General features: G+C 42.0%; 1 protein-coding gene and 1 pseudogene across 1 annotated transcript; one reads left to right on the plus strand and one right to left on the minus strand.

Moving 5' to 3' along the window:
* The first annotated feature begins 37,884 nt into the window (after positions 1 to 37,884).
* Positions 37,885 to 39,684, plus strand: LOC147905073 (ribonucleoside-diphosphate reductase large subunit-like; annotated as a pseudogene).
* Positions 39,685 to 42,323: 2,639 nt separating this feature from the next.
* On the minus strand, positions 42,324 to 88,001 carry LOC147905074 (inorganic phosphate transporter 2-1, chloroplastic-like). Its single transcript, XM_087390007.1, has 3 exons — positions 86,396 to 88,001; positions 58,824 to 59,015; positions 42,324 to 43,870 (listed from the first exon to the last, which is right to left on the minus strand). Exons 1-3 carry the CDS (start codon positions 87,296 to 87,298, stop codon positions 43,049 to 43,051), a joined length of 1,917 nt encoding a protein of 638 aa, XP_087246133.1. The 5' UTR covers positions 87,299 to 88,001; the 3' UTR covers positions 42,324 to 43,048.
* Positions 88,002 to 144,179: the final 56,178 nt, after the last annotated feature.

Here is a 144,179-nt window from a genome sequence, read left to right on the forward strand (position 1 = left end):
AGTGGGAAACCTTCAGGTTTTTCATTTCAAAAAAACAAGCTCATAACTCAGAATAAGATTTACAAGAGAGAAATTCAGACCATACAAGTTACCTTCCGAACAATGGGTCTTTTACCCTTGTTGTATTTGTGGTACGTTGGGCTCTCTCTTCATAATGGGGTTGTGTTTATTTTTCTTGTGCCTACTTTATTTATTTGTAACGGTTGCTTCCATCCAGTATGTGTTTAGTTCAAAGAGCATTATTAACTCACACATTTTAGTTTTGTTGTATTTAATGAAATGCAAGTCTAACCTAGGATGTGGCCCTTCACTCCATTTGCTGGCTTCCATACTTCTAGGTTCTGATGCACAGCTGCAAAAAGTCATGCACTTCTAAGATCGGAGAGCCCAAGAAGCATTTTGGACTTGGTTTGAAACTGGTCTAGGTAAGGGAAACAAGGCTTGTAGGAATATGGAGAAATATACAACAGCAATAGTAGTATCAACAACAGCAATTATAGCATAAACACAGGTATTTTCAAATGGTGAAATCTGCCGTTATGTAAATGATTGTCAAAATTTGACCTTATCCCTTGTATAAAAGGTCACAAAAGTTAGGCATGGTGCCACTTTTTGTAAACCGGCATGCCACACAATGAGAGCAGCATAAAAATGTGACAAGCTAAAAACTATCATTTTTAATTCATGTGATAGCATCAGTGGTAGTGAGAGTTTCGACGTCCACACATTTACTCATCATCAACATGTATGTCCATCTCAATGGGATCAAGAACTAAATGCTATCCACATTTTTGTGATATTGACTATTTTATATTTATGATGCATTTGCTGCTACATATGTTGTCCATTTTTGGGCATTTTAATGGTTATATTCTGATGCAACAAGGGGTCATCTGTGGCCACAATGGCTCTTGTTTTAGATTGCATATTTGAGGTTGCTTTTGGCATAGTAATTCATTGTTATTTTGCTTTGGCTCACATTCAAAAGTGACTCAACATTTTATTGCAATCCTAAGGTAACCTCTAGTTGTAGTACCATTAGTGGGAGTAATTTGGGTTGCAAAGGGGGAGGGGAACCTTTTGGATCCCATTCTTCCCTCTCCTTTGGGGTTGGTGTCTATAGATACTTCTTTGAGTTGTCAACCCTTTCAAACACTCATGGTCAAGCTAGGAGGTTGAAGGCAAGAAGGGGGATGGGGGTTTTGGATTTGCGAGGCATGGAGGAAGAAGAAGAAGGTAAAATGAGAGAGAGAGGCTTTCGAGATGGATCTCACATGGAGATATATGAAGCTTTGAGCTTTTGTGTTTTTTTTTTTGGACCCTTCCCAAAACGAGGTATCTCCTCAATTTGTCAATGTCACAAGCATTGAAGATATTGCACAAATCACTAGGCTAAACTATTGGAACCTTGAGAGGATGCAAGATGCTAGGCCTAGTACTTGCCAATTAAACCTTTTGCTTTACTAATAATGGGTCTCTTTCACTCAAGATGCCCAAGTACATATCAACTTATAGGATCATAAGGAAGTATATCCACTCAGATGGTCCTTTGTAAAGAGCTATTTACTGTTCAATGGGTACTGCATGACATCCCATATGATTGTAGGTGTTGTGCACTTTGCCATTGATTTTGATTGCTTGGAAATCCTGAAATGATTGTAGAACTAGGGAAAACAAATGGTCAATATGGTAAGAGAGGACGAGGGATCATTATAGATGTCAACAATTGAGATTTAATGTCAATTATTGACAGCTTTAATGCATCTCAATATGAGTCAAGGGATTGTATTTTTTGCATTTCTAAAACCTAATGTATGTGATGTATATCCTAGCCAACCTAATGCTAATGGTGTTTTTTTGTTTTGTGTCTAGCAGTTGTGGCACTAGATTGTACGCATGTCTAGCTCATGTCCACATTTTGTACCTTGCCTTGTTGTGCCTTATTTTGGCTCATATTGATTCCAGGTAGCTATTGTTTTTATTGTTGTCCCTTGTGGTCTTTTATAATTTCAAACTTCATTATTGTAATATGAACACACTTTAATTGGAAAATAAATATGCCACTTATGCTTTAAATTGCATTGATAAATATGGATGAAAAGATGATCATACCATTTATAATTTTTCTCATTTGAAATTATTTGAGCATGCACTTGACTGAATGATTGTGGGATTCAATGGTCCAGATTAGCATTCATAGTATGCATTTGTTGATGTAAATTTGCACGTTTGTTAATGTAAATTCTTCATATGCGCTAATTCATGCATATGTTGTGCCTATTGGCTTTATGGATTTAGAAAATGGATAATTCGAAAGGAAAACAAAGAAATTATGGGGTGTGCTCTCAAGAGAAAGCATGTCCTATGGCTCCTGTTGGTGTAGAATATTAGCTACTACCAGTTCTCCCCCTACACCAGCGCAAACTCATCAAACTTCTTTGAATGGTAAGAAGAGTAGCCATATGTCCATAATATAAGTGGAATTATTTCATTTTATAAATGCTTTCAATCTCAAGAAGTCTGCAAGGTCTTAAATATATTTCTATAACTGATTTATGTATTATAGGATCATGTAGTCAAAGTCCAAGCATGGACTATGATTTTATTGTCTATTTGGCCTTTGATGTATTTTTTATTTTTGTAGGACCATCTCATGGGGCTACTTTCATTGAAGCTCCACTCGAAAACCAATTAGTTGCTAATCTAGGTTATTAAATTGCATATTTTTTGTTTAAAATAAAGCAAGGCCATAAGGAAGCTCACCAAGAACGGTAAGGTATCCCTGGTGCCCGGTCTCGAGATTCTTCCATCGCCTCTAATGAGATTCTTCCCTGCAATACATAAAGGATGCCTAGAACTTGGTACATGAGTGCCAGGATAAGTTTGAGCATCGACTAAAGGCCAGTAGGGGATCAAATACTATCCATCCAACCCACCTGATGGGGCATCGAGGAGCGAAATCTCTCGAGGTCTTAGAAAGAGTGGAGTAAGAAGAACACCTCAGCTTGGAGTAGTCGGAAGCTCCAGATTTGATGCAGAAGATGTTCCAAGAGAACCCAATGCTGCAGAATCTCCAAGATGAAGGAGACCTATACGGCTTCGATGATGTGTTGTCCATGGAGGAAGAAGCTTCACCGAAACCCTGCAATAGTGCTGGGATGGTTGCCTTCCTATCTACAGAAGTGAAAATGCCGATTGCATCTTCGCTAAGAGGAAATCCCATCCTATGGCATGATCTATCCAATTGGATGAATAGGTTGTTCCTACCCCCAACCCTTGCCAGCCCTAAGCCCAACCAATCGATGCTAGATAAGGGGCCCAACCTACCCAAGATTCCCATCAACAAGCTAGGCCAGTATTTCAAGGGTGACGACACAAATGCTCAATCCCCATAGTCTACTAGAACTAGAAGCTAGAAGCCATCCTGGATGGGGAAGCAGGAGTGAATGTCTGCACCAAGGAATGCTGGGAAAAGTGGGGAAAGCCCGCACTCGAGCAGACCCATCTGGTAGTGAAGCTAGCTAATGGAGGAACCACTGAACCTCTGGGAGTACTGACTGGCATCAACATTAATGTGTTTGGATTTACATACCCTGTTAAGTTTGTGGTCATGGACTTCACACGACAACCCAAATATGAAGCAATCCTGGGTAGACCATTCTTACAAATGCCCATGACTGGCATAATGATAATATCTACTTACGGCATGAGGAGCAAACCATAAGAGTGGACCTACATTCCTACAAGGCCCACCCATTGTCAAGACACCTCTTTTCTACGGAGTCCAACACCACCATCCAAACCACCTCTGTGAAGCTATTCCAACTGTGTGACAAGGGAGAGGATAAGAAGGAGTCTAATTACTTATGGTATGCACCCCTCCCCGAGCCAGAATTCTCGCTGAACTAGATGCACATCCTAGCCAGCATAGATGTTCCAGAAAGAGTAGGGTTTCAAATCACCACCCCAGAGCTCGAGGGTCTTTGACCCTGGTCATTTCCCTGAGGATGTTCAATGTGCTCAAACCACGAGAGGTAAGCAAGGGAACAATAAGTGTAAAATCAGATCTTCACTGGTTGACCTACATAGGCACCATGACCGCCCACCATGAGTTCTCCTCTAACTGGGGAAACAGGGTGAGTAAGGTAACCACACCTGTCAGCTCTATAAGTACAAGGGAAGAGCCCCCTTTAGGTCCCAAATCCTCTACATCCAAAGGTAAGGTAAAGGCCAAAAAGTCCATTGCCTCGGCAAATAATAAGGAGATTGTGGATAAAGAAGACCTACGGCAAATGCCAGCCCACTACAAGGCCTATACTATTCAGGTTCGCAAGATCTTATACCAACAGGCCAAAAGAACTCAAGAGGATGGTTGTTCTCAAGGATATGCTGGACCAGCCCCAAGGGAGTAAACTTAGCCCCGAAAGGCCAGGACCCACAACCTGTATTTGTCGCCGATGACGTCACTCCAAATGAGGAGAATGCCTTAATAGCTCTCCTTCCGGAATATAAGGATTGCATGGCCTGGAAGTACGTGGACATGAAGGGAGTACCTACCATAGTAGTGCAGCATACAATCCCCATGATAAATGATGCCTAGCCAGTATAACAACACCCCTATCCTATGAATCCTAAATATGCACTCATAGTGAGGGAAGAAATCTAGAAACTCATAGATGTCAGATTCATTTACGAGATCGAGCATACAGACTGGGTATCACCCATCATTATAGTCCTAAAGAAGAATGGAAAAATCAAAGTATGCATGGATTTGAAGAAAGTTAACACGGCCAAGAGACGTGACCACTACCCCTTGCCATTTATGGAACATGTTCTAGAAAGGGTAGTCAGAAAGGAAGCATATAGCTTCCTAGATGGATTTTCAAGTTACAACCAAGTCTCAATCTCCCCCCAAGATCAACATAAGACCGCCTTTGCAATTAAATGGGGAGTGTATGCAACTAGGGTTATGATCTTTGGTTTAACCAATGCCCTAGCTACTTTTCAATGTATGATGATCATAGCATTCAAAGAATACTTGAGGGAATTTGTGGAAGTGTTCTTGGATGATATCTGCATGAACTTGAAATGGGATGATCACCTGAAGTGTCGCAGGCTCGTCCTCAAGAAGTGCCTCTTATACCGCATATCCCTCAACCCACATAAGTGTCATTTTTGGGTCAAACATGGTGTCATCTTGGGTCACATAGTGTCTCGGAATGGAATCTCTATGGACCACAATAAAATCAAACTCATTTTGGAGTTACTGCCCCCCACCAATGCTAAGGGAATCCAATGATTTACTGGCCATACGGGCTATTACTAGAGATTTATTTTGTTCTACGCTAACATAGCCTGCCCGTTATACAAACTGCTAGTATCCTTTGAGTGGACTGAAGAATGTCAAACATCCTTTGAAACCCTCAATCTAGCTCTAGCCACCACCCCAGTACTAAGGTCTCCCGATTGGAATTTAATATTTCACGTCCACATTAATGCCTCTGACTTTGCCATTGGATGTATGTTAGCTCAGCTCGAGAGCATAATTTGGATTACCCGGTAACTTTGCAAGCCATCAACTAAATGAGGCTGAAGTTAACTACACTACCACCAGAGAGAGGGTCTTTCCATGGTCTATGCAGTCAGGAAATTCAGGCACTACTTGTTAGCTAACAAGCTTATCTTCTTCATGGACCATCAAGCACTATTGTACTTGGTCAACAAACCCTACATGATTGGATGCATCACTAGGTGGATGTTGATTGGCTACCCCTAAGCCAAGACCTTAAGAAGGATAGAGCTCGTAAACTCATTAAGGATGCAACGCCATATAAGCTGATAGCAGGCCAACTCTACCGCATGGGTAAGGATGGTATACTACGAAGGTGTGTATGTGAACATGAATACATCAAGGTGCTTGAAGAAGCCTACTCAGGAATTGCAAGAGGTTATTTCGTCGCCGTTGAGGTTACATCACGTAAGGTGTTGCAAGCTAGTCTTTGGTGGCCAACACTCTTTGGAGATGCGACCGAATTCATCAAACGATGTGACCCCTACTAGTGCATACAAATCCCAACAAGGCAGACATGATGCCCCTAACTGGGATCCTGGCTAACCAACCCTTCGAGAAGTGGGGCATCGATTTCATTGGTCCCATAAGCCCAGCTGCTAAGGGGACCGGGGCTAGATACATCATCCTAGCCACCGACTACTTCACCAAGTGGGTAGAAGGAAGGGCTACGGTAAAGGCAGATGCAAGATCCACTGCCAAGTTCTTATATGAACAAGTCATCACGCGGTTTGGATGCTCGTTGGAGTTACTTAGCAATCGAGGAACCTACTTCCTCAATGAAACTGTAGCAATCTTGATCATTCATAGGAAGTCAACACTATATTACCCCAGAGCAAATGGCTTGGCCGAAAGCTCCAACAAAACTTGCTGTAAGATTATCACATGTACAGTAGAAGCCAGCCGTACTGACTAGGCACATAAGCTCATAGCAGCTTATGGGCCTACAGGACCTCCTACAAGGTGGTAACACATTGTACCCCCTTCAAGTTAGCCTTTGGTGTAGAGGCAGTAATGCCAATGGAGTATGTAGTGCCTAGCCTTCATCTTGCCATAAGGGAAAGACTCACAAAAAATGCGCTAGCCGAAAGGCTAGTTGACCTTGAAAAGCTAGAGGAGACAAGGTTGCAAGCAGCCTATGCTCTCCAAGTAGAAAAGGCCCGACTTAAAAAATGGTTTGATCGCACTCTCAAGAACAAGGACCTAGTAGAAGGAGACTTGGCACTCCTGTACAGTGTCTGCAACACCAAACGTAAGCTTAAGTACCGAGGTATGGGTCCTTACCGTGTAGTTGAGATCACCCCCCAAGGGGCGTGCCGAATAGCCACCCTTGATGGGATGGAAATGGATGGCTACCTATACAGAGGCAAATTGAAAAGATACTACGGACCACTCACTATTCGTACCCTTCAAGCTGTGCATAGAGAAAAAGAGCTCAAGGCAGAGGTGGCCAGGATGAAGCACCAGGCCATCGAGGAAGCCAGAATCCGTGATGCTAAGACTCGATAGTGTAGAAAAATGACCCTCTGTAAGGCAATGATTGAATAGATTCAACTAACAGATGAGCTAACAATAGAGCCAACCAGGTTGCTTGTTTAGTTACAGGTACCGCACATGCGCATCAAAGCACTCGTGGACTCAAGAGCGAGCCACAATTTCATCTCTTGAGAGGTATGGGAAAAGCTACAGGTACCCCTAACCCTCACTATTGCCTCAATAAGAGCTATAAACGGCCAACTTCTACAAACCTTGGGTTATGTAAATCTAAGTCTAATGGTTGTTCGCCAAGCTATGGATATACGCTTTTATGTTCTCCCTACACAAGCCACCAAAGAATAGATTATATTCTAGGAAGAACCTAGTGCTATGCCATCAATTGCCAAGTCAACTAGCACACCCGAACTGCTTCGCTTACCAATGGTGGTCAAATGGTAGTAGTCCTGCTGTGCAGACCAAGCCCCCCCTCTTCGGTTTCAACCTCGCCGATTCATGACAATGAAGCGATGCAGCAAAGACAACCGGATGACCTAGCACACCGCCCCAGAAACCAACTCGAAAGGAGCACAAAGCTCACCGCAGTGGTAAACCAAGGCCCTGGCATGCTCAACCCATGCCACCATCCTCCATTCAAGAAATTCAAGAGCTGCAAGTACAAGATGCTATCCTCACTGCCCAACGTCACTTCTATCGCAACCGATGCCTAGAGAATGGTAACATAGCAGCAGTTGCTCCAGCCACCTCGAGATCGCTTCCCCCACGCACAAGCACTACTTGGAGGAAGCCACGTCCAATGCTCGTACCTCATCCACCACCATGCATCACCAACAGCTCGAATGGCCAAGGCAACAGAGTCACCTAGATCTAAAAGAAGGCATTGCAAACCTCGAAAGCAACGAGGGCAGTACCACAAGAACTTGTGTTCTCACAAGATACAACACCATAAGAACTTGCCAACAATTTGGATACAATAGGCTAGCCTCAAGGTACCGAATATGCAATGGTGCCATGAGTGGTCCAACTCAGTCACTCCCAGTTAAGAGATCCCACGAGTTACACAAGAACCTCTCCTTGGGGCTAGACACTCAACTTCAAAGCCCACTACAGTAACAAAGTCAGACACAAAGTGCCTCTAGCCTCCAAGGTAAAGAACAAGTTGGACATGTACTCTACATGGCTCCTTACTCGCTATGCTATAGAACGGCATCTGCCTCCACCGCATTCATCATAACCATCACATCTAGGTCTACGTGAGTCAATACGGTAGTCATCTCACCTGACACACCAGCAGCACACTAGTCCCTACTGAGCACACCACATGCACACACACAGTCAGCACTAGGTGACTAGGGTTCCCGCTCTTGCATTTTTTTATAAGTGCTCATGTTCTCGCATGCTGACCTCAGTGTCACGTCACACAACACAAGTGCACTCTGCTCCGCCCATGTTTCACCCACCCCACTCCCCCTTCCTTCTCTTTTTTCCAATTTTCCATAGTCACTATTCCACCGACCATCGTTGAAGCATTCACCATCAATGGTCGCCGTCGATCGTCATGATCACGATCGGCATCGAGTCATCACCATCCAACACAGCACCGCCTCGTTTGCCATTTGGGTACCGCATTGGCTGTGGCCTAACAGACTTTGCATCGATCATCACCATCCAACACAGCACTGCTGACCATCGCCATCAAATTCATCACCGACCGTCACCATCAAATTCAACACTGACCATCACCATACCACTATCTCGCAGGTTGAGGGGATAGAAATCTATAAAGGCAGGCCTACCCCATTGAGTCATTTGCCATAGCTGTTGCAGCCAAACTCTGTCAAAATTTATCCAAAAATTTGACAGTTTCCTTCCCACTTCTTCTCCACCTCCACTAGCAAATTGATGTCCTCCTATTCCTCCTCATCCACCGATTCCCTCATCACGCAACTTCCACTTCTGTTTGCCATGGAGTCTAAACATGACTTTTTCGAATTCGAGACTCACCTAGATCTCCACCCTCACCCTATTCCAGAGGCCATGGGCCCCTCAGATTCCCAGAGCACTCCTTCGGCCACAATTCGAATGCCAGATGAAATACCCTTGGAGGACTTACAACACGAAGAAACCTCCACCAAACACGTGACACAAGAAGAGCTAGCATGGCAGGCACAACCCCCATGAAAACGCAGGAGTGCACCTCGGTGCCCACCATTGGGGAATATAAGATCATGCATTCACAAGCGCACTCACTGTTGGGAGAAGCATGGCTCCAAGAGCTAAATGCTTGCATGATCCAGTCGCACTTCGCCTTTGAGGGTTGGGACTACACCCTCCACTGCCACACCATAGCAACATACGCCGGTCTCTAGGACCCAACAATCGTGGAAGCCCTTAACTTTTCAGGCTTATAAAGAGTAGCAGACCGCTTCCCATGCCACCTAAACATGAAGCTACTCGCAGAATTCCTCAAGACATACGACAACAACACCACCATCAATGTCTTGAGAGATGCAGTAGGCAACCCCCACCACTAGCGAATCAATCAGAACATGGTACGGGCAGTATTCAACCTTCCAATGGTGGCAAAAAAATATTCCAAGCAAAAGAAGAGCCTCGACTCCCTAAAGAAGGTCTGTCCCTATGACCGCCACAAGTGCAGAGGCCGCATCCAGCTCAACACCATCTACAAGCCTGAGGTAGAGCACCCAGCAAGAGCCCTGCAATGGCTCACCCAAGTGAAGCACATGGATCATCATCAATCCATGGTGCCTAATATCTTGCTGCGAATGGTGAACATGCAGCATACGAATTGGGCTGACTACTACTGCAGCTAGATGAGAGATGCCCTCAGCACCCATGGGGATGTCATCGGTAATCCAATGCTGTATATGTCGGTCCTCTATTACCTCAAAAGTTAGCATCCGCCCATCGGCTTCGAACTCACCGAGAAATCCGCCATCGATCCGGTATATACCAAGCAAAAAGAGATAGAAACCAGGCCCAAGAGAGCGAGGACAATGTCAAGTGCCACTCTGGTCACCCAAGTGCAACCGAAACCAAGTCAGCTGCTCAACCAATATGAGGAAATCCAGTTGCACAAATTTGTGCAACGACAACTATGCATGCAGTGGCTAGGTCCTCAGGATAAGGGCAAACAGGTGCAAGGAGGGCCTATTCTCATTGAAGACCTCCAAGGCGATGACACCATCAAAATTGGTCTCCATACAGGAGTCGAAACTATGCCGACAATCCTTGCTGCACCCTTCATCTCAGTCTCCACCACACCTCAAGAGACAACATCCTTCACCACAGGCACCTCTTCCACACCATGGGCAGGCCTAGCAGAGGCCATACAATTTTGCAGTGTGCCCCAGTACAGGGCAATGGGAGGCTATAGCCATATGACAGCAGAACAGATGTCACATGCCGATGTCATGGAGATGAACCTCTTTGAAGCCATGACACAACTGCCGTAAGTCACCCGCACGATCCTACAAAGGAGGCAAGAGCAAGCCTCACAACTCTCCTCCAACCTCATCCAAGCCTAGCTCTCGGTATAAGAAAGCCAGTTGACCATGGTTATAGCGCAAGCAACGGGCCAGGTCGCACTACATTGAGCCGAAGAGTACCGGGCTAAGGTGGAAGAGCTCGAGCTCACTCTGACAAAAGTCAAAGATGACCTCACCACCAACGAATCCTTGGTCCAGACGTTTATGGAACAGGTAAAAAAGATAGAATCAGCCATGTGCATGGTGTTGGAGCAATAAGCACAAGCAGAGCAGTGATACGCCTGCACCTAGGAGACCCATGACCAACAGATCCGCTCCCTACAAGATCTCTTGGCACCAGAGAGGAGCCTCACGGTCTCCCTCCAAGAAGAGATCAAAAGATAGCACGCCACTGGCCACTCAGAGGAGTCAGGGTTGGAAGACCATGAGTAGCAGGAGTTCACGATGTACCAAGAGGTGTCTACACAGTTAGCCACGTATACACTTTCACCATGCACCATCACCCAAACCCTCCAAATGCACTTCGATTCACTCCACGCACAAAACCTCACCTTCCACCTAGACCTCACTACTCCACTACCGCCCAACGCCCTTCAAACCATCCTCTGTCGTAATCTCGACCACTGCTGCCCCATCTTAGCAATGTCGTATTTTTCTCTTGACCTTTAGCCCACCACCTCCCTATCTCTTCTTTACCCCTCCAATCGCCAAACCCTATCCTCCCATCCCATTCTTCTCAATTTTCAAGGCTGGTACCACATCATCACTGAGTCCCTTAATTATCCTACGGATGATGAAGTGATGCAACTTGCAAAACCCAAGGAACTCACACCATGGATCCATACTCCAAAAAGTCTGCATGCAAACATAACTTGGATGCAGACCTACGGTCGAGTCTCCACAATCCAAGCTCAAGGACACCTTGTAACCTACCAAACCACCACCTACCGTCCCCTTAGAGTAATAATACTCTTTAATCAGGTGCTACAAGCTCTCCAAGACTCACTTGAGTCCTTGGTGAGCAATTTTGAAACAATTCACATAGCATACCCTAAAGAAATATCTAAGGACAAAGAACAAAATGCAATCACCCTCTTTCATACCACTGCCCCCTATAGATATTCCATCCCTGCCTCCACGAGATCTCGCCCAACCCACCCAATAAGCTACCCAACCTCCTCTCCTTCGGACAACACTACCTGAGTACTCATCCAATGCCTCCAACACCACCACTGCATAGCACTGACCCTCCCCGTCCATCACCTCCACCACTTCAATCGACCTCACTGACGAGGCATTCAACACGCTACTCAAAGCAGCACATTTTGTACAAAGCACCGATGCTGCAACTCCTATAGGCCCCCCAGAGACAGAGCCAATGTCGCTTGCTAATGACAAAGCTCCACCATCCCCGCCAAGGTCTCCTCTTGAAGATATTCATTGGCGTCCAGACCTGTAATCCTTCCAAGAGTTGCCAGATAGTGTGCTCATGCACCATTGGAAGCGCCAGCTCAAGGGCTCCAACCTTCAGTTCTACAAAATTTTGGAGGTACTCCCTCTCACAGTTCATAACATAGTCATTCGACACCTAGTAGCAAGTGCATCCCAAGTGCACAAGAGACGGATACAACCTCATCCCCGACACCCCCATCCTCGTGATCGATGCAGATGCCGGTCTTCATCCCAATTGGAGGCTCCTCTTTTTGAAGCTGGAGAAATTTTGGCACTACTACCACAGCGCGCCTATCGATCATCGAGTCCACCCACTCTACATGCCCATGGAACGATGTTGGACTTGGGCCGCCTTTCGAACTCTCCAACAATAGGACCCCAATGTGTTGTATAATTTTTTAAAGTATAACTTCTCAAAGAAAATGACATAGGAAGGTTTTTTCTTTCGCCTCTAGTCATTCAACGATAGCTACAGCTCTAGATCTAGTTGTCGCCGTCGCCATCCACTTCAATCGCCTCATCCTCTTACTCCTTCGCCATCTTCATGCCCATAGCCACCCCATCGATGACCACATTCACAATCTGACCAACCAGATTGTCTTCAACCCCAACAAGACCTCCATCCCTACCTATGTGTCCGCAACCTCCATGGGCATCACCTTTGCACTTACGAGGATATGCATGTCACCCATTTTTTGAAGTACCGATCATACCTTGCTCGCCTCATGTCCAGGCAGCTGGACCGCTATGCCCCTATAGTCAGTCCTCTCCACCACCCTCCTCCAGCGCGATTGACCTAAGGACGGATCAACAACAGGAAAGGAGGCATGTTAACATCCACAGAGTACAACCGCCAAATGTAGGGTAATCAATGAGTAAAGGTGACAAAGCCAAATGATCTACTTCAATAGGAAAAACTCAGGGAGTTTGATCCCCAAATACCCTAAGCCTACCCAAAAGTCCAAAGATTCCAGGCAACATGCACAGGTTGTATGTTCCAGCTGCCCCCGCATAGAACAAGGAGGTGTTGGAACAAGGGCCAATGGAAATAGCAATGAAAGAAGACAACTCAAACTCAAGGAGTTTGTTCCCCAAATATCATCCCGAGATAGGGTTACCATTGAGTGTCCCGACGAAACTGAGTCTCGCCACTCCAGGTTTGAGTCTCATGCATCATGCATGACCACAAACAGCTGAAGGTGTGAGGGTGCTCAAGGAGTTTGAGCCCCAAATCACCCAAGCCTAGGAGTGGCGAGGCTAACACAACTGCTATTTGGGAACTGGTTAGGACCACCTCCTAACACTAGGTTTGTCCCAAGCACTTTAATATGGTTAACACAAGCGCTATTTCCGCTAGTAGGGAGAGTCGGTAAGAATAGCAATATGCTTTGGTGCCCTACAAGCCCAAGACCCCATGGTTGTAAAGTGAGGGAGAATGCTAAAAAGGAAAAGGGTTGGCCCTCCCTTCAAAAGGTGACTTGTATAAAAGGCCAAAAGTTTGACTTTGGTCTTGATTGTTGTTTGCACAAGTTTGAATACAAGCTCCCTCTTCTCTTCCAAGAGAGTGTTTTGGGTGTTCTCTTGTTTCCATTGTAGTGCCTTTGTGGTTGTCAGTCTATCCCCCTTCACCCCCTTCTCCTTCTTCCCTTCCTCCTCCTCCCTTCTCCCTCCTTCTTTGTCTTCCCTCCTCTCTTCCCCTTCCCTCTTCCTCGCATGAAACCGCATTGCAACAATCCGAAGGCTGCTTGAATGACACTTGCAGACGGGTTGTGCTATGCATTGCTCCCACAAGGAGTAGCCAGGAGTGGAAGCTCCATCGGCATATCTTCAACTACCCCACGACACGTGAATCACCACTGAGGCCACACTACAAGCAATCAGAAAGTAGTGCCAAAGCACTACCAAACCAATCAGAAGCAATGCTAAAGTAGTGCAAAAGCACTCACAAAAGCAAAGCATACTAAAAGCAATGAGATTGTTTACATGGAAAGCAATCATAAAGCACTGATAAGCATTGACAAGCACACATACAAAGCAGTGTGACTTACAAAGCACATGTAGAGTACTTTGCATATTCCATGTAAAGCAGTCTACAAATGCAAAGCAGTGAATAAGCAGTCAGAAAGTAGTGCTAAAGCACTACCAAACTAGTCACAAGTGGTGCTAAAGCATTGCAAAAGCACTTACAAAAGCAAGCAGTGCCAAAAGCATACAAAAAGCAATGACTATTTACATGGAAAACAATTTAAAAAGAGAAAGTAGTTGTAAAGCAGTCACAAAGCACTGGTAAGCAGTTGTAAAGTAGCACAAAGCATTGTCAAACCACTAAAAAGCACATGTAGAGTACTTTGCATATTCCATGTTAAGCAGTCTACAACTGCAACTCTACAACTGCAAAAAAAACCAGTGAGAACAAGCAATACCAAAGCACTACCAAACCATCACAAGCAATGCAAAAGCACTCACAAAAGCAAGTAGTCACAAAGTAGTGCCAAAGCATACTGAAAGCAATGATTGTTTACATGGACAATAGTTTTAAAAGAGAAAGACAAAGAAGTCACAAAGCAGTGCCAAAGCATACTGAAAGCAATGACTGTTTACATGGACAACAGCTTTAAAAGAGAAAGCAGTTGTAAAGCAGTCACAAAGCATTAGTAAAGGATTGTCAAACCACTGAAAAGCACATGTAAATCATTACAGAAATAAAAAAATAAAGCAGTGGGCAACCAGTCACAAAGCATATATGCAATACATAAAGGCCAAATAAAATAGGGAGTGAGGCATACCAATTGATGAGCCTAAAACCATTGATTTCACTATTGTGGGGATTTTTTCCAAGCAACCAACCACCCTACAATGTGTGTCTTCCAAACATAGATTTACAAAACAAAACTGGTGGTAAGGATTTCCATACACAAGCACACACACCATAATAATTTCTTTTCTATCAATAATAAAGATACATCCACCACAGGGCTGTGCAATTGTAAGACACATTGAACCCTCATTTTCTGTACTGGAAATCGTTGGTGGAGATGGGAAAATAAAAAGAGGTTGGTTGGACTAAACTCTTTCCATCAGTTTTTTGGCAAAATAATATTGTTTCACTGTCTCCTCTGAAAGACAGCAGACTTTCACATAATTGTGCTTCCATGTCGAAACAACAAAAATGAAGTCAGGTTTAAAACACAATGGACTTTGGAAACATCGCAAAAAAACTTAAGGATTGATGCAAAGTGTATGATAAATTTTATATAGCCTTACCTTTAAATCAGGTATGCTCTCCTAAAAATTTGGGGCTTCTACTTTGAATCTAAGGATCTCCAATGTGTCTGTTGTCAATGAGGCAACGTCTATCTGCAGTTTTGTGAAATGCTCCAGGTCAATTGAAGGAGCCTAAACTGATATTTCATTTTGTGTTGCTTGGAGCTTTCTCCTCAATGTATGTACTACTACCGACAAATTCTCTTGGCATAGCCTATCTTTCTTGGCCTTATCTATTACATTTACAGCTGCATCCACCCCTTGACTTTCCTGGTCAAGTCTCATCTTGGCAGCATGTAGGATTTTTTCACTATTGACCAGCTCGAGCATTGTGTAGTTTACAGATGTGTGCCATGGCCATGTGAGATTTGGGCAAATGAAGACTGTGGCAAATAGAGTGCCGCTGCAATTGCCCCTCCCTATACCTCAAGGCACTTTTTGACATCTTCCTCCATTGTTATTTTGGAGGGGTTAGCTGACAGATTATTCCTTTGTTGGAATCGTTCAATTTTTTACTGGAGGTTACCTTGTTGTTGGACCATACAAACCACACTTTCAGCGAATTCAGCCCTGCTGATAGTGAAATCATTCTTTGTAGTGGCATTTTTTGTAGCCTTGCAATTCTCTAGGGCAAAACCCCGAGCAAATGCAATCCCAAACTACATATTGGGGGGTGCCTCCTGGTAAACCTAAAAAGTGAAGGTCCAGAGCCTCTTATAGAAGGTTTGGGTCCCAAGTACTTTTGGCCTTGTAGTCCTTTAACTTTTGTGGCTGACGGAACAAAGTGAGCCATTCTCTTCCCAAAAGGCCAACATCTATAAGCCTCCGCAGGTTCTTCCCAACCATGCTAAGACCATAAACATCATGAAAATATGCAGCAGTGCGATAGAATCTCTTGGCTTGCAGGTTTGTGGATGATTGTGACATTCTTCTTGCAACCGCTCAAAGAGGCAAAGACATGCAGTAAAAAAGAGAGTGAGAGCTACAACAGCTAAGCTAGAGGACCTACGAGGAAAAGTAAATGGAGGTAGATCTTAGAACCTACGAGGGAGAGGATTGAGCTGAGCTCAAGACCTGCGAGAGAGAGCAAAAGGCGACAATCTCTAGAGAAGTAGTGCACAACAGAGCAACACCTCAAGGTAGAGAACCTGGGAGGGGAAAGAGAAGAGAGCTAGACTTGCCAAGGAGAGGATTGAGCTGTGTTTAGGACCTATTAGAGAGAGGATTGAGCTGAGCTGAGGACCTACCAGGGAGATGATTGAGTTGAGTTGGGAGCTCAAGACCTGCTGCTAGGGAGAGGATTCAACTAATATGGAGGACTTGTGTGGGGGACAAGGGAGACAACATGCAAGGGATGAAGCAGCAGTTACAATGGAAGTGGTCGTATCATGAAATCTTACAAGCTTATGAGTGTCATGGAACACGTGGAAAATGCCCAATCATAATTTACATGGTTGGTGGATATGTCACAAGTAAGCACCTCTTGAAAAGTACTAAAATTGTGTTCTTTTAGCACATGCTTTTGAGCACAAAAAGCAAACCGACCAAACGTGCTTCCACCCTTACGGGTTAAGGAAAGCAATGGCACGGAATTGAAACGACAATGTAAGACACTTTTGCAAAATTTGTGAAGGGTTCTATAACGATAAGAAAGAAGACTGCTTATAGAGTAGCAGCAGCAATAGCATGAAGTGGTTGCAGATGCACGCATTTGATCATTACCATCGGAGCAAAGAACGGGAGCTGTGGTGTCATGATTGGTTCCCGGGAGCATTCAAGGTAGGCCATTCAAGTGAATACCAATCTTGAGTCTTCACAAGATTTAGCATGCACCCTAAAGTTCGTAGAGTAACAACCCTACCAACACCTCGAGAGATGCATGCCCAAGACGTGATGCTATCTAACATGAGAAATGGCCTACAAAAAGTGAAACGGGTGCACAGCTTAGATCAACTAGCTACAAAGAGGGAGACATTAGCTATGTTGGTGTCCCCTAAAACAAAGGAGAAATGGCTTGGATGCACAATGTCAAAGATGTTGTCGATCAAAAGGAGCAACATGGCTCCAACAGTTGAACGTAGAGTAGAAGCAATGCACGATCATCTCTATCCAAGAAGTTTGTGGGCTGCAATGGAACACAAGGAAAGAAGAGACAGCCTAAGTGCAGAAGTCATTGCTATAGTGATGATGTTTTGGCATGAAAATGTAAGAGTTTCTCCAAATAGAAATGACATCTATAAAAAGCAGATGGGACACAAGGTGTTTGAGGAGCACATCATACACATGCTTGATACAACACAAGTCAGTACTGGGTGCCCAAACTAGCTTGATAGTTATTTGTGATTGAGATTTGGTATAGTTTACTTGTTTCATTTCTTGAACCAAGCTTGGACTAATAAACCAGCTTAGTGGTTGGAACATCATGCAACCATAGGCTAGTTTAGCTTAATCACTAGTTATGTGGTTATCCTGAACCAGCATGGTTGAACAGACATTAGTTGTTGATCAAGCCGGTGGCATGTTTGAGCAAAAAGTAACAACAATATATTTTGCAACAGACTAGCAATATATTGTTATTTTACTAAACCAGCCTGATGGTTGGAACATCATGCAACCGTGACTACTTCAGCTAATCACCAGTTATGTGATTGACATGAACCAGCATGGTTGAACAAGCATTAGTTGTTGACCAGCCTGGTAGCATGGTTGAGCAAAAATCAATAGCAATATATTTTGCAACAGAAAAATAATATATTGTTATTTTACTAAAAAGCCTAGCAGTTGGAACGTCATGTAGTCGACTGTGGCTGCTTTAACTTAATCACTAGTTATGCGATTGTCTTAAACCAGTGCAGCTGAACATACATTAGTTGTTGATGTCCCGGTGATTGAAATTATTTTGTTTCTTAGTACTTAAATTAGTTAAATTTAATTTCCTACTATTCGAATCATATACCACTTAATTTCTAGACTAGGATGGCTTGGACATAATGTGATTATCCTAAACCATCCCGGTGCTGGTTCAAAACAAACATCGGTTATACTGATTGAAAATGTGAGATTCAGAATTAAAAAGCAATATATTGTTATTTTCTGATTGTAAAATGTTGTTTTCTAATTGTGAAAATCAGAAATAAAAAGCAATATACTTGTTATTTTCTAATAGGTGAAGTTGAGACTGTTTGGCTAAACTAGCTCGGTGGTTGAAATTATGATTGTCCTAAACCAGCTCGATAGTTGAAATCATGGCTGTCCTAAATGTGTCCTAAACCAACCTGGTGTTTGACTATCCTAAACGTGCCCTAAACTAACCTGGTGATTGAGATTGTGACTGTCCTTTACCATTCCACCTATAGTTGAGATTGTGACTGTCCTAAACTAGAATGGCGTTTTGCTTCTAGTAACTTGATTACTTCAATTATTAGATGATTATTTCAATTTGGATTGATTATAAACTTTAATTAGACCGTGTTTTCACGGTCTCCCTTTGGACAAACCATTGGCTTCAACCGAGACAGTAGGCTACAAAACTTGCTCTCCCTTGCAACACATGATGAGAATCTAGATACCCTATAGATTGTGCATTCATCAGGGAGACATGGGCATTGATCCCATGGAGCAATGCTCTAACACGACTAGATCTCAAGTCATTCATAGCTTGCTAGGCCAAGTCAAAGTCTATGTGTGTTTTGCAATAACAATAATTCTTGTCTTTGAGTTTCCTGACATACCAGGGCTTACAATGCTCAAAGCTCCTCTGGCCAATTGAAACGTTAGGATTCTGATTCATAAATTTGAGATACAACTCTGTTTGCTAACCCAACATGCAGGAACAATAGAATAGTGATGTAGTGAGTCCCCTTTTTGCACTACTAACATAAGACAAAACACAGTACACCACATTGAATGCATTCATGGCACATGCAAGGATTGCAGTCTAAAGATGAAGAAGAAGTCATTTCATGTTTGTCCAAATGAAATGAGGGAAGACAACCATGTTACTCTAAAATGGAGGAGATTTGAAAATGTCAATGTTGAAGGATCTAATAAAAAGAGATGGCTACTATCATCGTATAAGAGCACTCAGCCAAGGGAGCTTATAGGCCATGTGGTTCAATCCATCCCAAAATATGTGCTTCATAATTTCATGGCTAGCTCGTCTCATAGGATAAGCAGTTCAGGAATCAGGATGTGCCTTGCTGAAAATTATTCATTTTAAGAACAAGATGAGATACAAAGTGCTCACTGGTACAACAAGCAGATAATAATTATTATGCATATCGCATATAATCATTTGCTTGATTCTTCTATGACTGATGCCAATTTGCTTGCTAACTCATAGGAGTCCAAGTCAGTGCAACGCACATACCATTTCTACATTTTAGATAATAGGGAACATGACACCTTATTTGTGTAGCATGCTTTTCTACTGCATTGGAAATGGATTTTTAAAAAAAGTCCCCATATAAAAGAACATTGGGTGTGGTCAGATGGTGCTACCTCTCAATGCAAATCAGCTCATAGATTCTACTTTGTCTCAAGGTTCAAATCCCTGACCGGTCTAGACATGATGTGGAATTTCTTTAGGTCTAGCCATGGCAAGGGTGAACATGATGGATGTGGTGTTGTTATTAAACAACCTCTATTTAAACACCAATTAACATGCCCTTAAGAAAATCTCAATGATGGCCATGATGCTGTATAGACATAATGTGAAATTTCTTTGGGTCTAGCCATGGCAAGGGTGAACGTGATGGATGTGGTGTTGTTATTAAACAACCTCTATTTAAACACCAATTAACATGCCCTTAAGAAAATCTCAATGATGGCCATGATGCTATAGCATGGCTTACAACCAACCTCTCCATAGGTGTGCATTCAACATACAACAAACAAAGCCTTAACAATAGTGTAATACATAGAGTGCTCCATGAAGTGAAAGTGGATGAAGTGCAAAGGAGAAGCTAGAACCATTGTGAGAAAATTAAAGGAGTTCGTGGTCTTCAAAGCATACGGGTCTTTTCAAACAACCACCTAATTAAAATAAGAAAACTTTCTTGTTTTGCAGTGCGTGCATCATAGGGAATCATGACAATTGTGAGAACATTGCAACTATGAAGACATGGGAGCGAGTTCAAGTTTTTCCTGTACGTTCAGATGGAGTAACAAATAGTGGAGATACAAACAACGACTTGCCACGATTTTGGGAGAGTTTTGATGACCTCACTAACTATCTAGTAGAGGGGGATAACTTTGCAGTTGTTGCTGCCTCTAGGGAGAATGAGGAAGATGACCCATACTTTCTATTATAGTACACAAAACCTAAGCACAAGGTTGAGGAAGCGTTTAAGGATAATTGGGGAACAACCTATGAGAAGTGGGATGTAGTAGTTGGAGCTTTTTGGTACAAAAAAACATCCAAGAGATCACAATTACAAACTGCTACATAAGAGTCCACAAACATTTTTGTACTCTCATCTAGTAAGAGCTATTAAGTTCCATAGGCAATCTGTGCCACAATGAAATAAGGGCAATAGTAAGGGTTGTCTTGGAGTGGTGGATGAGGACGACTAAGATAGTACTAAGAAAATGTAGTCTCATTGTAAGAAAACAATAGTCCACTTATCTTGGAAAATGAAAAATGTATTTGAGACTACACTTCTTTTAGTAAATCCCAAAGTATTCACCATGCTTGTTTTTGTAAATCCCAAATGATAAATCCCACGCTTATTTTTAGTATATCCCAAACAACCACCGTGCTAGTTTTATTAAATCCCATAACAAATCCACAAATCCTAAACAAATGAATTGTATGCCATTTATCTTGTAATAATAGAAGCAAACCACCTCACTGGTGGCTGTTAATATCCTAGTATGCAAACCACCACCGTGTTGGCAACCACTTATCCTGCACTACCGCCGTGCTATCCTAAAATTTGTTGAAAAGTGCATCGCCTTTAGGCTAGTTATCTTTAACTATTAGATTTCATACACTGGGCTACTTAAGAAATTTAAGTATTAACATGGAAGTACATCGACACAAAATCAAGTATTATGAGCACCATAAATCATGGATGATGGTGGTCCAAGAAAGTCCACAAGTCCAAGAAATGCCTACAATATTTTTTACTTTTTCAAAAATATAATGACATTTTATGGCTTAGAAAACTTCTAAACTCTTGACTATCTTATCAACCTCTCTATAGCAAGCATCTCCCAACTCTTTAGGCCAGTCTGATGCACTATGGCAAATCTCATTACACACTTGGACCACCAACTTCTTGCTTGCCTCTACCAACTTGTACGCCCATAGTAACTCCTCCTTTCACTCAGGGTCCTCTTCATCCTGGTATTAGTGCTCTATACAACTTCACGCCATCATCATGTATTGCCAAAAGAAACCTACATCATGAGCTTGATAAGTACCTTAAAAGAGTAGGAAAGACAATAGCCAAGGAAATTAATATTCACTGTCTTTACCGACTCCAAGTCATATAGCCAATTGTGTGAAGCATGCCCTCCTTATAGCTATTATCATCCCTCTTCTTTGGGCCTAGTTCTATGAGAAGGTCATCCAACTTTGTTCTCAGATAAAAAATGAGCATTCCAAAGTCTTTTGGGTATGCCATAGATTTGCAGTAGGTGGATCGGTGTACATAGGGTTTTGAGGCTAGATTTCAGAATGGGCTCTTAGTTGTGTCTGCATTGCACTTAAATAGGGAGAGAGTTTAAAGCCTTCTCGTTCTTCTTTCATACAACCTGACATGTCCACCTCTCATCATTCAACTGAGGTGGGTATCTTCTCTGTTAGCATGTTGGAACTCTAGCAAAGATATGCAAAGATAATGTGCGAGTAGAATAATACTAGTAATAATAGAAGCAAACCACCACACTGGTAGTTATTAATATCCTAGTGTGCAACCAACCATGGCACTGGAGACTAGTACTAGAGGGGTGGTCGACCCCAAAAAAAGACTCGAGTAATGTATATCCAAGATTTACTCTTATACATTTTGAATTGGTTTCACTCAAAATGAAAAAGTGGTTCTGAGGTTGAAGTTGAAATATAAAAAAAGACAGATGAAAACAAAAAAATAGAGTAGCCAAAGCTCCAAGAGATCAAGTGAAGCATCCCAAAGAAAACTAAACCTATTCTCCTTACCATGAGTAGAGCCTCTCACAACATCCATGAGTCTTTTGTCCATTGATCTATTGCCATGCAATTGTCTGTTGTGAACAACTTCACCCAACACTGCCTTCTCTTCCGATTTCTCCTCCAGAATTCTTTTCTTGCCACTCGCATTTGGCATTTCTTCATAATCAACTGCTTCCTACCATTTCAAGCTAGACACGGGAACCACATATACCTCAACGTCCCTCTATGGGAAACTAGGCTGCCAAACTATCGGATACATCTCTCGATGCCTCTCTTTCCAGGGATACTTGAACCATTTTTGGCAAATGTGCACCTCTGTTAGATGCCAATGATCTATTAGACACAATCCCCTTGACCTTCCCCTTTCCAACCACCCTCTAGCCATCACCCTTTTTATCTGTGTCACACATTTTCTCTTGTATCTCATCTTTACCTCAATCAACCACCGACCCTTCAGCAGGAATGGAATCTTCATTTATTTGCTCCAATTATTCTTCCAACTCATTGTGCACCTCTGCATTAGATTCATCACCTTGAGTGAATAAAAAATTTGCCATTTGTCTAGGACAATTCCTGGCATAATGCAAGGTACTTTTGCAAACATAACATGCATTAGCAAAAGGTTCAAACTAGACCTAAAGCAAAAACACCATGCCATCCCCAGCTCCATGTCCACAAAGTTTGGGGCTTCAAGGCTACGATCCCAAAGTATCCACGCATGTCTGAGACGTAATTTTTAAGGAGGGCATCTATGAAGAACTTTATATTCACAAAAGGCTTTCAAGATAGTGGCACGACATAGAGCATAGTGGGAGCCTCTAGCAATGTACTTCACAAACTATGGGTCCTTATAATATTGAAGGCCTTCCCATAGATCCTCCTGCAATCGATCCATCTTTTGAATGACAATCTTGGGTCGATGTTGTGGAACACTTAGTACATCCTCCAATCGATCATTCTCTTGTACGACAATCTTGGGTTACCAAGGGACCCATTGCAAAATGGCTTCATCTTTTGTAGGAAAATAGGCTGAAGAAATGTCATTGCCACCGTGGCTTTCCATCTAGTATGTTCCTTTTTTGTTTCTTCATTGGTTTGTATCGAAGAGCATGAAAATTTCAGCAATATTTCTATAATATATAGACATATAGATGTATATAGATATTCAAAATCTTTCGTCTGACATTATGGTCCTTGTCCTAGCAAAGGATCACTTCAATCACTTTGGAGCTTTATACAACATCATTTCAATCACTTCATCTATAAAATTGGATATATATAGACATATAGATAGATATATGCATATATTTGATCTGATAGTATGGGTCCTTCGCATGTCTTGACACTTTCCAATAGACTCAGAGCATTCTCTTACCATACTAAGTGCTACCATCATCATAGAGACATATCTTGCTCTCTCATTAGCATTATCCAACCACTTTATTTTAAATCTTCTACTCCGTTTCATCAAAATGATTCATCTCACATTATGGTCCTTGGTCTATCAAAGGACACTATCTAGTCACATAGCTGAGAAAACATCACTTCAATTACTTTGGAAATATTATAATTTATTGCATATATATACATATACATATATTATTATATGTGTATATATATATATATATATATATATATATCTTAACAACTGCACTTACATTGATAAATAGGAAATTCCATAACTAATTCACAAATCCACAATTCCTAAATGGATGAATTGTATGCCATTCATCTTATCTTGTAATAATAATAATAGTAGCAAGCCACTATCCTAGTGGTAATTAATATCCTAGTGCACAACCAACCTCTGAGCTGAGTGCTATTATACTAGAATGAATTGCATTGCTACAAAGTGTTATCGTAATATAGTCATTGCCCAAGTAAACTCTGGAGAAAATTAATAATTCAATAGATTACATACACATTGCATAGATTACATCTCAAAGACTCCTCTCCTTCAGATTACATCTCAAAGGCTCCACATTGCTTTGATCAAGTTGCCTTTTTGAGCTCCCTAATTGTAGTATTGGCCCTCCTTACTCCTTTCTTGAAGGGGGTTGGTTCCTTCCATCAAGGGCCCAACCCCTCCCTTCATGTCACTTCCTCTTTCCTTGCTTTGAGCTTCTTGGTGGCAGGGTTGGCCCTTCTTGCTCCTTTCCTAAAGGGGCATGGTTCCTTCCTTTAGGCTTCTTTTTCTTGCAATCAGTTGGCCTTCTTTAATTCAAGCTTCTTGTCTTTTGCATTTTTTGCCCAAATGATAAAATTGAGCTGCAGCTCTACTTTCTCATCATAGATAGCTGTAGCAAGTAGGCACATTTGATCTACTTGGCAATGGCAAATGACATTCTCTACATAAGCCTAGCACATTTTCAATAATGCTTTCAGTGATGGTAATCTTCTAACCTTGACAGACTATTTGTCCCTCCTTCACGTTTTGTCCCTTCTTCATGTTCACCTCTTATACCAGCTTGGTGAAGTTGCTGAAAGCATCCAAATTGAGATTTTGAAAAACAGTGAGGAGCTTCCAGATGTCATGATTTCAAGATTAAGGGAGGAGAGGCTCTCACACTGTGCTACAGAGGGGGAGAAAAGATTGTGTGAGGAGCTCGCGGAGTGTGCAAGGGGGAGGAAAGATCATGCAAGGAGCTTTCAAACTATGTAGACATGTTTTGGAGCTCGGTGTGTCCAAGGGGATCCATTACAAGAGGGGATAGATGTTGTAGGAAGAGTGCAAAGGAGAAAGAAATGCTCGAGAGGGATAGAAGATAAAACTATGAAGGAAATGAAATAGTGGAGGCTTTAGTTTGCAGTTCGAGTGCAAGGAAGAAATAAACAATCGAGAGGTATAGAAGACAAAACAATGAAGGGAATGCAATAGCAGAGGCTTAAGTTTGTAGCCCAACTACAAGGGACTGTCAAGGTGAGAGCCACTATGGTGGTTGGCCTGAATTTTGATTAATTCAAGGTGACAGTACTACCTTGCATGGTAATGAGTAACTTTAATTCAAGGGACAGTACTACCTTGCATGGTAATGAGTGACTAGAGGTGATTAGGTTTCATGATTTAAAGACCGTATTAGATAATTCGAGAAAAACCCAATTCCTAAAATGGTAGTTTTGGAAGAAATTATAGCATTTCTCCATGAAAAAACATGAGAGATATGTGAAAATAGACTAGATTGCCATTCATAAAGTATAAAATATCAACTACATTCTCAAATAATAAATAGAATATCAGTGCCTAAACCATGTTATCATCATCAAAATAATAAACTTCCAAACCCATTTGAGTGAGAACATGATTCCAAAGAAACTCCCAATTTCTAGCCCTAGCTGGGAGAATGGCACCAGTGCCATTAGTAATTTCCATCAGTAATGAATGCATAAAGAAATACAATGTTGTTATTCAAAACTCATAGTCTACAAATAGCTCCTCTCTTCCATGTATGTCATCTATGGATTCAATACAAATGTGACCATATTCTGCAATATCTATGTTCATTATGGGGTCAGACCAAGGTGGAACGTCAGGGGAAAATACATAACAAATTTTTGGCTTTGCATTGGTATTTCTATTGCCTTTGATAAACCTTGCCACATTACAATATTGAACATCACCAACAATATGCACCATATCCATCATAGGGACAGTAGGGTCCTCTTGGATGGAGTACTTCTTTAGCTATGGATGAATTCTACATAATTCTTTCTAGTCTCTATAGGAGTACTTGTCACCTCCATAATGGAGAATAGTAGCCCCTCTCTTCATGGAGTCATGCACAAACAAGCCCAAGGTAGCACGTGTAATGGTTGCAACACCCATGCACCTCGAAAGTCACATTTTTTATCCAAAGCACTTTGTTGATAAGAATATGTACCTTTGGTGGTCCAAATGGATCTTGTTCTGGTGTGTACCTACTCAAGCATGATTTGAACGTTTATCTCTACAAAATAAAATTTCAATTAGTTGCAACAATAGTTATACTAACTTGAGATAAAGTAAAATAAAACTTTGACATTTGTACCTTCATTAAAAATACGCATTTTGTAGTAGTTGGTTTATGTAGGCCTTCGCAATGTGTTTCTTGGTATAGCAATCTTTGTACCGTAGGTCTATAGCCAATTGAGGCAGGTCTAATATTACTCTTGTTCATGGCATATCCAAAGAAATTGTATGTGGATGTAGATCCAAATTCTCCTTGAAGTTGTTGGCTTCTGACTCATCCAAATTTTTAGGTGCTACATTTTCATACATGTTTGTAACCAACAATACGATTATCTAGTCTTGTCCCCAATGTTGAGTCAGTACGTTCATCCATGTTCTCTTCTAAAAGTATAGGATTAATGATATTCCTTACAATTGTCTCCATTTTTTATGTTATGTTTTCTTCTATACCTCTTCTATCCATCTCATCGTTGATGATCCCCGTTTTCAATGGTATGTTGTCCTCTATATTTGATGTCCCCATATCCTTCCATGCATCATTGGTACCTATGAAAGTTGAGCATAACAGATATATTTTCATTCTTTAGATTGTATTCAACAATGTCAAAGCACAAAAGCATACGAAACCAATAAAGAACTATTAAGTACGACCATTATCCATCACCATCACTAATTCCATTGTCTTATTGGGGAATGGCACTAGTGCCAATCTATCTAAAGGTCCATAGAGAATGCAAATAGTGTAGCCTTTCTCTCTCAACTAATAGGGAGAATGGCACTAGTGCCATTCTTCTCTTGGGGTGGTGCTAGTGCTAGTTTTCCTATAAGGTTATGGAGAATGCCACTAGTGCCTTGCTTTATATCCTCATTGGGAGGAGAGAATAGCACTAGTGCCTCTCCCCATGTCCCAAAAGAAACGTAGAATGCCTGATCTGAAAGCATAGATATTGTATTATAGTTTTATTCTCTTTGTTACAATCAAAGCACACAAGTGGACAAAGGAACATAAAATATTCACAACCCCATAGAGTGAATAACACAAGTGCCATTCTCCAAATGATGACATGGAGAATGCCTATAATCTTATTGGGAGAGTGAAACTAGTGCTATTCTCAAGGCTCCAGTAGATTTGTAGAAACCACTCAAATCCAAACTTTGATAGAATAGTTAATACTATATAATTTTTAATCTCTGTAATGCTTTCAAATCAAAGAGAGAATGGCACAAGGTGCCATTCTCTCTTTGAGGTTATGTAGAAATGGTAATACTGTTATGCTCCTTTCTTGAATCTATGTTAGTTGAAAGCATTACAGAGAGACTAGTGCCATTCTCCATATGGGGTCACATAGAATGCCATTAGTACCTCTTATATATAACCGTGGATTAGGAGAATGACAGTAGTGCCATTTCCCATGTCATTATATCACACAATTTTGTCATACCACATATTCAATCTCTCTAATATAATGAGAGTATGTGAAATCAAAAAAATCAATAAAAGTGATATTATTATATTGCTAAAATTCTTTTGAAACTGTATACAACACAAGGAATAAATGAGTAGCTACAGATCTTCTTGATCCAAATCTTCCAATGTAATCTTTGGGATAGCTTCAAGTTCTACTTTAGTTAAACGTTGCAAATCAGGAATGATCTCATCTATATTTAGCAATTGTTCCCTCAAATCTTGAAGCTTGGTGAGGTGAGCATTCATGGAATCACCCTCATCCATATGTGTGTGAGATAGCTCTCTCTTCAGGAAAGAGACCCGGGTATCATTTCTGGATGCAAACATGCTCTCTAAAATATCCCAAGCTGCCTTTGAGGTCTTGCATGACTGAATGTGAGGAATGATAAACCTTTTGATAGAAAGGAAAAGAACTGAAGGAGCAAAATGCACCTGCAAGAATCTGGAAATTAGCTGCAAGTTAGGAAAGCATAAGAGTCATCCTCAAGAGTGGCTATAGTATTTGGACCAGCCACTTGAAAACATGAAATGCAAGATAAAAAGACATATTCCTCTTTCACAAAGTTGACTGTAACATCTGCTCCTTCATGTGCACTAGGGGCTGATACATCTGAGACAGCCATACCCAAATCCTTTTTCTTCTCCTTTGCTATTCTCTTCTTGGATTCACCAATGTAGTGACTCGATTTCTTGCAGTGGTGACAAATACCCTTTCTCTTTGGCTTCTCTGCATCACCTTTAGCCTTGTGAGAGGGTTGTATGGAATCAGCTTAATGCTGATGTGTAGGTTGATTTGAATGTTGTTTTTGCTGCCCTTTTCCTTTGGGCTTGAATTTTGAGAGCATGGCATGCTCCCCAACCCATGTGGCCATGCCCTTCCTGGTTTGCTCTTCCTACAATAACAAGAATCCTACCAACTCGTGAAAAGAGAGAGGATTGGCACCCCCACTCAATGACAAATTCAACGAGGTATGAAAACCAAGATATAATATAGGAAGAGAATTCAAAGTGGTGGTAACCAATTCCTTCATCTATAGGTAAATTAGCTCTACATGTCTTGAGAGGCCTCTCAATACTAGATCAAATCTTAATATGGGGATTATCTGATGCATGTGCCACACACATAGCCTTGACCTCTATTGAATATTGGGATTTCTTCACCAATGCGATCACTTTTCTTTTGCTTGATAATGCCTATAATGCCACACCTCCATTAGTAAAGACGTCAACAACGACTTCATGTTCCCTGCTATAATATCACCTGATGCACTCCTTGATGATGCCATGCTTCACAACAGCCTCTTTTAAATACCCATCATCTTCATCAGAATAAAGAATAGTGTCCTCAATTATTGTGTATGCCCTTGTGTTTTCTAACAGGTGCTCAAATCCATCAAACCCATCATGTGAGCTTACAAATGAAAAAATATATAAGGTCTCAAACAAACCCTTTTGTGCGCTCTTTGATTCATGGATAACATTCACAAATGCTCTGTGCCAAAATTGAGCCTCTACCATTGATTCCTTGAGATTTACCAACTTTGTCATTGTCCAAAATGATAGCAATACATACTATGATGGAGTGGCAACGGTCTCTCCATCAAACCCAGGGTGGCATAAGTTGAACTCCTTGATGAGCACTTCTTTCAATTCTCTATCATGCTTAATCTCCGTCGCTCGTTGAGACATTTCAATGGAGTCCTTGTCTTTGCTTGACCTGACCAAGACAATTTATTTAGACTCAATCTCTGCTTGAAGTACACATACATCGTCATCTTCTAATCCTAGAAGACACCTCATATATGTTATTATGGGATTTTGACCCTCAAGATCACCTTGCTTCACCAAGGTCAAAATCCTAATCCAATATTCGTAGATGTCATCATTGTATGTGACCATGCATGTGTCCTTGGTTGTGCAGATTTCATGCCCATCGACATGCTAGCAACTCCTACAAAATTCTAGAAAATAACCAAAATTGTCTTAGACATTCTTCTAATCCAAATCATGTAATAGAGAGAAGAATGGCACTAATGCCATTCTCCCATTACCATGTCAAAAACATGACTTGGTAATGAGGAGAATGGCACTAGTGCCATTCTCACATCAGGGAATTGACACTACCTATCACTTGTTTTACAAAGCCATAAACATTCTTGAAATAAATAATGCACAAAAAACAAAATAACTCACATCCCAACTTTGTCGATCTTTATGCCCTTTGACAAGGCCTTGGGCTGGTTTTTTTGGTCATTCAAATGCAATCCACTGTGCCCTTAGGTGTTGCAAGATACTGATATATGGCTGATTTTTCAAAATGGTCCATGCCTCCATGTTGGCCATTAATGATATCTTACAACTTGCTTCAACCGGCACATTGGCAAGAATTCTCACCTTCCTCCATTGTAGAAACCCTTTTGTTGATTGAAGGCTTATCCTTGTGCTTTAGTCATAAACATCCTTGTAGCATAAATTAAATGCTTGCCCTATTAGAATCCAATAATTATACTCCTTTATCTTTTCCATCTTTATCTCTTCCTTGCACATAGGAGTATTCATGCCTATGTGGTAAGGTGTAAGATAGGAACATGTTGTAGGAGGTTGTGCATTCATTGCAAAACTCTTGACCAAGTCACTGACATAGCTGAGGGTCAATGTCCTATACACATATTGGCTTGGTGCTCTAAAGCAATTCATCACTGGGATCAAAACCTCAAACTCCAGATCAAATGGAAAGTACTCTGCATACTCCATCAAGCCTGTCATACTTGTGTCCTTCCTTTCCAATTTCTTTTGTAGTGCTTTAAAGTCAACATTTGGGTGGATTTTCTTTTATGGTATGATTGTTTCTTCAGATGACTTCTCACCATGTCCTGTTATCACCATGTCCTATTATGTGTGTCTCACCACTCCCTGTTACATCACCTCCACTGCATGTTCCATCAGTGTGACTGTTCTAGTACCTCCCCTTTGTTTTCCTCCTAAAGTTATCTCTTTATCTTTAGCTTCTACATCCCGAATGTTTATTGCTCCATCCAACCTTATTCCTTCTCACCTGTTGTTTCCTCCTCACCGGTCCCTCTAGCCTTCTCTTTCACTACGTTGTGAGACACTTGAGAGCTTGATCCCTCAACATCACTTTTCTTGGTTCTTTTAGAAACTTTTCTACTCTTTTTATTATCTTGCTTTATCCATTTTGTTACCAAATCAAATCCTTCTAATATTTGTTAGTTGGTATAATTTTTCGGCTCAATATTCCAACCCCTAGTTACCATCATGTCCTCTCCAGTAGCATTCATCCTCACATGATCAAAACAAGCAAGATCCAACTGATACACATTGCCACCCAATGTATGAATTTTGAGACAAGTAACGTTATCTTTCTCCATCTCCTTAACTTGCCCAACATCTTCAAAAGTTATTCCTTGCATGTGTTAGATATCAATGCTCCACTCTCGTGTAACTACGTGGAAACCAGCTAACTCTACTTGTAAGCCCCCCATATGAGGAGAAGGCATTTGAGTAGCTCGGTTATCCGGTAGAACCTGGTTTGGACACCAAATGGGGGCCATGTGTGGCCTGATGGCTAGACAGCTTCAGATAGAGTTGGCACACCACCAACTAGGCTACATGCAAGTGCAGGAAGGCATCCCTTGACTGACCGCACTGAGGGTAGATGGAGCATTTCCCAGGGTAGCCCACTCTCGGGTTACGGGGCCCGTTTGGAGCCTCAGATGATCCCGGATGGCTTTGGGCCGAATGGTAACCGTAGGTTAGTTGCTTTGTTTTGTGCACCGATTCTGTCGTATGGTCGGTGGCCTATTTCGGGACCGACCCCCAGTCGACCGTTTTGGGCAGACTGGGTCGGTCACCCAATTGAGCCTAGCCAACTACGACTAGTGGCTATATAAGAGCAAGCCCATGAAGCCCATTTCATCATTGGCTACAGCAACCCTGATTCCTTAACATCCAGCCTCTGTCTTCTATTGTTTCTAGCACGCCATCGAAGCTTCTTTCACAGGAGCACACGGTTGGGAGGCAGTGCCATCTATTGTATCAGTTCTATAGTAATCAAATTTTTGATTCTCCATACTATCTTGTTTTCTCTCTTGCATACAAGATCCTGTCATCTATTGAGCACAGACATTGTATTATTTTCTTACATGGTATCAGAGCCCGGACTTTAGCAAGAAGATTTGGTAGTGTGTTTCTATTTGCGAGCAGATTGTGAGAGATGGCCCAGCCTGCAAGACTGCAAATCCCACCGTCCGACGAAAGCAAAAAGTTGGATGGCTCTAACTATCCACTCTGGAAGTTCAAGATGAAGACCATCCTAAGCGCATACAAGCTTTGGGATACTGCTACTGGGGTGGACGTGAGGCCGGTTGTGAGACCGGATCCAGCCAATGCAGGACAACAGATAGTACCAACTGTGGATGAGATTCTAGCGTGGACAAGAAGAAATGCAGATGCGCTGTGTTCTATTGTCTGCAGTGTTAGTGATTCTGTCATCGCGTTAATTCAATATGTCACCACAGTAGAGGAGTGCAAGGAGAGTGCAAGCGGTTTCTAGAGAGAGGGTTGTTACTGACCAAATATGACTATATTTGTAAGGATAATTTTTTGTTAATGCATTTTGCTGAGTGGGGAAGTCCTATAAATTGGGCTGCTTTTATGCATGAGAGAAAGATTAGTGGTAAGGACAAGCGCATAAGTACTATACTACATGCAACAAGCTCCGATCAATTCTGTATGCCTTGTTTATCCAAGTTTTGAAAGGTCCCAAGCCACGTTAATGTTTACCATCAGATGATGAAGAGAACCAAGTAATCAGCGTACTAGGGAGGAAATTTTGAAACAGGAAATAGTAAAGTTGTTAGAGGAGGTTGGCTATGACCAAGTAGAGGTTGATGCATCAATGGGAGGGCAGAAAGACCTTAAATCATCAGTGACAATTATTCAACAACAAAGTAAGCTAGAATCAATCAAAAAGATAGTTGAAAATGATATGCAAGACCACACTAAGGAGACCAAGTGATAGAGCTCAACAGGGAGCCTAAAAAAGAGGAAGGGCAACAAATTTTAGGAAACTCTGCCTACACAAAAGTTGGGAAGGCCCAGAGGGAACACCCCTAGTATAGGAAGAGAACCCACAACAAAGACAATCACACCACCACAATCGCCAATGGCACATGAGAATCCACAAAATAGAGAAGAAAGTATTCAAGATAATGATGAAGAGCAAATCACCTTTACTGATGCAGATGAAGCTATTGTACTCCTACAAAGACTTTATGTACAATACAGGGAATAGTATAGGCAATACAAAATGTTTATTTGGAATGGCAACAACTAAAAGGAGACAATGTGGAATAGAAGCATTATTTAAAGCAAGATCTATTGTATAAAGTGGAGTAGAAAAAATTGTGAATAGTTTGAAAAAGAAAAAATGGAATTGCAGCAAGATGCAAATAAACTAAAATCCAAATTTATTGATGACGATCAGCAAACTGCATAAGCATTAAGAACATGGTCACTCCAGATTCAACAATGACTATTTAGAGAAATGGGTAGTTGATAGAGGAGAAAAACATATTAATTATCTAAGAATTTATTGTTAAAAGACAAGATCACAGCACTTGCTTACGTGGAAGATCAATCATAAAATATGCACGATGAAGAAGAAATAGAAATTGCAGGAGCATTCATGCCTCCCAGTACATTATCTAGAAATGCATGACAAATTAACACAATATATGGTTGAGCTGTGGGCACAAGTGGGAAACAAATTGATTCATTTACAGACCCAACCAGTTCAGTAGTGGGACGATCACATCCAAAATTCACCTAAATTTGTATTGAATAGGGAAGTGCAAGAATTGAAAAAGGAAGTTTATGCATCGAAGATTAAGTTGGCAAAGACAGAGGAATCTGAGCCAATAGGCCCTTTAGTAGAAGAGGAGTCAATACATCTGATTAAAGAGGACCTAAAGCTTCCTCTACATAGTTATTATCTCTTATTAAGTCTTTTCCTGCCAAACCCTTGATTTGGAAGAAACAGTGATTGTAACAAAATAAGATATAGTAACAAAATCTTTGACAAAAAAGGAAGTAGCAAATACCCTTCTGATGAAAAAAATAGGAAAAATTAAATATATGAATGTGTAAATCCATGAGATTAATGATGATGATATAGAATTTAATCTTACAGGAATTTATAATTCTCGACATTTTAGTTCAGAAAATTACACCATTGAAAAACGAAGCGGACTATGGATGACGGATACCCCATTGACATAGATTCAATGACACCACCTTTTAAACTGTAGATTATGCAGACTTTGATATCAAAGGTGATGAAGTCAAGGAAATGAAATCACTCAATAGGATGATTTGAACGTAGCACAATCTGTCAAAACAATTACTAGCTTTTGAATTATTTCTTAAGTCATTGCCAGTATTTCATTTTGTCAATTTTCTAGTTTCTACATCTGATCTCTTAAGAACAATGAGGCTTGAGTCATCGTCTCATAAATTGTTACATACCCTGTGGCAATGAATGGTTGTAGTAGGTTCTCTTTCCACTCACAAATCTCATCCAGATTCAAAACTGCTATGTCATCAACGATAACTCCATGTTGGAGGTGGTCTAGTGCTCTATGCAAGAGGCTTACACATGTACCAATAAGAGTGTCTACCCATGAGAACACTGTGTGAAAGCTGCCACCACTGAGGGGCTTATGCTCAAGTTGTCAAACTGTGAACCAAGTCATGTGATGGAGGAACAACTATGTGCCAAAGATCAAGCCTATAAAATAAAGATGACAACTAAGTATCGAGCAGAGCCAAGAGTCTGTACAAGGCTGATGTGTTATGTTGTCATGAACCAATGGATACATATGTGTGCAAGAATTAATGCCTGAAAATAGTCAATGGTGTTTTGGAGTATAGGAAAGATGTGTCAAAAAAGGTGTGAAAATTTTTGGAGTGATTTAAAGTGTTTTTAGTTGTCAAATCATAGAAAAAAATAGTTGAGCTGTTTCTTCAAGCATTGTTGCTATCAAATGCAATAAAAAACACTAAACAATGATGTTGTTTTTATGAATTTTGAAGTGGTTTGAAGTGACAAGACAATCACGTTTTAAAAATACCCCTCAATGTGCTTGTAAATGTGTTTTTTGTGGTTTCTTTGCTTCCCTAGGTAGAATAGGTATGTACATCCCCCAAGCCCAAAAAATCATGCACAAAAATTATAAAATTTGGAAAAAATCACCAAAAACCAATCGATGGGTTGTGTAATTTGGACCACATAGTGTTACCTCCTAATTCAGTCCCGCATTTAATTATCTAATTTAGCATGCTAAATTAGTGCTAATATACCCACCCCCTGACAAGTTAACTTAACTAAGAGATAGCACATTAAATGTGCCAGCTCAACATTTGTGCTGAAATTGCACACAGAAATATTTGTACAACCACCAACAAATACATGGAACCCTCCACCAATTTTCAAAACAGAGTCACCATATCCTCAAGTTTCACCTCCTCCACAAGTAGTACTTGTTGATGAGGCAATGAGGTTCCTAGTGCAAGCACTAGGAAGGGGGGACATGCTTCTAATACTTATGAGAAGAAACCAAAAATCTTCCAAAATCACAATCTCTAAATTAATCACCTCACCACATTCTTACGAGAAGGAGGACCAGTCTCCTATGTAGAGAGTTTTAAATAAATCTATGAGACATTTGGCTAACATGGGTGAGTTAGACAAAGTTACTGCTTTTCGGTTGAGCCAGGCTAGCAAGGCTAATTAGTGGTTTAAAATCAATCAAGATACAGTGGGTAAATTGTTTATAGTGGGTTTTGTCTCTAGTGGATCCAAATAGATCTTGATCAACCAGCTGTACGAGGTCAAATAGAGGTAATTGAGTCCTTCATGACTATATCACCAAGATAAGGCTCTTGAATTTGAGATGCAAATCTCATGAGAGAATACAACTATTACCATGCTTCCTCATAGGTTTATAAGGACTCCAAGCTTCACAATCATCTATTTTCAATGAATCCCATGTCATTTGAGCTGAGCAGCAAGGCTATAATACCTCTAGGAAGAATCTAAAGGAAACGGGGATCAAGGGATAATTATGTCTTCACCTACCTTATCAGAGGTATCACAAGCCTTGAAGGCCACAAGGTTAGGTGATTTAGCCAAAGAGGTAGCCATGACTGCTAAAAGCATGAACATGGAGGAGTTGGATACCAACCTATTATAGTTGAGTGATATGACCCAGTGCAAAGAGATAAGCACCAAAGGCAATTGAAATATTACATGACATGTGCATTCTTCTATGTAGTGATCACTGTCTCCGCTGTGTAGAGATCATATGGAATTGTGTCAATCTCTGTGGAGAATGCCACTAGTGGAGAATGGCAGTGGTGCCAATCTCATACCATGACCTGAAAACATGCACAAGGAATCCTAAGCTCACATGTGCATTGGCACTTTTGCCATTATCCTACTGTAGCCAATAACATTAGTGGAATGTCAATCTACAGGTTTAGTTTGTTTAGATTACCACTAGTGGAGACTGGCAGTGATGCCAATCGCATGCTGGCACCTACATAATGACACACTCACATGTGGATTGGAATCGGACACCACTCTCCTATGATCATTGTATTGTATTGTATTGGATAGGCTGGATCTCCACATGAGGGTGATGATGCCAGGATGGTTGTACATGACTATGGTGACATGTATGATGATATCACTGACTATGTCTACACAAATTTTTTAGCATAAAATAGCAAAAAACATTTGAAATGTTTTAAATCGTAAAAAATGCATATTTGAGCATTTTTTTCCAAAACAAAAAAATACGCCCAGGAAAGCACTACTATCACAATTGCAAACATAGCCTCAAGTAAAGGCTGGAAGCAATAGGTTGAGATACTTGGTTTTCCAATTCGGTATATAAATGTGATGGGAGAGTTGAGGCACTAAGTGGGAGGTGTACATCCAACTTTGGTTCATTGAATAAAGAAATAGAAAAGTCAGACTCTTTACAATATTAAATTGCCCTCCACTAGCCAATATCATACTCAGTTTTATTCACCTTATCCTTCTATGTCACCAGATGAAGAACTCTCTTACAGGCCGCCTCTTTGAGTCCAAAACTTTTCATTTCCATTTCCCACACCTAGTTCTCAAACATCTTGTTGTATGCTTAATGGTTCTATTTTTTCTCAACTCCCACAACCCACTCATCTGCCACATCGGCCATGTTGATCTTCTTGTGTGGTTGTCAAGGGTCAACATTCACCTAAAATTAGCTTGGACGAGGCCTTGTGGTTTGAATCTTAGAGGAAACTCGGGTTTTAAACTCACATTCCTTCAAACAATCTCTCTCTTTAGAATTGCCTCTGAAATTATCCACTCTAGAGCTTTGGGAATGAGGTCTTTCACATATTGTGTACCTCTCCTTGCCAAAACATGCATTCCCCCAACTTGTTCTATTTGGTAGCAACTCTCATCAAAATTCCATATGTGAGAGGGTGCATAGTTGTGCTTGCTATAAAGATTGTCAAAGAACTTGGAAACTAAATTAGCATTCATGATCATGGTCTAGTCATGATCCAACCCTTGAGCAAACCTTAATATCAAGTGGGTTTTCTTTTTTAAATCCCCCACATTAGTCCCATGGCATACCTTTGTTGTGGAGCTCAAAGTGTCGAAATCACCTAATTACACAACATTCATGGTAGCTTTCATGGACTAGTTTCTAGGCTCTTGTGATGCATTCTCCCCTTTGGTAGGAGAAAGTTATGTATTCTCCACTTTGCAAGAAACTCGTCTTTCTTTAATAAAATTTATTTCTTTCTGTCTTTAGGCAGGTAGCATTGTGGCATCAAATGAAATATTTTCTTCTTGTTGAGCCATGTGTAATAATTTTATATATTAATTCAAATTTTATGAATGGCAAGAAATGTCTCACATCAAACCAATGCATCTCTTTGATCCACACCATGTATGTCATTAAGCAAGATGATCGCCAAGAATCCGTTCACTTCAACAAAATCACTGCTCGCATTAAGAAGCTGAGCTATGGCTTGAACACGAAGCACTGCAATCCTGTTCAAGTTGCTCAAAAAGTATGTGGTGGGGTTTATAAGGGCGTCACCACCAGTTAGTTGGAAGCTTGCTACCAAAACAACAGCTGCATTGATTGCCAACCATCCTGACTATGCTATTGTAAGAACCTAGCCTTTCCCGTCGCGCATTGTTTTGGCTCGATCCATCTTTCCACAACTCTTGTTTAATGCTCTGCTTTCCATTTTTTTGCACAGCTAGCGGACAGGATTGTAGTATCTAACCTCCACAAGAACATAAAAAGTCATTCTCTGAAACATCAGTAGCATCTCGCATTTTGCATTCTTTTCATGTTGCTTCAGCTAAGTTTTGTTCTCAATTGCGCTGAGACTTTGCTACCTCAAACGATTGCTTGGGTAAAGATTATGTTCAACTATATCAAGCAGCGGTCAAATTTACCAGCTCCTCTAATTGCAGATGATGTTTATGACATTGTGATGAAGGTAATATGAAGCTGATGAAATCGTGATGTCCATGTCTTCCTTGGAGTCATATCACTTTTGATTGACTGATTGATTTTCTCTGCGAAAAAGGTTCTCTTATGAGTCATACATGGACTTTTTGCTTGTAGAATTCTACTCGCCTCGATATTGAGACAATTTATGACTGAGACTTCATTTATGACTACTTTGCATTCAAGACCTTAGAGAGATCTTACCTCTTAAATGTTCATGGAAGGGTGGTTGAGAGGCCTCACCATATGCTTATGAGGGTATCTATAGGCATTCATAAGGAGGATATCGAAGCAGCTATTAAGACTTATCATATGATGTCCCAGCATTGGTCTACTCATGCCTCACGTACTCTTTTCAACGGTGGAACCCCAAGGCCTCAGGTATTCTCTGGCTTGTGGCCTAATGAACATGCATGTAATCTCTCTTTGTGTGTAGTGATGTATATTGAAGAAGCTTGTATGTGCATCTCAGCAGTTGTTTCCTGCTTTGTATGAAAAAAGACAATATAGAAGGTAATTATGACACTCTCAAAGAGTGTGCTATCATTAGCAAGTCGGCAGGATGAATTGGGGTTCTTGTAACAAGTAGCTACATCCGAGGCACCAATGGAATTTCGAAAGGCATTGTGCCTATGCTTTGAGTATTTAATGATACTGCCCACTATGTAGACTAAGGTGGAGGCAAAAGAAAGGGTATGGGATTGCTTAAGAGTGTGCCTTAGAATCACATTAGGATATTATATACCTTTGACCCTTTTGAACAATATTTACACATGCATGTGATTATAGGTGCATTTGTAGTTTATTTGGAGCCATGGCATGCAATTATTTTTGATTGGTTGGGATCTGAGGAAAAATCATGGAAATGTAAGAGTCAATCACCTTTTTTGAAGCAGGGCCCACACTGGTAATTGTATTGTGTGATTGGAGCATGGCATCTTCTTATGTGGAATACCTTTGACAGGAAGAAAGAAGAGCATGTGATTTATTTTATGGGTTATGGATGCCAGACTTGTTCATGAGGCATGTTCAGGATAATGGACCCTGGTCTCTATTTGATGCCAAGGTAAGAAGATTGAGCAAGTAAGACGAAAGGGCGACTTTTCTTTGACATTTTGCAAGGTATTAAGATCTCTTAGTCTCCATTTTGCAGTCTTTAGGCCACGACATACTAAGAAAAATTTTGAAGCTTTGCATGGATTCTAGGCAACCCACACCATGACATTTTCTGTCCTTACTCCAATGTTTAGGTGAGAAAGATTCATTTGCACTTCATTTATGCTTCAGAGATTGTGATGCTCCAATTGTTTGTTTGAATGTCTTAATGTCCTAAACAAGTGTGCAGGTGAATGGCCTTTGATAGAAGCCATGAAACTAGCTTGTTTAAGCATGTGATGCATAAAGATATGTGTGTTGATTCTCCTCCCACAATAACAGGTGGTTACATATGAAATGTAAAGCGCCATGTACAAAATGCAGTTCTAGGTACCAAATTCAAATTGCTATATGCTAAATGCAAAATGTTATGTGATCAATTTAAAGTGCTATGGGCCCAAGCAAGGATACTTTCCTTGGTTGTATAATTTTTTGAGAGGAGGTTCCCCAAACATGTGTGCTGATGTGCTAAATGCAAATTACAATAAGCCAAACTCAAATTGCTATGTGCTAAACTCAAATTGCTATGTGCTATATATAAATTGCTATGTCCTAGACCTAAATTGATATGAACCCAAGGAAAGGCATGTTCCTTGCTCTTATAATTTTTAAAGAGGAAGTGTGCCAACTCTGACCCCACACAAATGAGCGGTTATGTGCTAAATGAAAAGTATTATAAGCAAAATGCAAAGTGCTATATGCCAGATTCAAACTGCTATGTGCAAAATTAAAAGTACTTTGTGGCAAATGCAAATTGAAATGAATAAGAACTATGTGCTAAACTCAAATTGCTACATGCTACATACAAATCGCTATGTGCTAGATACAAATCGATATGAACCCAAGGAAGGGCACATTCCTTGGTCTTATAATTTTTGGAGAGATAGTGTGCCAACTCTCCCCCCACATAAATGTGTGGTCATATGCTAAATGCAAAGTACTATAAGACAAATGCAAAGTGCTATATGCAGATTTAAGATGCTTTGTGCAAATTTAAAAGTGCTTTGTGGCAAATGCAAATTGAAATGAAGAAGAAGACAAATTCTACACAAGTATCTGAAAAGTACAAAGTTTTATGCACCAAATGCAAAGTGCTATGTGCTAAACTCAAATTGCTATGTGATATATGAAAATTGCTATGTGCTACATACAAATCGATATCAACCCAAGGAATGGCTCGTTCCTTGGTCTTATAATGTTTGGAGAGGAAGTGTGCCAACTCTCCCACCAGACAAATGTATGGTTATTTGCTAAATGCAAAGTACTACAAGCCAAAATGCAAAGTGCTACATGCCAGATTTAAAATGCTATGTGCAAAATTAAAAGTGCTTTGTGCCAAATGTAGATTGAATGAACCCAAAGAAGGGCACATTCCTTGGGCTTATAACTTTCGTAAGGAAGTGTGGTAACTCTCCCCCCACATATATGTGTGGTCATGTGCTAAATGCAAAGTATTATGTGCAAAGCGTAAAGTGCTGTGTTGAATACAAAGTGCTAGTGCCAAATTCAAATTTCTATGTTCTGATTCAATTTTCTAAAAACAATACATGTGGTTATATGCTAAAATTACAAAATTCAAATACAACATATTCTATGTCAATACAACTACCTGCCCGGATCTAGTTCTTTCTCTTACTCTTGGGACCAATAGGAATAGGCCTTAAGCCTTCTTGATGGGAGTGGTTGCCAAGATACCTTCCACTCTACGACATGATTTCTTCTAGGGCTGTGCAAAGAGTTGTTGATCGGGAGCAAAGCTCTTGAGAAGGGGGAAGTTCAATGGGAAAGGGACATTGAACTGGAAAGCAAGGGATGTACAATGGAAACGTGAACGATGGTGGGTAGACATAGACTTAGGACGCGCAGGATTAGTGAGAGGAAAGCAATAGCTTACCTAAGGTGACATCAGAGTAGCTTGCATTGCGAGTTGTGGGATAGTGAGGGGATGGAGGCATAGTTTCTCGCTTGCAAACATTATTCTCTAAGACCCACACCAAGTGGTTTCGGGAGGGGATTGTTGAGTAGAGGGAACGGGTAGGCGTCTTGTGACGATCTGGATGAACTACAACCCGAACTTGTTGTGCCTCAGCCCGCATGAGGACCCCAACAGGCACGCGTCGTGAAGGCAGCCGCTTACTTGGGCTGTAATGCACCAAATGTTCGGGCCCTGCCCCCGTGCATGCAGCTGCAAAACCGCCCAAGCAAGAAGAATACCCTTGCACCTTGCCGCATAGGCTTTCTCAATTACCGTGCATTCAGAAATCAATCCCTAGGCCCAGCGGAAAGCCTTTGGCCTGGGCGAAGCTGGAGAGCTGGGTTCCCGCTCAGGTGGAGATACATGGCGGCAAGGAGTGTAGGTTTTAGCGCAGAATTGCATCTGGGCTACAGGCAATTGCATGCGACAGACGGTTTTTGTTTTGTCGTGACCATTTAATTACAATCATTCCAACAAAGATGCAATTCTTCGTCTTTTCTGCATTCATTCACCAAAGCAATATAATTGAGGAAATTAATACATTTCAAGGATTTTACATTGTAGGTAGTTAAACTACTTGAGAAAGAAAACCGCATCATGCATAAACTCTCCTCCAGAATAAATGGTGCACATCACCATTAATAAGATTCACAGATATTTCACAATGGTACTTAAGCTTCTTGTCAACAAAGTTTACATCACGGACTATCCAGTGAACAATCCGGCTGAATAATCAGGTTGGCGCTACATTGATTAAGGAAATCAGATTATCTGGTGTCCAATAGCAGGGAATTATGCACAATTCTTGAAGCACGAACTTATATGCAGCTAAGGATGTCATCCTTATCAGTATGACGGAAAGTAGTCACACACAACAATAGCAAAAGACATGGTAAACATAATAACCTGGTCTTCACAGAATATGATTTGAAATCATAGGAAGAATTATAGAAACAATGACAGGTGCCTGCTAACTTAGATGCTAATTGAAAAACACAATCCAGTAAGCGCACATTTGCAGCAACTGACACAATAACAAGTAGCCACTTTTGAGGCACCCCTTCAAAAGTGTCTGCCTAGCATCAAGACAAAAATATTGTACAGGCTGTTTTCGCCGGCCTTGAATCTTTGGGTATAGTTTCAATGCAGGCTAACAGCATTAATGCTTGTAGTTGCAAGCCAAGTCTCTGCTCAAGACAGCACAATTGAGTCTTCATAGCTTCAATCACTGAAAAGAGTCCATAAAACGTTATGTATATCCTAAACTATGGCCTAGATAAATTAGATAATGCAGAATAACCAGTGACGGTAGGGAGCATATATTGCATGTCATCGAGGCTTGCCAACCAATGTCCAGTGTTATAAATCCCTTTTAAGTCATAGATGGCTTCTCGCAATGGCACACCCTCGGAAGATACCCGTACCACCACCTGGAGTAGAAAATAGCCCTTTTCACTTAAACCTGAATTGCTATCAACCTTGTCAGAATCAATGTGTATACCACAGAAAGGAAAGCTCCCACGGGGATGGTTATCACCCAAGAGACTACAATCTCCCGAACAGTCTCCCCACGGACACTATTTAAACCCCTAGCCAAACCAACTCCCATTACAGCACCCACCAGGGTGTGTGTTGCAGATATAGGCAATCCAAGCCTTGAAGCCATTACAACCACAGTGGCAGCAGCAAACTCTGCCGCAAAACCTCTGGTTGGTGTCAGTTCTGTTATCTTTTTCCCAATGGTTGCGATCACTCTGTAACCCCACACAAGCAACCCTGCTACAATACCAAATCCGCCCCAAGCTAGCACATCGGTTGGTATAGCCACTTCACCGCTAAGTCCTGTTCCATTTAGGATTGCTAAAGCAGCGGATATGGGGCCAATTGCATTGGCTACATCATTCGCACCATGAGCAAAAGACATGAAACATGCAGATAAAACTTGAAGGTATCCGAAGACCCCATAAACAATCCTCAGCTGTGTCCCTGTAGGTCCACCAACATCCCTCAGAAAATTCATAATGCCACTAGTATTCTCCTCCTTCACATCAGGTGGAACCTCACAGTAAGCTCCAAGCAGAGCGCCAAGCTGCCCCTGTATAACTTTGTGCATAAGATAGCCTCCTAAAGATCCACAAGCAACTGCTCTTGCAAAAATGAGAAAAGGATTCCCAGTCATGGGAAAGGCTGTTAGAGAAAACGCCATAACTCCAACAAATACTGCTATTGGAGCCACTGTGGCAGCCGCTTGACCTGGATTGGGTGCACTGTAAACAAACTGCATAACACAAGGTAACATGTTTCAGTCGATAGTCAATGTTTTGAGCCTGCATATGACAAAATTCAGTTACGATACTAATCATGGAAAAGACACAGAACAGAGACAATTGAATAGAAGACATCAATCATTAGAATGGTTTGAAACAACATAACATGTCGCACACAACCCGGCTGAAATAAGAGGTTTAACTTATCATAGTCCTGATAGCAAAAGAGCAAATCATGTAACATATTTCTGAAGTATGCACTCCATGGTCTTGAACCCACAGAATCCGGATGCGTCAATTTTACGAGCAAAAACCTATGAGCAGGTTTATCCGAGCGTGTTTTTCAAGAGATTTTTAAAAATGTTTTTCTTTAGGAAACATGGTTTTTACACTTTTATTTTCACAAGAACTAGATCCCTTTATCATAAAAATATACAGACTAGTCACTCATTCATTTTTACACAACATAATTTTCTTATTTAGAGACATATCTTTGTACCCCTCTTATTACCTTAAAAAAGTGTTGATTCCTTTAAGAAACATTCCTCATAATCACTCTCAATGTAATAATACTATGCATATATAATTACTTATTAACACATTTATATCATATGGCAATATCTTTTTAGTGTTTTTATAGCATATTTATGGACATGTTTCTAAAGAAGTTTAAATTACTATATAAATAAGTATTAACTTGGGCTTATATATCAGTCTCATAAAATACATGTAATATTTAATACTATATATGAAAGATTTTTCAAAATATAACTCCATAGATGTGCTCAAATGGGATGTTCCGATCAATTTGAGTGGTTGAATGACTATATTTGGACATTGGATATGAAAGTTATGTCACTTTTAAAAGTGCTGTCCAAGGTAGTTTCGCCAGCGAAACTACCTTGGGAGACTTGCTTCAAAGGGGTTTCGCTGGCGAAACTACCTGGATGGCTTGCTTCAATGAGTTTTCTTTGAAGAAACTCTTTCATGAAGATAGGTTGAGAGAGGGTTTTCAATGTCACCCCCTATTAAGTAAAAGTTGTAAGAAGGATCATAAGGGAATTTTCATAGAGAAGTCTACTCTACATGTGGGTTTCTTCAAAAGCCATCCCATTATGCTCTCACCATTCCTACAGATTCACCTAAAGATTTTTGTATAAAATAGGCATTGCTATAATACTTTGCATATTTCTAAGTGAAACTATGTTTTCTTCTGATTGATTTTTGCCATATTTATGCATAGTTGGAAGCTTTTTTTTTCCTTTGCTCGGACGCTCGGAAGATTTCGCTCAGAAAATGCTCGTCCCCACAGAATCCAATGCTTGTTCCCTCAAGCCATACATCTAGTATTCAAGGATGATGAAGGGTTTGGTGGTTAGGGACACCATATAAGGGTTAAATGACATTGATGCTTTTGGTCTTACTTTGGCATCAGAATGCGAAGAAAATTCTTAGCTGAGAGCTATCAAAATGCCTTCTTACTACTGTCATTTAAACAATCTTCTGATCAGTAAAGTATCGCATTGAGTTTGGTTTCATCCTTCCAAAGTCTTTGTTGGACTTTATCACCTATAAAAGGAAAACATGAAGAGGGAGGGGGGGGGGGGGGGGGGGTTGGGAGGTGGATTTTAAAAATCAGTCTTTGTTATAGGGAAAGTAAAAGGAAGATTTCAGAAATTAGGAGTAATTAAGGGAAATCTAGTGTCAAAATGTCACACAACTAACACCAAATGTCAGAGCTTAAAACCTGAACCCTAGAAAAGTGAGACCAAAGGATTGAGGCAAGAGTCCTCAATCGATGCTTAACATGTTGAAGAGGGCAGCGCCTTCTTGTGGGGACATTAGGGCAACCCACAGTTTTGGTTGTGGTGATATTATGTCCCAAATTGAGGAAATCCTTTTTGTGTTGATTATAGTAGGGCTCTTCCCTGGCCACTCAAGTACTTTGTGTCCAAGGATCGATTCGTGGAACAACAGTCACTATCCTCATCGATAGTGGTTACTCTCATAACTTCCTAGCTAGATCTATGGTCGAAAAACTTCGGTTGACCACCAGTCCTAGTCCCATGGACTATCAGATTAAACTCGCAAATGGAACTACCTTCTTGTGCAACACCAGGATCAAAAACTTGTCTTTTCGCATCCAACATTATACGGACAAGTTGAACTTCGACATCATGCCTCTTTCTCGGTACAATGTCATACTCGGACAATAGTGGCTCTACGACTATGATCCATCAATCAGTTTTCACAGCCATACTATCTAGTTTGTCCACCAGGGAAAACTTATTGAGCTAACTGGTTCTAGGGACTCTCCTTCAACCCTAGTTGCCTCTGCCCTACAAGTAAAGAAGTGGGTTCATAAACGTCAAGTAAAGACTTCACTTCTGTTGGTTACGGCAATAGAGGAGACACCAACAAAGGATCCTCCTGAGTACCTCAACCAACCTTTTTTCCAGCCCTACCAGATATTTTTCCACATGAATTGCCAAAGTGGGAGATCCAGAGGAAAGGTTTGTAAGCTCTGCAATCTGTGGATAAAAGATTTGAAATCAAAGTGGTAATGACCTTGAAATCCTAGCTTATCTTGAGCGGGGAAGACGGGGGAACCTGAAGGGAGAGAGGGAAAGCCACTTTCCACTTGGTGGTACTACCATGTAACAAAGAGTGACATGTGGTAAAATTACTACATGGAAGGACTACCATATGGTGACAATGACATGGAAACAATGCTAGGGGCAAGGTTCACGCATGGCGATTGCCATGTGGCAACAATGATCTACCACTCTGTGACAATGACACACATGGTAGGGTTTCCATATTGCAAGGCTGCCACGAGGTAACCATGAAAACCTGCCTCCCAAAATGACAACACATTCACACAAATGGCAAGGGGAAGCGTGTACCTAACATCTAGGGAATCCCTAATGGACGCTAGCTTTGCATGCTTCCTCCACTTGGCCCTCTTGCACCATGTCTCTTGAAGAGCCCAACACTTGTGCACTCGCTCCAACACCTGTCCCCAAGCCCAACACACTCAATTGTAAGTGGAGCCTTCAACTCCCTCCATCTTAGGCTCCCACCCTTTTCATAAGGAGAGCATAGTTACTCGGAACGGATATGTGCAACCCCTTTGGAACTCAAGAATGAGACTCAAGAGAGAGGAATAGGAACACCACATCACCCATGGTGGAGGAGTTGAGGGTGAAGGAGTCTAGAGAATGGTGATGGATTACCAAATGGCATACAAAAACAAGGCAACCAGGGAAAGATCATGAAAAAGCAAAAGAATTCCCTGCCTCCTACAAAGCTGAAAATTACCATTTTAGTGAGTCGTTCCTATGGAACGTCCTAGGAAATTTCTCTAGGCGTTCCCTAGATGTAAGGATATGAAGTTGATTTTTTGATGTTACGAGAAAGAATAGAATTGTGAACGTGCAGGGGGCCCATGGGGCCTGTGAATACCACCATATATCCATCAATAGGGGTGCATCTTATCCCCCCACCCCATTCTGAACCACTTATATTGCCATACAAACTCGGGCCCATGGGTCTATGAATCCAAAACATTAATACATATCCATCAACAGGGGTGCATGTTAACACACAGTACCACCCCACAACCCACCCCAATCCACCTTATGTCAAACTGTTTATATCGTGCTTTTGATAAAACTCATACAATGATCAGCCGTTACTCTAGGGCAATTTGACCGCCTAAGGTAACCCTAAAGGAGTTGCCAACAACCAATGTGGGGATTATACCACCAACAGATGTCTTGATCCAAAACAGTTTTAAAAAGTGCTTGTAGGCTAAGCCTTGCAAAAATGCAAGCAACCCTCAGGTTCTACAAAACCTGGTTCAACACAAGAGCTCTTCGTGTGAGAGAGATTGGAGGAGCTCCAATATAGAAACTTATAGTAAATACTCTCCAAGATCAGGCCAAAGCCTCTTGAATTCACATATCGACAATGACAAATTGAGTAACTAAGTCCCAAGGGCCAAGACTATGTATGATGGAATCATTAACAAGATCCACACGAAGGTCATTCTTCATTGACTATTCCCTCCATTGGTTCTCGGTTTTTGAGGGACGACGATTGGATTCACACCCGCACTAGTGTGTCTCTCTCTCTCACTCTCACTCTCTTGCTCCCTTCCTCTACTCTTCCCCCTCTCAACTGGTATCAGAGCTATCAAGCCTTCTCTTCCCCCCTCTTCATCCACACCGTACGGACGTACGGACAGATCCGTACGGCCGTACGTCGTCCGTACGACCGTATGGACGGGCTCGATAGCGTGGTCGCGGGTTTAGCGTGCATCGCAGGCGGCGCGGTTTTTCGAGGGCATCAGAGAAGGCGGGCGCATTTCGTACGGCAGCTGCGCATTTTGCAGGTCTTTGAAGCGGGCGTGGGCGTCGTCAACCTGCTGCAGTACAGTAGCATAGCTGCTGTGTTTTTACATCAGTTCATACATCAGCTGTACGGACAGTCCGTACAGCCGTACGGACTGCCGTACAACTTTGTACGGAAGCTTTGGCATTGTTGTGTACTGTACGGCAGGTACAGTACGGTTGGCGTCGACATCAGCTAGGTACAAAAGTACAGCTTTTCTTTGCTGCAAAAAATCTCTTTTTTTTTTTTTGGGAAGTGTGCACCGATAGTACACAGGTACTCTGCAGGGACAAAAGTACAGCAGATACTTTGCAGGTACTGGAAAGTACAGCACATTTTCTGATTGGAAGAGGAATATTCCTGAAGCATTCTAGCAGTATACTGTGCATTTGTTGAGGTACATCAGGTACTCTCGTGTCACTCACACTTGAGGTGACTTGTGCCACAGTGGTGGTGTTTGTGCAGTTACTTGTCATTCAGGAAGCTCAGATGCTTGCAGAAGCTTCTATGCATTTACTGAGTGCAATTCTCAGTTTTGGGTGATCTTATCAAAGGGCTTTTGCCTGGATGTGTTTGCAGTATATGCCTTGAGGCAGTGTGTAGCCAGGGATGTGTAGCCAGGGAGCACACATTTGCTTTATTTCCGCAGTGCATTTGGTGACATTTGTTGCAGGTCACATTCTTTGTACGCACTTTGAAAATCTCAGTTGAGCCACGCTTGGTCAGGGCGCATCGAGTTTACTCGGTCCCTAACTGCCCATCGTTGACAGTGCTCAAAAGATTTTCTTCTTGGTGTCTGTACGTTGTGATTTGTGTTGTTACTGAGTACACAGGGGCAGCCTATGCATTACACATTGTCAGGTACAAGTGTCAGAGAGATTTCATATTGCATGCTACCTCAGTGTTGAGGTGTTCTCCACTTGATTCAGGTGTCAGATCAAGGGGCTTTTGCCCAGACTTTGTTTGATAGCACTTGGGTTACCGATAGAGATCTTCAGATGCATTTTCTCCCCTTGGTATAAGGGTGATTGCTTGGGATTTATCCCATTTACTGTTGCAGGTTTTGTGACAGGCTGAAGGGTCATTTACTGTTTTTGGGGTGTTTGTCAAGTGGTTTCTGCAATTTAACTCAGTGCAATACCTCATCTGAGGTGGGAGAAGTGATCAGTACAGTCAGTACAGCAGTGTTTACAGCAGTGTTGGTGGTTTTGTCAGATGATTATGCACTGTTAAGCACTTGTTGAGCAGCAGCAGCAGTCTGAAATTACTGTTTTTATGCCTCTTTGAGCTCAGAACAGTTTGTCAGAAGGTACAGTATTTGCAGGGACATTTACTGTTTTGCTGCAGATTTTACTGACAGTAAAAACAGCACCATTGAGAGTGCTTCTGGCTCTTGAATAGAGCAGGCTTTTCTGAGAAATCAGAACTTTTATTCAGTCTTTTTACTTCCAGGGAGTCAGGTACTTTCCTCATCTGATATGGCATCAGGAGGAGGTGATTCTTCAATTCTGAACATAAAGAAACTGGAAGGAGCACATAACTATGCATTATGGGCAGAACAGTGCTTGAATGTACTTCTGTTAAAGAAGATTGCTAAGCCCATAAGGGTAAAGGGTGTCAAGCCATCTGATATGGCAGCTGATGACTGGGAAGAGCTTGATTTGTCCGCGAGGGCAGCTATCATGCTCACTATTTCAGACACTCTTGTGTTCAATGTACAGGCTGAAAAGACCTCTTATGGTCTATGGCAAAGACTAGAAGAATTATATGCCCAAAAGAGCTCAGCCAGTAAGGTTTATTGGCTGAAGAAGCTGGTTGATCTTCGCATGAAGGAAGGTACAGCTATGACCTCACACTTGAGTGAGTTCAATGCTATCTTTACACAGCTGATTGCACAAGGGTTGAACCTTGATGAGGAGTTCAAGGCTACTTTCTTGCTGTGTACCCTCCCTGAGAGTTGGGACACTTTCAAGACCACCCTGTCAAACTCAAATGCCACTCTTATTTATGCTGATGTAGAGAGCTCTCTCCTTATGGAGGAGATGAGCAGGAAGAATAATGCGGGCAGCAAGTCTTCAAGTGCTTTGCAGGTACAGGACAGAGGCAGGACTCAGCAGAAGGGGAGATCTGCTAGTAAGTCCAAATCCCGTAGTCAGTCCCGTGGCAAAAAGGACATTGAATGCTTTTATTGTGGCAAGAAGGGACATGTGAAGTCGAAGTGCTTCAAGTTCATACGGGATCAGAAAGCCAAGAAGGCTGAAACAAAGGATGCAGTGAATGTTGCAGCAGAGGACAGTGACAGTGACAGTGACATACATGATGTTTTATGCTCTTCTGCTGTAATAGCACATGCTTTGGTTATTGATGGCCATGACATGCACACCTGGCTCTTGGATTCAGGTGCCTCTTTTCATGTTACACCTCATAGGGAGTGGTTTACTTCCTACACAGGTACTCATGGAGTTGTTCATCTTGGGAACAACTATGCATGTCAGATTGCAGGGATTGGCAGTATACAGATAGTATTTCCTGATGGACAGTCATTTATGCTTGATGGTGTTCGCCATGTGCCGCAAATCAAGAAAAATCTGATTAGCACTGGTGGCTTATTAGATGACAGTGGTTACCACACCACATTTGGGGATTCCAAATGGGTGATTACTGATGGCCAGACAGTAGTGGCTGAGGGTTTTAAGAGTGATACCTTGTACCCTCTTTATGCTTCCAGTGTGGGTAATCATGTTGTTGCCATAACCGAGCTGCCAAAGGTTTCATTGTGGCATAGCCGGTTGGGACACATGTCTGTTAAAGGAATGCAAGAACTGTCACGTTTGGGTTATCTGCCGCCTCTCTCTTTTTCAGATTTGCCTACTTGTGATCATTGTATTTTTGGCAAGCATTCTGTGACTCCTCATAAGAGGAGATCTCCCCAGAATAGAGCACCACTTGATCTAGTGCACACTGATTTGTGTGAGATGCCACAGTTATCACTAGGGGGTGCAAAATATTTTATTACTTTCATTGATGATGCCACACGTAAGGTGTGGGTCTATTTCTTGAAGCATAAGGGAGATGCCCTAGATGCTTTCAAGAGGTTTGTCGCTCAGGTTGAGAATCGGACAGGTCGTAGGCTGAAATGCCTCAGATCCGATAATGGGGGTGAGTATGTGTCACATGCTTTTGTGCAATTTTGCCAAGCTAAGGGCATCAAACAGGAGCTCACAGCCCCTCATAATGCATCTCAAAATGGTGCAAGTGAGCGGATGAATCGAACTATTCAGGAGAAGGTTCGATGTATGTTGTCTTATGCTGCATTACCCCATGGCTTTTGGGCAGAAGCCGTGCAAACAGCAGTTCACATTATTAACAGGTCACCAAATAAGGCTTTGGAGTTGAAAGTGCCAGAGGAGGTGTGGTCTAGCAAGCCACCCTCATATAAGCACTTACGGGTATTTGGCTGCGAGTGCTTTGCTCATGTACGCAAAGATCTACGCACCAAACTGGATCCAAAGTCTATCAGATGCATCTTTATGGGATATGGTGACGAAGGTGAAATGGGGTACAGGTTATGGGATCCCGTTAAACGGAAGATTATACGCAGCAATGATGTCATCTTTAAAGAAGATAGTGTACACAAGGAACCCGTGCAACCTGTGGAATACAGGAGGGTTATTTATGATGATGTTGGACAGCAAAGAATGCCCATTTATATGCAGCAGCAGCCTGCTGCAGATCACCCTGTTCAAGAGGGTATACAGGCTGAAAATCAGCCAGATAATTTTGCCAATGATGCACCACTGGATGTGCCAACAGATGAGGCCGTAGAACAGCCAGATATGGTGGTACAGCCACCCGTCATGCATGAACAACAGGCTGGACAGCAGCCTAATCCGGAACATTTTGTGAGGAGGAGCACCCGTGCACAACGGCCTCCTGCCAGGTTTGTTCCAGGAGCCAATAATGTGGCTGATTTTATCATGCTGACTGATTGTGGTGAGCCTTCCAGCTTCAAGGAAGCTATGGGAAGAACAGAGAAAAAGAAGTGGGAGAAAGCCATGCAGTCAGAAATGGACTCCCTACTTCAGAATGATACATGGGACTTGGTGCAGTTACCTGCAGGCAGAAAGGTTTTGCCATGCAAGTGGGTTTACAAAGTCAAAGTGGATTCAAATGCTTTACCTCGGTATAAGGCCAGATTGGTTGCCAAGGGATTTAAGCAGGAGAAGGGCATTGACTTTGATGAGATCTTTTCACCTGTAGTCAAGATGACTACTTTGAGAGCAGTGTTAGCTCTTGTTGCTCATGATGACATGGATTTATGTCAGATGGATGTGAAGACAGCTTTTCTTCACGGAGATCTTCATGATGAGATCTATATGAGTCAGCCAGAGGGATATGCTATTAAAGGGAAAGAACAGCTTGTGTGTAAGCTCAAGAGGAGCTTGTATGGACTCAAGCAGGCGCCAAGGGAATGGTACAAAAAGTTTGATGCCTTCATGCAGTCCCAAGGGTATCATCGGTGTGAGACCGATCATTGCTTATACACCAAACGGGCAAAGGATGGCAGTTTGATGCTACTCATTCTATATGTGGATGACATGCTTATTGCCAGTAAATCTCAGCATGAGATTAGTGCTTTGAAGAAACAACTGCATAAGTCTTTTGACATGAAAGACTTGGGTGATGCAAATCATATTCTTAGCATGCGTATTACTCGTGACAGGTCCAAGGGATTTTTGTTTCTGTCACAGAAAGAGTACATTGACAAAGTACTGCAGAGGTTTAAAATGGAGGGGGGGAAGTCCATTAGTACCCCGTTGCCTCCACATTTAAAACTCAGCAGTAAGGACAGCCCCAGATCAGATGATGATAAGGCTGAAATGGCCAAGGTTCCGTATGCATCTGCAGTTGGATCTTTGATGTATGCCATGGTTGCCACTCGTCCGGATATTGCTTTTGCGGTGGGAGTCATCAGCAGGTATATGGCAAATCCAGGCAAGCGGCATTGGGAAGCAGTGAAAGGTGTCTTGAGGTATCTCAAAGGTACCAAAGACTTGTGCATATGCTATGGTAGGCAGGATGCATTGGTGCATGGTTTTACAGATTCAGACTATGCAGGGAATGCAGATAACCGGAAGTCTACTACCGGTTATATTTTCACATTTGCAGGAGGTGCTATATCATGGGTGTCTCGGTTGCAGAAATGCGTTGCACTGTCAACCACAGAAGCTGAATATGTTGCAGCCACTGAGGCGTGCAAGGAAGCAATATGGCTTACTCGGCTGGTGGGAGATTTGGGCATTACAGGTGACATGCCAGTTTTGCATTTTGATAGTCAGAGTGCTATCATGTTGGCAAAGAATCCGGTCTTTCATCAGAAGACCAAGCACATAGAAGTGAAATATCATTTCATCAGGGAGGTACTGGAAGACAAGCGTCTTGAGCTTGTGAAAGTACATACTAATGATAATCCTGCAGATTTGCTCACTAAGAGCTTGCCTACAGAGCGGTTTGCACATTGCCGCCACATCATGGGATTAGGATGAGACCATTCTTACTTTATGGTCTTGTATACAGTAACTGTATATTGCTGTAATTTTTATTCTTTTCTCCCCTTTAGGCACATTGGCCTTTAGGTGGGAGGTTGTTGGGGGTAAAGGCACATTGCCTACCCTTAATTAAAGAATTAAAGATAGGACACCTATGACTGTCTTAAGACAGTCATAGGGTAAACCTAATCCTAATAAAACATAAGTGAGTTTGTGGTGTGGCTCACTATCACTTCACACCCGCACTAGTGTGTCTCTCTCTCTCACTCTCACTCTCTTGCTCCCTTCCTCTACTCTTCCCCCTCTCAAAGAATCGATTTCAAATCTTGAAATCGCGACTGTCGAGGGGGATAAGCAGTCCAAGGAGGGGGAAGATTTCGAGTTTTGAGGCGAAGCAGAATCGGGACCGCTTTCTGCTAAACAGGAGTAGCATGGGGAACTTGACTATCTGTTCACGATGAACAAGGTGACACGACTAACATGCGACGGGCTATTAGCGTGGAAAAACAGTCGCAGGTGACGGGTAAACGAGGTTGTCGACGTCTGCTCGAATTCGACAGGGTCGTTGGAGCAGGTTCGACAGGAAGAGTGAATCGTCGAGCAATCAGTAGCCGAGCAGGGAGTTTGAAGTGAAGAACAACAGTATATCGCGACTGTTTTTTTTGGACTTGAAATCGGGATAGTGAGCAGATTTGCGACGTGCATAATTCAAATTGATGCCAACACCTGTGTGACTTTGCTGAGAGCATAGGAGAGAGAAAAGCTTAGGCTGAGCCTAACATTTGGTATCACGTAAGGCAGCGCAGAGGTGACGTGATCCGTCGAATATTACGAGACCTCCTCTGATCAACGCATATTTTATCTCGCGAGGTTGAGGGGGCTGGCGCAGACCCTTGTAGCAAGTTCTCTTGCAAGATCAACCTAGGCCTTCTATCGTCGAATCGTTTGAAGAGGAGAAATCAGGGAGCCCTTTCTTTCCATGCAGTTTTTTTTGTTTTTCATATGGTCCTGTTATTTCTGCACCGTCGAAAAGAAAAAAAAAACCAGGAAAGTAGAACAGAAGTGAAGGGTGTATATATTGGTTATTTGGGTTTTAGAAAAGACTGAAAAAAAAAAAAACCCATCTTCCATTGTGAATCTATGGAGGCAGAAGGGCAGAATTCAAGGGTGAATCCTAGTGAGTCTAGAGTGCAGTCTACACAACAGATGTCACATTAGGCAGCACCTACTTTGATTGGTAGGATTTCGATATTAGAAGATGCTTTACAGCAGATTATGAACCAGCAGCTTCAAGTGAATGCTGGTCAAAATGAGATCAGGGAGATGGTGCAAGCCTTGTCTGCTAGACCGTCTAGAATTGATAAGGGCAAAGCTCCAGTAGAGCCAGAGCCCAGTATACATTCCTTAGAGAATGCAAGGGTTAAAGTGCCTAATATCGCTAATTATAGACCGGAGAAGTACGCTGGTCGGATGACCGAGCGCAGCCTTAATGTGATCGAGGTTTGGTTACACAAGTGGGAAGAAGCCTTCGCCATTTGTGAAATTAGATCCGATCTAAAGAAAATCCGCAAGGCCACCCACCTGTTTATTGAGGCAGCGGACAGATGGTGGATAAAGCAACAGAAGGATCAAGTTGCTCCAACCACCTGGGAAGGGTTTAAAGCTGAATTCAAGAAACACTTTCTTCCGCCTGATGAAGAATCCCGAGCTTGGGATGCTTATAGAAATCTTCGTCAGAGGAGTCTGTCAGTGGCAGAGTACACTGACAAATTCAGGAAATGTGTCATGAAAATAACAGACCCTCTCCCTATGTCGGTTCAGTTAAAAGACTATATCTATGGACTGAATGACAAGATCAAAATGGAAGTTCGGGCTAAATATGTGACCACATTAGATGAATCTATTGCAGTAGCCCTGAACTATGAGGATGCCAGAGGCAGATCTGGTGGATTTGTGCAGGCAGGACTCAATATGAGTACCCGAAAAAAGGGGGATTTTCGAGGAAATGGGTTTCAAAGACAAGTGTTTCGCAGCCAAGTGGCCAAACCAAGCAAGTGAAGCCGGTTGAGGGACCAGTAAAAACAAGTACCACCATTGGGGTGAAAAGGAAAATAACTCCAATGGCAGCCCGCGCTTGGTCAAAGTCCTCGTTGACCCCTGAACAAAAAGAGAAAGCTAGGAAAGAAGGATTGTGCTTCGGCTACCTTCGGCGACATCAGTGGAAGGATTGTCCACTGAATAAAGACCGTCGCACGGCTAATATGATAATATCTGAATGCGACGTGGAAATGCAGGAGAGTCCCAATGCAGAACATATGCAGATGCAACTGGCGGGACCTTCTCAGAGGTTAGTACCTTGTTTGTTATGTGTATCTGTTGCTAAGTTAGTGACGAGTGCACCTGATAACATCCTATCTAAGCCCGCAGCAACGGGGTATACGGCCTTCAATGATACGGAGTTAATTAAAATGAAAGGGCAAGTGGCCAGTCATGATGTCATTGTGTTGTTTGACTCGGCATTAACTCACAATGTGATTAACTCCAAGCTCGTGAAGAGGCTGAAATTAAAGACAAGTCCATCTGACTATGCGTATACAGTCAGGATGGCAGATGGAAGTTCAACTGAAGTATGGGACCAAAGGGTTACCCAGTTGGAGCTTCAGATTCAGGAATATGCTGAGAAGCTGGATTTTGAAATGACCAAGCTTGCTCATGCAGATATAGCCCTGGGTATGGCGTGGCATTCTAGAAAGAATCCAGCCATTGACTGGAAAAAGCACATATATCAATTCAAGATGAATGATGTGCTTTATGTCTTGCGAGGTGAAAAAGATATACCTCAAGGACCGTTGGTTTCCGTGATGAAAATCAGAAAGGCTCAAGTAGAGTTTTTATTCCTTTGCACAGCATCGGTAGAGCCGGTTGATGATTCTTCAGCTAGCACTGATGTTACGCAAAGTGGTGAGATGGCCAAGCTGGCTAATCTTATAACAGAGGAGTTCTCTGAATGTTTTAGAAATGAAAGGAGAAAAAGTTTTTCTTAGAGTTCCTTCGCACTCGAAGTCGTTGACTTCAGGAGAGTGTGCTAAGTTATCACCTTGATACTGTGGGCCGTGGTTAATTCTAAAGAGAATAGGCAGTGTAGCCTATAAATTAGAATTGCCACAAGGGTGTAAGATGCACCCGGTTTTTCATGTTTCGCGCTTAAAGAAATTTTTGCATACAGGTGATTCACTAATCGAAGGTGTGGTTTTGTTTCAGGAGATAGAGGATATTGCAAGGCACAAGCCAACAAGAATCCTGGACCGAAGAACAATGCAAATACGAAATCGGAAGATACCCACGGTGTTGGTTGCATGGCATGGTCAGCCTCTATCGGAAGCTACCTGGGAATCCGTATACCAGTTACGGAGAGCGTTCCCAGATTTCATCATCGAGGACGCTGATGCTTGAAGAGGGAAGGAATGTTATGCTCTAGCCGAGATAGCATGACCTCGGATAGATCGGTGGGCATTTTCTCTTAGATGACCAACTTTTGTATTAGTTAATGTGCGTAATTGAAATGGTCAAGAGAAGTAACTGCCAAGGTCCTAGGTGAGGGTGGAATGGCATTGACTAGGTAGTTTTGAGTGCTAAGGCCTAGGTGCACCTAAATGTGCAATAATGCCAAGGGGCAAGTGGTTTTTAATGTGCCCCAAGAGAGGGGTAAAAAGGTGCACCAAGTGGAGAGGCTAAATTGATGACATTTGGCAAGGAGAACTATCTAGGGAAATGAGGGTCTCATGGATAAGTATGAAAATAACGAAGGAACGATTTGATCTGATGATCTGCTATCCATGAGAGTTTGGCTGGGTGGAACAAATGAATGCCATCGCCCGTGATTTGTATCCACGTAGGAATAGAGCTTCGTGAACAAGAGATAGAGTTTATAACAGAGAAGAGGCTGATGGTGATGTAGAATGACCAGCCAGTAGGAGAGAGTGCAGAACAGTTTGGATGCAGCTCTAGAGCAGTCTAGAGCAGCTTATGGGAGCTTGGAGCAGCAAGGGGAGGCTAGGAGCAGCTTTCTGAGGCTGATGGAGAGGAGTGACCAACCAATGAGAGACTGGATAAAGTTTGATCAGTCCATAGAGCAGCTTATGAAAGCATGGAGCAGTAATGGGAGGGTTCGAGCAGCTGGTGTTGCAGCAAGGGGACCTCCTAGAAAACCCTTGGGAGGAGGACAAGAACCCTAGGTCTGTTCTTCATAGTTACTTGGGAATGCCGTTCTGCTTAGGGACTATTGGGAATGCCTAGAAAATGCCAGGCATACGGGACAGCAAGGGACAATCTAGGGAACAAAAGGACAATTTAACTTAATAACGAAATAAAGCAAAATGTTAGCCTCGAGAAGAAACATTCCAAGAAGTAGATGCATTTGTAAGGATAGCTAAGTTTATCTCTTCCACACGCTTCATTCCTGATTCCTACCAAAATTTGAATAGATTTGTCTTTTGATCCCTGAAATTTGCTAAAACTTTTATAAAGTAAATAAACAGGCTTTATTTTTTCACTTTTCTTTTACTTTTTTCACTTTCCAATGTTATTGTCTAGGCCTTAAGTGAAATGAAGTAGAGCAATAAATCAAAAGCATCAATAATCATTCCCTTTCGCTGTAGGATACCACCAGCCAATTCATTTTCCATCCACAAGATTTATGAAATAGCAGATTACAAATTTCCATCAGCCATACCATGTAAGGGTTTGGAATTTAAAGATTCCATGAGTAAAAGAAGCATTCATCATCAGGATTGCAATCAGGTCTGCTCATGTGAGGGCTTTCATAGCCACATCAATGTTGCTTTTCAGTCAGAACCCCCTCCCCCCCCCCCCCCCCCCCTTTCTCGCAAAAGGGGGAATAAAAAACAGCATAAAGACACTCACTCTATTGCGTATGTGTTGCTGTTGCTTGCTTTATGTTGCATCCATAAAACCTCAGCGTGGTACAAAGAGTGCAAAAGGGCAGCAGATATAAAATTACCACTCTTATAAACTTGTACACAGCAAACGAGACAGCAGCCCCTAGAACAGGTGAAATGATCCATGACGACACAACCCTCGCCAAAGAGCTCCAATAAACTGCATTAACACCTCCATAAATCAAACCAAATCCCACCAAGGCACCAACAATACAATGAGTTGTCGAAACTGGCCATCCATAGTAGGAAGCAACCTGTTTAAACATGGGGGAACAAAAAGGAAAGATCAACCAAAATTACTGATTTATCTTATTAGAGATTCAAAAAGAGCAACTCCTAACCAATGAAGACCATGCAACGAGGGACAGATTGTTTGTATGAAAATATCTCGAAAAGAAGTCTCATCAATAGTGGAGTTCTGTAGTTTCCAATTCTCCAGTAACCTTCAGTTTGACTTCAAGTTCCACTAGCTTTCAAAACGCATTGCCAGCTTGCAGCTCTTGCAGCTTTTACTCATGATGTGGAACAGGTTCCTACCTCGCCAATAAATCCTTGTATGAGAGATGTTTCCTTTGTTCAAACATAGCAATGTAAAATTTTTCATTCTCCATTCTTTTCATTTCTTTTTTTCATTCTCCATTCTTTGATGACTTCCAAAATAATTTGTTGACTGCAGCTCATTTTCTAGTTGATGATGGCAGGTAATTGACAAGCGCTTCAAGAATTTGATTTAATGCCAAGGGACTTGCCCAATCATGACATCACAAATAGGTGTGCCAAGCATGAGAAGTTTCCACCCACTCCAGATCCCAAAGCAGTTTGCCTTCCGTGATACAGAAAAGTCAGAGTTGATTGCATCTCATCCTGCTCACTTGCAAGGGAGTTCATGTTCAAGACATTTGCAATTCAGCAAAAACGTTATAATTGATCTTGGGCATCCTCTTGCTGGCTCATCCCAGGAGCAAAAGACTGTTGCCTCTCTGCTCCGAGGCTAAAAGAGACATCCAGCTCCTCAAACCAAAGGAATGAGCCAGTTTGTCATCCCACTCACGCTACTGTGTTATAACAACTAAGGCTAGCTTCTAACCCCCTAACCTCCGCAGCAGAATAACTTGGGAAGACTTACAAACTCAGAATCAGATGAGTATACTCCAAAGAAACACAAAGACACAAAGAACTGATAGGTGTGCTGAACATGAGAAACTTCAACCCACTCCAGGTCCCAAAGCAGTTTGCCTTCGTGATGCAGAAAAGCCAGAGTTGATTGCATCTCATCCCGCCCACTCTCAAGGAGTTCATGTCCAAGAGAATTACCCATTTCACCTCTTGTAATTCAGCAAGAAAGTGAGAATCTTGCTGGCTCATCTTGGGAGAAAAGACTGTTGGCTCTCTGCTCCAAGGCCAGAAGAGATGCCCAGATCCTTAAACAAAAGGAATGAGCCAGCTTGCAACCCTCTATACATCATCTTCACAATGCAAGGAGAGAGCAATGTTACCAAACACATTTCATGCGTTTTGCAGGTTTCAAACAGAAATGTTTTGTAATTTTGATAGGAGTTTCACCTAGGAACATGTAAAAATATTGCACACATTATTATTAACATATAAAGTATACATTGTCAAAGTGTATAGACTCTCTCTCTCTCTCTCTCTCTCTCTCGTGCGCACGCACATGCACAAAAACTTTTTTAGGTGAAATAGAGTGCGTGCACACACACACAAACACAAAGCACGTGTCACACACACATTGCATAGTACACACATACACGAGACAAACTGTGCACATGATATTCACCACTTTGGAAATCAAAAGTGAAGACTCAAAGAGTCAAAATGTATATGAAATATAGATGATCCATGGATCATAAGTTCATACAAAAAGCAATACATACAAGTAGCAAGGCTACATATACCTAGATGAATCCAGGAACATTCCCAAACTCATCCTCTAAAAACACAACATAGTGCAGTTTCAATCTCACGAGAGTCACTCATAAGATTGAAAACCATAAACTCCATCACACATAGCAGGGACTGATGGGATATCTCAAGGTGTATGCCCCAGGCACACCTTGGGTTCTATGTGTGTGTGCTAGAGGCACAGTTAGGTGCCCATAAGCACTATTAGGTGGTGGTAGATGCCACATAGGATGATTGAGAGATTCTAGGAGCTGATTGAGGAGATGATTGAGGAGATGATTGTGGAGCTTGGTGGCTCATGTAGAGGTGCCTACATATGGACCTCACCTTTCTTCATTCCATAAGCAAGCAAGCATTCTCATTTCGTGTTCAGCTTCATGCTTTCCTTTCACTTCTTCAACATGGTATCAGAGCACTATGATCCTCCTTGAGCCCATTTATGCCATGTCATCTTTTTCATCTTCGTCTTCTTCTTCACCTTCCTCTCCATTTTTGCCCCTTTCTACCCAAACACTTGGAGGGCTGAGTTCTCTACCTACAAGCAACCATTCCCAGGGTCCTTCTGGCTGGAGAGACCCTTCATATGGGCGAACTTCCATGTCAGAGGAATTAGACAATGGTGCCCACGAAACCGCGCAACAGTCGCCTTCTTCTCGACGCCATTTCGTTCAATTCCACTTGCTGGAGCAGCCATTACAAAATTCCTCTGAGCCAAGCTTGCACAACAGTATGAGCTAGCTCCTGCCCAGATTTGAAGTGAAATGGTCCACCAGGGAGGGAGAAACAGACGAAAAACCAGTCGACTTTCAAGCTGCTGGCTATGGCGACGTGACGTGGCATTTCGCCTCTCTTCTTCAGTGGCTCTTCTCTGGTATACCAGCTTTATTTCTACCTAGAAAGCCCTCTTTTCTTTGCTTTGAAGAGTGAGATACAAGCCCTCCAAGATCACAGGCCTCTGTTTTGGACAGTTTTGACAATGTTGTGAGTTTGATGCTACATTAGATGCTACTTTAGCATTTCTAATGTTTTAAAGTGTTGAATAGCATCAATACAATTGTGGCTACAACTTTCCTTTAGGTTGCTATACCTAGATTTGCTTGGAATACTTTCATTTAGCCACCTCTATGAAGCATCATTTCCATTATGATTTTTAGTATGGAATTTGGTTACAAGTCTTCGCTACACTAAATGCCTGTACTTTGAAAGCTTTTCAACTCTTTCTAGCCTTGTAAGAGAGTAGACACTGCCCATTTTGGGTTAGAACCTCTCATGGCGACCTTCTTGAATATGAATAAGTTCAATGGTAAAGGCTTTCACACATGGCAGATGAAGGTTAAGTTTGCATTGATGAGGGAAAACCTCTGGGGGCTCGTCAAACCTGCTTCAACTTCTTCTTCAACAGCCTCTAATGCTAGAGAATCCTCAGCTACTATACACCCGGCACGAGATCCTGCTAGAGAGGAGAAAGACTATGGCATTATTGCTCTTGGCTTAGGAGATGACTATATTCATCACATTTCTGATTTGGAGTCTCCTTCTGAAGCTTGGCAGAAGCTTGGTATTATTTTTGGTGCTAGCTCTCACATCTCAAAATTGTCACTTAAGATTGCTTTCTTTGAATTGAAGATGGCTAGTGGCACTCCCTTGGCTGCTCATGTCAATCACATGCGGAGTCTCATGACTCAACTTGCTTCTATCAACTCTCCAATCACTATAGATGATGCAATGGCAGTATTGCTCAAAAGTATGCCTGAGGATTATGATCATGTTGTTACCACTTTGAAAAATCTTCCTAATCTTACTCTTGAAGGCCTTACTACTACTCTTCAAGAAGAAGAAAGGCACAAGGAACTCCGAAGAGGAAATGACACAACCTATGCCATAAAAACTCAAATGGGTAAGTTTCAACCTTGCAAACATTGTGGGAAGACTAATCACCTCTCAAAAGATTGCTTCAAGATCAATCCTTGCAAATATTTTGGCAAAAACAATCACCATGAAATGTTTTGTAAGGCCAAAAAGGAAGCAACTACAAAACCAGAAACTGCCAATTTACTTTCAGTTGATGTGCCTCCACAAGATGAGGCCTCCTATGAAGATTATGCTTTTTGAACCATCTCCATATATGCTCCAGATCTCTCTTTTATGTTGAGTCAAGGTACTCTGCCTGGATAATCCTCCAAAATGAATGGAATAAACTATTGTGTTCTTTGTAAACACCTCCGGTCACCATATGATGATGTAGGCCATGTGTATGTGTTTTTTGCTCCATGGTACCTCCTGCAGACATTGTGTGCATGTACATGCAGGGGAGATAACCATTGGAAGGTCTTATGTATCCCTTTTGTTTACTTCACACCCTTGGGAACCCTTGCTAGCATGAGATCCTAGCCATAGATTTATCTTTGACCACCATGAGATGGCATGAGAAACTATGAGACTAGATGTATCCTTGACATAGCCTGAGGCATTCCCTTGAGGGGAGGTATGATGGGATATCTCAAGGTGTATGCCCCAGGCACACCTTGGGTTCTATGTGTGTGTGCTAGAGGCACAGTTAGGTGCCCATAAGCACTGTTAGGTGGTGGTAGATGCCACATAGGATGATTGAGAGTTTCTAGGAGCTGATTGAGGAGATAATTGAGGAGATGATTGTGGAGCTTGGTGGCTCATGTAGAGGTGCCTACATATGGACCTCACCTTTCTTCATTCCATAAGCAAGCAAGCATTCTCATTTCGTGTTCAGCTTCATGCTTTCCTTTCACTTCTTCAACAGGGACTAGCTACTATGACATCCCCATTGACGTCATCAGCACCCAACAGCCTAAGCCGGATGTCTAGTCTCTAGAACTGAGGGCTAAGGCCTAATCCAAGGTCTATTGCAGTGCCCTCATCACTACGATTTGCAGACGATGTGTCCTTTGAAGAGGAAGATGGAGAAATATCATCCTCAAACCTGGCTCGTATCTGGTCAAACAACTCCTACGAGTCTACGAAGTGTGGATCTTGAACGTGAACCACCTCCTCCCTCTACAGCTCAACCTACTCCATGGGCTGCTATTGCTCTGTGAGATGCTCCAGCTCTCTGTTCTAATACTCACCTCTACTCGACGTCATGAGGATGATGATGCTCAAGACTGTATATGATCCTCCTTATGAACCTTAATAACTATGAACGGGTTGTGGAGCCTACGATAATCCCAAGGCTGTGCCATGTGTACATATATACTATATAGCCTCTGTAGCAAGAAGTACTCGTGAAACAAGAGCTTGAGCCATCGAGCATGTCTAGCATCATAATCAGAACATCTCCACTGCAAAAAGTCATAGGCATCATCATTCTCTCTACTTTGCAAAATAATCAACATATCAAGAGGTATCCTCTTCAACTCATCAAGACTCGACTACTTTGGATTCCACTCAACACTCATCAGGACTCAATTACCTTGGATTCCACTCAATGCTACCAAATCCATCTGAGATCTATACTCTCAAGGAGATGTAGGTTGGCATTTACATATACAATCTCTTAAGCTGCTCCATGCTCAACATGACGTAAAGTATGGAAAAGTAAATTGTCAAGACTTAAGACTCAATATGTTATATTTAATAATTATAGAGGTTAGACTTTGAAGGCTGGATTCAAGAAAACTTACATGTTTCTTTTCTTTTTTTTAATGCTTGCACAAATACTGCATACCATCTCAGCTGGGATCTAAGGTGCAATCTTGTCATATGATGTAGAGAGCTAGCTTCTACAATGAGAGATTTGAAATCGTGAATTTCTCCTACAAACAACCTAATGTCTCTTTCCTTGGCAATTGCACAAGCGAAATGGCCCATATCATTATAGAACTCATGATGTTTTCTTCAATGCTATTGCAACATATCATTTTAAAATAAAGACATAATAAACTGCAACCATGTGGCCACGTGTATGCCGATGTATGCATGAATGACACTAGATCTTATATACCTAGATGAATCCAGGAACATTCCCAAATTCATCCTCTAAAAACATAGCATAGTGCAGTTTCAATCTCACGATAGTCACTCATAAGATTGAAAACCATAAACTCCAGGCTTAAATGGAGATTAAAAGATAAAGAGAAGCCCTAATGGAGTTGCTCGATGAGCTCCCCCTCTCCACCCGTGGCTGCCTATAGGCCGCCCACTGCCCCCTCCTTGCTGCCCCGCCCTCCTTGCCGCACCGCCCTTTCTCCTTGCCTCCGCTCTGCCTGCTTCCCCACTCCACCTCCACCTCCCGCCCTGCCTTCTCCCGCTCCGTCTCCTCCCGCTCCGTCTCCTCCTTGCTTCCCCGCTCCACCTCCGCCCTACCTTCTCCCACTCCGCCGCCCCTAACCGTTCATCTGTCCCAACTCTTCCCCACCATCTCCTTGCCTCCTAGCCTCCTCCCTTCCGCCTCGCACCCCTCCCGCTAGCGCCCCCCCATCATTCTGCCTCCCCCCTTCTTCTTCTTCTTCTTCTCCGCTTCTCCCGCCCTCCTTCCTCTTCGTCACTCCTTCCTTCTTCTCCTCCCCTTGCTCCCTCCTTCATCTCCTCCCCTCTACTTTCCCTGCCGCCCTCTCCACCTCTCTTCTCCGCCTCGACATCCTTCTTCCTTTCCCTTTTTTCATTTGCCTCCCTGCAGCGGGAGCATTCGTGCTTGTCACGGTGAAAGAAAATCTTGGTAGTGACCTTTGGTCTAGCCGGAGGGGCTCTATGGCAGCACCCTCGACTCCCACAGCTGTTCAGATTCTTCTTTCCCCAACTGACAAGCAGCAGGTACAGCAGGCAGTTCAGTCCCTCCAGGACAAGGCGCTTGTGGGTAGAATTGTGGGCCTCACGCCTACACGGAGACAGGTGCGAGAGTGAATTCAGACGAGCTTGGCATTAGAGGGAGACCACATCCAGGAGGTCACCATCTATGGAAGAGGCGTTTTCCTCATCCAGTTGAGCTCCCCTGACACTGCCTCGACACTAGTGGAGCAGAGCCCCATCCTCCTTGGCCCGCATCTTTCCTTGGTATCATGGGTTCACAGTGGAGGACATGGATACAACACACCATGTTCCATGTTTTCCGGTTACACTCCGCTTCCCAGGGCTCCCCAAGGAGTATCGAGCCATCCTCCCCTCCATTGGTCGAGCATTTGGCACAGCGCTCGAGTCCCTGCCACACTTGGCCACCTCAGTTCTAGCACATGATGGAGTCCCCAGAATCATACTGGTGGTTGAGAGCCCAGAGTCCCTCCCAGAGTTGATCCTTCTCGAGACCCTTGAAGAGGGCACACTTCGCCAGAGGGTGGAGATTTCCAGGCTACCAGGCCAGTGTCTTCGGTGCAGATAGAAGGGTCACCTCGCCAAAGATTTGCCCCCGTGACCTCCCCCGTGCGCCTCCCCCCCCTCCCCCGCAAAGTAGAAAGAGTCAACAAGCCCGAGTCCAATGCCCTCTCAGGCAGGAGCAGCAAGAGTCTCAGACCCCATGGGTTACCCCCTCAGAAGGGGACTAGACCCACATTAAAAAGAAAAAGAAACCAAGCAAGCAGGCCTGCAAGCGCCGCAGGCGGAGGGCCAATCATAGAGAGAGGGACAGGGTTGATCGAGAGGCCTTGAAGGAGGAACAGTAGGAGCCACCTCCCCCAGCGGCAAGGACCACCGTCCATCCAGACGATCCTCTAGCTTCAGAGGTTCAACCTCTGTATCCACCCTTGCAGCAGCAGCGAACCCCAGGAGCTTCAAATGCGGCGATGGCAGAAGCCGCAGACGCTAGCCCGACGGCGGCCGCGGAGGAGCGGATCCAGAGCCTCGACGAGCATGATCAACAAGGGGGGCTTGAGGTCGTCCTCCTCCCCCTCCCCCTCCCCCTCCCCCTCCAGACCCCTCCCCCTCTTCCTTTTCCACCTCCCCCTCCCCCTCTAGGGTTCCCCCCGCCCCCTCTCCCCCCCTCAGTCCCCCCTTCTATGGTCACTCTCACCACCCACCCCCCTCCCTCTACCCCCCACATCCCTACCCCTCCCTCTGTCGCCCCCCTCTCCACCTCAACATCAGGTTCTTCTGCCTTGACACCCCTGCCAACAGGCAAGGGAACGATGACGCCCCCTTCTGCTTCCTCATCGCAACGGCAGGTCCATTCAAGGAGGGATCCTGAGGGACGAAGCTCGTCCTCCCGGTCAGCAGCTTCCAACCTCCAGCTTGGGCGTCCCTTACCGCGGGACTTCTAGAGATTAGGACCCTGGAACTATCTAGAGATTTCGGACTCATATCCTCTACCACTGGAGGTAACGCTCATGGTCCTTCAGCCCTGGAAGGGGGGTTTGATCAGTGCAGTGGGATCTCAGACACACCCTGTTTGGAGATTTTAGTAGCATGCCCATGGCGCAGAGGTGAACTTTCAGTTGAGCTTCACGCGTGAGGAGCCGGTGTGTGGTTTGGCGACAGGAGTTATCAGATTGCCATTGGAGGCAAAGGTGGAGCAAGCATACTTCTGGCCCCTCCAAAAGTGTGTAGAGCTGTTCAGGGGGGGTGAAAGCCTCTTTCATGATGATGAAATGGGCATGGAAGATCAGTATTGAGCCAGTATCCACCCTAGTACGGCGCCGCACAGACACCGACTACTCACCCTCCAAACCCTCAGCAAAGTCACACAAGGTAGTCTTTCTGGGATAGACACCCACTCATAGGAGAGCCTTGTTCCTGACACCCCCGTCCTCATGAGCCGGACCATAGTGAGTTGGAACGTACATGGGCTCCACGACTGTGTTCGTAGCCAGCCGCAGTACCTGATACTCCGGCAGGAGTTGTAGAGGGCAGTGGTGGTAGGGCGGGCATTGGATATCCTTATGATTCAGGAGCACATATTTTCAGCCGCAGACATCAGACGACGTTATCACCTTCTCCCAGTGAGTCTAGAGAAGTGGTCCCCCGCAGTAGGACAGAGCGGAGGGGTCTGCATCTCAATCTCACAGACTTTGGCTCCAGAGGTCTACGATAAGGGCGAGCTCATTCCAGGACAGGCAGTTTGGATGGGAGTTCGGACGGGAGAGTCCAGGATTGGGATCCTAAACGTGTATGCCCCAGCATGTAGACAGCACTGCCCGGCCTTTTGGAGGAGGCTGTTAGAGTGTCTTCTGGATGTAGACTCCTGGATTGTTGGAGGTGACTTCAACAACTTGGAGTTTGGGAAAGACAAGCAGGGCGGCGCCTCGTTTTCTGAGATGCCAGCAGCAGAGCGTAGCTCCTAGGAGCAATTCATTTTCATGATCAGTGGCAGAGACCTGTGGAGAGAGCCAGATTTTAGTAGGTTCTCTTCTCCTTTGGACAGAGGAGAATTGATGGATTGCTACCGTTTCTATGTTGGGGAGTGGGCACTACACAGAGGCAGATCTACCGCGATTCTGGCAAGTACCACGATGTCAAACCACTCTCCAGTGGTACTTAACTTGGATTAGCCCCGCCGAGGTCTCCCCCAGAAGGCGGTCCGCATTCCAGAGGACCTCTTGTAGGACGAGGAGATTCAGTAAGTCATGGCAGGGATTTGGGAGCAGTCAGAGATGACACCGTGCGAGGGCTGGGCTGCGTGGGTGGCCGATGCGATTCAGAGGAGCAGTGAGGAGTTGCAGGCTCACCCCCTTAGGCGGAGGAGGACCCTTCAGGAGAGTGAGCGGGCTTTGAGGAGAGACCTCGCTCACAGTCCTTGAGAGATCAGAGTGGGTATTGACATTACAATAGAGCAGCAGATTGCCACGGTCCTTGAGAGTGTTCGGCGCAAGCTTCTCTATTGGAGCTCGGCCAAACTCTCCCTAGCAGGTCGTGCCTTAGTGGCAAACCAGGCCCTTCTTGCCATGGCCTGGTATGTCGCCTCCTGCTGGTGCTTTCACAGAGGATGCATTGGGAAGCTCCGACGGTTGGTATGGAACTTCCTTTAAGTAGGTTCAGACGGCACGAGGAACACTAGGGCCCGAGTAGCTTGGCAGACAGTGATCATGCCGCAGGCACTGGGAGGCTTGGGTATCATGATTCGGAGATGCAGAGCAAAGCCCTTATGGGCAAGTTGGTAGTTCGTGGCCTCACCCTAGGTGCAGAGCCTTGGAAGCTCCTCTTACAGTGAGGGCTTCTAAGGAACACCCCATGCACTAGGGGACAGTGGCAGCCTTCACATAGATGGATCTTCTCAGAGGCCCCCCTTACGGGGAAGGCCTCCCCCTGATGAGGAGCCTTCACAGGGTCTGGCAGAGACTAGGAGGGGGTCTCATCCGTGCTCCACCCAAATGTAAAGAGGAGTTTGAGCGCCAGCCCCTTATGTGGTACCCAACCTATTTGCTGGTCAATGGAGAGGCATAGGTCCAGGCTGATACAGGCTCTTGTACACTGATGCTGAGGCTAAAGAGCAGGAGCTCATGTGGAGAGGCAAACGAAGAAGAGGGAGTGCTTCGAGGAAGGAGAGGAGAAGAGAGTGCAGCTAGAGTGGCCCAGCGGAGGAGAGAGGTAGCGGGTAGGATTACGACTCCTCTGATACCAACTGTTGAAAATGGGGAGAGGGTGAGAGACACATGATTGGAGACAAGAGCTGAGGCACGAACTGATGTTGATTGATTGATTAATCACAGCAAGTACATATCCTCTTTTATAGGCTGGGCAAGCCTTATCTTCCCACACAGACACCTCATAGATGAGGTCACACACAAGAGAATCTAGATCCTATAATCTAGGGGAGGAATCATACCTACCACATGAGGTGGCACAAGTGGCCTCAAGACTCTTCACACTCACACAATTGTAGGACACTCCTAGGACTCTAGGACCACACACACTAGGACTCCGATTCCAACAGTTAGCCCTAGTTCCAGAGACCCCCTAGGCCACTAGTGAGCTAGGTCTCTCTTAAACATGCCGATTTCTTTCAGCCTTTTTCGGTTTTTCCCATACTCAGCACCTTCAAGGCTGCTGTGTTGTATGAAATCTTTCATGCATTAATAGAAGGTTCCTTTCTTTGGGGAACATAAACTCCATCACGCATAGCAGGGACTAGCTAGTATGACATCCCCACTGACGTCATCAACACCCAACAGTGGGTGTAGACCTTAGTATAAAAATATGCTCTCACACATATAAATCCACACACCCACACATACTTGAACATCCTTTTATACAAAGTCTTCATACTGAGTTTCTATCGGCACTTTGGAGGTGAAGGGCAAACTCAGCCATGACGAAGGCTAGCACTAAAGGAGAAGGCTTTAGCCCACTTTATCAACCCCCCTTCTCTGCACTCTCGCTCTTCTCTCAGCCCACTCTCTCCCCCTTCTCTCAGCCCCCCCTTTTCTCAATGGCTCCTCCTCGTGGCCTTCACCAAGACCAGGAGGTGAGACCTGGACCCCTCCATAACAAGTCAAAAGGAGGAGCACACAATTGGCACCATCCCTATTGTAATGCTGAAAAACCTGGAGGCTCAGACCGACTATAGAATCGCGTATTAAAAGTACAACCCTACTTGCAAATAGATTGGCATTGAGGTAGTGCGGCAAAAGGTTCTTGATCCTCGCGGTCGAGCATCGGCAGCCCCACATGCAGTAGCTTCTCCTTCTGCTTCTAATTCTAGCTCCTCCTTTGGGATACAGCTTCACATTCATGAATATGTTACATGATGTTTCTTGTGTTAATTGAGTAACTAGAATCGATAAGTCCAGCTTGTCTTTTACAGGCATTAGAAATATCATCATGTTCAATAGGAGAGCATTCTCTTGGATTTTACAATTGATTTGCCATAAACACAAGGAGGATGTGATTCCATTCTTGCGGCGGTTGACTATTGTAACCAACTAGCGAAGACATGGTTTGGCTATATCTTTTTGGTGCTTGGTAGATATGAATTATGGTGCATGAAACTTTTAAGTATTGTACTACTACCCTCATTATCTGGTTAAGTATATGAATGGCCAAATGCAACAATGGAGCATCTGGCGCATAGTCCTCCCACCAACGAATGGAGTGTAATGAAGGCCAAGATTGTGCCAAGTTAGTGAGGGTTAGGCTAATTTCTCTAGGGGATGTTTAGGCCTAGAGAGGAAAGTCTATTTTTCTCCCCTCACCCTTCTCTCTCTCTTCCTCTCCCTCTACCCCCTTTCCTCACTTCTCACTCTTCTCCCCCTTCTTCTCTCTCCCTTCTGCCAACTCTATATTCCTGTTGCATCCAATGCCCCTTCCTTGTTCTAACAAATAGGTCAAACAATGTGTTTGATTATTTTGTGGTCAGGAGGTTGGACTTTGGTGTATCTAGTGACAAGGAGACATTGTGGGACCATACATGATGCCCAGCAGGCCTGATTTGTCTGAGGGTTTAGCGAAACTTATGGAGCTGTTTGAGTCCAAATTCAGCAGCTATAATGAAGATGATTTTCAATTCTCCACATTTGGTAAGGACAACATAACCAGAGATGCAATGCAAAGACAGCTCATTGAACCACTCATTGAAGCTACCATGTGGGGTATATGGCAAAGCAAGTAATGCTTTCCATGTGGAGGAAAGTGAACAGCCAAACACAATGTGTTGTGCATAACAAAAACCATAGGGATACTTAAAACTTATGTGATTATGAAGCTTTGTGATGATGATCATGCCAGGATGGATTACCACCCACATGCCCCTAGAGGTGCCACAACACCCAAGGCAAAGAAATTTATCACATTTCCTTTTGACCCTGGTGGCAAGCATGATGGAGTTTGTCCTTTTTACAGTAGGGGGCCTTGATGCCTAAATATAACCTGCAATTTTGAGGACAAAATTGTTTTTGCGGAGGGATGGATGTAATGAAGGCCAAGATTGGGCCAAGTTAGTGAGGGTTAAGCTGATTTCTTCTTTAGGTGATGTTTAGGCCTAGAGAGGGAAAAAAGGAGATAGTGTGGAGGGAGACTATATAAGTCCACCTCCCCACCATCTGTACAGACTTTTGATGTGACATCTAATCCTATCTACTCCATCCTCCTTCCTCCTATGTGCTGCCTACACTCTCTCTCCCACTCTCTCTCTATCTCTCTCCCCCCTCACCCTTTTCGCGCTCTTCCTCTTCCTCTACTCCCTTTCCTCACTTCTCACTCCTTCTCCCCCTTCTTCTCTCTCCCTTCTACCAATTCTATCCCCTTCCTCCAATCTGCCCCTGCCTCCTCCATTGCACAAAGAGACAACATGATTAATGGTAGGATCCACACAATCCAACTTATCAGTATCCTTCAAGAGATTATTCAGCCCATGTGCCATGCAAGGAGTGAAGGTAAGGTGAGGGTACTTCTCTTCAAGAATCCTCCCTACTGCCCTGTTGGAGGTCTCACGATAAGAAACAAACTGAATAACCCGATCTACCCCACATGCTCAATGGGCTCCATCCAAATGGTAGCCAACCTTTCGGTTGAGTTTCCCTCCTTTGAGTTATCAATAGCTTTAATGAAGAAGCTGGTCCCTTTAGAGTATGCAATGATGCCTTGAATAGAGCAGCTCCTAGTGTCACTCCATCCATCTCCCATCAATGTGACACCACATTTCAGCCGTCTTTTCTTATGCCCTCCCTCGAGGATGCCATGAGGCCACAAAGCTAGCTTGATGACTCTTGGGCCAGGGGCTGATGAAGTGGGAGTCCTCGTATTTCCTCTCTTCCCAGATAGCAGTCCAACGCTTGTGCTTCTTGGTGGTGAATCTTTGGTCTAGCAAAAGGGGCTCACATGGAAGCTCCCTCAACTCCCACAGCCGTTCGGATTGCACTTTCCCAATAGGACAAGAAACAACTAAAGAATATCGTCCAATCCCTTTAGGACAGATTGATAGTGAGCCGCAAACTAGGCCTCACACCCTTGAGAATCAAATTCAAGATTGGATCCAAGTGAGTTTACCACTTGAAGGTGATCACATCCAAGTGGTCACCATCTACACGAGGTGGTTTTTCTTCTCTAGTTGAGCTCTCCTGATGTCACCCAAGCCTCAGGAGAGCAAGGCCGATCTTCCTTAGCCCTCACTTAGTATCCTTTATCCCTTGTGGGTAGATCAAAGCAATTTGGGCATGCATGCTGCATAGAACTGCAGACACTCTGCACATTTGCGCCAATTGGCAGGGATGGTCCCTCGTCAACTCCCATGCCATAGGAGAAGAAGGCGAAGGGAGCCCCCTCAGGGTGGGCCTCAAACACCAGAGGGGACTATCTTCTCCGATCTCCTGGTAGACCCGTTCTCCTCAAATTTCCTCCGGCCGTTGAGTCCTCTTCAAGTCTGGACTCAGAGCTGGTACCCCTTCCGAGCGTCCTTACTCGCATTACTCAGTTCCCCTACCCCTACCTCCACGCCTGGATCTTATTTCCTTGCCCCACCCCGGTCCCCCTCCCCGTTCTCCGTCTTTCAACCCCTCCCATTTCCTCCTCTGCCCCCCTCCTTCATTGTCACAGCCCCTTCTTCCCCTCCCCCCCTCCACAATACCTCCCCATCCCCCACTTTTGCCTCGCGAGCCGTACAACAACTGCCCCTATGTGCCCTCGTCTCATCCCTCTTTCTCCTAAGAACCCCCCCTCGAGCCAGCTTAGGAGTCCTTCCCTATCCCGAGGACTATAGGGCCGAAGCCATGCCCCTCTTTCGCAAAAGTTCTGACGACTGGAGCCCTTGAATTATCTAGACATCCCCCGCTTATTCTAGAGATGTCACTCTGATATTTCAACCCTGGAAACTAGACATCCCCCGCTTATTCTAGAGGTGTCACTCTGATATTTCAACCCTGGAAATTGCAGCCTAAAAAGGGGGCCCCATCACCGCAGTTGGAAGCCTGACCTATCCTTTTTGGAGCTTCAACTTCGCGGCCATGAGTTAGAAACGGTGGACCTCCATTCTCTTGATTTGATGATGAAGATGATAGAGTGGTTGGGACCACACGTGAAGGAGTTGAGGATCATGCATGGAGACACGGCTACCTAGAATTCTAGCTAGCCTTTTCTCCAAACAGGAGAGGTTTGGTCCTTGTAGTGGTGGTGCTTTGCCTAGGCCAGAGGTATAGCTCAGAGATATTGACACACTCGCCACTAAACTAGTGCGCTACCTGCTTGGTATGCAAACTTTGAGCCAATCCTGGCTGTAGCTCATCGTTGCACGGACACGGTTACTCACCTCCCCCCCCCTCGCCCCCCCCCAAAAAAAAGTCAAAAGTCCACAATCGTTACAAAGGCTTCCACGCATAGGAGGACCTTGGTTAGCTACCCCCTCCCCATGAGAGGGACTGAGATGAGCTGAAACATTTATGGACTTCACAATCATGCAAGGTAGCAATAGCTACAATAGTAGTCAATACTTTGACAGGAGCTGTAGAGGGCTATGTTGGGACGAGCAATAGATTTTCTCTTAATACAAGACCACATGTTTTTCGGCAACAGACATCAAATGATGGTGCCGTCTCTTCCAAAGTAGAGGTGCGGACATTGCAATGGATATGAGCTAAGGGGTCTACATTTCAATATCCCAAGCTCTAGCGGCCCCGAGCTAAGGGGTCTACATTTTGATATCCCAAGCTCTAGCGGCCCCATATATGTTCGACCAAGGTCAGCTTATTACAAGAAGGTGGGTAGTGGATCGTTTTATAGATGGGTGACCCCACAATTGGGATTCTAAACGTATGTGCCTCTGCCTCCAGATAGCATCGCCCTTCTTTTTGGAGGTGACTTACCAAGACCCTCCCAGATATCTACTCTTAGGAGACTTCAACAATCTAGAGTTTGAGGAGGACAAACACGGCAAAGCCTCCTTCTCAACAATGGCCGCAGCTGAGAGAAGCACGTTGTGTGGATAAAATTGTAAATATGTTTTTTACTTGTTGCATGCTAATGAGTAGGCACATACCTATGTACATAGCTAGTGGGTGGTGGCTTTGAGTTATGGACACTCTCATAAAAGACTCTACACTGATGTAGATATTTTCTTGAGATGGTAGATACTTTTACGAGGTTTGAGCCCATTGATGGGCAACACTTTTGTGAAGCTTGCAGGATCGCCCTTGATGAGGGAAGAAAAGAAAACTTGCCACAGATTGAGTGGATGGAAAAGTTTCAACGGGTCATTTGTCATATATGCATATTTAATGATGACTCGAAGTACATTCTAGAATCAGAAAGGCTGAATTCTACTCCATTTAGGTTGAAAAAAAGCTCTTCTCTTTTTGAGATCTTGATAAAGGCAAGGGAGTTATGGATGGTGACAGAGATGATGGGCGACGTAAGTCCGTGATTCCGTGAGCAGAAGAGATGAGCGATGGCGATATTGCTTGAAGAGCTTCTTGTGCGAGCTGGAGCTTCATGGTCTTGTGAAAAGGCATCACAGGTGGTTCTAGGTGCTGCGGCACCTGCTGGACAAAGACGGGGACTCAAGGTGACGGCCGATGTTCAGTAGGGCTCCATGCGAAGGCCGACGGGACTGGCTGGCTCACAACTTTCTCACGACTGGAGCTACAAAGGCTCTCACGTCTGGAGCTCTGAAGGCTCACGGCGACGGAGGATGGGACTGCTCACGAAGAGGGACGGAACTGCTCACGGAACTCGCTAACGAATGTTTTTTTTTGTTGTGTCTAAGTTGGTGACGCTGCTCAGTTCGCTGGCCTTCTAGTTCACGTCAGGTTTACGCTGCTCAGTTCGTTGGTCGTAGGTTCAGCTCTTGACCAACGCTACTTGCTGCTTGCAGTCATCTTGTTGATCGAACGTCGGCGTAGCTTCTTATGGCTAGCAAGTTTGGCATAGCAACTGCTAAAAATCCAGAGTGAAGAGTGAAAAGGTGCCAGAGTCGTACTCTGATACCAATGTAGAGAACGGGGAAAGGGCAGATTTGGAGATGGGGAGAGAATAGCAGAAGAAAGGGAGGAGAAGAGAGGAGAAGCGGAAGGAGAGAGGAAGAGAGAGAAGGATGAGGGGATAGAGAGATAAAGAGAGGGAGGAGAGAGAGACTGTGAGCGTAGGCGGGAAGGAGGAAGGGAGTAGATGTCACATCAAAAGGTGCATAGTAGGGGTGGATGGAGACTTATATAGTCCCTCCGGCCTCTTTTTCCCCTTCATTAGATTCACCATAAGGATGGAGGAAGGAGAGTTCTTACACAATTACCTCACCAAAATGAAGGTGCCACAAACCCTAGCAACAAGGGGTCAAAGGATGGCCATTAATCAAATTAGCCATGTTCATGCTTAACATGTTTCTATAGATATTCAAAGGGTAGCCTACTAGTGTATAACTAGATGAATCAAGGAACATGCCTAAATTCATCCTCTTAAAACATTACATAGTGCAGTTTCAAAACCATAATAGTCACTCATAAGGGTGAAAACCATAATCTCCATCATGCATAGCATGAACTAGTTACTATGACATCCCCACCACTGACGTCATAAACGCCCAACAGTGGGTGTAGACCATAGTATAAACATATGCTCTCACACATACAATCCACACACCCACACATACTTTAGCATCCTTTTATACAAAGTCTTTGTATTGAGTTTTTGTCAGCACTCCGGAGACGAAGGGCAGATGAGCACTCCGGAGATGAAGGGCAGACTCAGCCACCATAATGAAGGCTAGCACTAAAGGAGAAAGCTAATTAAAAAGTAGTCCAAAATCTCTTCGTTCAAGCTACAACTGCTTGTGAAGACTAAACGATTTCATTTTAGTCTCTCCAAGACGAGCATCTAAATCTAGCTAATAGGGCAACACACCACTTAAAAATAGAAAGAATTATCGCAATACCAGCAGGCCGCAACATGGACGAAAACTTCAAAAGGTGAAATTTGCATGTCTGCTAATATGGCAAAAGCATATATCTACATGAATCCAGGAACATGCCCAAATTCATTCTCTAAAAGCACAACATAGTGCAGATTCAATCTCATAATAGTCACTCATAAGGTTAAAAATCATAAACTCCCATCACCCATAGCAGGGACTAGCTACTTTGACATCCTCACTAACGTCATCAGCGCCCAACAGCGAGTGTAGACCATAATATAAACATATGCTCTCACACGTAAAAATCCACACACCCACACATACTTGTACAAAGTATTATTGAGTTTCTATCGGCACTCTGGAGGTGAAGGGCAGACTCAACCATGATGAAGGCGAGCACGAAAGGAGAAGGCTAATCAAAAAGTAGTCCAAAATCTCTTCGTTCAAGCTACAACTGCTTATGAAGACTAAACGATTTCATTTTAGTCTCTCCTAGGTGAGCATCTAAATATAGCTGATAGGGCAACGCACCACTTCAGATAGAAGAATTATCACAATAATTAGGCTGTAACGTGGACGAAAACTTCACGAGGTGAAATTTGCATGTCCGCTCATACGGCAAAAGCATAAATCTAGATGAATCCAAGAACGTGCCCAAATTGATCCTCTAAAAACACAATGTAGTGCAGAATCTCATGATAGTCACTCATAAGATTGAAAACCATAAACTCCATCACACATAGCAAGGACTAGCTACTATGACATCCCCACTACATCATCAGCGCCCAACAGTGGGTGTAGACCATAGTATATGTCACGATCTGTGACGTATTCCTTTATTTATTTCTAGACTTATGGATGGTTTGATGAATGGACACTTGTGGAAGGGTATGCCCTTTCGACGGGACACTTGCCCTTTCGACGGGACACTTCCTAATGAGGCATAACCCTTCACAAGAGACATTCTAATGAAGAGACATTCCTATTGTAATGTACCCTCTCATCAAGGGTCACACCCTTCACAAGGGGTACACACCTCTTCATGCACATACCCTTTGGAGTACACACCTTTTCATGTGTGACTCTTCACTCTCTATATAAGAGAGGCCCAATTGTATGGATGACGACATCCACCCTACAGACATTCAAGCAATACAATTATCCCTTGTTGTCTGCTATCTCAGTCTCTTTTCTGTTCCTTAGCACATTTCTAAATATAGTAAATCTAGGATTTCTTACAGTGGTATCAGAGCAAAATTCACTCCTGCCTGAAGGAAATGCCCCCCACCTTCTAGCGTTGATCTGATACATCTTTTCCGCTAGAAGGACATCTGTGCACATTGTGCATGGAAGAGATGGAGAGGATGAGCGTAAAATTTTTAAACGCCTACCCGGCCTAAAGTCATCCTGGCCTCTCCATCTCCCTCACATCACAAGTTGATGTGAATGGACACGACAAAAATCGTGTCTTTTCAGGTGCTTGGGCTGTCCCAAAACCAAGGGACGCGCCTTTTTCACCATGGGACATACCTTTTGGTGACGAGTCTCGACTCCTCAATCATGGGACATAGCCCATCGTGGACAAAAGGACATACCTATTCATGCAGGGTCACACCCCTTTTAACAATAGGGACATATCCCTTCATGAACAGGTGCACCTATTCCAAGGGTCACACCCCTTCGAATAGGCACACCTTTTAGGCCCCAAGTACCTACAAAAGGGTACCTAGAGGGGTAAAAAGGAAAAACAAATAAACCCATCCCCTACCCCTAGGATTACCCTAGCTACCTAGGGTTAACTAAACCCCCCATTTAATTTTTGGGGCAACTAACCCATTAGGCAGCCTAACGAAAAGTCGCCTCTTCTCCAACAAAAAACTGCACGTACGGATTTCCGTACCATCTGCGTCAGCCCGTACGGCCAGCCATCACCTCGCCGTACAGCCCTGCACAGCCTGGCCGTACAGCCTGCGCAAGCCCTCGCCATCAGCCTTCCAGCCTGCGCCGTACCATCTGCCAGTCTGCCGTACAGCCTGCGCAAGCCTGCCGTACAGCCTGCCTTTCCTGCAGCCAGCCGTTGCCTCTGCCGTACAGCCTGCGCACGCCCCCTGCAGCCAGCCCTTGCCTTTGCCGTTCAAACCTGCGCAAGTCCTGCAGCTTGCCACAGCCCTGCGCCATTCTGTACGACCAGCCCTGCACACAAATCCTTGGCCTCGCTAGCACTCCCCCCCTCCTGTGCAGTCCTTGACCCGCCAGGTTCTTTCGCTCCTGCCTTTCCTGCGCAGTCCAGCCCTGGGCAATGCTCTAAGCCTCGCCATTGACAGCCCGCAGCCCCTTGTTTCGCCATTTTTGGTCCTGCCAAATCAGCACCAGTTGCAGCTCCTCGCGCGATGAAGACAGCCTGTTGACAGCCCGGACCAGACAAGTATCAAGTGCTCCTCGCAAACCATTGCACCATGGATCTCCGGACACCGACTTGTAGCCTTCTTCTATGCAATAACTTGGCAGATTAAATTATTGCCAGGTGGAGTCTTTCCAATCTGCTTTTAAGGATTCTCTTTAACAAATTACAGCAAATGAAAGAATCCACATTAAAGCATGGAAACCCCTGGTATTCACCCGGCATTTCAAGGACACCTCAGGCATCAACTACCACACAATATCGTGTTCAAATTGCACAGCCAGCCCATTTTGGAGCCTTTGCATCTTGGGTCTTCTGTGTCACGTGCCCTCCTAGTGACTTGGACCACATCCTCTACCTTCTGCATGAGGCACCTCAGTTACATTATTTCCTCAGCACAGTACAGGTTGTGTTCCACGAAACACGGAGATATCCGAAACACGATATTCCTCAGGAGTTTGCTGTTCATTTTTGGAGAGAATTTTACCCCTCACCTTCGGCATCTCCAAGGTACTCTCCACCTCCGTCAGCTCCCAGATATCCTCCTCTACAGGTTGTACCTTCTCCAAGTCACAATTTACACTCAGAAAGCACTCCCTCTCCTGGATATCCTCCACTTCTGACAGCAGCTCCTTACCCTTTTTCAGATCTGTGGACTCTGCTACCTACCCCTGTCCTATCACGAGTAGTAACACCACTTTTAGCATCACCAGTGTTACCTCAGACAGGACCTCCCTTACCAGATTTCCACGGGTGGTTCCATCCTGCCTCGCCTGCCCCCTCCAACATGAGCAACCTCAGGGAGCAGCCCGAACCCTCTTCCAGGAATGGTACAAACTAGAGCGCAAGTTCGCGCTTTTCTCATAGGGATCTCCGATATGTCGCACCGCTCGCATGAAGCCTCTCCAGAGATCAAAGAATCAAGTCCCAAAAAGGCCCCTGAAGTCAACGTACAAGGCGAATCACTATTGCAACTTCAAATATCTCAGCTTCAAGACAGCATCTCCGACTTGGTTCAGAAAGTTCAACAACTTCAAGATTCTCGAAGTACCGCACATACAGAGGCACATACAGAGGATGACGTGACGCAACCAGACGACGATGCGGACTCTTTCCCACCAGAGGTAGAAAACATTGAACTACGTGCCCTCTACCGATTACTTCAAGCTTCCAAAACTAAAAGACTTGACGTCAAACTTCCGGAAGCCTACACTGGTCAACGCAATCGCCGAATAGTTGACCAATGGCTCGCAAAAATGCGCATGTATTTTGACACTGTTGACCTCAGTGAAGGCAAAAAGATCGCCTTGGCAGCCTCCCTCCTGAAGGATACAGCATTTCTATGGTGGCAAAGACGCTTAAAGGACGGCAAAAGTGTGTTAACATGGGAACGTTTTGAACACGTGCTCCGTAAGCAGTTTGTACCTGCCAATGCGGACTTCCAAGCACGTTCAAAACTCCGACAGTTGGAGCAAACGGGTTCCCTGTCTTCCTATATCTCTCAGTTCACCACATTGGTGCTGGAGATTGATGGTTTAACTGAGGATGATCACCTTCATGCTTTCATCTTAGGCCTAAATCCCTCGTTACGCATTGATGTTCTTAAAGCAAACATCACCACCACAGATGGCGCTATTGCTTACGCAGAGCGCATTACAGATTTCCTAAACACGGGGAAGAAGAGTGCTAATCGCACACAGAACTCTACTATGGCCAAAGGTGCTCGCCCTCAAGATAACACCAGGTTTCGAAAAAACTTTGGTAATCAAGGTCAACGACAGTCTCAAGATCCCCAGAAGCCTCAGAAATCATTTGCTGGATTCCAACAGAAGCACTCCCCCAAGGATCGCGCTTCTTTTTCTTCACAAAGTCATTACCGACATCCCCAACATAAAGGTGCGGCCACTGACAAGAAGAACAACTCCAGCTCAAAAGGACTTTGTACCATCTGTACAGGCGACCATAGATGGTTCGATTATCCCAAGCGACCAAAGCAAAATTCCAATATGGAACCTAGCACTTCCCAAAAAGAAGATGCTACCTCAGCACAAGACAAGAAAGGCAAAGCTGTTCGAATGGCGAATACCATCCACCTGAGCCTTGCCAGCAACCCCGAACCTTCCCTGGCCACTCAAGTACTTTGTGTTCAAGGATCGATTCCTGGAACAACGGTCACCATCCTCATCACCAATGGCTGTTCTCATAATTTCCTAGCCAATTCTGTGGTCGATAAACTTCAGTTGACCACCAGTCCTAGTCTCATGGACTATCAGATTGAACTCGCAAATGGAACAACTTTCTTGTGCAACACCAGGATTAAAAACTTGTCTTTTCGCATCCAACATTATACGGACAAGTTGAACTTCGACATTATGCCTCTTTCTCGGTACGATGTCATACTCGGACAACAGTGGCTCTACGACTATGATCCATCAATCAGCTTTCGCAGCTATACTATCCAGTTTGTCCACCAGGGAAAACTTATTGAGCTAACTGGTTCTAGGGACTCTCCTTCAACCCCAGTTGCCTCTGCCCTACAAGTAAAGAAGTGGGTTCGTAAACGCCAAGTAAAGACTTCACTTCTGTTGGTTACGGCAGTAGAGGAGACACCAACAAAGGATCCTCCTGAATACCTCAACCAACCTTTTTTCCAACCCTACCTGGATCTTTTTCCACAGGAATTGCCAAAGCAGTTACCACCTCGACGACCAGTGGATCACCCAATCGAACTTATTCCCGGCAGTAATCCACTGTCGAAACCTCCTTATCGGGTTTCTCACACTCAAAATGAAGAAATCCAAAGACAGGTCACCGAACTACTCGACAAAGGTCACATTTGGCCCAGTCGCAGCCCTTTCGGATCTCCTGTACTACTTGTGGAAAAAAAGAATAAGTCAATGCACCTCTGCATCGACTATCGAGCCCTCAACAAGCTCAGTATCAAAAACAAGTATCCATTGCCTCGCATCGATGACCTCTTCGATCAACTTCTACATGCAACACAATTCTCCAAGATTGATCTTCGTTCAGGTTATCATCAAATTCGCATACGAGAAGGCGATGAGTACAAGACAGCTTTTCGAACAAAGTATGGACACTATGAATGTTTGGTCATGCCTTTTGGGTTAAACAATGCCCCGGCCACATTCATGACATTAATGAACGACATCTTCAGGTCTTTCCTCGATAAGTTCGTCATCGTTTACCTCGATGACATCCTCGTTTTTAGCAAATCCCTACATGAGCACAAACAACATCTTCACCAAGTTTTTGAAGTTCTCCGCGCAAATTCTCTCTACATCAACATTGAGAAGAGTGAGTTCTTCAAGACCCAACTTGAATATTTGGGACATGTTATTTCAGCTCAAGGTATCTCTGTGGATCCCAAGAAGGTCGAGGTAATCCGAAATTGACCCAAGAAATGCTTCGACATTATGTTCAGTCACGCCTAGCAGCTTGGGAAGAGTATCTACCACTCCTTGAGTTTGCTTATAATAACTCTTTCCATAGTGCCATCAGCATGACTCCATTCCAAGCAGCTTATGGACACACTCCGCTTGTACCAACGAATTTTGTACTTCAACATCGAGTGGCCCTAGCTGATCAACTGGTTCAAGAAATGCAAGACATTCTACTGCAAGTCAAGGATCATATGCGAAAAGCGCAAGAGCGGTATCAACGGTCTACCAACAAACATAGACGTCACCTGGAATTTAACACTGGTGACATGGTGCTCTTATTTGTAGCCCCACATCGCTATAAGACGGTTAAGTCTGTGTTTCCTAAGTTGCGACCACGATACTATGGACCTTTTCCGGATCGTCAAGAAAAATTCACCTTTAAGTTACAAATTGGAATTACCACCATCATGGGGTAAAATCCATCCAACATTTCATATTTCTTGGCTAAAGCCGTACATTCCAGGCGATGAAGCAGTTCCTCCTGCAGGTGATTATGTCCCAGAAATCGAAGACGATTATGTTCTCCTTATTCCTGAGCGTATTCTGGACCATCGACAGCGAGAGACTCGACATCGACTTATCACGGAATTCCTTGTTCTTTGGCGAGATCTGGACGACTCCGACGCTACTTGGCAGTCTGATGAAGACTTACAACAGTACCCTGACCTTTTACAGCAATATTTTCAGAATTTACAGTGATATTTTCTACATTAGTTCATTATCTCCACCAGGGTCTTCTTTTGAGTGGGAGGGGATGTCACGATCTCTGACGTATTCCTTTCTTTATTTCTAGACTTATGGATGGTTTGATGAATGAACACTTGTGGAAGGGTATGCCCTTTCGACGGGGAAGGGTATGCCCTTTCGATGGGACACTTGCCCTTTCGACGGGACACTTCCTAATGAGGCATAACCCTTCACAAGAGACATTCTAATGAAGAGACATTCCTATTGTAATGTACCCTCTCATCAAGGGTCACACCCTTCACAAGGGGTACACACCTCTTCATGCACATACCCTTTGGAGTACACACCTTTTCATGTGTGACTCTTCACTCTCTATATAAGAGAGGCCCAATTGTATGGATGACGACATCCACCCTACAGACATTCAAGCAATACAATTATTCCTTGTTCTCTGCTATCTCAGTCTCTTTTCTGTTCCTTAGCACATTTCTAAATATAGTAAATCTAGGATTTCTTACAGTATAAACATATGCTCTCACACATACAAATCCACACACCCACACATACTTGAGCATCCATTTATACAAAGTCTATATGCTAAGTTTGTGTCGGCACTCCGGACATGAAGGGCAGACTCAGCCATGACGAAGGCTAGCACTAAAGGAGAAGGCTAACCAAAAAGTAGTCCAAAATCTCTTCAATTCAAGTTCCAACTAGCATACTACAGAGTGAATCAAGTGACTCACATTCAAGGAGTTGGTCCTAGTGTTCTCAGCTAAGAGAATGGAGGGTGAAGATCTTCCAAGAAAACAAAGGATGAGGCTTCATTGCAAAGGCATTCAGCATGGCTGTGCAAGGAAGCCATTCCATGGAGGCCTTGTTGCAGCATATTGGAGAGAGATGTGATAGAACCGATTACAGGCTTAGTATTGGAGATTAGGGAGCCACAAGAGGCGGAGAGAATGGTGGTCAGCTTGGAAGACTTGCGATTTGACCCCGAGCAAGCTCATCAGCAGCTTTGCTCCGAAGAAAGCTGGATTCTGTTTCACGGTGTTTGAAGGGATCTAAGTGGAGAGCCAAACGATCTCTCTCCACAAGATTCATGGACCAAGTGTGCAGATGGTGGCAAATAACGGGCAAGGTTGAAACAGACCCTTGATGCATGGTGCTTGGCAGGATCCAGTTCTAGCTTACGAGAGGGATAGTTGGTGGGCAGTCATCCACCTCTTCAAGGTTGGCCCGATCTTCAGTCGAGGTCACAAGATGGTTATTCAATGATTGGACATAATGGCAGTACCTAGGGATCTCAAAGAGTCTGACGAGCTAGTGACTCAAGCTGGTGCTGGAGGAAAGATGCCAACTGGTCTAATGTTAAGGGTCATCTGGTGGCTCACATGAGGTTTCAGAGGATAGCTGTGCTTCTTCGTCAGTTTTTTAGAGCAGTGTCACTGGCCTATGATCCTTCAGATTGTTCATGGACGAGACCGCAATTTTTTAAGCAACTAATTTCCATAATCAGTTGGAATATGTGGAGGCTCTATGCCACATCATTAGAATATGTCTCCCGAGGGGTGGGTGTAGACCCAGATTGTCAATTTCCCACATGTGAGACCCAATACGAGGACCATAAGGATTGACACCTCCCAAAGATTAGGGCATGTATGGATTGCCACGTGCAGTATTTGAGGCTGCTACGAGGGCAAATCTATGGCCAAGGCTGGCCATAGATTTGCCCTCGTAGTTGCCTGACATGTTGGCCGCGTAGTTGCCATATAGACCATATAAGCAACGTAGTTGCCTGACATGTTGGCAGCAGATCAGCATGCCACATGGGGAACAATGCAGACCCAGCCACATGGGCTGGAAGGCCAACCATATGGGCAGGCCTAGAGGGATTTTTAGGGCCTGGAGGGCACTGGAAAGGATCCAGATCTGCCATTATGAAGTCAGACAGCTAAGAGGCCTGGTCAACCATAGTTTGGTCTGCTTGGGGGGAGCTGGTAGCTTGGCTATACGACCAGAGGAAAGCCTATATCTATGAGACAGCCCTATCAGCTGTCAGCTACTGAGGTTGCTTATCTTATTTCTCTCAACAATGCCATGGCACAAACATCCTGTAAGGTAAAATAATTTCCATCTGAGTTGTCAACAAAGCTTTGCAGGTGGAACAACGCTAGTACATCTTCTACTCCTTTCAGACCTGTCTAGTGAGATAATAAATTCAATATAAAGGTGTTGACTCCGCCCTCCCTACTGTCTAGTAACATAACAACCTCAGCCATCATGTCCCACGTTCATGGCATGGGTTCACTCTACTCGTGTGAACAGAGAGCACAAACATAGAACTTCTCCGTGGCAAAACAATTCTAGGAGAGCTGTTTTTCAAAGAATCTGTCGAGATGGTTTGGGGTACACCTTCCAGAATGCCCAGTACATAGATACCCAGAGAGAGAGAGAGAGAGAGAGAGATGGATGTATTTGATCTTTGTTTCAGATAATGCAAGAAGGGAGGCAGCAGGATCACAGGTTTCCACTGGGATTGACAAATCCATAAATATCCTTTAAGAGAGATGTATTTCACCTTTGTTTCAGGAGAAGGTAGCAAAACAGGTGGATTACATAGCCATCCCTAGCTTTATGACAAAAGCCTGATGAGAACTAGGCACAGCATTTAGGCTCTGTACCTCATCGGAGAATATAGCCACTTGCAATTTCTTTTTCACATACATATGATCAAAAGATGTCTCCTGTACTGAAGTCACTCCATATTTACGCAAAGGATTCTGCAAGGTAACCAGGAGCAACCAGCTATATGAATTGATTAGCTCCTCTCATTATAGGAGATGCCTCCTTGGACCAGACCATTTCTGTGACTTACACGCTGATTGTTTTTATACTGTGACAAACCCTGCGTTCTTGCCAAGCCTTCTTTTTCTTATTTTTCGCACATCAAAATGACAAGATTATTTCCATCCTACAATATAGCAAACATGCAGAAATGCTTCACTATGAACAAAAGCAATGAAATGTCACACAGAAAAGGCCAAAAGGAAAAAGAACACCCCTGAAAGACAGAGACCATCAAGATTCTCCCTTAAGCTTTAACTATCATTTTCTTAAGTAAAGGCTCAGGCACTTCTTCTGAAGACCGAACAAGTCTATATCAAAGAGAGAAAAGCTATAAGAAGTCAAATGCATTCACCACTAGAAATGTAGTATCAGACTTCAGTCAGTCACCCAAAAGCTACAAGCCATCAACGACATCGTGCATAGCAAGGCTAGCGATTGACAATACATACCAACATGATCAGCACTCAACTGTGACTAAAACTCGTTGGTGATCTATGCTCTCATGCATGCACACATGCTTATAGATTGACCAAACAAGCACTGAAGAAATACATCTGAAATATACTTGCTTAACAGACAGAACCTCACCTGCAGCCATGTGCCTGCAGCAGCAAGGGAGGAAAGCATCCCAGAGAATAGTAATGAATCCCTGCCGTCGAAATAGCCAGCTGTCAAAATCCCTTTTTGCATGGTGTGGCTGACATGAGAACCCACCAGAAAAGCTCCTGAGAACTCCAACACTGCTGCAATAAGCACAGCTTGACGCAGAGTAAGAGCACCCGAACCTACTGATGTCCCCATGGCATTTGCCACATCATTGGCACCTATATTCCACGCCATATAAAATCCACAAAGTAGCGTGACATAAGAAAGCACCCTAGTTTTCATCATTATTCCTGCAGCCACTGAATTAAGCAATAATGGCAACACAAGCGCTGCAAATGAGATAGCGGCAGTGATGCCAAAGGCTGTCCTAGAAGAGATATCGAAAGCTTCTGCCATTCCTTCCATTCCTCTACGAGAGCCTACTTTCTCACCACCTCCTGAGTCAACTCGAGTATCACTGTTCTTTTCAATCACTAGTGAAATATTATCCATGTAGTGCTTGATATCCTTTTTCCCAGAGTTTTCATCGAGGTTGCCCTCATCTGCCTCAGCGAATGAGGATAACGCCGCCTGAATTCTGAAAGCCCTAGCATTATGACAATATCTATTTGGTTTACCAGAGCCAGAATGTGGCTTGCTCCACGCTACAATTCCAAAGCTGGAGCCTCTGCTTGTAAGCCTCGTGCTGCGACTAGCTCCATACAAGTGTAAGCACAGGTGATACTGCACCTTGTAACACTTACCAGTTCCAAAGGGATTCAGAGACCTGATTCGGGACTGTAAAACACAGAAGTGGAAAGAACTTCTCTCCAATGGCTGTAAACGAACATTGGCAGATTTGAAAGGTGCTCTGTTTTGAGAAATGAAGCGTATCGGTACCTCCATTGGGCATCCAATTTCACTCGATGTGTAGAGCCAACCTGATTCGAGTGTCTCGATAGTTTACGCTACCTGAATGCATTCCTTAGAATAAATGGTGCACAAAAAAGCTTTCTTGCCTTGCGCAAAGCGCAGGTTGTACCATGCTCCCATAAATATGATAAAACAAGGGCCAAATTTGGGACGGCCGATAGTCAAGTATTGCTTCAATAGCTCCGTATATAGCTTGAATACAACAATGCCGCTCCGGCATTGAAGTGGGAACGAAAAGAATGCGAAAGGCAGGCTCTCGTACGTGAAACAAAGGGTCGAACCCGTCTTGCGATCAATTTCTCTGCCCGCCGCATCGGTACGCACAGAGTAGAACTCGCGACGCGCACTCTCACCTATGAATGCAGCTATGTGAAGAAGGTCGGAGGCAGCGCACCAAAACGTGAGGCAGATGTAACAACAGCCACGAAAAGGATCTAAACCCGAAAATGATGATGCGGTTGGAAGGAAGATGGAGAATGACGCCGATTCGCGAATGATTTCAGCAACGAAAATACCTATTTTACTGCCGGATCCAGCCACGACGACACCAATTTACAGGTGAGAATCGAGTTAAAGGCTGCGGGAAGGGAAAAAGGGGTCGGGAAATGGATCGGAAAATTGCAGCGTGCCAGTCTGACAAGATGCACCCAGTTTTCGGCCAATCAACAAGCTCTACTGTGGATAGATCTTATTCTTTTTATTATCCTCATTTGATTTTCCAATATAAAAATATTTCTGCCGGTTTGTGGCCTGAAATCCCCTAGGATCCACATCACCTTGAATCTTGAATCTCGAATCTCTTCCTCCCTCTCTCCCCTCCACTCCTTTGCACGGAGTCTTCTCTTGGAGAGCAAAGGAAGGCCCTTCCTTGAACTCTAAGGCCGCTAGCCCGCCCGGCCGTGGAGACCAATGTGGTGGTTCATACCAGGCAGTCTTAGGGTGTTTACACACTTGCCCGCCCGTAGGCACGCCCAATGCTCATGGACGGGCAAGATTGCCCATTCACAGCTTGCCCACGGTTCAGATGCATGTATGGCATCTTGGGTGCCCATAGTGTCTAAACACCCTTAGTCTTTATTTAAAAAGTTTCCATTAAATGTCATGAAACGTTGATTGGTGTAGTGGAAGGATAGTCTTTTATGGGACATGCTAGTAGAGTTCGATCACCAATAACAACATTTCACGCCATTTTTTGGACAGTCGCCCATAGCATGGGCGGCCTTCACTGCCCCGACACCTTTTTCTATGATTTGTGTTCGAGCCCTCCTCTCCCATTGGTCCACGTGGGCGAACACCCCTTCTCTCCTCTTTTGGAGAGCGTCCGGGCGGGTGGTGTGAACCTGCCCTAAGGCACTCCAACTGGCATGCCTCCTCGCCTCTCACAAGCAAACTTTCAAAATCGCATACTAAATTAGTCGAGCCATCTGTCTGCCAAGCATTGTTTGCCCTCATAGCTCCATTCTCCATTCTCACATTTCCAATAGACACAACCATCACCATCTCCAAGACCTTCTCGCCAATCTCCCCCTTCTACCCAGCTCTTTGCCGAGAAACAGACTTCCAAGAGGCCTCGCATGATAGCTACCTAGTCTGGCTGGAAAAACAAAGCACTACATCAAAGCAGGGCCATTTGTTGGCTTTGTTTTAGAAATTGAGCCCACGAGGAGAGCTACGCACGTCAAGGAGTCAATAGGAGCTGCCGTTGAAAGACACTATCAAGTCCGCAATCACCACGTGTCGCCTACGCAAGGGCCACACCCAAATAGTCCCACAATCATCCGCAGGTCTAATCCATGCTCTAATACCATGTAGGCGCAGAAGGCGCCCCGTGTGCTCCTAGCCATGCAAAAGGCCTCTCTCTCCTCCCAAAAAAATCTTGGGTGGGATGATAGAGAGGGGTTCAAACAAGTCTTTTATATTCAAGCCCCCCAAGGAGGCACCAATGCATATGGGATTAGTTTCCCATGTGTCAACAACGTGCAAGCCCCCCTCTTCAACTCTTCAACTAACCATGCTGAGGGGTGAAGGCCACCACCTCCAACAGATAGGAGAGAGAGAGAGAGAGAGAGAGAGAGAGAGAGAGTGTGTGTGTGTGTGTGTGTGTGTTTCAACCTACATTTCTACTACTCTTTATCATGTCTCAATCCAACATCCTTGATATATTCAGAATCGTATAACTTTAAAGTCTTTGAATCAAATATTCCTTTAATAAGTTCCTTTAAAGTCTTTAAAGTCTTTCAAATATTCCTTTAATGTGTTCTCAATCACAATTTCATTATCAATGGTACACACATGTCCCCATTCTATTTTAATGAATTTTCTAAAAGTACTATTTTCACACTGACAAATAATCTCTAACCCATCTCTGAATATTGTCCCAGGTTTACATGTAAAGATGTTAAATTCCCGGAGAACTGCCAAGCAATGTTAGTATCTTTTATGGAGTCAAACACATTATCCATCTTGTGGTGATGGAGAAAGTCTATAAAAAGTTTTTCTCTAGATTCTTCACAGCTAATAAAACTAGCTCCCTTATGTAATGAAATGTGAGAGAAGCCTTGCAGAATATAACCATATCACTAGCCTTCATAGATCAAGAAATCAAGACAATTAGTAACTTCATTTTCTTGTATTAAGTGTGCTAAAATGCATCAATAAATGGCAATACATCATACATGCCTTCATGAATAAAACGAAGGAGTTGAAGGCAGCTTTCAGTACCTTGTTTGGAAAGAATGCTGGTAAATTGTGCAGCATATACCAAATCCCATGGTCGTACCATAATGGTTGTGCTCTACGATCCATCTTTTACTCCAAACATATGCACTTGATAAAAGGTCTCCCAACATTACAGATATCATTCAGGTACTTAGGAGTCCTCCTTTCTCTTTCTGAAATCCGGCTCTTACACCTCCCAAAAACACCCTCGAGGGAAGGGCATCTGCCTGTAGCAAATGCTGACATTGGGCAGAAGTTTGAAAGAGAATGGCTATGTGTGATGCTAATATTAAGCTCTACACCTGGCTTTTTGCTTCCATTTTCAATGCTTTAGATGATTTAACAAGATCGGCCAGAAAAATCCACATATCTGGTGCAAAGGGTGCTAATAAATTCATACCATCAAGTTCCCAAACTTTGTTATCATACGCCAACAATTCAGCTTCCAATACCTGTGGCGGGAAATAAGGGTTAGTACATGTATGCGTAGAGCCCTTTTTTGGAGTGACTGCAGTAGACATGAGTTGATATGAGAATATTGTCTCAGAGAATATTATAAATCATTACATTGGCCTTGCTGGAAGTAAAGAAGCCGTAATATTAGCAACTGAATATAAGTTGGAAGGGGACTATAAGGTGTCCCAATTCATTCATTAGTAGTCCTTCTTTTTTCCAAAAATCCCTTACAATCAGTTTTGATGGAAGGTGGTAAGATAAAAATTACTGTTCTGCCCAAAAACTTGCATAATCACAGCAGTAGCTAGAGATCACTGAGTTGTCTCAAAATTCCATGTTTATGGTATGTATACCATTACAAAGGACAATCTACTCCCAAAAATCTCAGTATTAGCCAAAAGTTATAAACAAAAAATCAACTAATATCATATCATAGGATGATTATATGCATCTATCCATTCCGCCAGTAGTATATAGTGTGCCAGTATCATCTTCATAAACCTTCATCAGCAAATCTGGTTGAGAAGTGTGCCAACTCACTTCTCAAGGGCATTCCCCCCTCCTTTCTGGCTGGCAGAGGCAAATTACTCTAGTAATTCAAGTACCATATTACTGGAGTCTGTGTAGGTATAGGCAACCTTGGTTCCCTGTAGTTTGTGGTATCTACTTTGGTTCGCAATCGCTAAACTAAGACCGCTCCTTCTCCCTATTACCAGAATCGAGATCACCAAGTACTTGCGATGGTGAGTGATATGGGGCATATCGAGCAGAGATCCAGCTAAATGCACAACAGTCACCCTGGCATATCACAAGTGGGGCTCGATATCTCAACACTCCCCCTCGAGCTAAATCCCAATTCCTGCACACCAAGCAGGTCTCTGAACTTGCGCAGCTTCTTTGCAACCAATGCCTTCGTGAATATGTCAGCTACCTCATCCTTTGTGCTAGCTGCTATGAATTCTGTGCAACATTACCATTTTGTGCATCTACATCATCAATCACATTTACTGGTTTATACCATCAAAAACATCTCTGCTCACTGTAAACTTATGAGTAGAAGGGTTATAGCATCTATACCCTTTTTGCTGCAGAGAATAACCAATAAAGATGCACTTCTTAGCTTTTGGATCCAACTTGGATCTCAACTCATCTGGCACATGAACATAGGCAATGCAACCAAAAACTTTCAAATGAGAAATATCTGGTTTCCTACCAATATATCTCTCCTTTGGCGTCATGCCATGTATTGTTGCAGTGGGAGTCTTGTTCATTATGTACACTACTGTAGCAACTGCTTCAGCCCAATAATAATCTGGCAGATCTTTTTTGTTGAGCATGGCATGAGATACCTCTCCAATATGCATGTTTTTCCTTTCTGCAATTCCCATTTTGCTGTGGGGTATGACTGCATGAATATTGTTGCTTTATGCCATGCCCTTGCAGGAAACTTGCAAACTCATTTGAGAGGTACTCTCCCCCTCCATCTGACCTTAGGCATTTTATTTGCAGGCCTGTTTCTTTTTCAACCATAGCTTTAAAAGCTTTGAAATGCCCAAACACTTCACTTTTCTTTTTCATAAAATACAACTAAACTTTTTTAATATAATCATCAATAAAAGTGACAAAATAATGACAGCCTCCAATAGATGCAGCTTTAGTAGTCCACACATCAGAGTGGATTAATTCCAATGGCCTCTTACTCTCTTGAACATGTCTAGGAAATGGTTTCCTTCCCTGTTTTCCAAATTGACTAGCTTCACATACCTTATGCATTTCTGCAACCGTGAACTTAGGCAATCCTGCAATAATATTTTGGGCCTGCATTAATTTAAGTCGATGTACATTAACATGACCAATGCATTTATGCTACATATCAATATCTGCAACTACACCGGTCCCATGTGCAAACATTGCTCCACTCAATTCAGGCATGTTCGCATCCAACGCAAACATCCTGCCCTTCTTCTTCCCTTTTGCTATCAAGCAACCTTTATTTTTCATATCCTCAACAAAGCATCCATGAGGATTAAATCTGACCTGCAGGCCCTACTCAACCATTTGACTAATAGAAACCAGGTTCTTAGTGATATTCGGGACATGAAATACATCAAACAGGTATTTCTTTTTTCCATCCTACATAGACAAAGGAATTTTACCAATCTGCACAATAGGATGTGCAGTATCATCACCAGTCTCCACAAATCCTGGTCTTTCCATTTTCTTACATTAATGCACCTGAGTCAACATACCACACATTATTGCTTTCTTCTGCACTTATCACAGAATTGGTCATGTGCTGCACCATAAATAGATGCTCATTTTTGTCATCACCCTGTCTACTAGAGGTTGCATAATTTCCTTGCTGCAATTTCCTTGCTGAGGAGGGGTATTAGGTGCCATACCTGCTGGTCCGATCTCACCCCCATTCACATAATCCCATAAATTGCGAGAAATCAGAATATTGCGTACTATGAAACTCCAGAGGGAGTAGTTGGTACCATCCAACTTGTCTTCCTGTGAAAGGCCACTAGAAATCATTCTGATTTTGCTGGGCCATATCTGAGAAAGAGGTTTTAGCAAATACAAGACTGAATTCCCTTACTGGGAATGAAATTCACAACTCCCAAAAAACACAACCAAGCACTGGCTGTAAATGCAACTCAGATTTCTGCACTTGCACTGTCAGAAATCTGTCCAAGCATCAAAAACTCTCCAAAATCTGCCAAAAGTGCTGCAAAACACTTCAAGAAAGGCAGTATGAACTGAAATCTCCAAAATTGCTCTCCCAACACAAAAGCCCCAAAATAGGCCCGAAATTGCAACCCGGAAAGGCGCAAATTGATCAAAAGCCCCAAATGTTGCAAGAATTGCGCTCTGTCTGCAAAAGCCCCAAATTTCACTGCGAAATTGCAGTGTAATTACAAAATCCCCAAATTTCTTCAAGAAATTGTACTACAGCATTGAAAGCCCCAAATTTCGAGCTTGAAATTGCAACCAGAAAGGGGCAAAAGCACAGAAAGCCCCAAATTTTGCAATTTCAGCAGAAAGCCCCAAATTTCAGACCAAATCTGCAGATCTGTCTGCAATGTTTGCTTCACAAGCAACTGTGAACCTGAAAATACCCAAATAACTGCAAAGGACAACTGGTTGACCCGCACATTGGCTGGCTTATTTGTTTGAAAGGTACACTATGCAGCTAGAGGTTTTTTGAGGTCACTATGGTAGATGAGATTCACAAGCAAATGTTTTTGGAACATTTGCCACTCTTTTTTGGGCAACAAATGGTGCACGTTTTGCCATGGTCTCCCACAAGGGATTTTCAGGCTTTGATCCGACACAGATGGTTGAAGTTATAGACTTCTCGCAATGCATGGCTTCACTCTTGCCTAAAATTGCAACAACTCTAGGCAAAGTCATTTGCCCACCGTGGCCTAACGACAACTCTAATCTATTTTGCATTCTCTGGTATACTATTAATCCCATACCAAAGTCTTATTTAGTCACGGTGAACAATGTTGACATGGGAAGTGCATTTTATAAATTGAAATGGGGATTATTTGTAGGGGCTTGCTTTGAATGTAAAAAATTTGGGCACATGGCTTCGCAGTGTCCAATGAGTTAGCATAAAATGCCTCCTGCCACTTTGCCTGTTCATCTACCCAATAAGGATGCTCCTGCCTCTATTGAGAATAAAAATAAAGGTAATAGGCAGTTTTTTGCGAATTAGGATAAAGGCAAAGCTCCAATGGTTTCAAATGAGACTGCTTCTTCCCCTTCTTGCTATTCAACCCTCAGCAAAAGAACCAAAAACTCCAATTGATGGATGACAAAGTCTAAGAAAAGTTATTTCTGCTCGACGACCTCCACCCCCTTGCACTTGGAATGGTGCATCTTCTAGTGGAAACTCTCCAGAGGTCAATTCAGGAATTGGGATCACATGGGCTACAGTGACAGCTAGCAGAACCCTCTTCCCTTAAGAAGAGGTTGCTGCTTTGCTATCTACTCCTCAGGCAGATGTTTCTTCTTAGGGAAGAGGCCCTGACCCTGAGGTAGAAATGCAGGGTTGACATCCTGAAGGTTGATGCTATACATAGCTATTTCTCTCCTATAAATATCCATAAATATGAATGCTCATATCAAATGCTTTACACTTAATGTTCAAGGGATGTGTGATAGTAGGAAATGGAAATCTGTGTGGCTGTATATCAATAGATTTTAGCCTGATATAGTGGCATTACAAGAACATAATCAACATGTCTATGCAGGAAAGACAGGTCATTACTATGGCTATGATATCTTCTATGCTGGGGAGCACTCTTTCTCAGATGTAGTCTTTTTGATTAAGCATGAGCTTCAGCCAGTTATTGCTTTAAATGACAATCAAGGTAGATGGATTATTCGTCAATGCATCATTCAAGGCGAGGTGTTTGAATTTGCTTCTCTATGCACCTCAATCTTCTCGGGATAGAAGTGCAATTTGGGATGCCATGCAATGATATCCATGGAGATATCATGTCTTTATATGTGGGGATTTCAATAATGCTCCGCAACAGGGTGACAATACATCAGGAAATACTCATATGTTAACCCTTGAAAGGCATGCATGGTCTCAATTACTGATGCATCTTGATTTAGTTGATCTTTGGAAGGAATTGCAGCCTTTGTCACCAGGATACACTTTCCAACATAATGCCCTTTCTTCTTATCAGGCACATCTGGATCATTGGTATAGTGTAGCTCCGCAACAAAATGATCATTTTACATGCAAAATGTGGATTGACTATGCCTTTGTGCATTCAGATCATGCACTGTTATGGTTGAGGTTATCTTTTTATGATATGCCAGATGATAGACTCCCTCAAAGGCGACATCGAATTGTCAACAATAGCTATTTGCAGCATGTTTTCAAGGCAATGGTTACTGAAGCATATCAATCTCTATCTTCTCAGAGCCACTTCGATATTGATAATGCAAGGGATTCTTTTGTTTCCAAAATGCAAGTTGTAATTAGAGGTTATGGCAAGTCTTACATGAAGACTCTGAGGAAAACTGTTGCTCAGGCCAAATTGACTTGTCAAGACCTCACTGAACTCAGTCATCTTCGTCCCTTGTCCTTGCATGAGCAAACAACACTATGCCAAGCTAAACATTGTCTTCAAATCAATGATCACAAGAAACTGGCTAAATGGGTGACTAGAGCAAGACAAAGAGCTTTTATAGATAAAGGCTACTCTTCCAAACAATTTTTTAAAAGCTTGCATCAGAAGAGATTAAAAACAAACATTTGCAGGGTGCTTCTACCTGATGGTTCATGGACTACATCATAGTCACAACTTGCTTCTGTTTGTGTACATCATTTCTCTCAGCAGTTTGGTTTTGCAGATCCTCCCTCGCAGTAGGTTTTGTCTACAAGAAATTTACTTTTGCAGCATGTTTCTCCTATTATTTCCACTACTCAAGCTTTGGAATTGGAGGAACCTTTTATAGAGAAAGAATTGTCAGATGCAATCAAATCCTGAGGTAGATGGAAATCTCGAGGATGGGATGGTCTTACAGTTTAGTTTTTTCTAGAATATTGGCCTCTTTTGAAGCATACATTGTTGCATATGGTGAACTCTACTTGGCAAAATTAGAAAATGCCAGACACATGGAAGAGAGGTCTTGTTAAACTCCTTCCAAAAAAGCAAATTTGTGAATCTTTGGCTGATTGGAGACCTATCACGCTTATGCCAGTCATTTACAAATTTACTACCAAAATGAGTGTTGATTGGCTAAAAGGCTATTTACATGATGGGTTGCATCCTGCGTAATATGGTTTTGTTCCTCGTAGGCATATCACAGATAACATTGCTAATGCTTATGTTGGAATCGAATATGCCAAATATATGCAGCAAGATGTTTTTCTATTGCAAGTTGATATTGCCAAAGCTTTTGATACTGTTAAGTGGGACTTTATTTCATCAACTATGCAGGCCTTAGGATTTGGCTTAAAAATATAGCAAGTTATCAATTGGCTATATCAAGATAATAAAGTTGCCTGCATACTTTCAAGGGATATTTCTACAACCTGGACTCTTGGTTGTTCTGTTCGGCAAGGATGTCCCCTCAGTGCTTTACTATTTGCCATAGCCACTCATCCAATGCTTCAATATATGGACCACCTTTTGGACACTGGCATGTTGCATGGATCGAAAATTCCTGGTAGTCGTAGCATGATCGCTCAAGCATATGCTGATGATTCTTTCTTTACCCCAAAAAATACTCAGATCAATCTCTCCATGATTATGCAGGATATTTCTACATATGGTTTGGTTGTTGGTCTTCATGCCAATTTTTAGAAATCAAAGCTATTGCCGTTGCATGCTAAAGACTGGCATAGTCTTTTGTGGCCTAGGGAAATTGTTCCAACTTCTCAATTGATTCGATATCTTGGCTATCCTCTCTAGGTTGGGGGCTCACTCATTCTCAACAAACCGATTGGCTGCTCACAAAGTTGAGGGCAAAACTTGAATATTGGAAGCTTGCAACTTGGCCATTACATGTTCGATTGCGAATAATGCAATCCATTTTGATAGCATACATACAATTCTATTTGTCTCTCATCATGTTCACTAAGGCAAATTTGGTTTTCTTTATGTCTGCTATCATGGAGATTTTTTGGTGTTCAAAAAATGGCAAGAAAAGTCTCAGATTACTCTCTATCCAGATGGTCTGTGCTCTCCAAAGATGCATGGAGGTCTGAACATACTCAATATTCAAATGCATATACTTGCTCACACAGGGAAAATGACGTTGCAGTTTATGCAAGGGGATCAGCCTTGGGCTTTCATGATCCGCTCTCTTTTGTTGCATATTGATACTTCTGCTTTTGGGCATTGGCAGCCTACACAGTGGGATTTTCTATTTGGCTCTATTCAAGGCAAGATCAGAGGTTGCCCTTTTGTCTCTCATTTGCTTCTTGATTGGAAGCATATTTTATCCCACTTGGAATGGCATGGTAGGGATTCTTTGTTGGGAAATTCCTTGAGGGCTAAGAATATTTATTGGTCCAAAGTATTCCACCCTCCTTTGGCTATACAAGAACCCAAACATTCTTATTTTATATCTTTCAAAGGCATTTCTTCTGTGGCAGATGTACTTCAGGATGATGGCACTCTTTTATCTTTTTCTACGACTACTAGCAAATATGGTTTGGGAGCTTATTATCATCCTTTATGGCATACAATTTCTGAAATGCTTCAACCTTTCTTGCCGGTACCTCGTTTGGAACTCCAAGATAGGCTTGAGGATTGGACTCTACATCCTTCTTCCTCTTCAGCCCGTCCTTTGAAGCTCTCACATATCACAGTGCCTTCTCTATATAAAGTGTTGTTACTTCCACCTTGGATTTCTGATAGAGCAAATTTTGTTTGGCATATGGATCACCCACTAAAGTTACTTCCACCTTGGATTTCTGATAGAGCAAATTTTGTTTGGCATATGGATCACCCACTAAAGTGGTGGAGAAAGCGGCTGCATCTCCTTTGGCATTATAAAGTCCCTCTTCAGCAATAGCTTTTCCTTTGGCGAGTCCTACTTGGCATTTTTCCATCTGGGCAGTTACTCACGCATAGACATATTGCCTTGATGCATAATCGTCACTAGGAAGTGACTATGTGGTCAAATACCACTTTCGTCAGTTTTGTAGATTTGCCCTTGTGAGGCAGAAGTTGTGTTTTTTTGCAGTGACAGAATATTTGCAATGTTTTGTAATGGCGTCTAATGCTCTTTCACAGATTGTCACTGAAAAGATTGACAATAACAACTTCCAAGCATGGAAGTTTAGAATGATGAATTTCCTTAAAGGAAAAGGTTGTTGGGAGTTCATTACTCGAGCTAAACAAGAACCAGTTGTTCCTAATGTTCCCAATCAACATGAGTTGTAGGCATTTAAAGGCTGGCATGAGAGAGCCAAAAAAGTTATGTACTGGCTGTTTATCAATATTTCAAATTCTATGATTATGCATATTCAGGATGCAAACACCCTGAAGGAGGCATGGGATACTTTGAGAAAAATGTATAGCACAAATATGCAAGCTAGGAAAATGCAGCTCAAGCAGGAGTTGCATAATGTGCAAAGAGAAAATATGAGCATCAATGACTATCACATGAAGGTGAAGAAGATTGCAGATGCACTTGCTTCTATTGGGTCGCCAATGGAAGATGATGATTTAGTTTCTGTGACCTTGAATGGTCTAGGAAAGGATTATGCACAATTCCGGAGATCCATTGCCGTCCGTGAGAATTTTTCTGATTATGAGGAGTTGATTGCTCTTCTAATTTCTGAAGAGCAGAGAAATGGTGGTACATCTTCTTCAAGAGGAACTTCAAAAGAAGCTGTCTTCTACTCAAATGCCGGAAGAGGTAGAGGCAGAGGTAGACGCAAAGGTAGAGTAGGCCGATTTGGAGGCTATGGCAGAAATTAGAATACGCAGCAAATTCAAGAAAACCAATCCTATGGAGGAGGACGTGGTAACTTTAGAGGCAAGGGGAGCCAAAGAGATCATGGTGGATGGCAGAGAGGCCAAAATGCAAACAGCAATGTTAAATGCTACTACTGTGGTAAAATGGGTCATATGGTTAAAGACTGCTATAAAAAGCAGAATGACATCATGACTGAAAAATTGCAGCAAGGCAATTATGCATCCTCTAGTAGAATGACATCATGACTGAAAAATTGCAGCAAGGCAATTATGCATCCTCTAGTAGACAGGGTGATGACAGAAATGAGCATATGTTTATGGTGCAGCACATGACCAATTTTGTGACAAGTGCAGAAGAAAGCAATGATGTGTGGTATGTTGACTCAAGTGTGTCAAACCACATGACAAGTCATGTAGAATGTATGCAAGATGCAAGAAAAATGGAAAGACTAGGATTTCTGGAGACTCGTGATGATACTGCACATCCTATTGTGCAGATTGGTAAAATTCCTTTGTCTATGCAGGATGGAAAAAAGAAATACATGTTTGATGTCATGTCCCGAATATCACCAAGAACCTGGTTTCTGTTGGTCAAATGGTTGAGCATGGCTTGCAGGCCAAATTTAATCCTCATGGATGCTTTGTTGAGGATGTGAAAAATAAAGGTCTCTTGATAGCAAAAGGGAAGAAGAAGGGCAAGATGTTTACGTTGGATGCGGACATGCTTGAATTGAGTGCAGCAATGTTTGCACATGGGACAGGTGTAGTTGCAGATATTGATATCTGGCATAAATGCATTGGTCATGTTAATGTACAACGACTTAAATTAATGCAGGCCCAAAATATTGTTGTAGGATTGCCTAAGTTCAAGGTTGCAAAAATGTATAAGCTATGTGAAGCCAGTCAATTTGGAAAACAGGCAAGGAAACCATTTCCTAGACATGTTCAAGAGAGTAAGAGGCCATTGGAATTAATCCACTCTGACGTGTGGACTACTAAAGCTACATCTATTGGAGGCTGTCATTATTTTGTCACTTTTATTGATGACTACAGCAAAAAAGTTTGGGTGTATTTTATGAAAAAGAAAAGTAAAGTGTTTGGGCATTTCAAAGCTTTTAAAGCTATAATTGAAAAAGAAACAGGCCTGCAAATAAAATGCCTAAGGTCAGATGGAGGGGGAGAGTACCTCTCAAATGAGTTTGCAAGTTTCCTACAAGAGCATGGCATAAAGCAGCAATATTCATGTTGTCATACCCCACAACAAAATGGACTTACTGAAAGGAAAAACATGCATATTGGAGAGGTATCTCGTGCCATGCTCAACAAAAAATGAGATGAGCAGCTGGTATAAACCAATAAATGTGATTGATGATGTAGATAGACAAAATGGTAATGCTGCACAGAATTCACAGCAGCAATCACAAAATATTAGTGGACCTATAGTGTCCTCTAGTAGTGGTTCACATACTTTGCCATGGATAGGCAGGTTGAGATCAAGAGGATCTCCTCAAAGCAATGTAGATAGTGGTATGTAAGTATCACGAAAAGGAAAAGAGAAAGTAGATCAGCCCATGGTTGATGTGAATGCAGGTCACTCTTATGTGGATGGTGAATCTAATGGCTCATAATAGAGCCTTGCTGATGAGTTGGGTATTCCTTCTATTGTTACACCTAGAGTAAGGAAGACAATGGATGTTTTGAGAGCACCTAGTAGTGAGCCTATTTTGCGTAGGTCTACCAGAGCTAAGTATCCTGTGGATAGGCTGAAATATGATGGATTTACAGCCATTCACTATGCCTATATGGTCAAAGTGATACATGAACTAGAACCCACTTCTTTTGAGCAAGCCATGGGAAAAGAAAAATGGGAGAAAGCCATGGATGAAGAAATGGATGCCTTGGAAGCAAATGCTACATGAAAATTGGTGCCTTTACCTAAAGATAAGAATGCAATTGGCTACAAGTGGGTTTATAAGGTGAAGCACAATGCAGATGGTTCTGTGAACAGATACAGGGCAAGATTAGTTGTCAAGGGGTATGCACAGACATATGGCATTGATTATGAAGAAACATTCAGTCCAGTTGCAAGGATGGCAACCATAAGAGCCATCATTGCTATGGCACCTCGTAGTGAACCTATTTTGTGCAGGTCTACTAAAACTAGGTATCCTGTGGATAGTGAAATATGATGGATTTACAGCCATTCACTATGCCTATATGGTCAAAGTGATACATGAACCACAACCCACTTCTTTTGAGAAAGCCATGGATGAAGAAATGGATGCCTTGGAAGCAAATGCTACATGGGAATTGGTGCCTTTGCCTAAAGACAAGAATGCAATTGGATGCAAGTGGGTTTATAAGGTGAAGCACAATGCAAATGCTTCTGTGAACAGATACAGGGCAAGATTAGTTGTCAAGGGGTATGCACAGACATATGGCATTGATTATGAAGAAACATTCAGTCCAGTTGCAAGGATGGCAACCATAAGAGCCATCATTGCTATGGTTACATCAAAGGGATGGTCTTTACATCATATGGATGTAAAGAATGCCTTCTTGCATGGTGATTTGCAAGAAGAGGTCTATATGGAGCAGCTTGCTACCAGTTATGTTCATGCTGTTCATCTTGAGTTTGTTTGCAAGTTGAAGAAAGCCTTATATGGCTTGAAGCAAGCACCCAGAGCATGGTCTGACATGGTAGGACAATATCTTGTCACTATTGGCTTTCAGATTTCCAAGGCAAATTTCTCACTTTATGTGAGAACAACAGAGAAAGGTATTATGCTACTTGTCATTTATGTTGATGATTTGATCATCACAGGTGATAGTGATGAAGATATCCTTCATGTGAAAATACTATTGAAGTAGAAGTTTGAGATAAAGGATTTGGGATAGTTGTGTTACTTCTTGGGTATGGATTGGACATGTTGTCCAAATATGGGATGATAGGCTGTAAGCCTATTTCAGTTCCTTTGGAGCAGAATGTGAAGTTGAGTGCAAATGCAGGTGAGCTTCTAGAAGAGCCTACTATGTACAGATGCATAGTAGGAAGTTTGATTTATATGACTATTACCAGGCCAGATTTGAGCTATGCTGTTGGTTTGGTAAGTCAGTTTATGCAGGCTCCAAGGAAACCGCATTTGGATGCGGCTAGACGCATACTGAGGTATGTGAAGTCCACATTGTAGTATGAACTATTTTATGAGACTAGGGTTTAGATATAGTTGCATGGATACACTGATGTTAATTAGGCTGGTAGTATTTTCGATAGACGATCTACTAGTGGATATGTGTTCTCTTTTGGGAGTGCTGCAATCACTTGGAGTAGCAAGAAACATCCTATTGTTGCCTTGTCGAGCACAAAGGCTGAGTACAGGGGTGCATCAATGGCTGCATGTGAGGTAGCTTGGTTGCATAAGCTACTTTATTACATGCATCAATCTACAGATGGGCCAGTTGTCATTTATTGTGACAACATGAGCAGTATACACTTGGCAAATAACCCAGTCTATCATGCTAGAACAAAGCATATTGAGGTGTATTATCACTATGTGCCAGAGAAGGTTTTAGTCATTTTTATTGATCTAATTTATGTCAGCACAGAGAATCAGGTAGCTGACATATTCACGAAGGCATTAGGTGCAGAGAAGCTGCACAAGTTTAGAGACCTACTGGGTATGCAGAAATTGGGATTGAGCTCGAGGGGGAGTGCTGAGATATCGAGCTTCACTCGTGATATGCCAGGGTGATCGTCGTGCATTTATGTCACCGACTTGTTAGCTGCAGATGCGGTTGGTACACCGCTGATGAATAATAGCTAGATGACATCTATCTTTATGTACTCTAGTTAGTGGCTCAGTTAGTATGCCACCTTAGGTAGCTGAGTTTGGTTTGAGACCCACATATAGGGTTCACCTATTCTTTTGTATTAGAAGAGTTTTTTTGGCTTTCACAACTAAGAAGAGGAAAACTGTTTTCAGCCTCCACCTTTGTGTATATTCCTCCATTGTGTATGTGAGAAAGCTGCAAGTGAGACTCCTTCCTTCTCTCCCACTCTCTTCACATGTTGGACCTATAAGAATGTGGTAGGTGGGTCACACACACTTTTTTTTTGTGAGAAGAAATATTTTATTGTTGTAAAATAATTACATTCATAGTTACTTCAAAAGCGGAGTAACTACTACTCAATTGAAAATCTCAGTATAAGCTATATATACATCATGATCAATCAAATGAGTCTGAAAGCAATCATAAAACGATTTCTACAGAGATCATTTGAAAAAAACAAAAGATGGAAAAGTAGGATCACCAAAGACTCTATGATATCTATCCATTCATAGAGTCCACAGTGCCCAGTAGCATACCCAGACAAAAAATAAATGAAAACCCTGTCTAGTTAGATGAAAACCAAATAACCAGAAGAACCTGCCAAAAGTAATAGTAGGAAATCTCGCTTGAAGCCCCTATTAAATGAGAGCAAGGAAATCAAAAGTGTGTGGACAGTGCCAAATGATGTGAAGCACAGATTCAATAGAATGTAGACATTTGTGACAAACAATAAGAATGATTTTGTCACTCCCAATATCTCTGAACACAGGCATACGATGTAATTTCTGTGACAACTTTTCAACGACCTATAGAACAGTGGTCGCATAGCAAAAACATGGCACTTTCCTGAGTGCCTGAGAAAAACATCCACCACCAAAACGGGCCCCGAAATGACCTCCTAGCATATACTACCCTCTCGTCACACCGTGAAAGACGTCCCAATCTAAGATAGTGCACTCTTGCACTTTTCGGCTGTGCTACCTGCAGAGATTTCTCCCAAGCTTGAAAAAAAAGGAAAGTAACACTGATCCTCTTACTAGGACACTGCGAACTTGGTTTGCTTTCTTGAGCTCCTTACCACGAACCGAGCTCTGATACCATGTGAAGAGACTAGGAGAGAAGGAAGCAATCTCACTTGCAACTTTCTCACATACACAATGGGGGAATATACACAAAGGTGGAGGCTAAAAATAGTTTTCCTCTTCTTAGTTGTGAAAGCCAAAAAAACTCTTCTAGTACAAAAGAATAGGTGAAGCCTATATGTGGGTCTCAAACCAAACTCAGCTACCTAATGTGGCATACTAGCTGAGCCACTAACTAGAGTACATAAAGATAGTTGTCATCCTCTATTATTCATGGGTGGTGTACCAACCGCATCTGCAGCTAACAAGTCGGTGACATAAATGCACAACGATCACCCTGGCATATCATGAGTGGAGCTTGATATCTCAACACAACACACAATCCAAGTGAGGGCAGTAAACTGCCCATCACTTTGGATTGGGTCAAATTACTTCCCATAAAATACATATATAATTTAATTACTTCACTGAGTTGTGGATTGTGGAGGTGTATTTACCTAGCCACTTCTTCAACTATCGAAGGTCCAAGTCACATCTAGGAAACTCTTGCTGATAAAAATCTTCTCACAAGTCTTCTACTTTTAGAATCCATTCCTTTTAGAGTTCCCGATCAATTTCTTAATGCAGCTGCCCAAAGGCATTGAAATCCTCTTTCTCATTATAGAGTATGGGCATAACTTTGGAAAGGATTATTTTCTCAGAGAATGATAGGGGTCAGTTACTATCAGCCCAGATGAACTTACATATTGGGTAGTCCAAGGACTCAATTTTATCATATTTATTCATCACTACTATTCCATTGCTTTTATTGGCAACAATAATGGACATGCTCAAACAATTGGCTCTTACTCCTCTAGCAATACCATCCTCTCCAATTTGTACATCCACAACAGTGTCTTTTATTTCCAAGAATTGGAGGGGGTAAATCCATAGTGGGTCTATCTCATCATTCTCTTGCATTTTGTAAAACTCCTTCGAGGAATGCACATTGATAACAATATGTCATCGATATATCTAAATGGGTGTTTGAATTTGGATAATCTCTCCCAATCCTTATTCTTCCACAATTTCTTAATGACGTTAAGCTCAAACCAATGTAAATATAGATTACACCATAAGGGTGAGCAGGAAAATCCCATGGGTATGCCTAAGATTTGTTTATATACTTGCTCTTCTAATGTCAAGTGCATGTTTTCCAAGAGCCACATATTGATCATAATACATTCATGTTCTGACTAGGATATCATAGTTTTACTTCATCTATCACTCCATGAGGCTTTTTTCCTATTCTAGTTTAGGTTCAGATAGCTCTTTCCATTTACTCCATAGGCCATGCTGATCACTTCTGATATCACTTTCTTCAACCCATATTTCCCATCCAAAGGGATATTTTCATAACATTTACCTATATCTTCAGTGAAGACCCATTGGATACTTTGTGGTAAATTCAATTTCACCTCGTATATGGAACTGACAATCCAAAATGCACTCACTATAATAACGCCTTCAATTCAATTTGCTCTTGGAGATCCTAGATGAATTCATGATGGGATCCAAACATGCTTGTAATGCAAAAGTAATTAATGATGCCAATTCTAAGAATATACAAAGGTGTGCATTAGTAATCCATTTGAAAGTGTTTTTGTGAGCTTTGAAAGTAGCCATTAGATATGGCAAATGATAAGAATCTAGAGTAATATTCAAGTTAAAGTTTTGAATATCTTTGCAGTCGGTCTAAGATGTCTGGGTTATCCACTCTCGCGAAGTCCCTGCTAGATACCCTTAATACTGCTTGGTCATAAATGAACTTCTTACAAATATATGTTGGAGTCGAAGCTGACTTATTTGTAAAAGTAATAAGGAGGGATCTTGTTAGTCTCCTCACTTCCTTCATTACAAACGACATCTTTAAGGGATCCCTACTTCGCACAATGTTTAGTTTCTTTCTCTCCACTAGTTTTTCCAAATAGTTACTACAAAATAATCCAAATTCCCTCTCCATTGGGTTCAATATTTCCAACAACTCGGGATAAAGTGTGATCACTTGGTTCCAGATCATATATAACACATTAGTGTCCCATGAATGCTTAACTATTTTCTAGGGATATGTGCTAATCCCTTCTTCAAATATTCCTTTAATGTGTTCTCAATCACAATTTCATTATCAATGGTACACACATGTCCCCATTCTATTTTAATGAATTTTCTAAAAGTACTATTTTCACACTAACAAATAATCTCCTACCCATCTCTGAATACTATCCCAGGTTTACACAATAAAGATGCTAAATTCTCGAAGAACTGCCTAGCAATGTTAGTATCTTTTATGGAGTCAATCACATTATCCATCTTATGCTGATAGAGAAAGTCTATAAAAAGTTTTTTAATTGAGAACATCTCAAGTAGAGGATTATCAAATAATGCATGCATGAAGATGCTAGATTTCTTTTCTTTACTCAACAGAATTCTCCTATTATGTGGCAACAGCACAATACTTCTCAACCGAACATCACATACCTGCCATCAATCAATCCTTGTCATCATAGAGCAGATGTCATACAAGAAGATTCTTGTTCTATGTATTAGTGTATGACATGGTCTTACCCCCTCTCAAGATCTTTGATGGCCGTACCTGGGATTTCGAGCTATCAAAATGTACTGAACTCTCTGTTGAGGGTCACCATTCAATCATGTTACGGGAATAGTGGTCTCTAGGTGAGTAGTATGATGTGCATCCCCATCCGCTGGTATATCCGATGCGTCCTACTGATCTCCCTTTAGCTCGAGATCCATATGCTAGATCTAGCGAGTAGTGTCTCCGGGGACCGTAGCGTGAGTTCCCCATATGACATTACTCCTGGTGATGGTTGGGGTAATAAAGGAGCAAGGGTGTTCTTCTCCAGATTCTTCACAGCTAATAAAACTAGCTCCCTTATGTAGTGAAATGTGAGAGAAGCCTTGCAGAATATAACCATATCACTAGCCTTCATAGATCAAGAAATCAAGATAATTAGTAACTTCATTTTCTTGTGTTAAGTGTGCTAAAATGCATCAATAAATGGCAATACATAATACATGCCTTCATGAATAAAAGGAAGGAGTTGAAGGCAGCTTTCAGTAGCAACTTCAAATCTATTGTTTGTAATTGCAGGAATTACACCCCTTTCCCATGTAATTCTCCAAAGTCCCTTAAATCCCAAGTCCTACTGTTCCCCACATAACTGGATCCGAGAATATTATAAATCATTACATTGGCCTTGTTGGAAGTAAAGATTCCATAGGTGTCCCAATTCATTCATTAGTAGTCCTTCTTTTTTCCAAAAATTCCATACAATCAGTTCTGATGGAAGGTGGTAAGATAAAAATTACTGTTTCGCCCAAAAACGTGCATAATCACAACAATAGCTAGAGATCATTGAGTTGTCTCAAAATTCCATGTTTATGGTATGTATACCCATACAAAGGACAATCTACTCCCAAAATTCTTAGTATTAGCCAAAAGTTGTAAACAAAAAATCAACTAATATCATAGGATGGATGATTATATGCATCTATCCATTCCGCCGGTAGTATATAGTATGCCAGTATCATCTTCACAAACCTTCATCAGCAAATCTGGTTGAGAAGTGTGCCAACTCACCCGCATCCATCCACAAAAAGGCGAGTTAAAACAAGGACCTATTAATGTGGGACTGTAGGCCTCCATGCTGGCACATAGTTGTTATCCATGTCCCCCAACTTGACTTGTAATATTTCATCTTTTAGCACTTGTTGAACTCCCAAACATATTCTATAAATGGTAATAATACAAGATAAAAAATAATAACCAGTAAGTGGTAGTAATCATTCCTTTTAATAAATATAACAAATAAGAGTGACTCGTGAAGAATGAATGGCATATACATATCTTATAGACTTATATCGAGCATATAGGACCCTTACCATCCTTGGAGGCGATATGACTTGTCTGTCGTGTCTCCAAAGAGTATAACCATGCCGTCGGTTATTGCTCGAGGCTCTGTGTCACAGCATAAATTACCAGCGATTGACATCCTAGCTCTCGGCTCTCATAGGGCATGCATCTCACCCTCAACAAGAATCTTCCTATACGACATGTGCTCTATGATGACAAGGAGGGAACATGAGTTGATCTGAGAATATTGTCTCGTGTACATCCTCTGATAGACCCTCAAGATCACAGAAACTATGCTGTGTTGTGTTGGAAGAGGACCCTTTTGGTAAAGGAAAGCATTTCAGGCCCAAACTATCCAGGGACAAAGGTCTCGCTGGGGGAGGCAAATTGGAAGAGCTCGCTCATTGTTTCACGAGACTTCTCTGCAAATTCCACCAAAGCAATATTCTCTTCCTCCATTAATTGGTCCAAAGACAAAGATAGCTGATTGATCACCTCCAAAATTTTATTTGTATTGCCCTTTCTAATATTTTGCACCGATCATTGATGGACAATTGCATAACCAGTAGTTTATTCGACTCAGGTTGCTCTTTGATTTCCTGCATATCTATGGTAACGATTCTGTCATGGACTCTTTTATTCAGCATAGTCATAATGGCTTGGCATCCAAGTGATGGGGTAGGTAGCGGAACCACATACCCAAGAGCCATCAAATCCTTGTGCCACAAAGAGGCCTGCTAATTAAAGCCAAGTCCAACCAATAGTCATGAAATTTTTCTTACCTCACAATGGTTAGGCTAGTAGTGTGTGTTTCAACCTACATTTCTACTACTCTTTATCATAATCTCAATCCAACATCCTTGATATACTTTAAAGTCTTTGAATCAATCATTTCATTAGTTCATTAAACAACTTCAAATCTACTGTTTGTAATTGCAGGAATTACACCCCTTTCCCATGTAATTCTCCAAAGTCCCTTAAATCCCAAGTCCTACTGTTCCCCACATAACTAGATCAGAGAATATTGTAAATTATTATATTGGCCTTGCTGGAAGTAAAGATTCCATAATATTAGCAACTCAATATAAGTTGGAAGGGGACTACAAGGTGTCCGAATTCATTCATTAGCAGTCCTTTTTTCCAAAAATCCCATACAAGGTGGTAAGATAAAAATTACTGTTCTACCCAAAAACTTGCATAATCACTGCAGTAGCTAGAGATCACTGAGTTGTCTTAAAATTCCATGTTTATGGTATGTATACCCATACAAAGGACAATCTACTCCCAAAATTCTTAGTATTAGCCAAAAGTTGTAAACAAAAAATCAACTAATATCATGGGATGGATGATTATATGCATCTATCCATTCCGCCGGTGTATATGGTGTGCTAGTATTATCTTCAAAAACCTTCATTAGCAAATCTGGTTGAGAAGTGTGCCAACTCACCCACATCCATCCACAAAAAAGGCAAGTTAGAACAAGGACATTTTAATGTGGGACTGTAGGCCTCCATGTTAGCACACAGTTGTTATCCATGTCCCCCAACTTGACTTGCAATATTTCATATTTTGGCACTTGTTGAACTCCCAAACATATTTCGTAAATGGTAAAATACAATATAAAAAATAATAACTAGTAAGTGGCACTAATCATTCCTTTTAATAAATATAACAAATAAGAGTGACTCGTAAAGAACAAATGGCATATACATATCTTATAGACATGTACCGAGTGTATAGGATCCTTACAATCCTTGGAGGTGATACGACTTGTCTGTCGTGTCTCCAAACAGTATAACCATGCCGTTGGTTACTACTCGAGGCTCTGTGTCCTCGCATAAATTGCCAGTGATTGACATCCTAGCTCTTGGCTCTCATAGGGCATGCATCTCGCCCTCAACCATTATAGAGCTACTCGTCTGACCTAATCTCGACTGAACGTCCATACGACTAGATCAACTTGTATGGCTTTACGTTAGGGACATCACATTTCCATCACGCTAGGTCTGCCACTCCTATGGAGTATCTAGGGATTGCCTTTGCTTCCTTGTATCCCACCGGGGTATTCAGCAAATCGTCAGTCAATTGGGCACTCCAGAATTACTGTCCAACCCTCAGTGTTCTACCCATTCATATATAGAGTACTAGCGTATCGTAAGGGAACATGAGAAGTTATGCATGGAGGAGCCCGTTCTAGCTAGCATTCCCTGCCTCGCTCCATACGTTAGACGTGCAATAAAACAAAAGGGATGGATCTGTCAATGAAGTCTCTGCTTGGTAAACGATGGGGAAGCTCACTGCCATTTGGCTAGCATATCCTTGCTCCCCCTCCAAGACTAAGCTATTGCTAGCGGTGCAGCTCAAAATAAGAACGTCTCCTATTCTTTCGCTCTTTCAAATAAAACACACGATATTTAGATCGTGGGTCGTGTTCTGGCTCTTGCAATCTCGAGTATTTCCAGGTCATAACTCACCCGTGCTCCTTTCATTTCTAAACTTGTACACACTTTTGGGAGTCCTCCAGCAACTCCCTGAACTTTTTCAGTGCCCTAACTTCCTTTTTTGTGTGTGCTTCCCTTCCTCTTCTCGTCAGTTAGTCTTTGAATGGTGAGTATTTTGCTACTCAATGCTAGTCTTGCCTTTGGAATCCGTAAACTATGAGGGATGGGGAACTTACTCCAACCAAGGAGGTCCCTTGGTACTCTTCACCATTAAGTTCTGGCTACTGCAATTCCTTATCTCAGTCAAGGCGAATCCCTGGCTGCAATCTCACATATTGTCATGGTGTGGTATCTAGTGGAGTGTAATCAATTCCCTATCATCCATATCTACAACGGTCAGGTGGAGTAGGGACTCCTACTCGTGTAAAGTTTACATTTCTATGTTCCCTCCTATCTATTATTTTGCATTTTTTCTTTTGATCCTTTGGATCATACGGATAACTATGTCTATCCATAGGTTTCTATTAGGTTTCCATGGTATAGTCGATGTTAACTTCTGACTCCAAGGTATAGTCTACCGTATATTTTGTGGAATATGTTATGGTTCCAGAGATAACAATATGCACCACCCTTCATGGATATCTACCTCCCGTATAATTATGGTATATTCCCTTATCCATGGTGGTCCTTCTAGTAGTGTATAGACCATTACCATTAATTAAAATGCCAAAAGATAACGAGCTAATACATATCCATATAAGCTTCCCTTAATACATCTATCTTTCTCAAAGAGTACTCCTACAATATAGTATTGTATCATACATTATATATAATCTCGATTATCATGGTCGAGAATTGTAAACACATATATTAAAGACAACTATGGAAGTATCCTTAGTAAAAAAGTGCTAGCAATCTCTCCTTGATTTTAGTATAACTATGTCAACTATTCCTGACTAAACTTAATCTCCTTGTCCAATCATCCACTTTACCATGTTCCGGTAAGTAATCCATTATTTTTCTTTCTCATTCTTACTCTATAATATTGACTCGCATCGATACAGATCTCCATATGCTTAATTGAGGTGTAGATTGACACATCCTACAATGGGAGGATGTGTGTGTGTGTGTGTGTGTGTGTGTGAGACCCACCTACTACATTCGCGTAGGTCCAACACATAATCCAAGTGAGGGCAGTAAGCTGCCCATCACTTTGGATTGGGTAGGATTACTGCCCATAAAATACATATAAAATTTTAATTACTTCACTGAGTTGTGGATTCTGGAGGTGTATTTACCTAGTCACTTCTTCAATTTTTGGAGGTCTAAGTCGCATCCAGGGAACTCTTGCTGTTGTAAAAATCTTCTCACAAGTCTTCTACTTTTAGAACCCATTCCTTTCAAAGTTCCTGATCAATTTCTTAATGCAACTACCCAAAGGCATTGAAATCCTCTTTCTCATTATAGAGTACAGGCATAAGTTGGGAAATGATTATTTTCTCGGAGAATGATAGGGGTCAGTTACTATCAGCCCAGATGAACTTACATATCGGGTATTCTAGGGACTCAGTTTTATCATATTTGTTCATCATTGCTATTCCATTGCTTTTATTGGCAATAGTAATGGGCATACTCAAAAAATTGGCTCTTACTCCTTTAGTAATACCATCCTCTCCAATTTGTACATCCACAGTAGTGTCTTTTATTTCCAAGAATTGGAGGGGGTAAATCCATAGTGGGTCTATCTCATCATTCTCCTATATTTTAAAAAACTCCTTTGGGGACTCCACATTGATTAACAATATGTCATCCATATATCTAAATGGGTGTTCGAATTTGGATAATCTCTCCCAATCCTTATTCTTCCACAATTTCTTAATGAGGTTAAGCTCAAACCAATGTAAATATAGATTACACCAAAAGGGTGAGTAGGAAAATCCCATGGGTATGCATGAGATTTGTTTATATACTTGCTCTTCTAATCTCAAGTGCATGTTTTCCAAGAGCCACATATTGATCATAATGCATTCATGTTCCGACCAGGATATCATAGTTTTACTTCGCCTATTACTCCATGAGGCTTTTTTCCTATTCCAGTTTAGGTTCAGATACCTCTTTCCCTTTCCTCCATAGGCCATGCTGGTGACTTCTGATGTCACTTTCTTCAACCCATATTTCCCATCCAAAGTGATATTTTCATAACATTTACCTATATCTGGAGTGAAGACCGATTGGATACTTTGTGGTAAATTCAATTTCACCTCGTATATGGAACTGACAATCCAAAATGCACTCACTATAATGTTGGCCTCCAATTCAATCTGCTCTTGGAGATCCCTAGATGAATTCATGATGGGATCCAAACATGCTTGTAATGCAAAAGTAATTAATGATGCCAATTCTGAGAATATACAAAGGTGTGCATTAGTAATCCATCGGAAAGTGTTTTTGTGAGCTTTGAAAGTAGCCATTAGATATGGCAAAGTATGAGAATCCAGAGTAATATTCAAGTTAAAGTTTTGAATATCTTTTTCCAATTGGTCTAAGGTGTTTGCCCCTGCTCGATACCCTATAATTTTTTCCCTATGATCCATATTTACAACGGTAAGGTGGAATAGGGACTCCTACTCATGTAAAGTTCACGTTTCTACGTTCCCTCCTATCTATTATTTCGCATTTTTTCTTTCGATCATTTGGATCATATGGATAACTATGTGTATCCATAGGTTTCTATCAAGTTTCCATGGTATAGTTGATGTTAAATTCTGACTCCAAGGTATAGTCCACCGTATATTTTGTGGAGTATGTTATGGTTCCAGAGATAACACTATGTGCCACCCTTCATGGATATCTACCTCCTGTACTATTATGGTATATTCCCTTATCCATGGTGGTCCTTTTAGTAGTGTATAGACCATTACCATTAATTAAAATGCCAAAAAGTAACGAGCTAATATATATCCCATATAAGCTTCCCTTAGTACATCTATGTTTCTCAAAGAGTACTACTACAATATAGTATTGTATCATACATCATATATAATCTCGATTATCATGGTCAAGAATTATAAACACATATATTAAGGACAGCTATGGAAGTATCCTTAGTAAAAAAGTGCTAGCAATCTCCTTAATTTTTGTTTTGTTAAGTAATCCATTATTTTTATTCTCATTCTTACTCTATAATATTGACTCACATCGATACAGACCTCCATATACTTAATTGAGGTGTAGATTGACACATCCTACAATGGGAGGATGTGTGTGTGTGTGTGAGACCCACCTACCGCATTTGCGCAGGTCCAACACACAATCCAAGTGAGGGAAGTAAACCACCCATCACTTTGGATTGGGTCGGATTACTGCCCATAAAATACTTTTACTGTAAAAATCCACAACTAGTGAAGTAATTAAATTTTCCACAATCCACAACTTAGTGAAGTAGAATGGGTCGGATTTGTTCAGATTACTACCCATAAAGTAGAAGACTTGTTAGAATATTCAAAGGTCTAAGTCACATCCAGTGAACTCTTGCTGCGGTAAAAATCTTCTAACAAGTCTTCTACTTTTAGAACCCATTCCTTTCAAAGTTCCCGATCAATTGCTTAATGTAGCTGCCCAAAGTCATTGAAATCCTCTTTCTCATTATAGAGTATGGGCATAACTTTGGAAAGGATTATTTTCTCGGAGAATGATAGGGGTCGGTTACTATCAGCCCAGATGAACTTACATATCGCATAGTCCAAGGACTCAATTTTATCATATTTGTTCGTCATTGCTATTCCGTTGCTTTTATTGGCAACAGTAATGGACATGCTCAAAAAATTGGCTCTTACTCCTCTAGCAATACCATCCTCTCCAATTTGTACATCCACAGTAGTGTCTTTTATTTCCAAGAATTGGAGGGGCTAAATCCATAGTGGGTCTATCTCATCATTCTCTTGTATTTTGAAAAACTCCTTTAGGGAATCCACATTGATTAACAATATGTCATCCATATATCTAAATGGGTGTTTGAATTTGGATAATCTCTCCCAATCCTTATTCTTCCACAATTTCTTAATGACGTTAAGCTCAAACCAATGTAAATATAGATTACACCATAAGGGTGAGTAGGAAAATCCCATGGGTATGCATGAGATTTGTTTATATACTTGCTCTTCTAATCTCAAGTGCATGTTTTCCAAGAGCCACATATTGATCATAATACATTCATGTGCCGACTAGGATATTATAGTTTTACTTCATCTATCACTCCATGAGGCTTTTTTCCTATTCCAGTTTAGGTTCAAATACCTCCTTCACTTTCCTCCATAGGCCATGCTGATGACTTTTGATATCACTTTCTTCAACCCATTTTTCCCATCCAAAGGGATATTTTCATAACATTTACCTATATTTGCAATGAAGACCGATTGGATACTTTGTGGTAAATTCAATTTCACCTCGTATATGGAACTGACAATCCAAAATGCACTCACTATTATGTTGGCCTTCAATTCAATTTGCTCTTGGAGATCCTAGATGAATTCATGATGGGATCCAAACATGCTTGTAATGCAAAGGTAATTAATGATGCCAATTCTGAGAATATACAAACGTGTGCATTAGAAATCCATCTAAAAGTGTTTTTGTGAGCTTTAAAAGTAGCCATTAGATATGGCAAAGTATGAGAAGCCAGAGTAATATTCAAGTTAAAGTTTTGAATATCTTTTTCCAGTCGGTCTAAGATGTTTGCCCTTACTGGATACCCTTAATACTGCTTGGTCATAAATGAACTTCTTACAAATATATGTTGGAGTCAAAGCTAACTTATCTGTAGAAGTAATAAGGAGGGATCTTGTTAGTCTCCTCACTTCCTTCATTATAGATGGCATCTTTAAGGGATCCCTACTTCCCACAATGTTTAGTTTCTTTGTCTCTGCTAGTTTTTCCAAATAGTTACTGCAAAATAATCGAAATTCCCTCTCCATTGGGTTCAATATTTCCAACAACTCGGGACTGAGCATGATCACTTGGTTCCAGATCATATATAACACATTTAGTATCCCATCAATGCTCAATTGTTTTCTAAGGATATGCCCTAATCTCTTCTTCAAATATTCCTTTAATGTATTCTCAATCACAATTTCATTATCAATGGTACACACATGTCCCCATTCTATTTTAATGAATTTTGTAAAAGTATTGTTTTCACACTGACACATAATCTCTTACCCATCTCTGAATGCTGTCCCAGGTTTACACAGTAAAGATGCTAAATTTTTGGAGAACTACCAAACAATGTGAGTAATCTTTATGGAGTCAATCACATTATCCATCTTGTGGTGATAGAGAACGTCTATAAAAAGTTTTTTAATTGAGAACGTTTCAAGTAGAGGGTTATCAAATAATGCATGCATGAAGATGCTAAATTTCTTTTCTTTACTTATCAAAATTCTCCTGTTATGTGGCAACAACATGATACTTCTCAACCGAACATCACATACCTGCCATCAATCAATCCTTGTCATCATAGAGCACATGTCGTACAGGAAGATTCTTGTCCTTTGTATCAGTGTATGACATGGTCTTACCCCCTCTCAAGATCTTTGATGGCCGTACCTGGGATTCCGAGCTATCCAAATGTACTGAACTCTATGCCAGGGGTTACCATTCAATCATCTTATGGGAATAGTGGTCTCTAGGTGAGTACTATGATGTGCTTCCCTATCCCTGGTATATCCGATGCATCCTACTGATCTCCCTCTAGCTCGAGATACATATGCTCTAGCAAGTAGTGTCTCCAGGGACCGTAGCATGAGTTCCCCATATGACATTACTTCACGTGATGGTTGGGATAATAAAGGAGCAAGGGGGTTCTTCTCAAGATTCTTCACAACTAATAAAACTAGCTCCCTTATGTAGTGAAATGTGAGAGAATCTTCCTTGGCAGAATATAACCATATCACTAGCCTTCATAGATCAATAAATCAAGACAATTAGTAACTTCTTTTTATTGTGTTAAGTGTGCTAAAATGCATCAATAAATGGCAATATAGCATGCATGCCTTTATGAATAAAAGGAAGGAGTTGAAGACAGCTTTCAGTAGCTTGTTTGGAAAGAATGCTGGTAAATTGTGCAGCATATACCAAATCCCATGGTCGTATCATAATGGTTTTGCTTTGCAATCTTTCTTTTCCTCCAAACATCTGCACTTGATATAAGGTCTCCCAACATTGAAGATATAATTTAGGTACTTAGGAGTCCTCTTTTCTATTTTTGAAATTCGGATCTTACACCTCCCAAAAACACCCACGGGGGAAGAGCATCTGCCTGTAGCAAATGCTGACATTGGGCAGAAGTTTGAAAGAGGGTGGCTATGTGTGATGCTAATATTGAAGCTCTACGCCTAGCTTTTTGCTTCCATTTTCAATGCTTTAGATGATTCAACAAGATCAGCCAGAAAAATCCACATATTTGGTGCAAAGGGTGCTAATAAATTCATATCATGAAGTTCCCAAACTTTGTTTATCATACGCCAACAATTCAGCTTCCAATACCTGTGGAGGGAAATAAGGGTTAGTATATGTGTGCATAGAGCTCTTTTTTACACGATACTTCTCAACCAAACATCACATAACTGCCATCAATCAATCCTTGTCATCATAGAGTAGATGTCGTACAAGAAGATTCTTGTTCTTTGTATCAATGTATGACATGGTCTTACCTCCTCTCAAGATCTTTGATGGCCGTACTTGGGAATCCGAGCTATCCAAATGTACTGAACTCTCTGTCAGGGGTCGCCATTCAATCATCTTATGGGAATAGTGGTCTCTAGGTGAGTAGTATGATGTGCATCCCCGTCCCCTGGTATATTCGATGTGTCCCGCTGATCTCCCTCTAGCTCTAGCTCCATATGCTCTAGCAGGTAGTGTCTTTGGGACCGTAGCATGAGTTCCCCATATGACATTCCTCTTGGTGATGGTTGGGGTAATAAAGGAGCAAGGGGGTTCTTCTCCAGATTCTTCACAGCTAATAAAACTAGCTCCCTCATGTAGTGAAATGTGAGAGAAGCCTTGCGGAATATAACCATACCACTAGCCTTCATATTTCAAGAAATCAAGACAATTAGTAACTTCATTTTTCGTGTTAAGTGTGCTAAAATGCATCAATAAATGGCAATACATCATACATGCCTTCATGAAAAAAAGGAAGGAGTTGAAGGCAGCTTTCAGTAGCATCTTTGGAAAGAATGGCGGCAAATTGTGCAGCATATACCAAATTCCATCGTCGTACCATAAGCCTACAGTCCCACATTAAAAGGTCCTTGTTCTAACTTGCCTTTTTTGTGGATGGATGCGCGTGAGTTGGCTCACTTCTCAACCAAATTTGCTGATGAAGGTTTCTGAAGATGATACTGGCACACTATGTACTATTGGCGGAATGGATAGATGCATATAATCATCCATCCTATGATATTAGTTGATTTTTTGTTTACAGCTTTTGGCTAATACTGAGAATTTTGGGAGTAGATTGTCCTTTTTATGGGTATACATACCATAAACATGGGATTTTGAGACAACTCAGTGATCTCTAGCTACTGCTGTGATTATGCAAGTTTTTGGGCAGAACAGTAATTTTTATCTTACCACCTTCCATTAGAACTAATTGTATGGGATTTTTGGAAAAAAGAAGGACTGCTAATGAATGAATTGGGACACCTTGTAGTCCCCTTCCAATTTATATTCAGTTGCTAATATTACGGAATCTTTACTTCCAGCAAGGCCAATGTAAGGATTTATAATATTCTCTGATCTAGTTATGTGGGGAACAATAGGACTTGGGATTTAAGGGACTTTGGAGAATTACATGGGAAAGGGGTGTAATTCTTGCAATTACAAACAGCAGATTTGAAGTTGTTTAATGAACTAATGAAATGATTGATTCAAAGACTTTAAAGTATATCAAGGATGTTGGATTGACATATGATAAAGAGTAGTAGAAATGTAGGTTGAAACACAAACTAGCCTAACCATTGTGAGGTAAGAAAAATCTCATGACTAATGGTTGGACTTGGCTTTGACTAGCAGGCCTCTTTGTGGCACAAGGATTTGATGGCTCTTGGGTATGTGGGTTTGCTACCTACCCCATTACTTGGATGCTAGGCCATTATGACTATGCTGAATAAAAGAGTCCATGACAAAATCGTTGCCATCGATATGCAGCAAATCAAAAAGCACCCTGAGTCAAATAAACTACTGGTTATGCTAGTGTCCATCAATGATTGGTGCAAAATTTTAGTGATTGGAAAGGGCAATACAGATAAAATTTTGGAGGTGATCAATCAGCTATCTCTGTCTTTGGACCAATTAATGGAGGAAGATAATATTGCTTTGGTGGAATTGAAGAGAAGTCTTCTGAAACAATGAGGTACCTCTTCATGTATTCCAATCTCCCTTCCCCAGTAGGACCTTTGTCCCTGGATAGTTTGGGCCTAAAATGCTTTCCTTTACCAAAAGGGTCCTCTTCCAACACAACACAGCATAGTTTCTGTGATCTTGAGGGTCTATCAGAGGATGTACAAGAGACAATATTCTCAGATCAACTCATGCCTACTACAATCACTGCAAAAAAGAGCTCTACACATACATATACTAACCCTTATTTCCCTCCACGGGTATTAGAAGCTGAATTGTTGGCATATGATAAAACAAAGATTGGGAACTTCATGATATGAATTTATTAGCACCCTTTGCACTAGATATGTGGATTTCTTTGGCCGATCTTGTTGAATCATCTAAAGCATTGAAAATGGAAGCAAAAAGCCAAGCATAGAGCTTCAATATTAGCATCACACATAGCCACCCTCGTTCAAACTTCTGCTCGATGTTAGCATTTGCTACAGGCAGATGCCCTTCCCCCGTGGGTGTTTTTGGGAGGTGTAAGAGCTAGATTTCAGAAACAGAAAGGAGGACTCCTAAGTACCTAAATGATATCTTCAATGTTGGGAGACCTTATATCAAGTGCAGATGTTTGGAGGATGCTAGCACACAGTTGTTATCCATGTCCCCCAAGTTGACTTGCAATATTTCATATTTTGGCACTTGTTGAACTCCCAAACATATTCTGTAAATGGTAATAATACAAGATAAATAATAATAACCAGTAAGTGGCAGTAATCATTCCTTTTAATAAATATAACAAATAGGAGTGACTCGTGAAGAACGAACAGCATATACATATCTTATAGACATATACTGAGCGTATAGGACCCTTACCATCCTTGGAGGCAATACGACTTCTCTGTCGTATCTCCAAAGAGTATAACCATGCCGTCTGTTACTACTCGAGGCTCTGGGTCGTTGCATAAATTGCCAGCAATTGACATCCTAGCTCTCGGCTCTCATAGGGCACGCATCTCACCCTCAACCATTATAGAGCTGCTCGTCCGACATAAACTCGACTGAACGTCCAAACGACTAGATCAACTTGTATGGCTTTACGTTAGGGACATTGTGTTTCCGTCATACTAGGTCTGCTACTAATATCACTTTCTTGATCCCATATTTCCCATCCAAAGGGATATTTTCATAACATTTACCTATATTTGCAGTGCAGACCAATTGGATACTTTGTGGTAAATTCAATTTCACCTCGTATATGGAACTGACAATCCAAAATGCACTCACTATAATGTTAGCCTCCAATTCAATTTGCTCTTGGAGATCCCTAGATGAATTCATGATAGGATCCAAATATGCTTGTAATGCAAAAGTAATTAATGATGCGAATTGCAAGAATATAAAAAGGTGTGCATTAATAATCCATCTGAAAGTGTTTCTGTGAGCTCTGAAAGTAGCCATTAGATATGGGAAAGTATGAGAATCCAGAGTAATATTCAAGTTAAAGTTTTGAATATCTTTGACCAGTCGGTCTAAGATGTCTAGGTTATCCACTCTCGCGAAGTCCCTGCTGGATACCCTTAATACTTCTTGGTTGTAAATGAACTTCTTACAAATATATGCTGGAGTCAACAAAGCTGACTTATCTATAGAAGTAATAAGAAGGGATATTTTTAGTCTCCTCACTTCCTTCATTATAGACGACGTCTTTAAGGGATCCCTACTTCCCACAATGTTTAGTTTCTTTCTCTCTGCTAGTATTTCCAAATAGTTACTGCAAAATAATCCAAATTCCCTCTCCATTGGGTTCAATATTTCCAACAACTCGGGACTGAGTGTGATCACTTGGTTCCACATCATATATAACATATTTAGTGTCCCACCAATGCTCAACTATTTTCTAAGGATATGTCCTAATCCCTTCTTCAAATATTCCTTTAATGTATTCTCAATCACAATTTCATTATCAATGGTACACACATGTCCCCATTCTATGAACTTAATGAATTTTGTAAAAGTATTGTTTTCACAGTGACACATAATCTCTTACCCATCTATGAATACTGTCCTAGGTTTACACAGTAAAGATGCTAAAATCTCGAAGAACTGCCAAGCAATGTTAGTATCTTTTACGGAGTCAATCACATTATCCATCTTCTGGTGATAGAGAATATCTATAGAAAGTTTTTTAATTGAGAACGTTTCAAGTAGAGGGTTATCAAATAATGCATGCATGAAGATGCTAGATTCCTTTTCTTTACTCATCACAATTCTCCTGTTGTGTGGCAACAGCATGATACTTCTCAACCAAACATCACATACCTGCCATCAATCAATCCTTGTCATCATAGAGCAGATGTCATACAGGAAGATTCTTGTTCTTTATATCAGTGTATGACATGGTCTTACCCCCTCTCAAGATCTTTGATGGCTGTAGCTGGGAATCCAAGCTATCCAAACGTACTGAACTCTCCGCCGGGGGTCGCCATTAAATCATCTTACGGGAAGAGTGGTCTCTAGGTGAGTAGAATGATGTGCATCGCCGTCCCCCGGTATATCCAATGCTTCCCGCTGATCTCCCTCTAGCCCGAGATCCATATGCTCTAGCAAGTAGTGTCTGCCGGGGCCGTAACATGAGTTCCCCATATGACATACTCCTGGTGATGGTTGGGGTAATAAAGGAGTAAGGGGGTTCTTCTCCAGATTCTTTACAGCTATTCAAACTAGCTCCCTTATGTAGTGAAATGTGAGAGAAGCCTTGCGGAATATAACCATACCACTAGCCTTCATATTTCAAGAAATCAAGACAATTAGTAACTTCCTTTTCTTGTGTTAAGTGTGCTAAAATGCATCAATAAATGGCAATACATCATACATGTCTTCATGAGTAAAAGGAAGGAGTTGAAGGCAGCTTTCAGTAGCCTATTTGGAAAGAATGCCAACAAATTGTGCAGCATATACCAAATTCCATGGTCGTACCATAAGCCTGCAGTCCCACATTAAAAGGTCCTTGTTCTAACTTGCCTTTTTTGTGGATGGATGCGCATGAGTTGGCACACTTCTCAACCAAATTTGCTGATGAAGGTTTCTGAAGATAATACTGTCACACTATATACTACCGGTGGAATGGATAGATGCATATAATCATCCATCCTATGATATTAGTTGATTTTTTGTTTACAACTTTTGGCTAGTACTGAGAATTTTGGGAGTAGATTGTCCTTTTTATGGGTATACATACCATAAACATGGGATTTTGAGACAACTCAATGATCTCTAGCTACTGCTATGATTATGTAAGTTTTTGGGTAGAACAATAATTTTTATCTTACCACCTTCCATCAGAACTAATTGGATGAGAGAAGGACTGCTAATGAATGAATTGGGACACCTTGTAGTCCCCTTCCAATTTATATTCAGTTGCTAATATTATGGAATCTTTACTTCGAGCAAGGCCAATGTAATGATTTATAATATTCTCTGATCCAGTTATGTGGGGAACAATAGGACTTGGGATTTAAGGGACTTTGCAGAATTACATGGGAAAGGGGTGTAATTCTTGCAATTACAAAACAGTAGATTTGAAGTTGTTTAATGAACTAATGAAATGATTGATTCAAAGACTTTAAAGTATATCAAGGATGTTGGATTCAGATATGATAAAGAGTAGTAGAAATGTAGGTTGAAACACACACTAGCCTAACCATTGTGAGGTAAGAAAAATCTCATGACTAATGGTTGGACTTGGCTTTGACTAGCAGGCCTCTTTGTGGCACAAGGATTTGATGGCTCTTGGGTATGTGGGTCCACTACCTACCCCATCACTTGGATGCTAGGCCATTATGACTATGGTGAATAAAAGAGTCCATGATAGAATCGTTGCCATAGATATGCAGGAAATCAAAGAGCACCCTGAGTCAAATAAACTACTGGTTATGCTACTGTCCATCAATGATTGGTGCAGAATTTTAGTGATTGGAAAGGGCAATACATATAAAATTTTGGGGGTGATCAATCAGCTATCTTTGTCTTTGGACCAATTAATGGAGGAAGATAGCATTGCTTTGGTGGAATTTGCAGAGAAGTCTCCTGAAACAATGAGGGACCTCTTCATGTATTCCAATCTCCCTCCCCTTGCAGGACCTTTGTCCCTGGATAGTTTGGGCCTGAAATGCTTTCCTTTACCAAAAGGGTCCTCTTCCAACAAAACACAACATAGTTTCTGTGATCTTGAGGGTCTATCAGAGGATGTACAAGAGACAATATTCTCAGATCAACTCATGCCTACTGCAATCACTCCAAAAAAGGGCTCTACGCATACATATACTAACCCTTATTTTCCTCCACAGGTATTGGAAGCTGAATTGTTGGCATGTGGTAAAACAAAGTTTGGGAACTTCATGATATGAATTTATTAGCACCCTTTGCACCAGATATGTGGAAATTTCTGGCCGATATTGTTGAATCATATAAAGCATTGAAAATGCAAGCAAAAAGCCAAGCGTAGAGCTTCAATATTAGCATCAAACATAGCCACCCTCGTTCAAACTTCTGCCCAATGTCAGCATTTGCTACAGGTAGATGCCCTTCCCCCGTGGGTGTTTTTGGGAGGTGTGAGAGTGGATTTCAAAAACAGAAAGGAGGACTCCTAAGTACTTGAATGATATCTTCAATGTTGGGAGACCTTATATCAAGTGCAGATGTTTGGAGGATTCTAGCACACAGTTGTTATCCATGTCCCCCAACTTGACTTGCAATATTTCATATTTTGGCACTTGTTGAACTCCCAAACATATTTTGTAGATGGTAATAATACAAGATAAAAAATAATAACCACCAGTAAGTGGCAGTAATCATTCCTTTTAATAAATATAACAAATAGGAGTGACTCGTGAAGAACAAATGGCATATACGTATCTTATAGACATATACCGAGCGTATAGGATCCTTACCATCCTTGGAGGTGATATGACTTATCTGTCGTGTCTCCAAAGACTATCACCATGCCGTCTGTTACTACTTGAGGCTCTGTGTCATTGCATAAATTGCCAGCAATTGACATCCTAGCTCTCAGCTCTCATAGGGCATGCATTTTGCCCTCAACCATTATAGAGCTGCTCGTCCAATGTAATCTTGACTGAACGTCCAAACGACTAGATCAACTTGTATGGCTTTACAATAGGGACATCGCGTTCTCATCGCGCTAGGTCCGCTGTGCATGGAGGAGCATTCATATACAGAGTACTAGCGTATCGTAAGGGAACATGAGAAGGTATGCATGGAGGAGCCCGTTCTAGCTAGCATTCCCTACCTCGCTCCATACGTTAGAGGTGCAATAAAATGAAAGGGATGGATCCGTCAATGAAGTCTGTCCTTCGTAAACGATGGGGGAGCTCACTGCCGTTTGGCTAGCATATCTTTACTTTCCCTCCAAGACTAAGCTATTGCTAGCAGTGCAGCTCAAAATAAGAACGTCTCCTATTCTTTTGCTCTTTCAAATAAAACACACGATATTTAGATCGCGGACTGTGTTCTGGCTCTTGCAATTATTCTCGAGTATTCCAGGTCATAACTCACCTATGCTCCTTCCATTTTCGAACTTGTACACACTTCTCGGAGTGCTCTAGCAACTCCCTAAACTTGTTCAGTGCTCTTAGTTCCTTTTTTGTGTGTGATCCCCTTCCTCTTCTTGTTCAATCAGTCTTAGAATGGTGAGTATTTTGCTACCCAGTGCTAGTCTTTTTTCCTATTCCAGTTTAGGTTCAGATACCTCTTTCTCTTTCCTCCCTAGGCCATGCTGATGACTTATGATATCACTTTCTTCAACCCATATTTCCCATCCAAAGGGATATTTTCATAACATTTACCTATATCTGCGGGTGAAGACCGATTGGATACTTTGTGGTAAACTCAATTTCACCTCGTATATGGAACTGACAATCCAAAAGGCACTCACTATAATGTTAGCCTCCAATTCAATTTGCTCTTGGAGATCCCTAGATGAAATCATGATGGGATCCAAACATGCTTGTAATGCAAAAGTAATTAATGATGCCGATTCCGAGAATATACAAAGGTGTGCATTAGTAATCCATCTGAAAGTGTTTTTGTGAGCTTTGAAAGTAGCCATTAGATATGGGAAAGCATGAGAATCCAGAGTACTATTCAAGTTAAAGTTTTGAATATCTTTGACCAGTCAGTCTAAGTTGTCTGGGTTATCCACTCTCGCAAAGTCCCTGCTGGATACCCTTAATACTGCTTGGTCATAAATGAATTTCTTACAAATATATGTTGGAGTCGACGAAGTTGACTTATCGGTAAAAGCAATAAGGAGGGATCTTGCTAGTCTCCTCACTTCCTTCATTGCAGATGGCGTCTTTAGGGGATCCATACTTCCCACAATGTTTAGTTTCCTTCTCCCCTCTAGTTTTGCCAAATAGTTACTGCAAAATAATCCAAATTCCCTCTCCATTGGGTTGAATCTTTCCAACAACTCGAGACTGAGCGTGATCACTTGGTTCCATATCATATATAATACATTTAGTGTCCCACCAATGATCAACTATTTTCTAAGGATATGTCCTAATGCCTTCTTCAAATATTCCTTTAGTGTGTTCTCAATCACAATTTCATTATCAATGGTATACACATGTCTCGATTCTATGTTAATGAATTTTGTAAAAGTACTGTTTTCACGCCGACACATAATCTCTTACCTATCTATGAATATTGTCCCAGGTTTACACAGTAAAGATGCTAAATTCTCGGAGAACTCTGCGAAGCAATGTTAGTATCTTTTATGGAGTCAATCACATTATCCATCTTCTAGTGATAGAGAACGTCTATAGAAAGTTTTTTAATTGAGAACGTTTCAAGTAGAGGGTTATCAAATAATGCATGCATGAAGACTCTAGATTTCTTTTCTTTACTCATGAGAATTCTCCTGTTGTGTGGCAACAGCACCATACTTCTCAATCAAACATCACATACCTACCATCAATCAATCCCTGTCATCATAGAGCAGATGTTGTACATGAAGATTCTTGTTCTTTATATAAGTGTATGACATGGTCTTACTCCCTCTCAAGATCTTTGATGGCCGTACCTGGGAATCCGAGCTATCTAAATGTACTAAACTCTCCACCGGGGGTGGCCATTCAATCCACTTACAGGAATAGTGGTCTCTAGGTGAGTAGTATGATGTGCATCTATATCCGATGTGTCCCGCTGATCTCCCTCTAGCTCAAGATGCATATGCTCTAGCGGGTAATCTCCGGGGACTGTAGCATGAGTTCCCCATATGACATTACTCCTGGTGATGGTTGGGGTAATAAAGGAGCAAGGGCGTTCTTCTCCAGATTCTTCATAGCTAATAAAACTAGCTCCCTTATGTAGTGAAATGTGAGAGAAGCCTTGCGGAATATAACCATACCACTAGCCTTCATATTTTAAGAAATCAAGACAATTAGTAGCTTCATTTTCTTGTGTTAACTGTGCTAAAATGCATCCATAAATGGCAATACATCATACATGCCTTCATGAATAAAAGGAAGGAGTTGAAGGCAGCTCTCGGTAGCGTGTTTGGAAAGAATGCTAGCAAATTGTGTAGCATATACCAAATCCCATGGTCGTACCATAAGCCTGCAGTCCCACATAAAAAGGTCCTTGTTCTAACTTGCCTTTTTTGTGGATGGATGCGCGTGAGTTGGCAAACTTCTCAACCAAATTCGCTGATGAAGTTTTCTGAAGATGATACTTGCACACTATATACTACCGGCGGAATCGATAGATGCATATAATCATCCATCCTAAGATATTAGTTGATTTTCCGTTTACAACTTTTGGCTAATACTGAGAATTTTGGGAGTAGATTGTCCTTTTTATGGGTATACATAACATAAACATGGGATTTTGAGACAACTTAGTGATCTCTAGCTACTGCTGTGATTATGCAAGTTTTTGGGCAGAACAGTAATTTTTATCTTACCACCTTCCATCAGAGCTGATTGTATGGGATTTTTGGAAAAAAGAAGGACTGCTAATGAATGAATTGGGACACCTTATAGTCCCCTTCCAATTTATATTCAGTTGCTAATATTACGGAATCTTTACTTCCAACAAGGCCAATGTAACGATTTATAATGTTCTCTGATCCAATTATGTGGGGAACAATAGGACTTGGGATTTAAGGGACTTTGGAGAATTACATGGGAAAGGGGTGTAATTCTTGCAATTACAAACAGTAGATTTGAAGTTGTTTAATGAACTAATGAAATGATTGATTCAAAGACTTTAAAGTATATCAAGGATGTTGGATTGACATATGATAAAGAGTAGTAGAAATGTAGGTTGAAACACACACTAGCCTAACCATGGTGAGGTAAGAGAAATCTCATGACTAATGGTTGGACTTGTCTTTGACTAGCAGGCCTCTTTGTGGCACAAGGATTTGATGGCTCTTGGGTATGTGGGTCCACTACCCTCCCCATCACTTGGATGCCAGGCCATTATGACTATGTTGAATAAAAGAGTCCATGACAGAATCGTTGCCATAGATATGCAGGAAATCAAAGAGCACCCTGAGTCAAATAAACTACTGGTTATGCTACTGTCCATCAATGATTGGTGCAAAATTTTAGTGATTGGAAAGGGCAATACATATAAAATTTTGGAGGTGATCAATCGGCTATCTTTGTCTTTGGATGGAAGATAATATTGTTTTGGTGGAATTTGCAGAGAAGTCTCCTAAAACAATGAGGGACCTCTTCTGCTGGAGTCGACCAAGCTGACTTATCTGTAGAGGAAATAAGGAGGGATCTTGTTAGTCTCCTCACTTCCTTCATTACAGATGGCCTCTTTAAGGGATCCTACTTCCCACAATGTTTAGTCTCTTTCTCTCCGCTAGTTTTTCCAAATAGTTACTGCAAAATAATCTGAATTCCCTCTCCATTGGGTTCAATATTTCCAACTACTCGGGACTGAGTGTGATCACTTGGTTCCAAATCATATATAACACATTTAGTGTCCCACCAATGCTCAATTGTTTTCTAAGGATATGTTCTAATCCCTTCTTCAAATATTCCTTTAATGTGTTCTCAATCACAATTTCATTATCAATGGTACACACATGTCCCCATTCTATGTTAATGAATTTTGTAAAAGTATTGTTTTCACACCGACACATAATCTCTTACCCATCTATGAATACTGTCCCAGGTTTACACAGTAAAGATGCTGAATTCTCGAAGAACTGCCAAGCAATGTTAGTATCTTTTATGGAGTCAATCACATTATCCATCTTCTGGTGATAGAGAACGTCTATAGGGTTATCAAATAATGCATGCACGAAGATGCTAGATTTCTTTTCTTTACTCATTTGAATTCTCCTGTTGTGTGGCAAAAGCACAATACTTCTCAACCAAACATCACAAACCTGCCATGAATCAATCCTTGTCATCATGGAGTAGATGTCGTACAGGAAGATTCTTGTCCTTTGTATCATCAGTGCATGACATGGTGTTACCCCCTCTCAAGATCTTTGATGGCCGTACCTGGGAATCCGAGCTATCCAAATGTACTGAACTCTTTCCCGGGTGTTGCCATTCAATCATCTTACGGGAATAGTGGTCTCTAGGTGGGCAGTATGATGTGAATCCCCGTCCCCTTGCATACCCAATGCATCTCGCTGATCTCTCTCTATCTTGAGATCCATATGCTCTAGCGAGTAGTGTCTCCAGGGACCGTAGCATGAGTTCCCCATATGACATTACTCGTGGTGATGGTTGCGGTAATAAAGGAACAAGGGGGTTCTTCTCCAGATTCTTCACAGCTAATAAAACTAGCTCCCTTATGTAGTGAAATGTGAGAGAAGCCTTGCGGAATATAACCATACTATTGGGGTAAGTATGATCAACGGCTTGCTTTATGGTGCATGTGTGCATCTAGGGGAGTCACATGTGTGTTTGTGTGTGTTGTAAAGGCACATCAAGTGCTATGATGTGTCTAGTGTGTGACCTAAGTCATGATGTAAGACAAAGGCAATCCCATTGATGTAGGGATTGACTCCCGCTGATGTAGGGGCTCATTGCCACTATGTAGGGAAGGTATTACCTTCTCCTCCTTTCTATAAAAGAGGGTCTTCTCTTTCACAATCAATAAAGAGATTTCATTGTGCTCTCACACCTCTTGCAAGATGCATCTATTCTATCCTATGGGATCCTACATACCACTAGCCTTCATATTTCAAGAAATCATGACAATTAGTAACTTCATTTTCTTGTGTTAAGTGTGCTAAAATGCATCAATAAATGGCAATACATCATACATGCGTTCATGAATAAAAGGAAGGAGTTGAAGGCAGCTTTCAATAGCCTGTTTGGAAAGAATGTCGACAAATTGTGCAGCATATACAAAATCCCATGGTCGTACCATAAGCCTGCAATCCCACATTAAAAGGTCCTTGTTCTAACTTGCCTTTTTTGTGGATGGATGCGCGTGAGTTGGCACACTTCTCAACCAAATTTGCTGATGAAGGTTTTTGAAGATGATACTAGCACACTATATACTACCGGCGGAATGGATAGATGCATATAATCATCCATCCTATGATATTAGTTGATTTTTTGTTTACAACTTTTGGCTGAGAATTTTGGGAGTAGATTGTCCTTTGTATGGGTATACATACCATAAACATGGGATTTTGAGACAACTCAATGTTCTCTAGCTACTGCTGTGATTATGCAAGTTTTTGGGCAGAACAGTAATTTTTATCTTACAACCTTTCATCAAAACTGATTGTATGGGATTTTTGGAAAAAAGGAGGACTGCTAATGAATGAATTGGGACACCTTGTAGTCCCCTTCCAATTTATATTCAGTTGCTAATATTACGGAATCTTTACTTCCAGCAAGGCCAATGTAACAATTTATAGTATTCTTTGATCCAATTATGTGGGGAACAATAGGACTTGGGATTTAAGGGACTTTGGACAATTACATGGGAAAGGGGTGTAATTCTTGCAATTACAAACAGCAGATTTGAAGTTGTTTAATGAACTAATGAAATGATTGATTCAAAGACTTTAAAGTATATCAAGGATGTTGGATTGAGATATGATAAAGAGTAGTAGAAATGTAGGTTGAAACGCACACTAGCCTAACCATTGTGAGGTAAGAAAAATCTCATGGCTAATGGTTGGACTTGGCTTTGACTAGCAGGCCTCTTTGTGGCAGGCCTCTTTGTGGCACAAGGATTTGATGGCTCTTGGGTATGTGGGTCCGCTACCCACCCCATCACTTGGATGCCAAGCCATTACGACTATGCTGAATAAAAGAGTCCATGACAGAATCGTTGCCATAGATATGCAGGAAATCAAAGAGCACCCTGAGTCAAATAAACTGCTGGTTGTGCTACTGTCCATCAATGATTGGTGCAAAATTTTAGTGATTGGAAAGGGCAATACAGATAAAATTTTGGAGGTGATCAATCGGCTATCTTTGTCTTTGGACCAATTAATAGAGGACGATAATATTGCTTTGGTGGAATTTGCAGAGAAGTCTCCTGAAACAATGAGGGACCTCTTCATGTATTCCAATCTCCCTCCCCTAGTAGGACCTTTGTCCCTGGATAGTTTGGGCCTGAAATGCTTTCCTTTACCAAAAGGGTCTATAAATCCCAAACATATTCTATAAATGGTAATAATACAAGATAAAAAATAATAACCAGTAAGTGGCAGTAATCATTCGTTTTAATAAATATAACAAATAGGAGTGACTCGTGAAGAAGGAATGGCATATACATATCTTATAGACATATACCGAGCGTATAGGACCCTTACCATCCTTGGAGGTGATACGACTTCTGTGTCGTGTCTCCAAAGAGTATAACCATGCCGTCTGTTACTGCTAGAGACTTTGTGTCATTGCATAAATTGCCAGCATTTGACATCCTAGCTCTCGGCTCTCATAGGGCATGCATCTGGCCCTCAACCATTATTGAGCTGCTCGTCCGATGTAATCTCAATTTAACATCTAGACTTGTATGGCTTTACGTTAGGGACATCGCGTTTCCATCGCGCTAGGTCCACCACTCCTATGGAGTGTCTAGGGATTACCTTTGCTTCCTTGTATCCCACCGAGGTACTCAACGAATCGTTATTCAGTTGGGCAATTCAGTTGGGCACTGCAGAATTACCGTCCAACCCTCTGTGCTCTACCCATTCATATACATAGTACTAGCGTATCGTAAGGGAACATGATAAGGTATGCATGGAGGAGCCCGTTCTAGCTAGCATTGCCTACCTCGCTCCATACGTTAGAGGTGCAATAAAACGAAAGGGATGGATCCGTCAACGAAGTCTCTCCTTCGTAAACGATGGGGGAGCTCACTGCTGTTTGGCTAGCGTATCTTCGCTTTCCCTCCAAGACTAAGCTAGTGCTAGCATTCCCTGCCTCACTCCATACGTTAGAGGTGCAATAAAACGAAAGGGATGGATCCGTCAATGAAGTCTGTCCTTCAGAGACGATGGGGGAGCTCACTGCCGTTTGGCTAGCGTATCTTTGCTTTCCCTCCAAGACTAAGCTAGTGCTAGTGGTGCGGCTCAAGAAAAGAACATCTCCTGTTCTTATGGTCTTTCAAATAAAACACACGATATTTAGATCATGGGCCGCGTTCTAGCTCTTGCAGTCAGGTCTCGAGTATTTCCAAGTCATAACTCACCTGTGCTCCTTCCATTTTTGAACTTGTACACACTTGTGAGATTCCTCTAGCAACTCCCTAAACTTGTTCAGTGCTCTCAGTTCCTTTTTCATGTGTGCTTCCCTTCCTCTTCTCGTTCAGTCAGTCTTAGAATGGTGAGTATTTTACTACTCAGTGCTAGTCTTTTTTCCTATTCCAGTTTAGGTTCAGATACCTCTTTCCCTTTCCTCCATAGGCCACGCTGATGACTTCTGATATCACTTTCTTCAACCCATATTTCCTATCCAAAGGAAAATTTTCATAGCATTTACCTATATCTGTAGTGAATACCAATTGGATACTTTGTGGTCAATTCAATTTCACCTCGTATATGGAACTGACAATCCAAAATGCACTCACTATAATGTTAGCCTAGATCCCTAGATGAATTTATAATGGTCAATTCCATTTGCTCTTGGAGATCCCTAGATGAATTTATTATGGGATCCAAACATGCTTGTAATGCAAAAGTAATTAATGATGCCAATTCTGAGAATATACAAAGGTGTGCATTAGTAATCCATTTGAAAGTGTTTTTGTGAGATTTGAAAGTAGCCATTACATATGGAAAAGTATGAGAATCCAGAGTAATATTCAAATTAAAGTTTTGAATATCTTTGACCAGTCGGTCTAAGATGTCTGGGTTATCCACTCTCACGAAGTCCCTACTGGATACCCTTAATACTGCTTGGTCGTAAATGAACTTCTTACAAATATATGCTGAGTCGACGAAGCTGACTTATTTGTAGAAGCACTAAGGAGAGATCTTGTTATTCTGCTCACTTCCTTCATTACAGACGGCATCTTTAAGGGATCCCTACTTCCCACAATGTTTAGCTTCTTTCTCTAGCTTGTTTTTCCAAATAGTTACTACAAAATAATTCGAATTCCCTCTCCATTTGGTTCAATATTTCCAACAACTCGGGACCGAGTGTGATCACTTGGTTCCAGATCATATATATCACATTTAGTGTCCCACCAATGCTCAATTGTTTTCTAAGGATATGTCCTAATCCCTTCTTCAACTATTCCTTTAATGTGTTCTCAATCACAATTTCATTATCAATGGTACACACATGTCCCCATTCTATGTTAATGAATTTTGTAAAAGTACTGTTGTCACACCGACACATAATCTCTTACCCATTTATGAATATTGTCCCAGGTTTACACAATAAAGATGCTAAATTCTCGGAGAACTGCCAAGCAATGTTAGTATCTTTTATGGAGTCAATCACATTATCCATCTTCTGGTGATAGAGAATGTCTATAGAAAGTTTTTTAATTGAGAACGTTTCAAGTAGAGGGTTATCAGATAATGCATGCATCAAGATGCTAGATTTCTTTTCTTTACTCAGAATTATCCTGTTGTGTGGCAACAGCATGGTACTTCTCAACCAAACATCACATACCTGCCATCAATCAATCATTGCATCATAGAGCAGATGTCCTAGAGGAAGATTCTTGATCTTTGTATCAGTGTATGACATGGTCTTACCCCCTCTCAAGACCTTTGATGGCCATACCTGGGAATCCAAGCTATTACCCCCTCTCAAGACCTTCGATGGCCGTACCTAGGAATCCGAGCTATCCAAATGTACTGAACTCTTCTCCGGAGGTTGCCATTCAATCACCTTATGGGAAAAGTGGTCTCTAGGTGAGTAGTATGATGTGCATCCCGGTCCCCTAGTATATCCGATGCGTCCTGCTGATCTCCCTCTTGCTCGAGATGCATATGCTCTTGCAGGTAGTGTCTATGGGGACCGTAGCATGAGTTCCCCATATGACATTACTCCTGGTGATGGTTGGGGTAATAAAGGAGCAAGGGGGTTCTTATCCAGATTCTTCACAATTAATAAAACTAGCTCCCTTAAGTAGTCAAATGTGAGAGAAGCCTTGCGGAATATAACAATACCACTAGCCTTCATATTTTAAGAAATCAAGACAATTAGTAACTTCATTTTCTTGTGTTAAGTGTGCTAAAATGCATCAATAAATGGCAATACATCATACATGCCTTCATGAATAAAAGAAAGGAGTTGAAGGCAACTTTCAGTAGCCTTGTTTCGAAAGAATGCCAGCAAATTGTGCAGCATATACCAAATCCCATGGTCGTACCATAAGCCCACATTAAAAGGTCCTTATTCTAACTTGCCTTTTTTGTGGATGGATGCGCACGAGTTGGCACACTTCTCAACCAAATTTGCTGATAAAGGTTTCTGAAGATAATATTGGCACACTATATACTACCAGCGGAATGGATAGATGCATATAATCATCCATCCTATGATATTAGTTGATTTTTTGTTTACAACTTTTGGCTAGTACTGAGAATTTTGGGAGTAGACTGTCCTTTTTATGGGTATACATACCATAAACATGGGATTTTGAGACAACTCATGAAGGTTTCTGAAGATAATATTGGCACACTATATACTACCGGCAGAATGGATAGATGCATATAATCATCCATCCTATGATATTAGTTGATTTTTTGTTTACAACTTTTGGCTAGTACTGAGAATTTTGGGAGTAGATTGTCCTTTTTATGGGTATACATACCATAAACATGGGATTTTGAGACAACTCAATGATCTCTAGCTACTGCTGTGATTATGCAAGTTTTTGGGCAGAATAGCAATTTTTATCTTACCACCTTCCATCAAAACTGATTGTATGGGATTTTTGGAAAAAAGAAGGACTACTAATGAATGAATTGGGAAACCTTGTAGTCCCCTTCCAATTTATATTCAGTTGCTAATATTGTGGAATCTTTACTTCTAGCAAGGCCAATGTAATGATTTATAATATTCTCTTATCCAGTTATGTGGGGAACAATAGGACTTGGGATTTAAGGGACTTTGGAGAATTACATGGGAAAGGCATGTAATTCTTGCAATTACAAACAGTAGATTTGAAGTTGTTTAATCAACTAGTGAAATGATTGATTCAAAGACTTTAAAGTATATCAAGGATGTTGGATTGAGATATGATAAAGAGTAGTAGAAATGTAGGTTGAAACACACACTAGCCTAACCATTGTGAGGCAAGAAAAATCTCATGACTAATGGTTGACTAGCAGGCCTCTTTGTGGCACAAGGATTGGATGGCTCTTGGGTATGTGGGTCCGCTACCCGCCCCATCACTTGGATGCTAGGCCATTATGACTATGCTGAATAAAAGAGTCTATGACAAAATCATTGCCATAGATATGCAAGAAATCAAACAGTACCCTGAGTAAAATAAACTAATGGTTATGCTACTGTCCATCAATGATTGGTGCAGAATTTTAGTGATTGGAAGCAATACATATAAAATTTTAGAGGTGATCAATCAGCTATCTTTGTCTTTGGACCAATTAATGGAGGAAGATAACATTGCTTTGGTGGAATTTGCAAAGAAGTCTGCTGAAACAATGAGGGACCTCTTCATGTATTCCAATCTCCCTCCCCCTGCAGGACCTTTGCCCCTGGATAGTTTGGGCCTGAAATGCTTTCCTTTACCAAAAGGGTCCTCTTCCAACAAAACATAGCATAGTTTCTATGATCTTGAGGGTCTATCTGAGGATGTACAAGAGACAATATTCTCAGATCAACTCATGCCTACTGCAATCACTCCAAAAAAGAGCTCTATGCATACATATACTAACCCTTATTTTCCTCCATAGGTATTGGAAGCCGAATTGTTGGCATGTGGTGAAACAAAGTTTGGGAACTTCATGATATGAATTTATTAGCACCCTTTGCACCAGATATGTGGAAATTTTTGGCCGATCTTGTTGAATCATCTAAAGCATTGAAAATGCAAGCAACAAGCCAAGCGTAGAGCTTCAATATTAGCATCACACATAGCCACCCTCATTCAAACTTCTGCCCGATGTCAGCATTTGCTATAGGCAAATGCCCTTCCCCCATGGGTGTTTTTGGGAGGTGTAAGAGCCGGATTTCAAAAACAGAAAGGAGGACTCCTAAGTACCTGAATGATATCTTCAATGTTGGGAGACCTTATATCAAGTGTAGATGTTTGGAGGATTCTAGCACAAACTTGTTATCCATGTCCCCCAACTTGACTTGCAATATTTCATATTTTGGCACTTTCCCATCAAAAGGGATATTTTCATAACATTTACCTATATCTGCAGTGAAGACCGATTGGATACTTTGTGGTAAATTCAATTTCACCTCGTATATGGAACTGACAATCCAAAATGCACTCACTATAATGTTCCCTCCAATTCAATTTGCTCTTGGAGATCCCCAGATGAATTCATGATGGGATCCAAACATGCTTGTAATGCAAAAGTAATTAATGATGCCAATTCGGAGAATATACAAAGGTGTGCATTAGTAATCCATCTGAAAGTGTTTTTGTGAGCTTTGAAAGTAGCCATTAGATATGGGAAAGTATGAGAATCTAGAGTACTATTCAAGTTAAAGTTTTGAATATCTTTGACCAGTCGGTCTAAGATGTCTGGGTTATCCACTCTCGCGAAGTTCCTGCTAGATACCCTTAATACTGCTTAGTTGTAAATGAACTTCTTACAAATATATGCTGGAGTCGACGAAGCTGACTTATCTGTAGAAGCAATAAGGAGGGATCTTGTTAGTCTCCTCACTTCCTTCATTTCAAATGGTGTCTTTAAGGGATCCCTACTTCCCACAATGTTTAGTTTCCTTCTCCCCTCTACTTTTGCCAAATAGTTACTACAAAATAATCCAAATTCCCTCTCCATTGGGTTCAATATTTCCAACAACTTGGGACTGAGTGTAATCACTTGGTTCCAGATCATATATAACACATTTAGTGTCCCACCAATGCTCAACTATTTTCTAAGGATATGTCCTAATGCCTTCTTCACATATTCCTTTAATGTGTTCTCAATCACAATTTCATTATCAATGGTACACACATGTCCCCATTCTATGTTAATGAATTTTGTAAAAGTATTGTTTTCACACCAACACATAATCTCTTACCCATCTATGAATACTGTCCCAGATTTACACAATAAGATGCTAAATTCTCGGACTGCCAAGCAATGTTAGTATCTTTTATGGAGTCAATCACATTATCCATCTTCTAGTGATAGAGAACGTCTATAGAAAGTATTTTAATTGGGAACGTTTTAAGTAGAGGGTTATCAAATAATGCATGCATGAAGATGCTAGATTTCTTTTCTTTACTCATCAGAATTCTCCTGTTGTGTGGCAACAGCACGATACTTCTCAATCAAACATCACATACCTGCCATCAATCAATCCTTGTCATCATAGAGTGGATGTTGTACAGGAAGATTCTTGTTCTTTATATTAGTGTATGACATGGTCTTACCCCCTCTCAAGACCTTTGATGGCCGTACCTAGGAATCCGAGCTATCCAAATGTACTGAACTCTCCGTCGAGTGTCGCCATTCAATCATCTTACGGGAATAGTGGTCTCTAGGTGAGTAGTATGATGTGCATCCCCATCCCCTGGTATATCTGATGTGTCTTGCTGATCTCCCTCTAGCTTGAGATGCATATGCTCTAGCAAGTAGTGTCTCCGGAGACCGTAGTAGGTAGTGTCTCCGGGGACTGTAGCATGAGTTCCCCATATGACATTACTCCTAGTGATGGTTGGGGTAATAAAGGAGCAAGGGCGTTCTTCTCCAGATTCTTCATAGCTAATAAAACTAGCTCCCTTATGTAGTGAAATGTGAGAGAATCCTTGCGGAATATAACCATACCACTAGCCTTCATATTTCAAGAAATCAAGACAATTAGTAACTTCATTTTCTTGTGTTAACTGTGCAAAAATGCATCCATAAATGGCAATACATCATGCATGCCTTCATGAATAAAAGGAAGGAGTTGAAGGCAACTTTTGGTAGCCTGTTTGGAAAGAATGGCGGCAAGTTGTGTAGCATATACAAAATCCCATGGTCGTACCATAAGCCTGTAGTCCCACATTAAAAGGTCCTTGTTCTAACTTGCCTTTTTTGTGGATGGATGCGCATGAGTTGGCACACTTCTCAACCAAATTTGCTGATGACGGTTTTTGAAGATGATACTGGCACACTATATACTACCGACGGATTGGATAGATGCATATAATCATCCATCCTATGATATTAGTTGATTTTTTGTTTACAACTTTTGGCTAATACTCGGAATTTCGGGAGTAGATTGTCCTTTTTATGGGTATACATAACATAAACATGGGGCAACTCAGTGATCTCTAGCTACTGCTGTGATTATGCAAGTTTTTGGGCAGAACAGTAATTTTAATCTTACCACCTTCCATCAGAATTGATTGTATGGGATTTTTGGAAAAAAGAAGGAATGCTAATGAATGAATTGGGACACCTTGTAGTCCCCTTCCAATTTATATTCAGTTGCTAATATTATAGAATCTTTACTTCCAGCAAGGCCAATGTTACGATTTATAATATTCTTTGATCCAGTTATGTGGGGAACAATAGGACTTGGGATTTAAGGGACTTTGGAGAATTACATGGGAAAGGCATGTAATTCGTGCAATTACAAATAGTAGATTTGAAGTTGTTTAATGAACTAATGAAATGATTGATTCAAAGACTTTAAAGTATATCAAGGATGTTGGATTGAGATATGATAAAGAGTAGTAGAAATGTAGGTTGAAACACACACTAGCCTAACCATTGTGAGGTAAGAGAAATCTCATGACTAATGGTTGGACTTGGCTTTGACTAGCAGCCTCTTTGTGGCACAAGGATTTGGTAGCTCTTGGGTATGTGGGTCCGCTACCCGCCCCATCACTTGGATGCCAGGCCATTATGACTATGCTGAATAAAAGATTCCATGACAAAATTGTTGCCATAGATATGAAGGAAATCAAAGAGCACCCTGAATCAAATAAACTACTGGTTATGCTACTGTCCATCAATGATTGGTGCAGAATTTTAGTGATTGGAAAGGGCAATACAGATAAAATTTTGGAGGTGATCAATCAGCTATCTTTGTCTTTAGACCAATTACTGCCTCGAGGAAGATAATATTAGTTTGGTGGAATTTGCAGAGAAGTCTCGTGAAACAATGAGGGACCTCTTCATGTATTCCAATCTCCCTCCCCCAGTAGGACCTTTGTCCTTGGATAATTTGGGCCATAAATGGTTTCCTTTACCAAAAGGGTCCTCTTCCAACACAACACAACATAGTTTCTGTGATCTTGAGGGTCTATCAAAGGATGTACAAGAGACAATATTCTCAGATGAACTCATGCACCAGATATAGCCTTCTTGCAACCCTCTGTGGCTGCAACATACTCAGCCTCTATGGTAGACAAAGCAACACACTTCTGATGCATCTTTTGATTCTTTGAGCTTTGAGTTTTGGTGGGTGTAGAACACCCTAATCTTCTTTTTCATTCATTTATATGTGTTTGAGTCTTGTACATAACCAGGGTAAAGGGACATTGATCTTTAACCCCCACAACCGGGAGAACAACCAGTGAGCATACTATCCAATGCCCATCAATACATGACAATACTCAAAACCCTGACTAGGTAGACTCTTCGCCAGCATATCTACAGGGTTATCATCTATATGAACCTTGACAAGCTCTATGTGCTTGTCCTCAAGTACCTCCCTGATGAAATGGTACCTGACCTCAATGTGTTTGGTCTTTGCATGAAAGACCAGATTCCATGCTAGCTAAATAGCACTCATGGAATCACTATGCAATGTCGGTACACCTATATGAATCCCCAAATCTCCCACTAGCCGATCAAGCCATATAGCCTCCTTGCAACCCTCTGTGGTTGCAACAGACTCAGTCTCTATGGTAGACAAAGCAACACACTTGTGTGCACGAGACATCCACGACACTGCACCACCTGCAAAGGTGAACACATAACCAGAAGTGGATCTCCTACTATCCACATGCCCTACATAGTCTGAATCTGTGTACCCAAGTACACGCATGTCTCCTCTACCAAAGCAGATGCACATCTCCTTGGTACCCTTCATGTACCTCATGATGCACTTAACTGCCTCCCAATGCCTCTTTCCTGGATTAGCCATATACCGGCTAACAACTCCCACTGCAAATGCAATGTCTGGTCTAGTAGCTATCATAGCATACATAAGACTCCCAATTTCTGATGCATAAGGAACCTTGGCCATCATGGCCCTTTCTCCTCATCTGATTTGGGACTATCTATAGGACTCACTTTCACATATGGAGGCAATGGAGTACTCACTGCATTTCCCCCCTCCATATTGAAACGCTGCAATACTTTTGTAACATACTCTTTTTGTGAAAGCCAAAGGAGTTTCCTACTCTGATCATGCGTGATGCGCATACCAAGAATATGAACTGCAAGTCCCAAATCCTTCATATCAAAGGCCTTATGCAACTTGGCCTTTAATGCATCTAGCTCATAAGTATTCTTGCTAGCCAATAGCATATCATCCACATATAGTGCCAAGATTATCAGGCTATTATCCTTAGCCCTTTTAGTGTAGAGGCAATGATCAATTTCACTCCTTCTAAAGCATCAAACTTCTGATACCATTCTCTAGGTGCTTGCTTAAGACCATAGAGACTCTTCTTCAGCTTGCAAACTAAATTCTCTTTGCCCCTTTCTTCAAAGCCTTTCAGTTGCACCATGTAAATTTCCTCATGCAAATCCCCATGCAAGAAAGCTGTCTTGACATCCATCTGCATAAGCTCCATATCCTCTGATGCCACTAGTCCAAGCATGCATCTAAGTGTGGTAATCTTCACAACTGGAGAGAATATCTCATCAAAGTCCACACCCTTCTCTTGCTTGAACCCTTTAGCGACCAAATGGGCCTTGTACATAGGCACATCATCACCGTGACCTTCATTTTGTAGACCCATTTACATGGCAATGCTTTCTTTTCATGTGGCAAAGAAACCAAGTCCCAAGTCTTATTCTTCATAAGTGAACTCATCTCTAATTACATAGCATACTCCCACTTGCGTTGATCCTCGCGCATCATAGCCTCTCTGTAGCAAGAAGGCTCCCCACAATCAGTAAGCATCACATGTCTACCCCTGGAACAAACCTATTAGGTGGTCTAGACACTATAGATGATCTTCTCAAGGGCATTTCAGCTTGCTGTCCCACCTGCATATCAGCCACATTTGGCTCATCATTTCCACCAATAGATGATCCATCATCTACCCTTGATTGTATACCTATGGGAGTACTTGGTGGTACCATTTCTTGCACATTTAGTGCATGGACAGCTTGCTGTCTATCAACATATGCAGGTGGATTCACATCCTGGAAATGATTCTCCTCATTTCCACATCCCTCATGGGTGCCTTATGCATCTTCTTCTCATTGAAGACTACATCATGGCTACGTATGACCTTCTTTGCTTCTGGATCCCAGAGACGATAGCCCATCTCTCCACTTTCACCATAACCTAAAAAGATGCATTTTCTAGACTTAGGATCTAGCTTCTTTCGAAGCTCTTTTGGCACATGTGCATATGCCTCACACCCAAATATACGCAAATGAGAGTAAGAGGGCTTCTTGCCACTCCATGCCTCTTTAGGAATACCACCATCCAAACTCTTACTAGGTGATTTATTGATCACATGCACTGCAGTCTTCATTGCCTTAGCCCAAAAACCACTAGAAAGACTTGCATTGGAAAGCATGCATTGCAACCTTTTTTGAATGGTATGATTCATCTTTTTTGCAATTGGATTTTGTTCTGGAGTACGAGGGGATGTGAGCTTCCTCTTAATCCCACGTGTATCACAGAAATGCCGAAAGTCATGAGAGAGATACCCTCCACCATTGTCAGTCCGTGGGCATTTAAGCGTTCTACCTCACTGATTCTCAACCAAGGCCAGCCATTTCTGAAATACCTAGAACACATCACTCTTTCGAGCTATAGCATAAGCCCACACTTTCCTAGTTGCATCATCAATGAATGTCACATAGTCGTGTAGGCGTGGGACCACATACGTCTGAATGCACCAAATCAAGCTTTTCAAACTCTTTCTTTCCCCTTCTTTTATGGGCTGATTTAGTCTGCTTCCCATAGAGACAGTGCTCACAAAATTCAAAATCAGAGAAACTCAAATGTGGTACATAACCCAAATGGCATAAGAGTTTCATTCCATTCTGGCTCATGTGCCCCAACCTGCAATGCCACAAAGAAATGCTTGGCTGCTCGGTTATTGCAACAACATGATCAAATACCCCTGATACATGTAAGGGATACAAAGTCCCACACTTGGCACCCCTGGCCAAAAGCATAGAGCCCTTCTGAATTTTTCAACTCTAAAAGACAAAAGTGGTGTGAAAACCAGCATCATGTAGCTGACCCACTGAAATAAGACTCTTGGTTAACTTAGGCACATGTCTAACAATTTTCAAAATAAATGCAGACCCATTTGCAAAAGAAAACTTTATGTCACCTACTCCCACTATGTCACATGTATAGTCATTTCCAAGATGCACGCAACCTGTTTTTCCACTGTCATAAGTGGAGAACCATTCCCTATGGGGAGTAACATGGAATGAAGCACTAGAATCCAAAATCCAATCCTGGGAATATGCATCACCTGAAGTAGTAAGCAACTCTGTAGATAAACTAGACATGAAGAGATCGTCATTGTCACTATTATTTGTGACTGCATTGATCTCCTCGATCTTCACTTTTCCTTTGTCCTTCCTTGGACTCTCTTCCTTTTGATTTGCACCTCAATTTGCATTCTTTTTATTATCCTTTTGCTCTCTTTTCAGCTTGTAGCAATCCTTTTCAGTATGGCCCTTCTCTTCTTGCCACAGTGGTAACACTCAATGTTCCATGCCTTGGATTTGCTATGAGACTTCCCTCTTTCTTGGGGCTTCCCCCTGAACTGTGATCTACCCCTTTGCACATTTAAGGCTGCATTTTGCTTGTTGTCGTCCATAGACTTTTGTCTAATCTCCTCGGCCAACAAGCTACCCACAACATCATTAAATTTCAGTACTCCACTAGGTGCAAAGTTCATCTTCTGAGCCTGAAGCTCGCTGAAAATAATATTGAATTCATTCAAGTGAGAAGCAATGGAGACCCCTTCCTTCATCTGCAGCTCAAACAACCTCTTCATGAGGTAAACTTTATTAGAGGCAGTTTCCTTTTCATAAGTGGCACACAGTTTCTTCCACAAATCTTTTGTAGTCTGCTCATTTACTACTGTGAAATAAACTGACTCTGCAAGATGAAGTCTAATAGTAGATTTTGCTAATGCATCCAACTCATTCCAATCATCATCAGACATATTTGCAGGCTTAGCTTCAATTCCTGCCAAGGGTTTAGTCTGCTTCTTTTGAATAAGCAAATCCCTTATTTGTTCTTTCCACAAAGAAAAGTTTGTCCCATCAAACTTTTTAATGCTAAAAAACTCCTTTTCAGACATGGAAAAGGATGCCATGATGCAAATGAAGCAAAAATCCCAAATGCTAGTGCCTACAAGAGAGAATCACACCAAATACCAGGTGCACCTAAATGTGTATGCCACAATAGAGTGAAATATCACCAAAACTCATGTCTTAAAGCATCTGACTCATGTGCATATACTATGCATCCATATGAGTAAATCTGGCCCAAAAGAAAATGCCAACTGCAATGGCAATCCAAAATGCCAATAAGTGCCAAATGACTCAAGTATAAACACCGTCCACTGGCATATGCATTAATAATATCTCATCCAAGAGAGCATAGCACTATCAGTGCATCACCTACAATGTGTCAAAACTGTCCCTCAGCATAAAATAGCATCCATAAAAATAACATCCCACAAGGCAATTTGGGCCTATCAGCACATCCAATAAGGACCGCAATGCATCCATACAATGTGTCAAAACTGTCCCTCAGCATAAAATAGCATCCATAAAAATAACATCCCACAAGGCAATTTGGGCCTATCAGCACATCCAATAAGGACCGCAATGCATCCAAATGGCCTATAAATCATCCATTGCAACCTAATGCACACCACGAATGAGCGCACACTGTTCAAACTACAACCAGAGTGATTTGCATAAGATATGCTCAAGAAATTATAGTCCCACGGTAATGACCGCTACTGAAAATAGAACCTAAGATGCCTCAAAACATGGGCGCCATTCATAATCAGACTCAACAAGAAAATTTGCAAATATCTCTCTTTTGCTAGAACTCCAAAATCCCAACCGATGAGTGAGAAATGGGAGTCAACACTTATCCACTGCCATGTGGCATCAATCTAAGGTTTCAAAACCTTAGAATGAAAAATACATAACAGAGAGACGAAATCGAATACACAGAGATCTATAACTCTGAAAATCCTTCACCGAATCACGTAAGAACTAACAGGTAGGGGATTTTGGGCGTCCGAAATGCAATAGGACAGACGGTTTTGGAAACCGTGGTCTCAATCACTGGGTCCAACACACGGACTAAAAAACGTTTTTGGAAACAGAGCTGTTTATAAACTCCACCGGAGTACGAATGATGAGCAACATAGAAGTTTTAGGACCTCCTGAGTCCACCCGAACTGACAGATCTGCAAATGGTTGCTCCAAACTTAAGTTCCAACACCCGGGCAAAAAAACGCAGAAACTGACACAGTGAGTCATAAATCCAATGAAATGATCCCAGATTCAAGAATGAAGGTGCTTCCAAGCTCCTGAAGTGAAGTGGATACCAAAAACAAGCAATAGTTTCCTCTACAAGTTAATACGGAGTCTCTGTCATCGAACGGAATAGAGAAAAGCTCAAAAAACGACTTTTTCTTTGAAATCACTTAACAGGCTCTCAAAACCACTTCGCAAAACCAAAGTGACTTTTCCAAAGGTTC

The sequence above is a fragment of the Dipteris shenzhenensis genome, chromosome 2 (genome assembly GCF_047967505.1).
Source record: "Dipteris shenzhenensis isolate YYH24624 ecotype China chromosome 2, Dip_SZ_1.0, whole genome shotgun sequence".
Taxonomy (NCBI): domain Eukaryota; kingdom Viridiplantae; phylum Streptophyta; class Polypodiopsida; order Gleicheniales; family Dipteridaceae; genus Dipteris; species Dipteris shenzhenensis.

Bases quoted from the DNA above. Each gene is read 5' to 3' on its own strand.
- LOC147905074 (XM_087390007.1), bottom strand. From the start codon at position 87,298: ATGGAGGTACCGATACGCTTCATTTCTCAAAACAGAGCACCTTTCAAA. The intron at 59,016-86,395 runs GTGAGGTTCTGT...ATGTTTAAACAG, and splicing joins CTGCAGGCACATGGCTGCAG to GTTGCTTCCTACTATGGATG. The intron at 43,871-58,823 runs GTAATTTTATAT...TGTGTTATGCAG, and splicing joins TGTACAAGTTTATAAGAGTG to TTTGTTTACAGTGCACCCAA.